A 142141-nucleotide genomic window follows, 5' to 3' on the forward strand; every position below is an offset into this window, starting at 1 on the left:
TGACTTTCTGCTGCAATGTTACCATTGCAGGACTGATCATCCTGACTTTTGTGGGAAGCAGCAGATACACCTTTTGTAGAGGGTGCACAGACCTGTCTGGTGGAGCATGACGTTACTTCTATTATAACCTAATATGTCTGTGAATTTTTGCAAGTAAAAAATTTGGAAGAATTGTGAGATGGCTGTGATCCAAGCTGTATTGATATTATCTGCAGGGAATGTCTACCAAGCCACAGGAATTTAACTAGTAGCAAAATAGCATGTGCTCTGTTCAGGTGATCCTCTTGAGCTTCAGTTTCAACTTCTCATCAGAGTGGGAGTTAAAATTTTTAAAGAGAGTCTGCTGTTTTCTTACTCTCTTTAAGCTTAATCTGCTTTCTTGCCTATGTTCTCAGCTCTCGCTGCTCCAGCCTAGTGTTCTCAGTCTGGCAGAATTTGCAGGTCCCCGTGCTACTTCCTTGCTGGCTATGCTTTGCTCCACCATTGGAGTTGCCCGGCCCAGGAGAGCCTGGCTGCAATTCTGCCCTAGTGCCGATGAGAGCCTGAAGCAGCACAAATTTTCTTCTTTCATGTGACCATACGCTCTTTCATGAGCGTACGTGGTATTTGCTGGTGTGCATATGGTGAAGAGGCACTCCAAGCACCACACTGCCCTGCCAGTTTTGAACATGGGGATGTGTCCTGATCTGTAACTGCATGCAGTGCTCTGGCAGAGGTGATGAACTTGCTAAACCAACTTCCAGTTCTTCAGCTCTGGTGCCTTTGGTTTTTGTTTTGAATTGGGCCAAAAAAATGGCAACTGGATTAGACTGTAAACCTTGAGACACTTACAAGCACACTGAATGAGCTCATGCAGTGGGAGTGCAGATAAGGCTTTGTCCTGCTGGGATCTCCAGGACGCTACCTTTATAATGACAGCGATGCTTAGTAAGCAGGAGGATAACCCTAACATTAGAGCTAGCAATCCAAATAGTGCTCTCTTGAAATTTTCTGCCCACCTCTGAATGCAATAGCCTTGGGGAAAGGTAGCTAAATTGTAAGCACTTATTTAAAGTGAAACTGCCTCTGGATTGCTCCCTCCTTATCTCCAGTCCTGGCTAATGTCATGTGTTGATTATGAGACTTGCAGACTTGATTCCTATCTTATGCTTCCTCCCACCAGTTGATGCTGATGCTTTGTGAATTTGCAACACACACTTTCTCCTACTGACCCCTTTGTCCCAATTGTTGGCGTACTTTTTCACTTCCCTGGCCAGCTTACTCTGGATTTCAAGAGCCATGAAAGAGAAGAGGGACCACACTTTTTTGACGGAAGCGCATTTGAGCCTCCTAGCAAATCTCAGAGCTCAGAGGAGCCCTGCTAGAAGATCTAGCTCTGAACCACAGCCTGGCTGCATGGGTGGAATAGCCTTAGTTCTTACTGGGATTTCCTGAATGCATCAGGTTTACTGTGCCTTGGTATTAGGCTTCCCCTGGAAGCTTTGTTGAAGCAGGATAAATTTTTCTTAACGGCTTGCCCAGTTCCCACAAGCTCCAAACAAGTGGCCAAGTGTGTTTCTCCTGGCTGAGGTAGAAGTAAGATGTCGTATATAGTAGTTAGCCCTGGTGCCTCTAACTTTTTTTTTTTAAAGATTAGAAGTGCCCGGTCTTGCCTGTTGGCATAGCAAAACATTGAAAAGTTTTTTTTCTCTCCAAAAATTCTGCTCCAGTAGAGCTGAAATGGGCTTACATGGAATCTATTGCAGCAACAGCTCAGGACGTGAGGTACTGGTGCTTTCCTGACACAGCGACGTGGATGGGCAGGGTGAGAAAAGAGGCGAGATCAGCAGTTTTGATCTGAAATTTGCTATGCTTTGTGTCTGGGAAGGGGACAGGGAGTACGGAATGGCCTTTCCTGTGCAGATAAATCAGGCAGTCTGTGATGCGAGCATTTAGTCAATGTACCCTGCAGCACTTCTTGCTTGCCAGTTATGGCTGCCATAGCTAAGACAGACAGGACCTGAATGAGCAACATAGAGTATAGCAACCGTAGGAGGAGTGGGGTGTGTATGCGTGTGTTTATATGAATGTGTGAGTATGATTATTTATATTATCTTGTGCAATTCTCTAGGTAAGAAGGGAGCAGTGGGCAGGGAAGGAGCAGTGAAATGTTTAATAAAGGGACAATTGCTAAAGGGGGAAATTAGAGATGCATCACTTTTACTGGGAAATCTTTCTTCAAAGTGTGTAGGACTGCTGGGACCAAACTTGTGAACAGAAAGACTGGGAAGTGTCCTAACTTTTCATTAAGATTGTAGGCAGCAGAGGTTCACACCAACTCAAAGCTGCCTTGGTTTCATCTAAGCTTGCATCTTGACAAGTAAAATCAGGCTCTTCCATTTATAAAGAACTTGCGTCTTGTTCTAGAAGACTGTCTTAGCATGTAAGCCCATGAAATATAATACTTATGCAAATCTGAAGCCAGTTCCAAGCCTGGGTGACTCCTTGTAGAATATAAATGACGTTTCTTTGTGACGCTCTCAAAGCTGTCGTGTAGATGACTCCTCACTGATTGGCACATCAGCAAAGCACAGATGCAACAGATGACAATGACGGTTTGCACTCACTGTCGCGTTTCCTCCACACCTAGCAGGATTATGCTCTCTTTCCTCATCTCTGATCCTCCACAGCACTGCTTCTGCCTTGCAAGTTCCAGTCTTTTGGAGAAAGAATGCTGTCCCCCTCTCTTGATTGTAGTTTGTTATTTACTACTATTAACATGAACTTCCCTTTTTTTGATTACATCTGTGTACGGGGCTGCCCTGTAGGAGGAGACAAGCTAATCCCTAGACAGAAAGGAACCTAACTTTATTTCCTATACCCTAGGGACGCTGCTGTGAGGTAACAGGCAGGACGCCTCAGTCTCTTTGGCAGGCTCTGGCAGGCAAGGACCTGCAGTGCGATGCAGAAGTGGTGACTGCACTTTCAGGAAGGAGCCTTCCACAACTTTGCTAGCAGATCTGGAAATGAGGATTATGAACCTCAGACCATCAGCTACAATGCCAGGGTTTCCTTTACATTCTCTATATGAACCCCAGTTCTGTTCCTTCTCCATAATATTACTGTAGATCTTGTGCATTCCAACTAGATCTGTGGTTGTTGCAGCCTCGTTAGGCGGGATGAATAGGTAGGAAGGGAAATGGGAATGGGGGAACACAGCTAAAAGGTCACCGGGCTGGCCCACCTCTGCTGGACAAGCCACTCCCAGCAGAAATGATGATAGCCTAATGATTATTTGTAGCATGTCATTCATTTATTTATTTTAAGGGCGGTTCAACTAAACCAACGTTAAAAAAAATTTTTAAAATCATGGGGGTGGATTTTTAAGGCTTTTACCTCTGCTCTTTGGACCTAAAAATACCTTAGGGTTAAGCCACCATTGTTAGTGGTTTGGAGAGGCCAAGAATCCTCTTTATTTGCAGTGGAGAAAGAGCAGCTGATGGGTTTGCTGACATGAATGCCGACCTGTTCCGGGCTGTAATCCCCAAAGTGTCCTCTAATGACGCCCCCTCCCACCTTTGCCCAGCTGCCACCGCTGAGCAGCGGTGGAGCTGGAGTCCTGCTGAACACAAGTCGCGTGTGGCAATGTCTACTTCCAGGAGTCGGTAAACCCTGCGGCACGGCACAGGCAGCGCAACAGGATTATAGGGTGATACTAGACTTCAGACCTCGCAGCACTGACTCATGCCGAGCGACAGGGGAAAAGTAAAAGCGCCGGGTCATGTGCTGCTCATCTGCAATGCAAATAAATTGGTGAATTCTTCTATAGCCAGCCATATAGCAAGCAATCAAAGCATTCCTGCCGGGAATGACAAGGAATTGGTGGCAGGTCCTGAAATCTGCAGCCAGGCGACACAGGCGGAGATGTCGGGATTCGTTAGAAACTGCAGCAGCTCTAGGCCCTGAGGCTGTGGAGCCGAGAGAGAAGAGCTAACAAGCAAGTCGGAGCTTTAATAGGTCAGCAGAGAAGTGGGGGGGTAAGAAGGGTGGAGGGGAATGGGAGATAATCTCCCAAGGTTCCTGCCTGAGACGCAGCAAACCTCAGTGCCCAGGTGTGGCTCTGAGCTCTTTCTCTCTCTCATCCCCTCTAGGGACCAAAAGGAGGAGATGGGGAAGAGAAGGCAAGATGGTCCCAAGAGGCTCTGCTGTCGGCGTGTGTCATTTTCCTTGGAACAGGAATCTGAGGCTTCTCTGCGCTGAGTGTTTCTGTGTCCCATCTACTACCACACCCTGAAATCAAACTCGGCAGCTTAGGTGAACCAGGCACTGTACAAACATGTCAGACATGCCTCCACCCCTTTTTCGTCTCCCGCTTTCTCCTGCCGTCTTTCTCTCTCAAGTTTATCGGCGTGTCAGCGGATTCCAGTGGCAGAGCATTCCCACCTCACCTGTGGTTACGGAGCAATGAGGAGTCAGGGGTAAGCTCCCTCCTGCAGATTTGGGGATCAACATTGACTTGCTTGCTTGCTTTAAAGCAGTAACACCACCGTCCTAATGGCTGCTGTTTCATGCGATTTGTTTCCTCTGTTTACAGAGGACTAGGTTTGTCAGTTTAAACTAACATCTTCACTCCCCAGTGGCTGTGCAGCTACGGCTTAACCCCTTCCCTTCGGAGCTAAGCCTTGCCACTGCCAAGAATTAGCACATGTGTTGACAGTGCCAGCCTAGGGCAAAGTGAGTGGGGAATGGTTCGGGGCGTCATACAATTTTTTCTCTCAAGGGATGGTTCTGGAAGGGAAGAAAAACTGGGAGCTGGATTCCTCTGGGAAGGAGTTGACTTCATCTTTACTCCTATAACCCAGCAACACCGTCCTCCAATCGGCTTTGCTGCATGACAGTGGGAGAGTTTCCCTCCAGACCCTTCTTTCTCCTCTCACTTGGAATTGTCCTCTACCGGCATTGTTGCAGCAGGACTGCCAGTAAGATCTTGCATTTTTTGCTTTCCAGTGTCTTTTAGGTGGGCCAGCGTGTGGGTCTGTGGTGCCTGAGGTCTACTGATTTAGACTACTGACACTCAAAATGATGGGGAATGTGGAAAGGAAAATGCATTGTTGGATCTTGCAGGGTGATGCTCTTAAAACATTGGGGTGAAGAAGGGGTTAAAAATTACTCTGTATGATGCTTGAGAAAGCAGACACCATGTCAGGAACATGCATGCTCATTGCCTTTATGCGAGACATAGCAATATCTCCTCTTAAGTCTCTTGTACTTGCAAGGACCCTCACCATATCTTACGAAGAGGTCTAATTGACTCACCAGTTAAAACAGTTGTGTCTGTATTCCTGACCTTCTGGCTGCTGCGCTAGCCAAGATCCTCTCAGCACACCTACTGAAACTACGTTGTAGTACTCGTGTGCATATGGGTGCGTGAGCGTATTTTGGCTATCTGAAAGCTGGTTAATCTCCTCCTATTTAAGTTACAATCTACAATTCTATTGGGCATTTTTACTTAATTATTTTTGCTAGGTGGTAACCAACGTATACAGCCAGGTATTTACAGCTACAGAAAATAGTCCTGTCCATTAATATTTGCTGATGCGTTTGCTTTCTTCTTTGCCAGGACATTAATGCCTTAATGTATTTGGGGACCGAGTACTGAAAACACAGAAGAGAAGTTTGTGGCTGGTGAGTGCGAATTCTCAGGTGGGGCTGGGGGATGTACATAGAGTAAGAAAGATTTGCCGAGTCTTCCTCTGCTTTTCTGAGTTTTGTGCTTGGGTAAAACCTGAGTCAGCCCCTATGCAGCTGCTGGGGAAAGAAATGCTGCTGCATGGCGCTCTCTCAAGCCCTGTCCCACTGAAAAGTCTTATTCTTGACAGTGTGATGAAGCTGAATATTGATTTTAATATTCTACACTGCCTTGGTATGTACATCCTGTGTGCTAAGTGTGAGCAATGGTTTATGTATCTAGTAGCAAAGCTGATCAAATAGTGGAAAGAGCGATCAGCAAATAGTTTGCTGGATTAGTAACTGTGCTTCCGGATGGAGAGTCTGTTCCCTGTACAGGGGTTATTTCTGTCTAGATGGGTGTGAGTATGTATGTACCTGGAAAGAATATCCTGAGTCCTGCTGCTGAGGCTTGCAAAAGTGAGAAACATAACTCTTGCTTAGTCACAAAATGGTTTTCATTCACAAGGAGAAGCACTATAAAAGTTTGGCTGTCCTGCCTCCATCAGAAAAAAAGAGCACTTTTTAACCTACTTCTCTAATGTGCTTAGGGAAATGCACAAGCAGAGAAAAGAGCTAAATATTTTGTGCAAATTGCTTAAAACAGTTTGGACTAGCCTACTTAACTGCAAGTAAAAACTCAGCTGGGTTCCGAGTTCTGCATTGCACATCGTGTTTTCTTGAGGGTACCAATAGAGGTGCCGTGCTGCAGTTCCATCGCATTCGGAGCTGCACATCAATTCTGTATGTGTACAGGACATCAGCTCTGAAGTTAGCAAGAGCAGCTGAAGGCTAACCAGTATGTTGTGCTGCACAGCACCGACAGCTGGAGAGAGCACAGCAAACTTTCAGATCTTGCCGAGGGAGGCTCTGGACTAGGGGACCAGTTTTCTTGTCTGTTGTACTAACGCTGCTCCTCCACCAGGATCATTGGCTTCTAAGTTATAATTGTATAGACTCGATGCAATGGAGTACAGAATCAGGACTTGGCTGATACAGGTCTTGTTTTTAAGGAATTTCTCAGTATGGTTTCTAAAGTTGCAGGAGGATTACCGCGTGGCTTGAGGACTAATGCACTGAGATTTGGTCATTAGTGATGATACTGTTGGTTTGAGACTGATCTTCCATTTGTCTGGCATAAGAGAGCAATGTGAATGTAGGGCGATGATAGGCTAAAAGTTCATATCTATTTCCCTCAAAAAAATCTCAGGAAATTACATTCACCCTAGGGCTGAGCCATTTTAACTTGTAGTGTTAGTAATTAGATTATTTTGTAACTAATTGATGACAGAGTGTAGCTGTAGACAATAACAGTTACTTATCTTTACTTGTGTTAGGAGTGCACCTCAGGTTTTAATGTGTGGAGCGCTGTGTGAACATTCATGCTCATGGCACGTGTTCCTCCTTTCCAAACAGAGCAGAATAACTGATACTCCCTAGGAGAAGACTTGTCTGTTATGATTTGAATTTCCGTATCGGTGCTGGCAGTAGTGAGTAGGAAGGCACTCAGAGTCAGCCAGGTTGTGGGGTTTAAGCTAGTCTGTCTCCTCCGTGTTTTGGAGCACGCTGCCTAGGCTGCAGTTTTCCCAACAGTTATCCCATGGGGGTAACCCAAGTGAACTGCCTTGCAGGCGGCAATTACATATATATGTATCCCACTTTGGGAGAACATGATGATCATAAATAGGGACTAAGATTGTTTAAGTGTTGTTTGGAAGTTTAACTCTTGCATCTCTATACTTGGGCGGTCTGGGGAATCACTGTGGTGTCTCTGCCAGCCCTCTGCCATGCTGCTGGAGTCAGGAGTGTGATCCAGGACGTGTGCGATCGCCAGTGCCTCTGCTGGGACAGGTCTGCTTGCAAGCAATCGGCCATGCTTACCGAGTACGTGACTCTGGCTTGGCTCCTGCCTGGTGCTTCCCTACCGTAAGGTCTATATCATGCGCATTTGCAGTGCAGAGCTACAGCTTCCCTCTCGTAACCCAATGTGCCAGAGGCAGCTGGATCTGCGATCCGTGACGTGGCATGGAGGAGCACAGTGAGGTTGCAGTGCTCAGACAGAGCCACAGGACGTGGCACCCGGTGTTTGGAAGTGCTGTGCTCGAAGTCGCGTGTTTCCCAGATGTAGCCGAGTGGCTTGACTCCTTCGTGTGTCATGGGACCCGCCATGCCAGATGTGGCCCCTTGCACTTGTCCCAGCATAACCTCCTATCTGATACTTAAGATGTTGCTATTCACGCAAATTTTTGGAGACGGAACCTTAAATGTTCTTATTCTAATCTCGGTAGTATTTTTATGCTCATTTTGAATGGATCTGTCACACAAGACAGTGGAGAGTGAAGCCCCATATCCTACCTTGTCTTGAAGCTCTTTGGCATTCTGGATTAACAGCAAAATACAGCCACTTGTTTTTAACCCTGGTGCATCCTTCATGGCAAAATAATGACAGTAAGTCCATTTGAAACAATGCAGTTACTCTTTGGACATGGAACAGTGAAGTGTGCATGTGTAAGGCAGGTGTCAAAGAGATGCAGTGCTGTATGGTTTTGTATATCCAGAACAGGACACAGCCACAGCAAGTGTTTGAGGTGGGGGAAAAAGGGTCATAGTTGTTACAGTGGCTTATGTCTTAGCCTTACGACCCGCAGCATGCATCTCACTGGCTTTGGGTGGAGAGGATGCGATGAGTTGCAGCCTTCTCTTGGTGCTGCAGTGGTATTGACCAGCTGAACCCTCTTACAAACCAGTTACAGATGGGAAATGGCTAATCTTATAATGAAGGCACTGGATTGCAGTTGAGGTTTGGGTATGATTTCTGTCTGTGCAGCTGGTTTCTGTCATGGTGTCTAGACCTACATGCTGGTGTCAAGATCAAACATGTGGTCAGAGCATGTCTTGGCTCCCACTGGTGCTGTGCACCCATGTTTCCTCTTCATGGAAGCCAGGGTGTGTTGAGCCTGGATCTGGCCTTGATATGAAGTTAAAAAGCAGCCAGGAGACATACCTGGAAGCTCTTTTAGGTTTGCTAATCTAGACATAGCTGGGAAGAAACCGAGCTAGTAATTTTTTTTCTGTCTCTTCTGCAAATGAGGATAGTAATTCCTTTTCCTTACCTTTCGTCTGTTCGGATGAAACCTCTGGAGGGTGGGGCCTGACTTCAGAGACGGGCACAATGGGACAGTGACTTTAGCTGGGATTTCTAGGGGACTGTGAATAATGAAGAACTTTATTATTTGTCACGGGAAAAAGCCCATTAGCATTTGGGACATGCCTATACTGGTTTCAGAAAGTTCAAGAGGTCTCTTCCTTGCAAGTGCTTTTATATGTCCCAGAATGAATTTGGCGTAGTATAGCCAAAACACACCTAAAAGTATGTCACTGAGCAGCGTCCAAAACAAGCTTAGCAAATAGGCGTTCACTGTGTTTCAGGTTTTAGTCCTAATTTATGAGCAAGGAAATGGAGCAGGGGAGAAAGAGGCAACACCATAGCCTTTAGACCCTGTTCAGTGGAGCCAGGGCAAAAAATGTCAAGCAGTTGTGTTCTTTTTCTCATTTGTCAAAAATAAACCCACCGATATGTCTCTCCCTAAGCTTATTTCTAATGTAATATTAATCTGTGCGCTCGTGTGTGTGTTTGGGCAGGATTTAGAGTATTACATCAGTTTGCTGTGCTGCTAGTTCGCCCTGACACATAGCTTTGCTGTTGGGGGCTGGTGAGAGAGAGAGAAGAGTGGAAGGAAAGGACTTGAAATAGGGGAAGTGATAGCACACAGCAAATATCCATTCTTCCTTTAGGGGAAAAAAAGTACCTAAAACAGTATTTCTAAAACTAGAATTGCAGGCAAATGTGGAAGGTGTCATCGCGACAAGGCTCTATGCTCTTAGATCCCATTTCAGATTTCAGACCATTTTCCTTTTCTTTCCCCCTTTTTCTTACCCTTTGTTGTCATGTCTTGGTGTGTGAAGTCACATTTAGATTTGTAAGCTCCTCAGGGAAGTAACCTGTCATTTTTCTTTGTCTGCAAAATGCTATGAGCATTTATGGCTTGTTAGAAATAACAATCATGTCAGAAACCTCAGGAGGGTAAACATTAGGATTTTAGAAGGTATGGAATACAGTGAAATACCATGTGTGCATATTCACACGTACATATGCATGAACACATGCATATATGCATACAACATGCATTGATAATGGCCTATTTAACTTGCGCTGCATTTGAAATGTATTACGTGACAGTGACCTGTATAGCAGAGTATGGAAATATGTTTTTCCTTTTAATTGGTGGGTTCTCTGGGATCTTCTTCATCTTCCTACTCCAAACTCAATCTGCATATTGCAGTTCCTCAGGTCCTGTAGGAAGAGTTCTCCTCCTCCCCCCCTCCTCTTGTAGCTGGCCAGAGTAGTTTGGCATATCAGCTGAGGGAGTGCTTAGAAATCATGGGAATTGCTTTCTTCAGCCCAGGGACCAAGCCTTATCTCTTGTCCAGGGCGGGAGGAATGTAGCAAGCTGCGTCCAGATCTGCGATAGCAGTGCAAAAAGCGCCGATGAGTGAGTTCGGTTGCTGCAGCAAGGAGGGGGAGGGAAAGCTTATTTTTAACTGGAAACTATAGAAGTGAGACTGAAGTAGCTCTCTGCTGTCCTGCTATCATCAAGTGTGTGTGTGAGTGAATGAGCACATGAACGTAGTTAAGTACAGTGCATATTACTAATGGAGTATGTAATTGTACGTGTGTAGGGTGGAGGCGAGCCAGATTAAATGACAGTGCATGCTGGCTTCTTTGTCTGGGCGTTTGAACTCGTGTGTTGTAATGAGCAATTCCTGATAACATTTATCTACTACTTTTTTTCAGTGGGGTTGATTCTTTTCTGTGCCCTGCTCCTCGGGTTGCCTGTCTCCCAGCCATTCCTCTTTCCTTCCTAACTCTCATTCCCCTTTCCCTCTTCCATCCTTAATCTTCCCACCCCTTCCTCTCCTCTGAGCCTGACCCTTCTCTCTTCTTGCCCCTCCTTCCCAGCCGATCCCTCCCCCTGCTCTGGATCTGCTGGCGGTGGGATTTTTTCTCATGCTCAGTGGCAGATGTGACAGCTTTTGGAACTGTATCCTCTAGGAACAGCTATATCTGGAGTTGAAAAACCTAACGTGGTTTCCCAGGCAGCAGGAATGGATCGCTGAGAGAATTTCAATCTCCGACTGCTTTTGTCTTGTGGTAGTGACTTTTATTATTTATGTTTGTGACATTTCTTACAGATAGTTCTCAGCAGTGAATGAAAGACTAGCCTAGTAGATTATTATAAAATCAGTGTCACAGTATTTGTATTATTGTATTAAAGGGATGCTGTCTACGTTTGAATACAGGTTTGGCTTGACTGACAAAATCTTATATGCGTAAAATGTTCTTATGAATTTCTTACTGAATTAGAAAAGGCCTGTTTTATATATTTTATTTAAACATTCTTTAGCTGGGTATTGGAAATACAAGTAAATAGCTCTTGCATGAAAACCACAAAGTGAAAGGAGACTGGTTAAATACAGACCTTCTCAATGAAATGCAAAATCTACACAGATTATTAGAATCCATTGGATTTCAGATAACTATTTTTAGTGTATGAATTTTATTTGATCTTAATGCAGTGTACCTTTAAACCACCTGTCTGATACGGCAATGTCTTTATAACCAAAGATTGATGCTGACCATATAAAGCAAATGTCATTGGATACCCAGGGGTATGTTGTATTTGGAGTTGATTACATTTTGTTGTTTTTAAGATGTCTATTACAAGCCAATAAGGTAGATGCAGCAAGTTACCCTAAAATTGACCATGAACTTAGTAGATGCTGCTTTCTGGGTTTAGGAAGCATGCTTTTGTATATAGGATCTAAGTGTAGTCCAGGTGTTGATTGACAGGTATAGTGATTTAGTGTAAATATACAAATGTAGTGTTTATGCTTATGCAAACTGATATGCTGGCATAGAGCCACTCTTCTATTTGGGGCCAAAATATCACCCAGGCTTTAAACATTTGCGTTTTGAAGTAGTTTAGCTAGAATTATTCTCCTTATGGGGAAATGATTGAAATGTTCAGAAAACAACTGATACTACAAGTGCTAATGGTTGTGGCATTTGTAGCACCGCATTTTACAGGACCACTTGCCACCTGAGGCAGTTAAAGAGCAAACTTGAAAGACACTGTGTGCTATGCTCTGAGTGTCTTCTCATTATGAAGATGAGATGAGGAATGAAGCTCTGAGAGTAGGAACAGGAGAAGGAAAGATACTGGTTAAAATAGTAATGTCGCGCTCTCTGGAAATGCCCCTGTTCTGCTGGACCAAGTAGATGTCACAACTGATGCGTAGTCACCGGTTCAGAACTGAAGCTCTTGATGCAATACTACAGATACACTTCCTGCTTTCCGTGGAGGCTGTGAAAGCTCCTCAGTAGCACCAGCTTTTGGTTTGAATAGTACTAACACTATTAGAGTTATCTTTCCTTTCCAGGATTGTCTGCACTTTTTTTTTCCTTAAAGAATTGCCCTATGACTTTAGTCTTGATTATTAGTTAATATGCAGCACCTATGGGGCCTTAGAGATGAATCACTGTGTTTGAGTAGCTGCAATACAGACCTGGAGCACAGAGGCTCTTCCCATAAGCTCTCCATTAAGATGTATTTGGGTTTTCATTGGAACATATTCTAAGCAAAATTATTCTGGCTGCAAAACCTCTCCTAGGCAGAGCAGTTGCTTCCAACCTCTTTTGTAAGTGTTTTTTTAGTTGCGTAGTGTTTTGCTTTCTTTTTCAACTGTAAGGTATCTTTAGTAGGCTTCTGGACACAGTATTGCAATGGGCATTGTCAGTGTGTGAAGTCTGTATTTCACCAAGGATGGATGGCATGACTGGGGGTTTAGATAGTGTAAAGATCCTTCTGCGACGAACACACACTTCCCATCCCAGTGATACAGAATTTTAAGCCAGTGTGTATGCATTTTCAGGATCTCAGTCTAGCACTAGGAAGCAAAGTCGTTGTTCACCTGGTGACTGCACTTGGCTCCCTAAACAAGTTTTAAGTGGAACAACCTGGAAAATGTTTGACATATTTCACTGTGGGGAAAAAAGCACGAGGTGTGCGATCTTTGAGACCAGCGTCCTGTAGAAGTGTCCTCATGTCTACACCACAACATGTTATCTCTGCATGTGTCCTGTGTCTCTGACCCCTGTAAATATTTATTCAGCACAAATAGTTGGAAGCTGAGGTCCTGTACAGGGAAGAGTAATCACTACAAAGTGGAAGATCAAGTGGCAAAAATCCTCTACCTGATGTCAAGGAAGAGGTAGTGTTCATCACTTTATAAGCAACGTTAGTGAGAGGCAAATGCTAGTATTAAAGTTGTCAGTGGAAAGGGAAGAGCACATAAATGTTTTTTTTTTCCTACTGGTGGGTATTAACTGCCTTAAAGAAACCTGTACAGCTTTTTCCCAAGCTAGAGAGCATTAGCACTGAACTACCTAAAAAGTTTTGGTACTGGGTCTCTGCTTTGTCTCATCTCTCTTACGGCTCTCATTGCGCAGTTCATCCTGTGCATTAACAGAAAGCATCCTGGAGAGGAGATATGAGCTCTGGAGCACGCCAATTCCATTGCATCCTCACAATCCACACAATAGTAATCTGCCCATTAAATATGTTTCTCCAACAGGAAAACCTAACTTGGAATACTTGTAACTTTAAAGCCATCAAACCAGTCAATGGAATCATAGAACAGTTCTGGGGAGAAGGGACCTCAAGAGATCTGTAGTCCAAGCCCCTGCTCAAAGCAGGGGCTGCTCTGAGGGTCAGACCAGGTTACGCAGGGGTTTGTCTTCAAGAGCAAACTTGCTCTTGAAAACCTCCGAGGATGGAGACTGCAGAGCCTGTCTGGGCAACCTGCTCCAATGCTGGACTCTCCTGGTCACGAAAAAGTTTTTCCTTCTACCCAGTCGGGACCTCTCTTGTTTCGATTTATGCCTGTCGTCTCTGACTCCCACCACTCCCCGCTGTGAAAAACCTGGCTCTCCATAGAAAATCTCTGAGCTGTTTCTTCATGGAAAGGGTAACTTCCCCCTCACCCCATCTTCCCTGTCTGTCTTTTGTGAAGAGGTTGTGTCCATCCATCACAGTTATTCAAGCTTTCCACCTCTGTGACCGCATGCAGAGCTCGTTCTTCCTTTTTCCTTCATATCTTCCCAATTTCAAAAGGTCTAAAACTTTTGGCTTTCTATCTATCTACATCTCTTTTTTTGGCTATAAAGTCTAAATTCAGATTTTGAATGTCTCTTGTGTTTGGGTATATTTAAGTGTTAGCTGGTTTTGGCTTGTTGCAATTGTAATGGCTGTTCACGCAAACTGTCTCTCTCAGCCCCCAAGAGGAAGAAATCTTAGTTTTTAATTTTAGCTTCTTCAGCTACCTGCTGACAGAGCTTGATTTCCACCTACCACCTCCTCTCCCTCTCCCAAGCCCTCTGTCAGAGCTAGAAAAACTGAGATCCAAAATCAGTCTTGGGTAGCTCTTTGGCAACAACTCTGTGGTCTTTAAATGGGAATCAAATGTGTATTATTTACCAGTGAGAAGACAGCCTGAGTCCTGTTCATAACCACCCTTCATTCCAGGCTTGTAGTGGAATCAACACTGTCTAACAGGCTGGACTCCAAAGCCATTTAACCTAGGTATAAGCCTGTAAAATATGTTTCTCTTATGTATATTTAAAATGTTTATATCGGGCAATATGAATTTGTAGAAATAAAGGAAGCCGAGTGGTAGGAGTTCAGCTATAGACTAAGAGGTGTCTGTTTCTTTTCTGAAACAGGAGCACTGTTTCACAGTGGGCAGAGCACTAAAAAGGCCACGAGAAATCCTAGCTCAGCCACTGACCTGCTAGGTGGTCTTGAGCAAGTCGTTGCTCTCGTTGCCTCTACTTCCTTGTCTGTAAAAGCAGATGGTCACGTCGGCTCTGTTGTTAAAGTGCTTGTCACTGGAGAATGTTCTTAATACAATGTAATTAACTAATATAATTGACATGTGATATTACTGATTGGGCATATCGGACCTAGACATGCAAGAGCACTGATGGCATTGCCTTCTCTGATTCAGGCATCATGTTCCGCAAGAAGAAGAAGAAACGCCCGGAGATCTCGGCTCCGCAGAACTTTGAGCACCGTGTCCACACTTCATTTGACCCAAAGGAGGGCAAATTCGTGGGCCTGCCGCCTCAATGGCAGAATATTCTAGACACGCTGAGGCGCCCCAAGCCTGTGGTAGACCCTTCAAGGATCACCAGGATGCAACTCCAGCCTATGAAGGTAAGAGAGGAAGACTATTCTTTCCTGTCCCCTGGGCTTTCCTGTTTCTTGGGGAAGCCCAAGTTGAGGCAATGTTTCCATTGCCCCATATATATTTAAATGGGGCTAAGGGTGGGATCTGTAAAGGATGCAGTGGATAGCAGGGTCTGGGCGTTGATAACACTGTCTTCTCTGAGGCGATAGTAACTTCATCGGAAATAAGGGCGGTAGTACCCTCAACTGCAGTAGTGTCACTGTTCAAATAACCAGCTGGCTGCCGGTCACTATAATAGGGACGTGTGAAAGCTCCCGTGGTAGCTGACAGCGCCTAGGATGTGTTCAGCTATTGTGCAGGGAAGCAAAGAGGAGAATTTGTGGAGAGACCTGTTTTAGCAAGTTTGTCATTCTTGTGGGTGAGCAAATTTGGCTGGTAATTAAGTTGACAGGGCAGCCTGAGTGGGAGAGAGCGGGGTAGCACTAGCTTACTCTTCACGGATAGCTAAGTGCATGAGCGACAACAGGGAGCAGGACTGAACGAGGGTTGAGGCTAAAAGGGTTTATAAGGCAGCAGTTTAACAGAAAGTGGGAGATAGTAAACAGGAGAATGTCCTTAAAGCAAGGAGAAACAAGTTACTGATCTTCGTAGATGGGTGAATTTAGACGGCTGTCTGGCTTGGAGGGCTGTTGATAACGGCCTCTGGAGACTGTGTTCGTAAGCGACTGCAGGGACCTGCTGTGTGAAAAGAGGCAGATCATGACGACCTCTTGGGAAAGGAAGTGAAAGATGGTGACAGAATTATTGTGTTTAAAGTCTGGCTAGCTTGTGGGAAGTTTTTGTTCCCAGTTAAAAAAACCCTACAGGGGCCTAAAAACTGAAAGGTAAGTTGTAAAATAGAGATGTTACTACTTGGATTTTAGGAGCGACATAAAAGAAAATAGTTGTCTATCTGATGAATATATTTAGCTTTTTGCATACAGATGCTTCATATGGGGACTAAATGGGACTACATTTTAGTATAATGCAAGTATTAATGCAAAATCAAATCTGTAATTTAAATGGCACATCAGGATCTTTAAGCAGAATGCTGATTTAGAAAGGAAGAACTTGCTCAGGAAGAACAGGTAAAAGAAAAAGGGAGGAGGTATTGGCTTCTGTTTTATGGTGTCCTGAATGTGCTTTGAGGTTCAAAACGTAGTAGGAGGTAGGACCACAATCCAGAGAAGAGATAAAATGTGTAATAAGAGACCAACTTGGTTAGATCAGGAGCTCTCTAATGAGCTTAAACTGCAGGAGGATTGCTCAGAAGGGTGGAAACTAGGTCAAGTTATAAAGGGCAAATAGAAAAGAAATTTATGTAGGAACAAAACTGGAAGGCCAAGGCACAAAAAGAGATGTTATTCTCAAAGAACATAAAGGGCACTAAGGAGACATCGTAAGTACACTGAGGAGGAGGAGGAGGATGAAGGAAAGAATTTCTTCACTGCTCATTGTGGAAGAAAGTTAATAACAGATGACACAGAATTCTTAAATGCTTAATGGTTTTTCTTCACTCTTTATTGAAAAGGTTAACTATGATCAGTGGGCTAACACAATTAACAGGAGCATGAAGGGATAAGAACGCAGGCTAGAATAAGAAAAGAACATGAACAGAAATGAGACCTCTTAGATAAGTTACATATTTTCAAGTCAGCTGGGCCTAATGAAATTCAAGGAACTGCAGATCAGTCAGAATAATTTCAATTCCCAGAAAAAGACTGGAACAAATAAGCAAGTAATCTATTTGCAACCACTTCCTAGGAGATAGCAGGGTAATAGCTAGCAGGCAGCATGGATTTATCAAGAACAAATCATGTCAAGCAACCCAATTTCTGTCAATCACAGGGTATCGGGCTTTGGGTCAGGGAGAAATGATAGCTCTCTCCTATATCTTGACTTCAGTTAGGCTCTTGACACTGTACCTATGGCATTCCCAGAGCAAACTGAGCAAGTTTTCTCAAGTATTAGGAAAAGTATACTTAAAAGAATAGCATGAGGCATCACTGTCAAAATAGAAATGTGCATGAAGAGACTTACTGGAGTTTGTCCTGAGCCCTCGTACTGATCAGTACTTTCATCTATGACTTATTAAACCTGTAGATGGTAAAAGCTGAAAGGAGGTGCAAACCTTCAAGAGAACAAGGATAGAATATCCAATAGTCTTTAAAAACTAGAGAAGAATCTTAAACTAATACTGTTTGTTTTTTGCCACAGTAAATCCAAGTGCAAATACTCTCTTAGACTGCATCACATATTTGATTCTTTCTGGTAAACTTCATTTGAACAAATTCCTGTTCAATGATACCAATCAATAGTAAGATTTTTTTTTTTTTAAGTGCTAATTGGCCCTATTATGCCAAGCCCTCATACATAGAGTCCTGGATTCAACTATCACAGTTTTTCCTTTTTTTGACATGTACTGTGTGTAGCTTGTAAAGGGTCGCTTTTCTTTTTAAAATTGTAATTTCTAAATTTTGGTCAGTAAGGTCTGATCTTTGTAAGAGCACTCCATATAGATTTGGCTCAAATTTGGATGTTTCTTCATTAATCTGATGCAGTCTTTAAACACAACTGCAAAGTACAGCTAACTCCCATCTTCTCTGTCCACTGGGGATAGGACTGACTTAATGGACTAGAAGGACAACAGGAGTGACTTGAGCCTAATTTTAGGAAGTGTTTAACTAGGAGGTGAGGTGAGCACTGGAATGGATTTTCTAGATAGGCCATAGCATCTGTTCTTGGAGATTTCTTATTCTGAGAACATATTAGACACAAGTCTTTCTGGAATGACTTTTGTCCATCTACTTTGGACTAGCTGGCCTCTTGAGATTTCTTCCAACTTTATTTTGAGTTATTCTTTTTGCCAGTTTGTGGAAACATTGAACCATCAGCGAGCATTGGAGAAGGGCCTCTTTCTCTCCCATCTGCCTGTGCAAGGATGAGCAAGGGTGTGGAGGCATCCTGCTGCGTCCTCTGTGACTGGGGGCTGTGCATATTACATCTGTCCCTGCTCAGACTCATTTATGAACTAGTGCTCTTAACTGAGTGCTGGTATGTCTGGCATTTCTAATGGATCAATTAGAATGGACAGAAGACTCTTCCCACCCCACTGACAGATTTCAGAGGCTGGGTTTCCAACCATTTACTTTTGGTATTTTTTTCCCTGTCGAGCTTGGTGCAAAAGTGATGGAAACAGTTTGAGGAGTTAGTGTCCTCAGCGTGTTGTTTACTTGACAGCAGCTGGGGCCACGGAGGGAAATGCATGTATGTGTGAAGGAGGTGTATCACTACAGTAGGACTGAGAAGCAGAATTTCCTGCTGCAGGTGATGCAGGCATGCAATGGTATGATCAGATTGTCCTTTCTTCACTTTGTTTGACAAAATCTTCTATTCTGCCTTTCACTCTCAGACGCTGAGCAAACCGGGTGCTCATTTTGTGCACGTTGGTGGCATTCTGTTGAAATTACTTGGAGCCGCTGTTTTGCACCAGCTAAATATTAGGCTCGGTGTAATTAATTCAGCATCTTTAGAAGATTGCTGGAGTTCAGTTAGCAAACAGGAGATTGCCATCACTCCAGGGAAGGATTTTCCTCAGGCAGAGATTCATGAAAGTGTAGGAGTGATCCTATGCTGGGAATTTCTGTGAAGAAATGAAACATTCTGTTTCCCAGCACTAAAAAAACTTCTATAAGCTTTTTGTTCCAGAATAAACAAGGTAGAGCACTACATAATATGGTAGAGCACTACATAATATAACGACAGCTTCAAGTGTCCTGCTTGTTTGGATGGAAGCCTTGTTCTTCATTGTTTGCTTACAAGGCAGTTGTGAGCTGTTGTGACCCTTTGTTCATAATTTTTAATTATAATAGCTTGGCAGAACAGAGGAGGGATGCAGTGTTGGAACAAGTGTGGTCTTTACTGGTCAGGGTTAAGATGCATTAGCAAAAACCAGACTAAGGGAGGCTGATTACAGCCTATTGAGAGTCTACAGGGGAGAGATGAACCTTGTATCAGAGTAGCAAGGTGATTTTTGCAGATAGAGCTTAGGGCATGCTGTAACTTCTGAGAACTAATACTCTTAGGAGCCTAGGTTAGTGATGTAGTGTAGCACAATTTCAGCACAAGAGAGTCAGGAGTGCTAAAAACATCCCAGTTTTGCTCTAAAGTTGTAATTCAGAATGTGAGGGCAGCAGCAGAATTCACTGTTCTGGCTGAAAGCACTGCTGCCTCCGACAGAAGGATGTAACCCAATGATCCCTTTTTTTTTTTTCCCCTTCAGTAAAGGACAATAAAAAAACCACGGAAAGAAACATTTCTCTTTTTTCCTAAATTCCCTGAGTAATCTTTGGCCAGACAGACAAAATCTAACCTTTGTCAAGATAAACTGAGCCTCAGTTTTTACAACTCTAACTTTTTCACCCCTTCCCTATGTTCCCCAGACCGTGGTGAGAGGCAGCACTGTGGAAGTGGAAGGCTATATCTCCGGGATACTCAACGACATCCAGAAGCTTTCTGCCATCAGTTCGAACACCCTAAGGGGAAGGAGCCCCACCAGCAGGAGGAGAGCTCAGTCCCTTGGGCTCCTGGGGGAAGACAGACCCCCAGACATGTACCTTCAGAGTCCTGAAGCAGACTGGGCAGACAAATATGGAAACTACCTCAATTGCAACGGTGGGACCAAGGTGACCCGGCGGCAGACTATGTGGCCGGACTATAAACCCCGACTGGAAGGACAGTCTCATCCCAATGGTATGGTAACGAAAGCACAGTCCCTCGGGCCTTCGGAGTTCCAGGGCGCTGACGGCAGCTGCCTCCAGCGAGCCTCTGGTTTGCAGCATATGCCGACTGCACCGGGGGAGAGCCAGAAGACGGGAAAAAAGAGCTCAGAAGAGTGCTGGCCTCAGCCTTGTCTCGTCGGACAAGCAAACTCCAGGCCCTCAGGGGAGGGCAGCCCTAGCTCCAAATCGAGGGAGAACAGCTTGAAGAGGAGGCTGTTACGCAGCGTGTTCCCCTCCTCCGGCGGCTCAAACAAGTCAGGCCCTTCCCTGCAGATAAAGGTATCGTTATTCAGTATTTTTGAGCGAGTGCAATGTTGATGTTACAGTTCCAGAGGTTACTCACACAGCTGAACAAATTTAATTGCAAACATCATGCAACCATCTGTTACTGTTATGATTAGTGCTGGAATCAGAATAGTCCTGGACAGGGGAAACGTGTAGTCTGCCTAAGCTTCACAGAACATACTGCCAGGCATAGCTCAAAATGGCAGCCAGATCTCCATGAGAAGGGCTTGTTAGCGGAGCTGTGCTTGCAGGAGTGTAGGCTGGGAAGGAGGTAGGGGACTTACTCATTTTTGCCCTTCTGTAGTAGTAAAGGCATAACTTAAATGCCGTTATACTAGCATAAATGTGCTTTTGCCATTTGGGAAATTGCCGTAATTTACATTAGTAATGTATTCTTTTGCCTGTGCAAAATAGAACTACCTCAGGAGAGCTTGTTGGTTATAGCTGTATCTGCCAACCTGCCTACAATAGGAACGTTTCCATCAGCACCCACAGTACTGTCAAACAGGAAATCTGACTGTTGGTTTTTGGTGAGGATGGGACAGCTCACAGCTCCATCTCCCCCAGGAAAGCTGTCCTGAGTGAATGACTCACTTCTTACTAAACTGGGAGAAAAACTCTGGTTCCTGTTACTGGATAGGAGATGCAGCCCTTCAGGCCGCTCTTCCAGTTCATCCCAGGCTAACCCAGCACTCGACCTCGCGCAGCTGCTGGCTGGTTTCGAAGGCGGCGCTGGGCTGGTGCGAGGCCAGGCTGATTTCTAGCAGGCGTGGAGTCCTTGAACTCGGAGGAAGATGACGGGAACCGCTGGCCCGACAAAACCGACAGTTCTGTGTTGCAGGGTGGGGCTCTCTCCGACCCGGCTTGTTGGAGTTTGCATAAGGATCAGGCTGAAGGCTTTCAGATGCAGCCCTCTCCCTGCAGATTCCCTTTCCGAGGGAGTGGGATTTTAATGGAGTGCACAGACCGCACTTACTGCCCTCTCCGACTTTGGGCTGGTCTATACTGGCGGAGGCCTGTCCCTAAGCGCGTAGGAGAACTGGGCACTTCTTTCTTCCCTAGCAAGAGTGTCTTTGCCGTGCCGCAGCGCTTTCAGAAGGAGGAGCAGAGGGTACCAGTCAAACGGCGCGTGCGCATGGTGTGCTTGGGAGCTGCTTGTGAGAGGAGGGCAGTAGGAAAGACCTTGAGGTTACCCAGTCTGTCTCCCTGCTCCAGCGAAGGATTGCTGGCAGTTGTTTATCTAAGCTGTTCCTAACAGCCTCCAATGATTAAAACCTTCCTCTGCCTCCCAAATGGAGATGACGATGTGTAATTGTGATGTGTAAGAAATGCATAATTGCAGGTGAAATGGAAAGGGGATATAACTGGCGGAAAATGGGGAGGTGGGTGCCTTGACAAGCTGCCTGTAGTCGCCGTGGGAAGGTCCAGTGCTCTTTCCTTTCAATCTAATATGGGGGGGAAGGAGTGGGAGAACCAGTGACATCTCAAAATGTCCAGAGACTGAAAACGTGTATATAGGGGCTGTCAAATTACAGGAGCAGGAAATAATACTTACGTGTGGTTAGATAAACATGTGTGAGCTTGCATGCCCTTTTGCATGCTCTAGGTTATATAAAACCTTTTTTTTTTCCCCCCTCTCCTGAGACAAAACAAGAGTTGGGAAATAAATACTTCTCTGCCATGAGCATGCCTCTGCAGGACTGCAGGGGTGGAGCTGGTAGATGAGGAGGAAGTAACTTCTGACAGGCAGTTTGTGTTTGCGCACTCCTGCACCCCGGTGCCAGGAGCTACAAGTCATGCTTTTGGGCCCTATGTGTGTGTGAAAACGAGCTGTATGTGTGTTAGGCTTATGCAGATTTTACTGTTGAGAAAAATCCTTGGTTCAAAACCAAAGTGCATAGAATTAAATTCTATACAATTATTTTCTGTCTGAGACAGAGAAAATGAGTTCTCTTTTAAAAATGTCTCTATTGGCAGTTTTTGGTTCTCATACCCATATTATTAACTTTATTAATAATCTGTCTGAACTGTGAGAGAGAAGCAGCTTGTTGCTTTGAAGTTTTTATTTTGCCCTATAATATAAATGATTGGCTTGCTCTTTCTGAAGTTGCTACTTCGTCAGATCCACTATTATTTTACATATAACTAAGTACATAATGAATTTTATACCTAACCTGCTGGATGTTGTTGAATTTTAATTAGTCAACATTTCCAGGGTGAGTATTAGCACTTCAAGATCTTTCCTTCTTGGGAGACCCATGCGTAGTGCTAGCATGGGAATGCGTATCCCGAAGCCACATTGCTGCAGGCTGTGATCTTACCAGATCTCATAAACTAAACAGGGTTGGGCCTGCTTGGTGCTTGAGTGGGAGGTCTCCGAAAGCCTCGAGTGCTTCGGGAAAGAGCACTGCTAATCCAAATTCATTGTAGGTCACTTTTGAGCCAGTAAGATGGCAAGCGGCAGTGGCTCGGTGTAGCCGAAGTGTCACGCTGGCCTCCCGCAGCCATCCTGGTTCACGGTGCTTTTCCCAAAACAGGTTGCTGATTCTGTGTCTGATCGACAGGAATGCTCTGCAGGTACCAGTGGAGAGCGCAGGGAGAGTTTTCAGTAGGCAGAGTGTAATTACCCAAAGGGAATTAGGCCAAGACATCAAAGTGATTTACAGCTTTGGCATGAATCCTCTTTCCTTTTATATATAGGAAGATCAGAGGCACAGAGGGATAAAGGATTTTAAAATTCACTGCAACACAGGTTGCCCCTGAGTTTTGGTGGCAAGGTTGGAATGCTTTTTAGCAGCTGGTTTTTTCCTGTGGGTTTTGTTTTTTGGTGGTGTTTTTTTCTTTTTTTTAAAGCATGTGCTTTAAAAGGTCCTTAAAGTGTAGCACCCATCCTGTAACTGATTCTTGAAAATCTGCGTCCATGGGGCTTCCCCTAGTCATGCAGCACGTGTTGGGCAGGAGACAAGAACCTAGCGCTCTTGACTCCAGCCTGCTACAAACGTACTAGGCCAGAGTGGCATAACACGCAACTGATCCCTGACACTTCTTTCTTCTCGTTAATCTAACCATCACTTTTTCTTTCTTCCCCGTTCATATTTGTTCTTCTCTAAGCCTAATGCTTTCTTCAGGCCCCAACAGTGGGGTTCACCACGCAGCCCCGCAGCCAAAGCCCAGTCTCTTCCATCAGATCAGCCTGCATCCGACTTCCCCAGGATGATCTCAGAAGCGGGGACCCCCCAGAAGTCGCCAACAGCGGAGAAGGCAGTTGCACTGCCACAAGGCAGGCCGTCGCCCGCAGGGTCTCCCAGGAACCGGCAGACTCAGACGAGTTCCAGCAACCTTCACCTTCCCCAGGACTCTTCTGTGAAAGGGCAGCTGGCCAGTGAGGACCCGGTCGTTGTGACTCATGAGCAGTTCAAAGCTGCCCTTAGGATGGTGGTAGACCCGGGGGATCCCCGGACGTTGCTGGAGAATTATGTGAAGATTGGTGAAGGGTCCACAGGTATCGTCTGTATCGCGCGAGAGAAGCACTCGGGGCGGCAGGTGGCAGTGAAAATGATGGATCTGAGAAAGCAGCAGCGCCGCGAGCTCCTTTTTAATGAGGCGAGTATGGTGACGAGAGGTGGGGTTCTGCTCTGCACCATAAAGCCATGGTAACAGTCGGTGTGGTAAAAAGAAGGGAAGAGCAGGAGACGTCTTCCTTTTAATAGAATTATGCCAGTACCAAGAAGAAGAATGACTGGGGGGATGGAGGCTACTGCGTTGTACTCATAGGGTTGTGCATGCTTGCTTTGTTCGATGAGATTAAGTGTTAGTGATTTTGATTTTAGAGATTTTTGTTAGGAGACAATTGTTGTTAGTCAGTTGTCCACTGTGTTTTTACAGGTGGTGATAATGAGGGACTATCAACATGTCAACGTAGTGGAGATGTACAAGAGCTACCTAGTGGGAGAGGAGCTCTGGGTGCTGATGGAGTTCCTGCAGGGAGGAGCCCTCACAGACATTGTGTCTCAGATCAGGTACGAAGCAAAACCCGAAACATCAACGCTTGTGTTCCCACCCGACAGGCAAGAGCAGCAAAGTGGAGATTTCTGGGAAGAATAGTTTCCCTCAGAGATCTTGCGATTGCAGTGCCCTGAAACTATTACAATTTATAACAGTCATCCATTTGAAGTATGCGATATTACTTCTGATAGTACTTCTAATAATGTAGAAGGGACCTCATTTACGGTATTGATCCCTTTAGATACCCACTATTCATCTACTTGATGACCTTCCCTGTAAAACACAGTGCTCGTGAAAAGTATTGTTTACTGTATCTGTTGTATTCTGGCCTGGAAGCTCATTGAATAAGTATTAAAGAGCATGCAGAAATAGTTTTCAGTGGTACAACCTTAGTGAGGTTGAATTTGTGGCTAACTCCTCTGGAGAAGTGCAGCAGAGCCTTGAGACCTGGACTCCTTCCCAAATTTCATTGCCTAAAGATAGCAACTACTGGACACTCTCCTAAATTTGTTTTCTTATCCACACCACTTCATATTAATTAATGACCAAAGCATTCCTGTAGGGCAAAGACATTGTTCTCAAATGGCCTCTAGAGTCCCACTCACGAGGTGTTCTGGAGATGCAGTTATGATGATTGTGTCTTACCCATGACCCTGGAGCACCCTCCTGCTTCCGAGCAGTCCTGTAAGCTGGTGCAGGGAACGCCAATGAGAAGGCTGACCAAGAAGTCTGTAGGATGAGCTTTCCTTTCTTGAAGATTCAGAATCTTAATTGGATTGCAATTAGGCAGTATTGCTAACGCTAATTGTATTTACTTTTTTTAATCAGAGTATGCCTTTAATTCACTTACACGCTTTGACTAGCCTTTACTGATCCTGTGGTGGATTTAAGGCATATATCTTGCTCTGTCGGATTCTCTGTTTCGGATTTGCATCTGTGATGTGTTTGGGAGGCATAAAAAAGCACGTTGTCCTTTGAGGCCTCTACAGCCCCACCTGTAAGGAGTGTCTTGGAGACACTTCGATGGCCAGGCCCTCCAGCCTTGAGTTCGGAGGCGCATCTCGGGGTCTGAGAACCAAGGTTTCACTGTAAGTCGTGTGCCTGCTCCTGGACAGGAAAAAGCCCTGAAGAGTGCTGAGTTATGGCATTGCAGAGCCAGTTGAAACTCCTGTAGCTCTTAGCGGGTATTAGAACCAATAGAACTACAGATAAAAAAAAATATTCTGAAGAGGTTTATGAAGGGCCTGTGTAGTTTATATCCACCAGTGAAACTGAATTCCATTGTGGGACCTCAGCCTAGATTTGAGTTATTTTACGAAGCCTTCCTTTGAACCTTTTAATGAATGCTTGTTTTTCCACATAGTGGAAACAGGATCTGTTATAACCATAACATTTATCAAAAGTAAGCTGCAAGCCTTTATCAGTTTTTCACAGGGAGGAAAATACCCTCATACCACTCATTAAACGTTTGCTGAAGGTGATAACTGATTTGCATCTCCAGGAGTGAGCTAATCCTCTAGTAATCGGTTTTACACTATGCAGTCACTTGACTGAAACCAAATTCCGTACGTGACAAGCTGAAAGTATACCTCTTGTTAGAGCTCAGAAGTGTATCAGCTTTTCTTATAGCTCAAGCAGTATGAAATGAAAAGCACTGTTTCTAAATAGGTTAGGTTCTGTATTGGAGAAGTCCGTCTCCCGTTAGAGGTAAAATCATAATGGCAAAAGCAGCCCTCTGCCATCCTTCAGCTATATTTGCCACCAGCATGGCACAGTGCAGCCACAACACGCGGCGTCCTGGTCAGATGGTCCGTTTGGTGAGTGAGATATGGAATACCAAACAAGCAATAGAAGTATAAATTTCTCAGCTGATGGTGCAACCTCCTTCATGAATGTGTAGAAATTGCTCTTATGTATTTATAAGGTAGTGGTGTGCTCTGCACAGTTCTGCCTCATGAGCGCTCTCTTCTCCTCAGTCTTACTTGCAGACCTGGATTTGAGGAGGTATCATTTCTATGTCCTCAACTGAGAGTTGTTTGAAACAACTGCTAGAGACAGGCTGAGAATCAAAAGTACTCAAATTGGGTACTTCAGCTATTCTTTGAAATACTTAACTTCTAGCACTGCTCAGTATAAATGTTCAGAGAACGCTGTCACTGTCCCCAGTTACAAGAGATAATTTTCATTTCTACCATTTTCACTTATACTTGATCATGAAGGTTCTTGTGTTGGTATTCCAAACAGCAAGAGCTTCTAAAGATAAGGTTCTATGATTCTTGGTGCTCATACTCAGTGTGCTAACAGAGAAACTGCTAAAATTCAGGAGTGTCTTCCCTGCTTGTAACCTGTGCTACCTTTGGTTAGGTATAAGAGCATCCAAAGTGTCCAGCTGCATTAAACCTGTAGAGGATCCCTATATTCTCTATAGAATTATGTGTTTAGATGCTTTCTGGCTGAAGTTGCACATTATGCCTTGTGAACAATAGCTTTACTATATTTGCTTAAAAAAAAGCTGTCTCAACAGTTACTGTGGCACCTTGGCATGAAGAAGCAGTCTTGCCTATCAGAATTGCTTGAAACAGCATCTTGCAGAATGAATTTAGATAAAGATTTAAAACGCAATTTCTCTGTGTTAGACTTATGAAAACTTAAAATTGCTAACCATCAAGGAAAAAATGTTTTCAACAGCAGAAGACAGTCATAGAAGAACAGTAAAAGAGAGATAGTAATGGTCATGGGGAACCAAAATGTGTAGCTGCAGTTCAACTTCAAAATTGCGCTGTGCCTTTGAAGAGGACCTGTGAATGAGTACTATCCACTGCTCAGTACAATGCAGTTAAATTCCTGTGTCTTTAATTTCAGGCTAAATGAAGAGCAGATTGCAACAGTGTGTGAATCAGTGCTGCAGGCTCTGTCATACCTTCACTCTCAGGGAGTCATTCACCGAGACATTAAGAGCGACTCCATTCTCTTGACACTGGATGGAAGGGTATGTTTCCTCAGCCAAATTGTCTTCTGCTGCTGTAGCCTTAGTCTGTCTCCTTATTTCTTTTCTGTTCACAATCTCTTCTTTGTACCTTGTCCTCTTACTCCCTTTGTCTTCCTTGTCTTTGGTGTTTCCCTCCATGTTGTTTAAAAATTATTTTTAAGGTTGGTTGCTTTTCTCTTTGTACAGGTCAAACTCTCAGATTTTGGCTTCTGTGCTCAGATCAGTAAAGATGTACCTAAAAGAAAGTCCCTAGTAGGTACTCCCTACTGGATGGCTCCAGAAGTTATCGCAAGGATACCATACACTACCGAGGTAAGGGACCACTTCCCTAATATCAGGAGAGGTAGCAAGTAATATTCTGAAGTGTCACAAGAAAATAACTATTGGCTTTTCTAGGAAGAGCCTCTAGAGTCTATTTAAAATATAAATACAACTATGACTACAGATTTGATTGTGATGATATCAGTATTTCCTAAACCAGTAGAAAAACAGGTTGTTCTGCTTCCGGGAACAAGGTGTAAACTTACTCTATTTTTATACTGAAGCTTGGCATAGGCTTGTATCTGCTGTGGTGTGGACAGATGTTAGCAAGGAGCAGCCTGTGACATGATATGGATCTGTGCCGTAAAGGGAAGGGAGGAGAGGAGCACAGATGGGAGCTCTGAAGTTATGTGCAGGTGGCAGCAGACTGATGAGTTTTGTTTGCTTGTGCTACACCTGGTTGGTTGGTAGTTACTTGCAGACCTTTGCATGTTGCAACAGCAGCGTGGCTCAGTCCTAGGTGGAAAGCTGTCTTTGTTAAACCGCGGTAAGGAGTCCAATAGCATCCAGTGGGTTAATGTTTTACTCTCTCGGCAACGTTTGTCATGGGTGGGGTGTTGTAGTCTTTGTGAAAGCAGCAAAGCAAGGACCTGTTGCTCTGAACTGTGTGTATTGATGTGACATTGGCTCCCACAGGTGGATATCTGGTCTCTGGGGATCATGGTGATAGAGATGGTGGATGGAGAACCCCCCTATTTTAGTGATTCTCCAGTCCAGGCAATGAAGAGACTCCGTGACAGTCCTCCTCCCAAACTGAAAAACTTCCACAGGGTGAGCATACTGGCAAACACTCGTAAACCTGATGATTATCGTGGGGAAACATCCGTATCAGCCGTTCCCAGTAAAGCTGGCTGTGAAAGTGATCTTGCTAGGACATGTTTCCTGGGGAACTTCTTTGGCCCCGGTGCCTCAGTGGATGCAAGCTGCTGCTGACAGCTAGTGGCTAGTGTGGGAAATAGCCCTAATGATGTAAGGTCACTTGGGCATAAACCTGATAATGTGAATCACAGCTGCTTCAGGTGGACCTGACAGTTAATATCTTGCTGATGTCGACAGAGTAGCTCATCTTCTTGGGAAGCAAATAGGAGGATCCTCCTGACAGCTTCTGGCTTCGCCGTTTTCAGGACTGCAAAGACTGCATTATGGCCAGAGCAGGAGAGCTCAGTGCAGACAGTAGCTCATGGAGACGCTGCAGCTGCTTTGAAGATGAAATCAGCTTCATAGTTTCTTATGAAAAAGTAGCAGTGACATAAGAAATACCGTGATTACCTTTTAGTCACCACTTAGAGCGGTCCTCCTTTCATTTCAGTCCAAGCCTCTGAGATCAAATAGCTTCTGCAGCATTCTGAGCTATCCGGCCTTTCCAATTAATCAGAATATCTGCAGCTGCTAAAGCTGAATTATTTAACAGAGTAGCCTGCTGAACTAACAGCATACACTCAAACATCAACAGCTGCTCTTTCCTCTTTGCCTTTGCAACACTAATTAAAATTTCAAGGTCACATTCTAGACCCAGTGCTTGTACTTCTTAGGCGGTGTAAAGCCAGTTCTGGTCTGGATCGCACACCTTGCTTGGTGAGATGACCCTACCACGAGCTGTGAAAGCCAGAGTCTTGCTCTGCTCCACTTTGTCCTGGGAAGCAAACTGGCTTCCAGCAGACCTCTGGATTGCCAGGCCAGTGGCCATCCTGCCGTCTCCCTGCTGTCTGAGTGGAGCTCAGCGCCTGCTGTGGGTCCAGCCCTCCATTCTGATTACAGTTCACGGCTCGCTGGGGTCAATTACTGCAGCACTGGGTGCAACAGGTTAAACGGACGCCACCTCTGCTGCTTTTCTGAAGCATAACTAGATTTATGGGCAGAGTGATAAAGGCTGGATCCTGGCACCCGTACTTAGCTGCGTTGTGCCTTCTCCCTCCAGCAGTCTCAGTGAAGTCGTTCAATGCACTCATGAAATAAGCAGTAGCTCAGTGTGAACAGTACTTCATGATCTACTTCTAAGTTAACCAGAGCTGGGAAAATGCCCCCAGTCCAAAATGGATGTAATTAGCAGCAGTAAAATAAATAAATGTATACCAAGTTCATTTTTTATTCAGTTTTAATGATGCAGAGGATTACCACCAGCAAGAGATGCTTTAAACGGTTCTTAGGTCTGGCTACTCAACAGGCTTTTCCGCATCTTTCAAAGGACAAACCTGCTGAGGTCATTTAGGTTTTTGATACACTGTTCTGCAGTTTCTTCATCTTCTTGTATCAGCAGCATCAGATTTCCAGACTCTCAAAACCTATTTGGGAATCTTATTTAACTACTTTTTCCACAATCTGTGGCCAGTAAAAGAATGAATTGATCAACCCTTCACACCCAAAGTGAAGTGCCTCGGGTAGCAGGAATTCTGTTGAATTTTTGAGCTGAAATGCAGAAAAGATTGAATAACAAAATAGGAAGCAAAATTAACTTAGATGAAAGGATATGGCAGGCAGTCTTGTCTTAATTTGCTGTGCCCCATCAAAAAGAAAACAACCTGTGTAAATGTGCCTACCGGTGACAGAAAGTTACTACTGTAGCACAAAAGCATGCTCTCTCATGTTCCGTTTCTGTGCAAAAGCAGGGTTACAAAGTTGAAATGTGCAGGATCCTTTTTAACCAAACCTACCTCAGCAACCTGCTGTCGCATGAACTGTTGCCTGGTTTCGTTACGGGGTTGACTTGGTTGGTTGCTTTTTCACAGACCTCCCCAGTTCTGAGAGACTTCTTGGAAAGGATGTTGACACGGGATCCGCTAGAAAGAGCAACGGCACAAGAACTTCTGGATCACCCCTTTTTGCTCCAGACAGGACTTCCGGAGTGCCTGGTTCCCCTTATCCAACAATACAGAAAGCGTACCTCTACCTGCTGACTTTACATAAGGGGAAATGCTAGGAAAAAGTAACGTTTATTAAAAAAAAAAAAAAAAAAAAATCAAGAGACCAGGCAGTTTCGTCCTGTGAACGGTGCTTGGAACTTGTCAGCGATCTTTTTAGAGGATGAACGTGAATACTGTCCTTGCATTCTCAGCCTTTTGTGGCTTCTCTTTTGCTGAAGACAATCAATACATACTAGATCCAAATAAGACCAAGTATGTCTCAAGAATGAAGCAGGTGTTTCATGACCTGTGGATCGCTTCTTCCGAAGAATGGCATTTTAAAGCGGAGTCTGAAGTTGCGTATCTGAATGTCTGCAAGTTCCTGCAAACCTTGGCTGCTGACTGCTGAACTGGAACGATATTTCCCGATTAGAAATGTGATCTTTGTTTCCTTAGTTGTACACTGGAGTCTTGAGCTGACTCAAATGTACATTTTGGGGCACAGACCCCTTTAAACTCTCAAACAATGCACAAAGACGTGGCAATTTTTTCCTCTGAGACTTTTTCACAGATGATTTTAATTTCCTTCAGTTAAATGTGGACCTAGAAAACTGTACATATTTACCTAGGGAGCGGATGTGATATGTATGTATTTGTTTCTAAATGGCTTTTTTGCATCAACATGCTTCTCTTTTGCTGAGGAATATGTATGGTTTAGTGGTCAATCTTGAATCCATTTCATGATCTTAAACTTTTGGAGGGGGAAACCCTCGGATACAGGCCTCAGAACAGACTCAGTGAAGACGGGTGTTCTTGCCACCAGGGTCTTGCGGTTGAAAATGCACAATATGCAACACCTCCACTGCTGGTTGGAATGGAGAGTCTGTGAAAGCTTGTTCCCGGGCTTGGTTTCCAGGCGCCTGCCTTTCCAAGTCCTTTCTCCCAAGAGAGGCTGAGAAATGCTGCCCCGAGACAGTTGTTGGGTAGCACCTTGGGGATGCTCTAGGAGACTGAATGAAAAAGTTTCAGCTGTCCTGCATTTCCCAGGAGAGATTTTTGTGTTCGTGTGAGGCGGTTTGTGGAGCCTCTATCTCCTCTGCTGGCTACTGCAGAACATCAGGAGAAGAGAAACTTCTGATGTATGTTTTGTTATTGGCATGCCCTTCCCCACCATCCCTTTGCTGATACGTTTGGAAAGTTACTGGTTGTCTAAACAGCTCTTTCAGTGATTTTAAAATAGATTTAGGTATTTTGTATGATACACTTTCTGATCAGTGAGATAGTCAAGGTCATTGGACTCTAGGTCAGGATGTAACACTGTACAGTAATGGTGTGTATTGTTGTGAGGTCTCAAGAATATAATCTTAAATGTGGAACTGGGATCCTATTTTGAAACGCCAGATAAAAATTTATTGGAATTTAAGTTATTCTTGGGACAGTCCTACTGTCTCAGAAACTAACCTCATAATTGCATTTTCTTCAGAAGATGTTAATAATCCCTATCCTCTGCTATTTACTCCAGTTACAGATCCTGCTTCAAAATTGAAGCCACAGTTGATTACTTGAAGTAATTTGGGATGGAATTCATCTGCACTGATGCCAGCCATCTAAATGGTGGGCACCCAGCCTGCGAAGCGTATAGGTTGGCTCTGTAGACCAAGGTGAGAGGAACACCTCCAGAGGGTGGTTCATCTCCGATACTCGGACACCTGCTGAAGGATGAAGTCGCTGTCTCTCGATACCGCTCTGCCTGTGGCCGGTAGAGGGATCGTGGGTGGTTTGCCTAGACTGGACGTCTAAGTTTGGGGCTGATGAAGTTGGCTGACACGAATTCATTTAGCTCCTCCTTAGCTGCACTGGAAAATTTTTGATGTAAAATGTTTCTGTATTCCAGATATACTGCTTTTTTTTACACAAAAGAGCAGGGCTTTGAAAAGATTTATAATTTGAAACAAACGATCCTGCTCGTCTGCAGTTGTGAATCCTTTGCACTTGTGTTTTAAATTAAAGTAGATCTTGATTTATTCATAAGTCTGTGGTGGTGCTGAGGTGCTTTAAAATGTGTCTGTAGTTCAGAGATGTAAGGGAAGTGTGAACCTTGAAGTCCGGTCTAACTTACCTGGTCTGTGGCTATGTGGCTTTTAAAACAAGAAGGGACTATAGCAGAAGCCCGGATCCTGAAACAAATGTTTCCTGGGGACAGGGATGACAGGTTTAACATTTAACACCATTTTATACTTTGGCCCAAGTCTGACTGAACACAGTGAGGGAAGGCCTTGAAAGATTGCATTCAAGTATCTTATAAAATTGTAAAAACTCATCACCCTATTTGTGAAGGATGCAGAAAGTATCCATCTTCCTGTCCAACATAGAATTAAGTATCTGATTCTTGTGTTTCTCTCTTTACAGTTCGTGCATGGCATATCACCAATTAATTGCTCCTTTACTTAGATGAGTGTGGAATCAAATATAAATCCTAAGACAAACCTAGATTAGTTAAAAGATTGAAGCTCTGTCTCCAGGGCCAACAGCTCCTTCCCCAGGAACCAGGCAGCCAGTCAGGAGAATTCTGATAAGCGGAGCAGGTTTGTAATTTGCATTGCAGTAGTATTCAGGAGCGAGATTTCTTGTATGCTAAGTGATACCTAAGTATATAACAAAATGTAGCCTCTTCTCTGAAGAGCTCATAGCCTACTCAGTGGGTAATTATGCTTTGAGATGTTGTTTTCTCTGAATATCTTTTTGTATATGCTTTCAACAAGGTTACACTTACGTCTAAGGGTTTTCTGTTGTTTTGTGTCATGTTTCACCTGAATCGTTCCCTTTTATTTTTCCTTCCTGTCAGCCTTGCTGGTATCGAGTATTTCCATGCTGCCACAGCCCTGGCAATCAGCACATAGTAGGCCTTTGAAGACGGCAGGCTGAATTTATATGCACATTTGCTGAATCAAACGGGGAGTCTGTGACTGCTGTCATGTCCCAATTGCACTTGTTTATATATAATGATGCCTGTCCTCCTCAAACAGGGCTCTGAGCTATCGAATGCAGCAGCTTATTATCCCATTTATTTCAGAACGGGCCAAGTCTTTCTCAAGAGGCCGCTATCTTTTAACCAGTGATTACAGAAGGACCCTAGATCCAATGAGGCTCCCAACTTCTAAGATTGTTCAGTCTGGTGAGAAGAATCCTAGGCTTCCCCCTGTAGCAAGCATTTTGCTGTGCCCTAGGTCTAGTCTATAAATAGGGTTAATAATAATAATAATAATTAGTGAATCTTGACCATGTGGGGATACGCGTGGGGCATATGTGTCTCTAAAATACAGTGGCTACTGTGCAGCTGTTCCTTCTGTTGTAGCAATGGTCATGTCAGCACCGTATCTTTATTACGGAGGTAGAAGATAATTTTAGATCATTCAGTACAAATTGAGCTCTCAACAGGACACAGCTTGTAGGAATATCTAGAGCAGCTTGCAGTATGCAGAGTGGCCACTGAATGTTTGAAGGCAAAGTTTCCTGTAATTGCAGGAAAGGGAGCAGAGAGAACTGCCTGTACACACTGTCCTTCTTCAATTAAAAATTGGGACGTCGTAGTTGTGCAAACTGGAAGGAAATGAGTACTGTTGCTTACAAAGGAGGAGAGGATGGCCAGGCATTTGTTTGGAGCTGCAAAGAGACATCAAAGGCTTCTCGGTCCCTGACTGCCTAGGGAATGATGATAGAAATAAAGCTAAAGCATCCAGCTACACGCATTTTCTGGCTATTTGCTTCTCAATGTTTGGTTGACAGCATCATATTCATAGGGATCTGCGTCTATTCACCACAGCAAACTGATTTGCTTTGGCAATGACCTTCAGGCTTTTACTCGTGTCTGTAAAGTGCTCTGAAAACATGAAGGGCGTGATGATAACAAAGGTGCTAATAGCGAGCCAGCCTGCTGAGGAGAGCTGCCCTAACTTTCCCACTACCACCAGTTCCCACTGGATAGAGAAGAGACAGCAAGGGGAAGCCTTCCACTGGGGTGGGCTTCTCATCTGAAAGTGTGTGCCATCTAGTCTTTTAGGTTTTTTTTCTTTTTTTCCTAAATGTCAGTGCTGAATTCTCATTAGGGAAGCTGGCTGCAAAGGTGTTGGCCAAGGGTTGAGTTTGACTGCTGTGTCTTTTGTTAGTAATGCTCTTGTTTTAGAGAGTCCCCGTGCTGATCCTTCAGGTATAGTGTCTTCTGTTTGTATCCCTTCTTGTGGTTGGAGTCCTCCTTTGCTTAGGGATCCCCATTATTTAATTTTTTAAGAATATAGTACAAAGATTGGGCTCCTGAAAATAAGTATTTTGGGCAAGAGAATTTAGTGGTAGAGAATGAGATTTAGAATATGCCACATAAAAGACGAAAATGTGGAAAGAATCTAGGATTGTGCCTAAATCTGCTGCTGTTCAGTGTCTGACCAGGCACTACTGTCTTAATTACCACTGAATTTGGTTTCTGTATGTAACAGCCTCATTACAGAGACCTATCTGATCCAACTACCGTATCACCCTGTGGTCAGCAAGTATCCTACGGTAAGCAAAAACACAGGCAGGGCTCCCCAGCCGCATGAAGAAATCTTCAAGGATGTCTGAATCCTGTGGGAAGAAATAGTGCTGGAAGATCAGAAGGTGGCTGTTCTCCTCTGACTACGTAAGTAACCAAATGCTGGTGTGACTCTGTGAGCTGTTGTGCTGCTGGAGGGGTGGTCAGAATTCATCATGTGTTGTGTGAAACCTCTGCAGTAACATTTGTTTTAGTGCCTTTATCTTACTTTTGTCCATTTCTCATCTTCCAGAAATTTCATCACATTTTGGGTAGAGGCAGTATTCCCTCTGGAGCAGCACCGGCACGCCTGGCCTCTGAGGCATGAGGACTGCTTCACGTCAGTGGGGAAAGGTGTTGATGCAGAATGCGGTCTGTACTTCATCCGAGATGTGGCTTTGCTTACAGTTAGTGATTCTTCTGTATACGCTCTGAAAAGTAGATTTAGAAGGTATTTTTTTAGCACTGAGATGTAATCTGCGTAAAACATTCCACCTGTTTTTCATGAAGTCCTGCATAAATCACCTGATAGAGCTGTGCCAGTGCTTTGTTTAATAACAGAAGGATTGCACAATAGAAACTGTGATGTGGTGTAAGGGTACAAGTCATCACGGTGCGTTTTCCTCCTCAGGCTTCAAACGGCAGAGGCTATTAATAACACAAATCCAAACTGCTGAAGTTAAGTTTTCTTACGTACGTGTCATAGTGTAGCTGAGCTATGATTGCTTTTTGAAATGTCTGCACCTTCAAAAAAGCCTCACGAAGGGCATTTTACTCTGGTCTTGTTTCAGCCCTTGCTTTGGCCAAGCAATTTATGTTGTTCAAAGGCTGTCGGAGAACTGATGCTCTGCTTGGAGATGATGGCAAAAGAGAGCTCAAAAGGTTAGAAGAGGAGAGTACTGGGTTCGGCTGCTGTATTGACCTCAAAATGCTCGCAGGCAGTACGAGAGCGCTCGCTGAAGGGTGTTGCCGAAGGGTGCGATGCAGTGACGGGAGGTCTCTAGGCTGAAAGCGAAGCAATCGGGGAATTCTGACAGGCAGCGCCGGGTAAGCTGGCGCGGCTGGAGGAGGGGGCTTGGCGGAGGCCTCCCTCCTTACCAGGGCTGCAGCCTGCCCCGCTGCTGCAGGCGGGGAGCAGCCTCTGAAGCGAGACTGAGCCTGCCCGGCCTGGCTTAGAGCCTTTGTCCTGTCGCGTGCTGTACGGAGGAAGAGAGCGCGTCCTTCCCCTGTTACTGCAGCTGCCATTAGGGCTGCCCTGTCCCGGTGAAACATCTTCTTCTTTAGGTGGCGATGTCAGGGGAGAGAGGAGTGAAAACTTCCACTAACTCAGGCCCTGCTCTTCTGCCTGGCTTTACGTGCCTGTCTCTGCAACAGGGGTTTATTCTGTTGGGTTGGTTTGCTATAAGGGTTTGAAGGAAAAAAGTAACCCCTGGTGCTTTGGCAATGTGCATGGAGAGGGGGGCACCCCATGTCCACCTTTTGGTCTGAGCTAGGTGTCCGAGTTCCCTCCAGAGAGAGATGGGATGAATTGTCCTTTAAAATAACCTCTAAAAAACTTCTCTGTAGGGGCTTTGGATGGCCCGTACGGACTGGGTGGCTGAAGCTGGCGACAAACCCCCATTTAGCCAGCACGAGGGCTGTGTTTCTGCTGTGCTGGATGTTGTGTGTGCAGGAGAAGGATGGGATAAACACCAAACAGTTCGGTCCGTGTTGAGCAACATACGCCAGGTACTGACCTACACCCTACTGAGCGGGCGGTGGCTGTTGTGCCCCTAGAAATAGCGCTCGAAACAGCTCTGAACAGCTTTGTTATCAGCAGTCTCGGGCTGTAAAACAGCGAGCGTTGGGGGTTTGTATGTGCGCTGATGGGAAGTTTGCATGTACGTAAGGGCAGTTCCTTGTTTTCCTGGTTGCATCCAGGTGCGGCTGGAAATAGGGGAGTAACTGCAGGCGCCGCTGCGGGGCTGAGAAGTGCAGATTGTTACTGACGCCTGGCGGTACCTGGTGCTCAGCAGAGACTGGGGAGCCCCACTCAGGGCCAGTTTTTCTGGGTGGGTTTTCAGTGTGTTTCTCCATCTGCAGTCTTTCCTCCCTCAACTGTTGGGGTTGCTGCAGCTCTGCTCCGTGCTCTTACCAGGAAAGCAGCCCCTCCGCTTGTGCTAATCCCATTTCTGACACCATCCTTGGTCTCCGTTGCCAGCACCGGTTAGAAAGCAGGGGGCTAATGAACACGGGCTCCAGTTTGGAACTGCCAGAACTGCGAGCTGGTTCAAGTCAAAATATTAAACTGCTTCCTGGCTGCAGTTCTACCTTGCTGTGATGTTTGTCATCTTTTCTTTGAAGGCCCTCAAACTTCACAGCGTGAGTGAGGCTTCAGGGATGGAGGCTGTTCTATAAACCAACAAAATTGATCTAACTGGAGTAATATTTTACCGCTTCCTGAAATAAAGCTTCAGTCCGGGAACAGCGAAGGCAACTGCTCTCAGCAGAAGGAAATGGCCATTAATAACATATATCCACGCCAGAGCTCCGCTGTACCAACCAGCCGTCAGGACGATCTAGGAAGGGAACCGAGCGCACGCGGTGGTGCCCTGGCACTGCGCGGCCAGTTTTGTGACTCTGTTGCTGCCCGCAGGGTTCTGCACTGGGCCGGGTCTGTCCTGGGAGATGCTTCCGCGGGCGCTCAGAGCCACGGGGTTGCGCTGTGAGCGCGTGAGGGGCGAGCGTGCTGTGGGGTGGGGGAGAACCGGCTGCAAGCGTAAGCCTTTGTGTTGCCCTCCTGGCGTGCCTGTGAAGGACCTTTCTGCCTCGAGGCCGCCCCTTTGCTCGGCTGAACTCGGACTGAGCCAACGTGAGGAGTGTGAACTCACCAGCATAGTTTTGACTCCTGCTGAAGTGCTCTTCTGACCTGCTCTTGTGAGGAGGAGGAGGAGGAAGAGGAGGAGGGAGGAGGAGGCCACTGTATTAGAGTGAGGCAAGGTTGCCTGTAACGGTAGGGGGATCAGGAGCGGTATTTGGCCTGTGAGTAATTTGCTTTGCTAGATTTGGTTATAAGTACGATAAGGAATGGAATGAACTGTGCAGAGGAGAATGTGTGAGAAGGATATGATGTTTAAAAAAACCCCACCTCACTGCATATTTAATAACTGAAGAAGTTGAATTTGAGAACTGTGAGCACAGATGGCAGAAAACTCGTGGGGACCTGATGTCTCTATTAACATCTGCGTACGTTGGGCAACATTTGGGACTTGCTTCCATACCCACTAACTGCAATTTAAAAAAAGGTGATCCAATTTTTTAAGAAATGCAATGTTTTATTTTTTTTTAGAAAATAAATAAGTCAGAAATTTACAATATATAACTCCAGTATTCTGTTAACACGGCAGGGGAGGTATGGTCTCTTCTTGGATGTCAGACCAGGCTTGGAACATCTTGTCTCTCATACCTACTTGAGCTGTTTGTTGGTTTTTAGTTTAGTTTAGTTTTGTTTTTTTAATAGCAGCACTTCATAATGCGTTTATCAATGCAGTTTCTAGGTGTAACTGTTCTCGTATAGCAACCCCTGCATGCTGTAGGTTTGCCGTGACTGAGCTCACTTTTCCAGAGAAGACAGAAACCTGAAGAGTGAGTTGAGGGGTGAGTGGGGACTTTGTTAGATTATGCTGCAGCGTGGCACTTAAAATTTTGGGGAGAGGTGAGAGACTGTTCCTCCAGTCAGGAACATCTCTGCTAGTATTGTCTCAAATTAAGGGCAAAGGTTTTAATAACAAGAGGATGGAAGAAGCTCCCTTTTTAGACCATGGTCTCACCCATTTCCCTTCTACGGCTGGGTTTAAAGACACTCTACCCTCTGTGGATCTATAAGGTAGCAATAAAAGGGGGCTTGAATGGCCAAATAAATACATTGAGGGTTTCATCAGCGCAAGGTTTTCTAGGCTGCTGGTGCTAAGACTTGCAGTAGTCACAGATCTGCTCAATTGCAGGTTGAGGTTTGGGGGGTCCTGTCCCCCCCATTTCTCTTCAGCAGTGTTTAGCGTTTTTTTTGTTGTTTTTTTGCTGTTTCCTTGAACAACTGGAAGATTTGACCTACAGTATCTTAAGATAAGCATTTGTAGTAAAATAGTTGCAGTTCCCGTTTCCTTTTGTATCCCTAAGTGTATCTTCTTCCACCTCTTTTAATTAAGTCTTGCTATTTACAGATGTATGACTGGGGAGGGTTGACTCTTTTTTTTTTTTTGGGGGGGGGTGGAGGAGTGTCAGGTCAGTGCCCCCTCCACTTGTGACATCTGGGGACCACAAGTGCCTAATTTCGCAGGTGCAAGTATATGTTAGCAGGCTAAACAACTCCAATTCTTGGGCTAATGTTATTTCAGGAGGTGATGTGAGGAAGGCCAGGATGTGGCTGCTCTGTACTGAATTATTGCCATTTCCTGCTTTTTTAGGATCCATAAGCAAAGCCTGTCTTAAATGATGCTAGGAAAAGAGTTGGACCGTATGTTTCCAGTTCCTTCCTTCTGGATGAGTGAGCACTTGCTGTGTCAAAGCTGCTCAGTGCAAAGGTCATAAAACAGGTGAGAGAAGGTATGTGTGGAGGCAGGGGGCATGGATGCAAGTTCTGCATTCACAAAGTAAGGCTTTGCTGTCCTAGAGAGGGGAAGTGTAAAGATGGCGAAGAGGAACCTGCCCTTCTTCTGTTGCAAGAGAAGACCAAGATGCTGGGAACCGGGGCCTCCACGTGTTCTGCTGGGAGGTTTTGTGTTAGTGAACACAGACAGCAGCACGGATGTGCTAGGGCTAAAAGAGGCTGAGGACCATTTGCCCTCCAAAGTCATATGGGCGGGCAATTTTCATTAGCGTTAGGCCGTGGAATGAGACTGATCTGTTATGTCACCAAAGGGGGGGACTGTTGTTAGTTACAGGTGGACATACTTCATGAAGAAATGGGAAGTGACTAAAGCTTTGAGGGAAGATGTGTGCTGTACTCCTGTGAAGGGAGAGCAAACAGCAGGAGTAGCATGTGGTCTTCTTCCCAAGGTCCTAAAGAACATGGGTATTTGAGGAGTGGTGTTTTCCCAGCAGCAAGGAACAGATTCTACAGATCACTGCTGAGCCCTCTGTTGTCATTAACTGGGATGGCAGCACGTAAAAGAAGCTCCAGAGAACTGCTTTCTGCTACTTGAAGGGATAATTCAATGTGTTTTCTTACGAGCCATACTCAGCTTTCTGCGTAAGGGAATCTTACAGGCAATATAACCGGATGCCTCTTTATTTGAGCAACAAAACTATTTTCAAACAGTTTAGAAATTTTGTTAACTGTTGTTATCCTCAGCCCATAATATGGAACTAATTTAGCTTCATGAGAAAAAGTTTCAGTGAAGCTCTAAAAATGTCAAATTGCTGTAGACTGCAAAGTGGTTTTGTGGTAGGCTAGAACAAATGATGAGGCTCTTAGACTCCTCATAGTATGCCTTACAATTGTCCAGGATCTTCAGGAGATATGGATCCAGACCTAAGAACTTGCCTAAAGGCCTGTGAGAGTCAAAGTTAGAATTAGGAGCAGGAATCAGCCCCTGGGAATAAGGGGATGTTAGAAAGAAAGAAAGAAGAAAAGCTACAGTGCTGGTAATGCACATTGCCACAGAAGGAAATGCTGGTTGTGTGGATACCAATGTACTGAAAACTGTCCTCATCTGACTCGGGGGGGACACCAATTAAAAAGCCAACAGTGGCGGTGTAAGGAAGCTGTGTGCTGACAAAAAATGGTATGAGGTTCTATCAAACCGACCTTTCCTCCTATAAGCAGAGGCTGTGTCTACATCAGCAGGTAGTGTTGCCAGAAGGAATGGCACTTCAGAAGACAACAGGTTTTGCTGAGCACCTGCCACCCACACTTACGTGTATTTCAGCAGGCCTTATTCTGGGCTAGCGCTCAGCTGGTTGGAGCATATCAGGTGGGCTACTGGAGGGCGTCTCTCACAGTTAAATTTTGTTTAGAGGGATCTAGCTCCGAGACCACGCTGATGCGAAGAAATGCATGTGACGAACGATGAGGGAACTTACTCTACAAACTGAAGGCTGAATCCAGATTAAAATATTAATGTAGATGCTGCTGTGAATGCCAACAACTGGCTTGTCTTCAGCAACAGGCCCTTTCACGCTGCTTAAATACCTTAGTGCCAAGGCTGTGGAAGACAAAGAGGGTGAAGCGCTCTCTGAAGGGTGATCTCTTCAGACTACTTCCAATATCTAGGATAATAAAGTAGTAAATTCCTGAAGGATTTCAGGAGTTCCCCAGAGTGGAAACGGATAGTAGTTTGTCAAACTGGTCTTTAACTTCACTATATACCTCCATAAACCTTCCTAAGTGGAACGGTAAGTAAGGGAAGCATCTCTCACAATATGCTTTCTTCAATCTCGACATCTGTTCCAGCTCCTGGGGGCTCAGGCATGGCTACTGTAAGCCTTGACACCTCTGCCACAGGGATCTTTTCTTCCAGTTGTTCTGTAGAGCCTTGTTCTCCCTCAGGAACTCTTGGAGCTGCTTCCTTCTGAGTCTCTGGCTCTCCAGGAAAGCCTGCTTTTGCGTAGTTCTTCACCATCTCCTGCACCTCCATATTCAGACTTTTCAATTTCTCCTCATACTCTGCCAGTGCCTCCTGCTGGAGCTGCAAGCAGAGACCTCAAATCACTCTCCAAACACTGAAGCTAAGCAGACATCAGGCTGAGAATGGTATAAAAACCTGCTCTGAGAGAGCCCAATATGATGAGATGTTAGCACTTCACAATTTTGGTCTCAACCCTATATTGAATGATTTGTCTCCATCCCCCAGGCAATCTTTGGCTTCCCTGAAGATGAAAGCGGGGAGGATTGCTGATTTACATTATTCTGATTTGCACCACAGTTTGATGAATTGAGACTGCATGTTCACTGCACATCAACCTTGAAAGAGCATGAATGCATTTTGTGTGTTTTGAGAGTTTGAGGAGCTCAGGGATGAGACTCATCTCTTCTAAAGATGCACTTCCATCACACTTTAAATTTAGGGGGTTAGATGAATGCTAGTGCTGGCACAGGGAGTGTAGGAGTGCAGCACTCTGACTTAGATCTGTGTAGGCTCCTGTAGAACCACCTCTTAAGTCATTCATTTTCTCAGCGTACTGAGAGGTGGGCGGCTGAAGTGTGTATGCGGAGGATGAGTGTAGCATTAATTAAAGAACGCGCAAGGAAGACTGATCCCCTCTAGTATTTTGGGTTTACTGTACTGAGTAACAGCATTGACCCTGAGCTCCATCTTTGCCTTTACCTGGCTTTCTTTCTCCTTGATTGTTCTCAGATTATCTGCCTGCTTCTCTTCCAGTTTCTGCTGATACCTGGCTGTCTTTTCTGTCACCTTTAAAAAGAACAAATAAAAAAAATCACTCAAATTTTAAGTTTTTATAAACAAATGCTTTAGCCGTCCCAAGTTTATAACAGCAAGACACAGAGTTACAGAGCACATGCCGCAGTATCCCACTCATTCCCAATTCTGAACGATTTCTGCTGGCTCCGAGCTATTTGTGTAGTACTCCAGACTCCGCACTCCCGTGCTAGGGAAGCACCGCAAGAGTGTGCACGCGTGAGCATGTGCACACGCACACGGGGTCTGCTCAACAAGGGGATGGGTCTCTGAAAGGCAAAGATGAGATCCTTAGGGTCTCCTCCCCTTCTGCAAAATTTTGCACATTATTAAATAGATGTGGGGTTACACTGCTCATTAGTTGTGTTTCAAAAAATCCCTGAATTAGAAATGCAAGATATCCTGGACAGCTCTGTTGCACTGCATCTCTGAGCAGGTGGGAGGACCGACTAGACCCTTACGGACCTGTGGGATTTTAGTAAGGGTAAGGGATTTTAGTAGCTGTCTTCAGCTGCACTTTGGCTGTCTGAATTACACGCTCAGAGCCTGCAATTTAACGGGATTTAAATGCCTCAGTGAACTCGCACTCTGTCTGTGAGACATGCTGATGGTGTACGTGAGACACCAACACTTTGCAGAAAACAGAGATGCTGTGGCAGACTGTCACAGGAGGACTTACCAGTTTGATTGTTTGTACCACTTCCTGAATGTGAGAGTTATTAATTTCTTTCTTCAACCTTTAAAGAAAGGAAATCCATCTGTTATCTTTATATGAAACCTGTTCATCAATTCTGATAAAGCGCCATAGATTAAGACAGGACTGCTAGTGCCCACGCAGAAAGACAGGTGTGTTACTCTCATAGTGTCCTCCCACATTGAGGGGTTGCTGTAATTTTAGGAAAAGCAATTAAAACACCATTCGAATTTGACTGAGACATAAGCCAAATAATTGGATGCAAAGTTCTATTTTTTTCAGCTTAACAGACCTTAAAGCACCTTGCTGTGAGCCGGAAGCAAAGGAGGTAGCGTACCCTCTTCTGTACCCTTGAATACGTGAAGCTCTTACAACTGATTCATATCATGCAGTACTTGAATATACAGGTTCAATAGCAGAGTATTATTTTTATAACAACAAATGGGAAGGAAGGCTGCAGCATTACATGCCTAAACACAACTGAGGTGGTTGCTGAAACCGGTGACATACAGAGTCTAGAGAGGCTGGGGAAGACCTTTGATCCTAGGGGAGATAAATACCCCCCACCCAGGCATGAGGGCAGGCAGGAAGCATTTGGAAGTGCTCTTAGGCATCAGCTGAAGTGACTGGAAAGTGCGTCGTCAGGTCAGCAAGAGGCTTACATGTCTCGTAAGCGAGCCAAAGAGACGGGTGCATGGGAGGCTTGTCTTCAAGGTACAATTTCTCCACCTGTAATGACCTCCCCCTGCACTTCCATACGAGCTCCTACTCCCTGCGGCAGGGCAGGGGGCATTTCTAAGGCACTAATCCTCTCAGGCTACTCAGAAGTCCAGTAAGTGAAACCGATCTTGCTGACTGCCTTACACAAAAAAAATTAAGGCTACGGAGAAAACTCCGGAAGCCACTGTCAGCAGTGACTGCAGGAATGACGTTATCGCTACAGTTAGGGAGCAGATGTTTGGCTTCACTGCGCGTATGCCTGTGTACTGGAATGCAATGCGGAAAAAATGCTAAGCCGGGAGCGAGGGCAGGCCAGCACACCTTCCCTGACCCCTACAGCTCTGCCACTACCTGTTTGGCTGCTTTAAAAAGTTTCCCTGTTGGTGACAGACTGTGGTGTAGTGCTGTTCCCTTCCTGGAGCAGGACAGCTGGTGTCTGCGTAGCCAGAGCCCAGTACCATCTACCCCAGTACCTCTCCTGAGCAGCCTTGTCACTGGTATTCCTCATCATGGTTTGGATTCGGTCCACTCTCTTTGCCTCCAGCTTCTTCTTAATGTCTTTGATATTGCTGTGGAGAGAAGAGAGTGCTGTGAGAGACAGACTGATTACAAGCCCCAGAGACTGAAGCAGCCCTCTGCATTTGTTCTCTGGAGTGCTCTACTGTCCAGAAAAGCAAAGTTTGAGTGATTGTGCAGCAGAAAGCTCTAAGTCTTAAGAATATTTTAAGTCCTGTAACTTTTTCTTTTTTTTTTTTTAAAGGGAGTCATAACAAAGGGACAGGGGAAAACACGCTTATAATTAGGTGGTATTGTATATCTACATGGGGTTCCTCTCAAGCAGCAGGAGACTTGCTGAAAGTACTTACCTTGCAAAGGAAAAAAAAGGGGGGGGAAAAAAAGGGGGGGGGGGGAAAAGGAGGGGGGGGGGGAAAAAGGGGGGGGGGAAAAGGGGGGGGGGGGGGGAAGAAACTACACATCTGTATAGCAGACCTAAAAAGAAGACCTGAAGCAAGCAGAAAGGCACATAAACTATGGGATGTGACTTGCAAAGCAGAAACCATAAACACTTAAAAGGCATTTGATCAACCAGTAGGAAAGATGAAAAGAACAAAACCCGGAAAACCTAAGACCTGTGCCCCTGACTGAGGCATATATGGCCATCAAAAATGTGAACTGCAGGCCAGAGAACGTGACAAGACAGAGGGAGGAAGGTGTTGGCATCAGGGCGTCAGAGGCCACTGGTACACCACTGGTACCTCATCTCGGCCATCCGTGTGCAGAATGATTACAACAGGACGGCTGCCAAGGGGGACATAAGAATGGCCACCGGATTGTGGCCCTTCGGTCTGGTGGCCTGCCTCCAACAGTGGAAGGAGCGTATGATTAAGAGAAATGTAAGAGAACAAGTGAAGGGTAATTTTTCCCTCCTCCACCTTCCCAGTTTCCAGTCTGTTCTCCAGCGTCTATGCATTTATCTCCCATGAATGTCTCTCATACCTCGGAGTTTAGCTCTACTTTTGGACTTCATAGCTGCTTGCCCTGAGAGGAAAAGAACTCAATTTATACGCCGTGTGACAGAAGTTCTCCCTGAGAACTTCATTGGGTGCTCCACACCTCTTATGAGAAACAGTGAGTAATCACTTCCCTATTCTTCTTCTCCATACCATTCATGATTTTACGTACTTCTGTCACATCCCCCTCAATCATCTGTTCTCCAAGCTGAGTCCTATTTCATTTCTTTTTGTGCAGAAATTACTCCTCACTGCTGACTATCCTTGCCACCCCCTTCTTGCTCTTTCAAAGCTTTTTGTTCAAGATGGCACACTGAAAAGGTGACTGCACTATGGAGATAGATCTAGTGGCATAATGCTGACTTCGAATCTTTTTTTCCCCATACAATTCCAAAAATTGTATTTGCCACTGTGGCCACTGCAGAGCTGTGAATGATGAGCTGTTTGAGAGAAGCATCCACAGCAGCTGAAGATCTCTTTCCTGACTGACAATAGCTCACCCCTGTGTACACTTGAGCTATAGTTAGGTTTTTTTCCATTCACATTATTTTGTATTTATTCATACTGAATTTAACTGCCATTTTATTGCCTGTTGCTCAAGATCTTTAAATCTTTCTGGAGCTCCTCACAGCCAGCTGTAGATGTGACTGTACTAAATGACATCGTATTGTTAGCAAACCATTACCTAGCTACTCGACCTGTTTTTCTTAGTCTTGTCTGAATATGCTGAATAGCTGAGAGAAACAGAGAATCTGTCTTGATGGAGGACATGAAAAGAGGAAATTTTGCCTGACTTAGCAACTAAAGGCTGAGAGAGGATTTAATGGGAAGGAGGAATGAGTGAGGATTTTAGCTTCAGGATAGTTATTGCAAGAACAAATGGATAAATGCCTTGGCTAGAAATTGGTGAATTGATTCTGCCAGTTTATTTAAGTACTGGAGCCAAGATGCTCAATTCACTTAGAAGACTGAGCTGATCAGTCCCTGGAAGGGATTATATGTGATGTACTGACCGCAGCAGACAGAGATGACATCCAGCGACCAGCAGTCTTATTTCCTATCTTTCTGAATTAGTCAGTCAAGGCTACTTACTGCAGCTTGAACACTAGTACCCTGTTTGGTGCCTCGTGGCAGGAACACTGCCAAGAGCTGTCTTCCCACCACCACTGCCACTGTGTAACTGTGTGAGACCCTGTGTCACATCGCTGTGCCTCAGTTTCTCACCAAAGAAAAGAAATGCTTCTCTTCCCCTGTATTCACTCACTGGCTGTAGTACAGTGCTTTGAGATCCAGCAGAAAATCCTACCCCAGATAATTCGTTATTCAAATACTAAATTTACCTTTCTGACGACTCCTTCAGTGCCTTCAGCTCAGCTGTCTGCTTCTCCCTGGCTAGCTCTATTATCTTGGTAACTTGCTGTTCAAGGGATAAAACAAGAACAAAACCAAACAAACCAAAATGAGACACAGCACACCATCCGTATTTAATTACCACCAGATTCAGCTTTATCCCTCCATGCGCTGAATTCCAGGGGCCAGCTAACCCAGGCGGCTTTGTGCAAGCCCATGCACCACAACAGCGAGTTCAGATGTGCACACGGATTGCACCGTGCCAGTGGACTAACTCCACCAAGGCTCCAAAGGCTCCTCTGTGAGCCAGGTCACTCACCTCTAGGTTATCTTTACGGACAGCTTCCTAGCTCTTTGTGCAGGAGGCAGCAACAGATTCGCTGTACTTGTGGGTAGGTGGGAAACAGCAGTCGAGCTTACCTTCTAAACAACAGAGGCTAGCAAGAGGATGGGCCTTCTGCCTTGTGGAAACAAAGTTCTGTGGAAACTCCCGGCAGAGCCAGTGTCAGCGCAGTGAGACCTGCCTGCACTGCTGCCTGCTGAGAGACAGCCCGAAAGGAAAAACCCTGGCTGCTGGGCTACGTGCCGTGCGGTGAGAACTCAAGGTTTTTATTTCCTTTTTGTAGCCTTGCCTACTATATCTCACAGTCTTTGACAGAGTTGTGAGACAAGGATATTTTACTCCTCTGGCTTCTCTCTCTGGTGATAAGCACGACTTCCAGGTAAGCTAGTTCTCAAGAGGCAGGTTTTCTTTCTCCCCGCAGGGTTGGTATAGGCTGGACCAGCCAGCCTTGTAGACAGCTTGCAAGGTGTTTGTCAAGCCAGAGCGCACTAGGGAACCTAAGATTTAAGACATATGATGCAGTCGCCTTTGGAAAATAATGACAGGAAAAGGCCTCCAAATCCTGGGATCATCCCCCCGTCATTGGAACAGCTGGCGTATGCCGTATTTATCATCACCATCTTGTGGACTGCACTTTGTCTCCAGGCATTACTGTGTCTCTTGCCGGCGTCTGCTTAAGGGGGGGTCTGAGGGTGCGGGAAACTGATGCACTTGCAGGACTCACTGGCAACACCTTACGTGGACACTTACTTTGACTTCTACTAAGCAAAACACTTTCCAGATTTTAAGAGGAATGAGATCCAGCCCTGCTGTCAGTGCTAAGGGGTGGTCCTAGGATTACTGCCCCTCACTAGGCTTTCATTTTATTAGCATAGATGTGGCAATGGCTGCTCTGTTCCCACGCATCATCTGTCCTGGTTGAATGACAGCGGTGAGCGTGGTTGCCCCTACGGCACGTCTGTAATGCTTTGATAGTTGCCACTGGTGAACCTGCAGGGCTTCAACATACCTGTGTGTCACCCTAGCTCTGACGGTGCAGCATCAAGCAGGGAGCCATGAGAAGTGTGGTACAGCCTCATGTGCCCGTGCTCCTAGAGAGTTGGCGCCTGGCAGCGTATGAAGCCAATAAATGCCACGTTAACCCCAAGCTAAGCTATCAGAAGAGTTTAAGCAGATGGAGCCTGATGCGCTCCAGGGCGCTGCTTCTCAATTTTTTTCAAAGTGCAGCGCTTTAAAAATGTTTCTGCTGGATTTTTATAGCTTCTAACAAATAAGCATCACTGTCTACATTCTCAATTATCTTGCATGGACCTGACAATTGCTCTGAGGGGTGTTTTCTGCTCTGTGACCACATTTCCAAGCTCAGAGTTTAGTGAAGAACTTGGTTTTTCAGGCTGTCCTTGTAGGGGCTCTCCTAAGCTACATTTTCTGTTGACACTTGCAGTCCTTACCTCTGTGGCATGCTGCTCTTTCTTTCTTCGAATCCCATCATGGTGTTCCTCCCCCAGTTGGATGAGGTCCATCTCCAGCCTCTCTCTCAGTTCCAAAACTCGGCTATCAATGCTTTCTGCCATTTCTACAGGATTTGCACATGTACCAACATCACCTGTTGTCAAACTCCTGCAGAACAGATACAGCAGCTCTGATGCTTCTAGAGATGCCGACACAATCCTGACCTTGCTACCCACCCCTCAGTGGGAACATCTGACGCTCCATAAACCCAGGGAGATGAGGACGCCCGCACGACCCCATGCTTCCTTCAGAGAAGGGGAGCCCGTGTTTCTCCTAGGGATCCCTCTGCTTTGGTTTGGGGAGGTGACCCAGGGGCCAGGCCCTGCTGGAGACCCTGTGCTGTATTTACCTCTTCTTCTGGGTTTTCCTACTGTGTACCATCCTTTTTTTGCCTCCATAGCAGACAGGCTCCAAAAAGAGTACAGAATATTTCTGCAGTAGCTCCTCCCTTCGTTTACTTCCTTTCCGCTCCAGCTCCCTCAGTTCCTTCTCCTGCTTCTTCAGCAGCTTCAGAAAGAGCTTCATCTGCTGCAGTTCTGCCAGGCTGGCTGTCTGAGGCTCTAAAATACAAAATAAAGAGAGGCTGTTTTCTCTCACCCAGCATTTTTCAACCTGCTGTGATGCCTTTTGAGATCAGACAGGTTTTTTCAGCACTGCCTTCATTCGGCTTTTCCTCCCTCTTTTCAGCATTCATGCAGCTCAGTTCACCATCTGGTGGATGCGGGCACGCGGATGGTCAGAATTGCTGCCTTTTGGTATTTTGGCCAGAGAAACACATTGGTGGTTGAGGTGCCAGTCTGTCTTGTGCCTTGCACCCTTTTCCACAATCCTAAGCATCCCAAAGATAGCACAGTTGTTAAGCTAGTTGGCAGCTCTAATTATAAGGGAAAAGCTTTGTTATTTCATTACTGATTTTTTTTGCAAAACTGAGTTACAATGCGAGGTGCTTTCATCCCTTCCAGTTTTAATGCCTGGCATTTCTTCAGTTGTGAGGAATAAACGAAAGGGCTTTTGAGGCAGATGAAAATGAGAGGGGAAGGATGCGTGTGAACTGTTGGAGAACTTGTTATCTGGCAGTAGCAAGTCAGTCAGATGTGGTTATCTGTGGCAGAAAGGCCACAGGGAGTTATCTTCTCAGGGGAAGTAACTCTTTTTTTTTTGCTTGGAATGTGTAAAAATTAACAGAACTTGTGGGTGTGCCTGCAACACAAAGCTGTGCTGTGCAGGGTCAACTCCCTCTAAGAGGCTTGTATTGAGGAAACTCAAGGGTGCAGCTTGAATGCAAGTCTCTCAGTCAACAAGTCTAGACTCTCAAACCAGAGCCCACTATGCTTCCATATTATGTGATGCCTTTTTCCAGAGTACGTATTTAATGTAATCATAGCTCTGTCCATGGGAACATTTTTCTTCAGGAATAACTTCTAAAAACAAAACTTATTTGGCAACATTTTCTGAGTGCAACAGGTTTACTCTTGTGCCTTCAGTTCATTTTTGTGGCATAATTAGGCACACTGGTTATTAGTGTTTTGTATTGATCTGTATCACACTGCATTAAGACACAGAAAAGCAGGTGAACAATACATTATCACAGAGGTGCTGAAGACTCCCCGCGGCCGCATTACCTCTGGTTCAAGTCAGGGTCACGGAACCGTCGAATCTGGCCAGAGCAGAACTCGTGACAGCTCCAGCCTCCTACCTTGCTATAAAGTTGACTTGCTGCAGGGTTGCTGCAGCCAGTGGCCTCAGAGGGCTAAAGCTGGAGCAGTCCAAAGCTCTTCTGACCTACCTGTGCAGATGACAGTGGCCCAGCTTGTGTAAGGCACAGACCACGGCAACTTCAAGCCTCTTTTCTCCTTGAGACCTGCTGTGAGCTCAGTCCCAGCCTGGGAGCTCGCCACGCACCATGGCAGCTGTCAAAATGGGCACATAGTGCCACAGGCAGGGAAACCGGGCCCCCGAGCCCAAAGATTCATGTGGTTTGTCTTTAGTGCTGGCTGCAACAGGCAGGGTTGGGTCAGGTCTTTTTTAATTTGCAAAACAGGCTTCACCTCTATCCCAGTCAGAAATTGGGCAGAGAGGGAATGTAAGATGACTGACGGGGCCTCAGCCCACGTGAACAGCACGAGGGGACTCACCTGCAATCTGCGTCACTTCTATCACATTTTCGTCCCTGGCGAACGCCGCGGCTCCTGAAATCACAAAAGAGGTTGCTGTTTATGCTCTATCTTGGATCTTCGGGTTGAAAACGGGCAGTGGAGAGCTCGTCAAGAACATGGGCCACATGAAGGATGTTGATGTGAATACAAAGGAATTAATTAAGCTGCTGAGATGCTTAAGTGCTAGGGAACTTTGTTAACAAGCACAGCAGAAAGGGAACAGGATTCTCCACCTTGCCAGAGAAGAAGGGCATTTGCTTTGTATTAGCTGAATATTGCTAGTGATGATTTGGCACATGTAAACTGGTTTTGATTAGGTGAGAAGGATGTTCTGGTCTGAAATTTGAGAAAACTGATTGTTTTGATACCAACATATTTGAAAGGACACTAATCACGTTGATACAGTTAACATGGAGGAAATAATGATTAGCTGTCAATTACTATAAAACAGAATAGGACAGAATGAGGTAATAGAATTGTACAGTAGGGGACATGTTCTTACCTAACCTGCAATTACTCTACCAATTAGTTTGGATTAGAAGCATGTTTGAGGAACATTCCTTCTGGCACTTTCACCAATACTACACCTTTAATATTTGCTGGCTATCTTGTTTTGTAAGGCCAAGAAGGTGCCAGTATGAAAGGAACAAACACACTGTTAGGAAGCTCTTTCTCTGCTAGAGCTTCTTTAAACCTAGTAATAAATGCTGACTTTGTCTTTTGAATTCTATTAAAGCAAATCCCTAACTTTTTTCCAACTCATCTGACTGGTCCGAGTTAAGTAGTTTTTGCCCTTGTTATGTTAACAGGTCCCCATTTAATCTAGCAGTCAAAACACAAGGCTGTGCTCCATCCCCACTCTTGCAGAATGTCAGATGTGGGATCTGTTCACTCTGAACTTGTAATGGATCTTATAAAGAGTTTGGTGTTCATCTGAGCTGATGAATAAAATTTCTAATCTTTAAAGCTCCGAAGTATACAACTGGACTCTGGTGCAAGTGCAGTTTCACAAGGTAAAAGAGTTTTCAGGGGGATCTAAACATACTTAAAATGTCAGAAATCAACAGTAATCTGCAGAAAGAGACCATTGAAAAGAACAACAAAGAGGTGAAAAGCAGTGAGGTATTATCGGATAAAACCAAGCAAGATCTTAAAACTTTCGACTCAGAAATACCCAGAATTATTATGTCTTTGCTCAAAATCAATGTCCAACCTCCAATTTCACACTTAAGATGAAAGGCTGCATCTCTGCCACAGGCCACTTCTTCCTTGCACGGTGGTTCCCTCTTCACGTAGTTATCTCCCAGGGAACTCTGTGCTGAACCTGGAAAGCTGAGGTCCTCTATCAGAGCCCTCAGCCTACGTGCAAGATAGCACAGGAAACAGCAGTACTACCCAATACGTTAGCCCTGCCTCGGAGGGGAAGACGATGTTCATGCCAGCTGGGCCTTCACTTGTTTTCTGGTATTCTCCGAAGATACCCGAGATTACTTTTCTGTTGTGGAGTAAAAGCAGTACGCACGCCACACTCACTCCAAACCAAGAGCCAGGGGATACCTACAGCTTTTGCCATTAAAGACAAGCATCAGAATTTAAGTTGGCGACTTGGCTTGAGAGGTTCTGACCCCATTACCAAGGATCTTCACCCTCCAGCACTGACTCTTTCCAGCCTTTTGAGTGTACAGGCTTTCCCTTCTACTTTTAGCTCATCCCGCATCCGCAGCTTTACCTGCAGGCCCGTTAGAAAGAGGAGTGCCGAATTTCCCAGTGGAGTCTGGTATCCCATTAGTTTCAGCAGATGGGAAGTTCCTCTGTGTGCCAAGCCTCTAAAACAAAGATCAGAGGTAAATCAAAGCTCTATTATTTCAGGCTGAATCCATGCAACACGTTTTAGAGACAATGACAGAATTTGGAAAAACTTACCTCCACTGAGCCGTCTTTTAGCTTAATTGATCTCTTGTCTTGCAGACTGAAGAACTTAATGGGGTTGGAGAGGGCAATAGTCAGATCTAGAAACAAAGAGGAGGTCTTTGCTCGGATTATCAAATAACTCATTGTACTCTGATTTTCCTTGCCTTCTGGTTTCCTTTCTGGCCTAGGACAGGAAATGTGGAGAAGGCATATTTTGTATTCTCTACTCGTAACAAGCTTCTCCCTGGCAGCAAAAAGGGAGGGGACCGTCTTCGGCTCAGTCCCTTTCTGAGGTGATGGCTCACAACTGATGTTTAGGGCATTTTCAGCTTTATGAAGCTGAAAAGAGCACTCTGCTCCCAAAATCCAAAGCCAGGTTAAGACTTTCCTAGCCTGCACAGCTTCCTGCTCTAATTCCAGTCTGATGCTGTATAAACCTGGTCTTTTTTACGAGTATGTGTTAAAACCATCAATTTCACAGGATTTCCCCCATGAATAAGGTTCGTTTGTATGAACACAGGGGAAGAGAGAGTAAACATGAGAATTATTCACAAGAACTTCTGTGGCAGATGCTGCTCATGATAGTTAAAAGTTTTGCCATTAATACCTCCAGTGGGGCTTCCTTCCTGATTCTCACTGTTTGACCATCCCTTTTTAAAGGAAGATCACTTCAAAGGGGAAGAAGAACACTCCTGTGCTCCCTAAAACCCTATTGCTGTCAGTGCCTGATAGTTATCACCTCTGCACTCTAGGAAACCTATCCCTGCCACTGAATAAAAATAGTAAAGAGACCGACCCATTCCAAACCAGAGACAGAGTTACATCTGCACGGCACGGCAGGCACGTGCACATCGGTCCGTACTGGGAACCAGCCACAGTCACGGTGCGAGGCTGCGACAGGATGCTGGCACGTGCTCAAGTCCCACCCTGACAAGGAATTAAGGGTGCAGCAGGAAGCACCAGGCTGGAAAAATGCTTCTGGATCACAGTTTGGACAAAGCCAGAACAACCCCCCATGCGCATTCTAACGCGTACTACCTGCCCAAGCATCAGGAACGTAGTCCTTTATTTCCAGGTACACAAATAAAGAGGGCATGGTGAGCGGCATGTTACTTTCACTGCGGAGACAAACGTGGTGATAGCCTGAAAACAGAAGGCAGAAGAGGTAAGCTAACAGAATCTGTCCCTTCTTGTCTGTGTGCTCCAACAGTAAAACAAAGTCTCTCTTTACAGAAGGGCATGGTGAACATATTACGGAATTCAGCCAAGGCTATACAGGATGAATTTGAAGGCTCCACTGCCAACAGGAATGGAGATTAAGTAGCAAAATATGCAGATGTTCGTATCTTCTTTACAGCTTCCAATGGATAGGTCCCAAAGGCACAAAAGCTGAAGGAATTTCCACAAAATTTACCTGAGTGCACTGCAATAACAGGCATGACACGATGACCAATGAACTTCCCTCCTTCCTCCCAAGCCACAATTTTGAGAGACGCCAACTCAGGCATCATGATCTAAGGAAAAAACAGAGTAAGGCACCAACGTCCTGACCTCTAACTCCTAACAGAATACTGGCTTCACTGAGTAGAACTTTCCTCTCTCCTCCTTCCACCAGAACAATGCCATCTCTCCAAGTAAGTCGCTGCCTATTTCTGCATCTTGTAATTTAAGGCTACAGTTTATCACAGACATAACTAAATTCACAGAAACGCCACAAAACATAGGCTTCTCAGAGGAGAGACTGCACAGGATCACAGGAGGGCAGTTCACCTAAAGAAAAAACGGGGCAACAAACCCTCCAAACCACAGCTTCCAAGAAGCAATTCACCAGAGAAGGGAATGAACTTGGGAGGATAATTTAGCAAGCATGGTAACTTTGCCGTAAGGGCTCTTGCCTCCCTCCTCCCCTATTTTCTTCTGCCATAAAATGAGCTAAAAATTATTCTGTCAAAACTGAAGCCTGAAAAGCATTTTCTGAAATGAGGATAATATTTATCTACCACATCCCAAGTAGGCTGAAAATACCTGCTATTTCACAGTGTGCTTGACAGAGATGAATTGTGTAATATGTATTTTGCCTTTGTAACTTACTGCGGAAAGGCCAAACATTACTATCACCTTTGACTTAACTTCCCCGTACCGTATAGCTGGATTAGTGACCACTGAATTCTTGTGGACAAACAGGGCAGCTTTCTGCATTCTGGCACAACTGAAAACCTCCCTCTGGTCCCATTACTTCTCTGGTTTGTTTTTTTCTCATTTACAGTTTAACCACAGACATTCAGTTCCTTTCTGCTTCCTAGTGCTTGAAGTTTTCAAAGCTGGTTAGTCAATTCAGTCTGAAGTGCATCACAAATGGGAGACTTTTGATGCCTGTTATTTCCAGAAATGTTCCCAGCTACCCCTTGTCTGTACAGGGAAATATAGATGGAGAGTTGTTTTGGATATCATTGTTGGATATTATCTGAGAGGCAACACATAACTCCTTGTGTGTCTAAAGGCATGACTGAGATCTCCAGAAGGGAGTCTATTCTGTTGTCACTGACCTCTCAAGAGGCAGTGCTTGTGGCCAACAGGATCATCAAGGAGTCTCTGTCTAAATTACTATCGGATGTTATTACCTTTTCAAAAACAAAAGCCTCCTCTTTCCATACAGGGTTAATGGAATTGGCAGTGGAGGTCAGTTTGGTTCTGTATTTGCGTTTTGTGTCCCGTGGCAACCCAAACAGCTCTACTTCCACATATGTCTTCACACTGCGGTCTGAGAGGAACTGACCAGAGAGTATCTACGAACAAGCAGAAACATAATTAGCAACTGCTGAAAGGAATAAGACAGAAGAACCCTCCCATACCTTCACCCCAAAGTCACTCTCCCACCCCAAAACATCTTTTCTGCTGCAGCTTCCAATCCACAATAGGCTTTTCTTTTACCTCCACCCATGCTTCTTGCTTCAGCACTTCCTCCAACCTCCTCCCTCCCCAGCATCACAGCCTTGGCTTCTTCTGTGTGGCAGATGCTAATTTTCCATTTTCATGCGATTATGATTAATTTAAAATAGTGAAAAGACTGAGAGTTGCCATGGTAGCACTCTCCCACAGGACTCTCTGGGTTCATTTGCCACTAAGAACCCTACTGGGTAATAAATAGGGGAGACATAGATGCCAGTTATATACGTGGTGCCAGGAACTGGCTGTCAGGGGAGGAGCAGCACCATGGTTTGTACTTGCCGTGACAGACAGGGTACTTGCCACCACCACGTCAATGCGGTCCACAGAGAAGGGGTCAAACTGCTTGTCTGGACGCCGCATGAATTCATGCTTAAGCAGATAGCCACACTGGCCGTTGAACTCAAACAGAGCCATGTTCTGCTGCATGGGGACATCTGAGATACAGAGGAACACAATGACAAAAATTTCTGTGGGACTCATCAGGTGGCTTGTGTGCTACGAGTGAGCTGAAAGATGCTGTACTTTTACAGCCCCTGCTAGCCAAAGGCTCACAAAGCCATTTCAAAAACTAATTAAGCCTCTCAGCACCCTACAGGGAAAAATATTACAGCAGCTGTTGTAAGAAAGGTAAGTGGTTTGCTTATGATTGCACCATAAGTCATGGGTAGAACTAAATTAAAACCTACTTTAAGAAGTACCCGCTATTCTGGGGTGTGAAGTAAATAGTTGTGTGAATCCCTCTACTCCCCCCCCTTTCATTTTGAGCCTCCTCTCAGTCCCATCTTCTCCTCTGCCACTTCTCTTGAGAACACTGTCTTGCGGTTTCTGCACCTGTCTTCAGTATGATAGCCTCTTCATAACCAATCTCTCACTCCTTCCCTTTTAAAGTTGCTGCTTTTTTTCTCCTACTGATCCTACAGCTAGTCTCCTACACTCTCTATACATAAGACTCCTCTGAGGAAGGAAGAGGGGTAAAGAATAGCTTTCTCTGGAGGCTTTTCTTTGTCACCTTCTCATGCTGCTTCTGCAGCAAGGAAAGGCCCTTCTTTCCTGTTCAGGTCAAAATACTGGAAATAATAGCATAGACAGGCCAGTCCTGTAGCCAGCTGGAGCTCTGCCTGCTGCCTCGCAAAAAAGGAGGCAGCTTAGGGGAAGCAGGAGCTTCTGATGCGTTCATGCGCATTATTTAGTCTGACATCACGATGCAGGACAGCCAGAGGCGGTACCCAGACACTGGATGACAGCAAGTCCATGCATGTGTGTATGCACAAGAGTGTAGGACCGGCATCCTGGACACTGTGTTCCAGGTTTGTGCTGGGCCTAGAAAAGTGCTTTTGGTGTGTGGGAGATGGAGTCAAAGAAGAAGAACACTTTGGGAGAAGGCACACAGAATAAACGCATTCAGGGAAACAGCAGTGGTAGGAAATAGCAGTGAAGGAAGAGACAGTAAACACAAGCACACAGCCTCAACCACTCAGAAGCTCAGAGGAGGACAATGTGACACTAACCCATGGTCTGGAAGTTGAGTGCCACCATCTGACAGCCGACGTTCCAGAACATCTGGGGCATGTAATTAGAGGAGTCCATCCGGGTGCCTTTGGGGTAAATCCGGCTCATCTGTCGCTTGTTGTATCTACAGTTGCTCTATTGGAAACAAGTCTGGAGCACTCCTTGTGTACCCTGGGGCTAGCTCACGTATTCAGATTATGAAAATTGTTTGAGTTCTGCTACCAAATGCTCAGAGCCTTCCAGACAAGAAGAGAGGCCCTGGCAACAACAGGCTCCTTTCCCATACTCTTTACACTTAAGGAGAAGCATCTGGCAGCCTTGGTGTTCGCTGCAGCAGGATGCATCCTGTCAAGAACCTCTGTGAACAGCCCCCAAGCCACCCTGGAAGATCCCATGTCCCACCTGCACACTTTATATCTCTGATGAAGAGTTTACCAAGTCCTGAAACCAGAAGCCAGTTGGATATGCCTCAGCCTTACCCAAGCTTCAGATTAGCTCTCATGTTCCATACAACCAACTGCACTGGACAAAGGTTGCCAGAAGGATACTCTACAAACTGCACAGGAAACTTGGTTAGTAGATCGTAAGCCTTCAACTCCGTGAAGGAAGAGATGACGTAACTCCGGTTCTTCTCTAGAAACAGGAGATAAGAAGCATTAAGAAGGCAGGCATGCTCAGCCCCCATTCTGTGTGTGGGGACAGATGGACCCAAGAAGCACTTGGCTTGTTACTCCCACTTTCTACCAGGTACCGTTTTCTATCAAGGCAATTTACCTTTCTCTGGTCCCTTCAAAAGAGACTGAAGAATAATACTCCATGAAAGGTGATTTATGTTTACCAGGGAGACAGTGGTTGTGCACTACAGGACAGGAACTTCATGGATTACAGACAGGCTTGGCTCACAAAGCTTAAATGGCAATTATTTTGTCCATCTCTTCCTGGATTTCAGTGACAGTTAGAGAATAGCTCCCGCCTGGAGTTTTAGTTCCAAGTAAATGCAAATATTCAAAGTCTTGCACAAAGTTCGTTATTTTGTCAAGTTTCCCCTCTTCACTCCCCTATTTTTTCTTTTTCTTTTCTTTCTTTCATCAATCAAACCAGCTCACTCAAAGCTAGGCCCAAATGTGGGAACTGTTTAAAAGAACCTATTGTGTATAAAGAAATTGTGTGCATTTTCAGTCTTTCAGATGTTTCTCTGTCCAATCACCACAGGAGAGGAAAGCCAGTCACATACATTAGGAAAAGCTGGGCTCAGCCCTGCCCTCAGAAGTAGCAAAGCAAGCCCACAGAGATGTCACTGGCCTCTAGGCTGTTTCTTTTCATCCTCACTCGTTTAGCTGGGAGCAGTATCTGACATCTCCCCGTCTTCTCCTTACCACTTCCTTACTACAGGGAGGAGGGCAGAAGGGAAGTGTTTGTGACCATGCGCGTGTTGTGGGAGAGAGAGAACACAACAGAAAATGTGCGAAAGCAAGTCACAAAGGCAGGTGGAGAACAGCAGCATCTGAAAGCACTACTGGTCAAATGGCAACACTCCGGATCCTGAAAGGACTGAGTTTGACTTACGGGCAGAGACTTCAAAGGAGTCAAATTTGATAGGCTGTATGTAATTAACTAGGCTGGACATTTCCTCGTACGCTGTCACTTCCAAACCAGCAGTGCCCTGAGCAGAAAACAAAATCCAAGAGAAGACAGATAATGAGACCTTTCCCAGAGATGAAACAAAACACACCTGGGCTTCACAACCAAAGAACTCTGGTGGCTGCCCTGACCAGAGCACACCAGTTTCTTTGGCTTCTTGGTCCTACAATTACATCGTGGGCAGCATAGTCAGGGGCGCAGAGTTTCTCGGTAGCCTGGCAAAAACCGAAACTGAGGCATATCAGTTATCAGTCAGTATGTAAGAAGCCCCCGACCTCTTTAACCTCTCAAAGCACAGAGTCTGGGACAAACCAGGGACGTTGTTTTCCCCCCTCTCTGAGTGATACTAGGGAGACAGAAATGGAAAATGTGGTTTTTTTTTTTTTTATTCAAGGGAATGCTGATGTCCTCCTTCCCCCTTCAGCGGCAGCACTTCATGTTTCAGTAACAACTTTTATCAGACTAAGGCTAAGCCTCTCCAAACACCCTGAAGGCAGACTGTTATCTCCAAATTGTGCAGAATATCAAAGGCAGAGTCAGAAATAATAACTCTTCTGCCATATTCTCTATTCTTGCGACATCATTGCTCTTATTCAGTTTCTCCTGCAGAAGTCATGTCGCATGGGGGAAGGAAAGCCCCCGACTGGTTATAGCACAGTTCACTCCCCTTTGCATTTTGGGTTCTATTCTCTATTCAATATGGTGACGCCCTAGAGAAAACTGGAGTCCAGAAAAAAAAACAGAAAAAGAACAGAAACAACAGTGACAGTACCTCATCTGACTGCATCTTTTTAATTTCCTCTTCATCCAGGTTTCCGAGATGTTCATCCTCTTCCTCTGGTTCCTCTTCAGCCACATCACCTGCCCAGACTAAGCACACACAGCCCACATCAGTAGTACGTATCAGTAGCACACTGAGACAAGACATTGCAGATTGCTAGCAATGGAGAGCTCTGCCAAAACTCACAATCAAGTCATGCAGGAACAATAAGTGGAAGAATCATGCAATTTTATTAGCCAAATCCAAATATGAACTAGCACACTCTGGACTAGCACACTCAAGAGACCAATCATTCCTCCTGCAGGCTTCCCTCATACCCCAAGAGCGACAATCACAATGCTGTTTTCTCCACCAAGGTCGCACACATTCATGGGAATAAATGTCCATTTCTAGGTGCTCTGTAGTGGCGCTCACCTTGTCTTCATATGGCTTCATGTGCTCCTACCATGACAGGGACTGAAAATTCACTGTTCTACCATAGGTTCCCTGAGCCCAAGAGGTGACAGCCTTGAGACTGGAGGAAGGGAGGAGAGTGGGGCTGAAGGTTCTATAAACCTTCAAGAACCTCAGGGTGAAGAACTAGGCCATGGTGAATTTGTGGTTTTCAGAGAGTTACAAGCAGTAAAAAATTATCCACCCTTCCATCAAACCAATAGCCAGTGTGTATCAATGAATTACCAACTCATGCAGCCATACACCTCAGAGTAGCCAGAAGAGTTGACTGATGGGCAGGGCATAAGTTGATGGCCTCTTTTGTTTGGAATAAAATGTTTGAAAATGTTCTGAAGATTTAATTTCTCTTCCAAGCTTATGCTGCTTCTTGAGATAACTGAATTAATGACTAGTACTGGCTTGGGTGATTTGGAATGTCTCCAGTGGGCCAGACTTGCTCATCCAGCTATACTAGTCCCATTTTCCCTTCAGACATACCAGTATCTTCAGCATCCATAGGGGTTGGCTGCTCGATGATTTCTGGTTCCACATTCCTCCCTTTCTTCAAAGAGTTCTGCCTCTTCCCAGATATAGATTGGTTCTTTTTGTTCTTAATCAAGATTTTCCCTAAGAGATCCTTAGGACTTGGCAGAGGAACTCCTGGCTTCAGCTGCAACAGATAAACTTCATACTGAATTTTCATCACAAAGATAGAATGCAAACACTCATCTCTCCTGTCCCTCCCAGTACCATTCCTCTGGCCATTTACTGGTGCATGGACACATCTCTCACCCACTGTATACTTTAATTTCTCTATCTGCCGGCACATCCCACTATATCTGTGCAGATTTTTTCTAAGACTTCACCTTTGCTTTCAGACCAGCATTTTGCACCTCTCAGCCCTCTCATGTTCTGCTGCGGGCACATGCCATGCTGTTCCCAGCCACCTATCCTGCACCACAGCTAAAAAAACATCTAGATGGCCTGAAGGCATCCACACACCTCTGGCTTTCACATTCCACCTACTCTCATTACCCCAGAGCCTCAGTCCTAGATCAGCACTCAGGCCATATTTAAACACTCTGCCTGCAGCAGATTTGGAAAAAAGATCCCAGAGTAGGTGGCTCAAGACAAGGATGTGACTCAGACTGTGCTTCTAGACCTACACCCCCTGTACAGATGGCCACAGGCCTATTAATACTTTAGCTAATACCCTGAACTGTTGCTCCCCCCACACACACGGTGTTTCTCCCTGTTGCCTGGAGAAGGACAGGGGTCTGGGCAGTGGGCAACTGCCGATTTGCTCACTGCTTCTTTTCAGCTATTCTTTTGATCTCAGTGCTTTAAAACAGACGCTTGGGCTAGGTGTCTCAGCTAGGAGGCCAGCAGGGGAAACGGCACTGGCAGGCAGAGGCCAGAAGGGGAAATGGCGCCGGCAGGCAGCTGAAGTAGCAATGTGCATGGGGATCACCAAAGATGTCACTGTACCCACAAAAACACATGCTCGTACAAGTAAGCTGATGACTAGGGTCAAGCAGATCGGGAGCTTTACTCAGCTATTCTGAGCACAAAGCTATGCGTGTCGCTGACCTGCCCATCTATGCCTGGAAGGGAGTATTTCCAGGCTGGAAGCAGGAATTGAGAAGCATTGGTAGGAAGAGCCTGAAATGCTACTAAGCCCTCTTCCTGCTTCTTTCCAAAGCAAGTGCTGGCAGACAGATTTGAGCTACCTAGAGCTCAGTTTCTGAAGCCACTCAAGTCACAGAGTGCTAAGTAAGAGCAGAGTCAGGCAAGCGCTTCGGAAAACCTCTGCAACTGAAAAGTCTTCCATCCACTTACTATGTTGCTCACCCCTACGAACCAGGTTTATTTGTCCATGGCATTGTCTTCTCTTTCACTGTCCTTATATCTGTTGTGGCATCTCCTAGCAACAGGAGTGATCAATTTTTTCAGAAAGACCTCTCCACTAGCCTCCTTCCCCAACTTCCACTTACTGGGTATTTTTCCAGCGGCTCTGTCAGCAGCATATCTCCAAATATGGTTCGGCAGTACTCAGCCATCTTCGCCTGCTGCTTGGGTCTGATGAACAAAGAGATCAAGCAGGAGTGAACAGGAAAACAGATTCCCAAATCCAGAGCTTAGCGTGAACAACCATCTCAAGATCCATGTACTCCACCCAGAAAACCATCTCTTGCCTTCACTTAGACAGCTATGCAGGTCTTGAAGTCCCTTCCCAGGCCGACTCCCACTTGTTCATACTCCTCCATCCTGAGCTAAAAGGCTGCACAACTGTGGTCACTCTCACTCTGCAGCTTACGGCTCATCTTTCAGCTCTGAGCCACCTCCAGTTGCTTCAGAAATCTCAACTGATGTTTCATTTCAGCTCAGGCACTCACTTAAAACCCAGCAGCCCTTGCCTGTATACTTTCTGCTCTGGACAACAGAGAACACAATTCTCCCAATCACTAGATACTCACGAGTCCACATGGTTCTCAAAGGACAGGATGACAGGGTAGAGAGATGTTTTAAAAGCACTTTCTGCAATGGCCTCAATGGCATCCTAAACGAGAGGCAATGGTCAGAGAAAAGATCGGCACTCAGAAGTCACAGAGACATGCAGGTGACCTCCCACTGAATGGTCTCCAAATTCATCATTGTCAGGAGCTTCTCTTCAAAGTAACTAAACTCCTCCCAGTAAGAAGGTGAGAAGTGTTGTCTTTTTCATACCTGCCCGGATTTCCAGCTCCAGAGGATACAACACGCAGCTAAACTCAATAGCTTGCATAAAAAAAGAAGCTGAAGATGTAAGAATATGAGTTTTTATTTTTCTTACATGGTTCAGTGTATACATAAACAAATGTGAAAGCGTCTTGCCACAGAGGCAAGCCACTGCCACACGCACTTTGAATTGGTAGAGAAAGGTGTGTGCAGCACCGGATTAAACTGCTTCAAACCCTGTTAATACTTACCTCTGAGCCTGTCCAATTTTCTATCATTTCACCTGCTTATAAAATCCTTCTGTCTAGCAGCAGAGAAAACTGGAATGTTTAGTAACCAGCAGTGCTGACATTTCAAATGCAAATACCATGGAAACGTTCTCAGCGTTAATGATGTAAGAAAAAATAATTGTATTTTCCCCAAGCCCCTGTTAAACTGCCACAAACTTTCCACTATGTTATTTTCTGGTGCTGCTAATTGACATGGTAAAGAAGCGTCATTTGCTCCTTTGCAGTTACAATCCCCTACTCCCCTAAAAATCCTGGTTCAGCCATGATCTTAGCACTGAGGGAGGCTGCCACAGCTGCTCCTGCATGGACCACCTGGACTTTCTATCACAGAAACCTGCAAGGTTCAGAGGAGGAGAAGCCACAGAAAAAGCTACTAAAAGGGCCACAGGCAATGGGAGAAAAGGGAGAAAGGTGTGGAGGGAAAGATCTACGTATTATGTAAAACTAAAACCTGGGCACATGCTGCGTTAACAGGTTATAATTTCCTTGAGGTACAGTCACATGCTTTAGCAGAACTCTGCAATTACAGCAGCTACAGCTGTCATTATTTCTCCCATCTGTAGTGAACTGCTGTGCAAAAAGCAGCAGTGGTGCTACAGGATTTGGGAAATTACTGACACTGAATATGACAATACCTCTAATCTTAAGGATTGGGTTTTTTTTCCCCCACATAAATATTTTAGTAATAGTGAAGTGTGGGAACTGGGGGAAGATACAGAATAAGAATAAATAGCTTTAAAAAGAATCTAAAGTGCCTCTGCCTGTTGGCAGCAGCTGTGTAAAGGAGTGCAGAAAAAATAAATGTGATGCATTGATTTTTAACCTGTACGCTGTTTGTAACTTCTGTGGTTAAATGCCCTATATTCCCAAGGGAGAAGTAGGCTTTGCACTGTGCTTCTGAAGCCTGGGAGCTGAACCCTCAGGGAAGCCATCTGCCCAGCATGCTGGAGGGCAGTTGCTCCACTGAACACATTCCATACACATATGTAATTAGGAAGTAATTGAAACCTATTCCTCCAAAGTGCCACCATGGGAGGCTGTAAGCCACAGAAACCTGCTGTAGACCACTTAGAAGATAAACTAATTTTAACCGTTTGTTTTCTAAAAGCCATCTTGTTTGTTTCTCTGACATGCATCTATCCATAAACCCACCATCCTCACGCAACTGTCTCTCCATACACCCATCTTGCTACTCAGCCCCGTGTATGCAGGCACATCTACTCAACCATCTCTCCATCGCTTCTACCTGACTGCCCCATTTCCCTTATTCATCCAGCTAACCACCTCTGTTCTGGTCCTCCCACTCCAAAAACGAACACAAACTCCAACCTATTCCATATTCGTTCATCTTTCATTCTAGCTACGCATTATTCACTTGTCATCTTGCCATCAATCTTTTCCTCTCAAACATCCTTGCCCTCAGCCCATCCATTTGACAGCTCCCTCAGCCAGCCTCCTCAGAGATCAGTCTAAAACCAAGCAGGGGGAAGCACGTATGGAGAAAACTCTTTCTGTACCTTGAAGAGGATCTCAGTCGTCATGGTGAACCCGTGCGTGATGATCGGCTCCTCATCCGGGGGGCGGCCCTTCCAGCAATCCAGCTCCACGCAGCGGCAGCCAGCCAGCAGCGTCTGGCGATACATTTCCGGAGACGAGATACCAGAAAACTGACCAGCTGGAGGAGAGCAGAAGGAGGGAGGCTCGACACTAGCTATTCACACGGGGCAGTTTCTGCATAAACTGGAGCAACAGAATTCTCTGCCATCCTTTAGCAGGTGTACGTGGCAGACTGACAAGATGTTTTCGGTTACAGCGTGACCTTTCTTCTTCTTTACACAGCATTTAAGTGCCAAGCCCCTCAGAGTGCATTACAGCCCTCAGCCCTCCAAACTTCAGGGCAGATTCACCTGCCCGACTGATTGTCAGCACCATTCATCCATCCCCGGTGGCGGTACATACGCGTCGGAGCTGAGGCAGACTCTGGAACTGCCCATACCTGTTAAATATGTGTTGTGTGATGAATTAATGAAGTAGTGTGAGAGCGGCTGGGTCATGTCCTGGTACAGCACCAACTTGTCCAGTGCTATCACATTGTTCTCAGGGCCACAGAGAAACCAGACCATCCCCTCTGGAGACAACTGCCCTACATGGAAAACAAAGATGTTAATAGTACCGAAACAAAATGGTTCTGGCACCTCCTTGCCGGTGCTTTGCAACACAGGGACTCGTGAGCATCAGACTGATTGCTCCCCTGGGAAAGTCAGGGTAGCAGCAGGAGCGAGACCCTCTGCTATTTTCATACTACCTCTATAGCAAGACTTCGGGGCTGAACAAGGCTCACCTCTCTGGATGTTAATCCCACTGGGCTCATACTTCTCTATCAGGCTCTGCACCTGCTCAGGTTTGGCTGGTGGGAAAAGGATGTCATTGAGGCGAGAGTCTCGCTGCTTCTTGTTGATAAACTTTGCCAAGTGCTCTTTGGTCATGTAGGGCTTTGCTTTTAAATGGCTAAGGTGAGAGAATTGCAGAGGAGCAGAGGTAAGGCCTGTGTATTACCCAGAAAACCTTTTCACAAAAGAGAGATTGGTCCTTCCTCAGGTTAGCAATGACTGTCCACCTCCCTGGGCCCACAAATTTCTGTTTTGTCTGCATTTCCTCCTGTAAAGGATGCTTCCCACTGTGGCCTTTCTTCTTCCTCACTAACTCCATACTGTGAAAAGGTTGTGCTGAGGGGAGCACAAAGCATATTTTGAGCCTCTGACTCAAACTCTAAAGGGACTTGATTTTCAGAGAACACTGAACTGCTTGCCCTATGAAATCAAGTGCATTTAAGAAGTCACAGATTTAGCTACTTAGAAAACAAAAGGTCACCGGCTACTTGTGAGGACCTATGGTTCTCACGCTGTACATGGCCTTGTTTGGGGCTAGCCACAAGCAGTATCACGTTAGCATGATCTAGTGTTGACCTGGAATCAACCCTCATGGTGGTGACAGTTAAGAGTCCCTGCAGCACAGCGAGGTCTCATCCTTTTTATTCAGACTGTGAGTGAAAGTGTTAAGTGCACTGTCACTGTTCTGTGACCTGGATTCCTGCCCTTCTAAGGCTTGAGACCAGACAAACCACGTAGGCAAACAAGGAGGGGCGAGGGGATTTTACCCTATCTTTTGCCACAAGAGATCAAGTTCTCTGCTGTGTCTTGAGGGAAACTTACTGCGAGGTAAATATCTCATCAATCTCTGGCCGTGGACACAGATTCATGAGGAAAGTTTTATATACGGTCTCAGGGAAGTCCTCTGGGTTGATGGCATCGTTCTGAGAATGCAGTAAAGACATGTCAGTATCACAAACCCATGGCTTTCACTTCTCCATTAACACCCACAGCCCAGCACTTGTTTGTGATGATGCAAGTAAGTGACTGGAACATCTGGCAAGGTGTTTAGGAAGGAATAGCTGGAGTGGAGAAGCACGTAATGCCCTATTTCAGAACGGACAGTTATTTAAACTGTTCTTCAGTGCCTCTTGTGCAATAGTATAACCTAGAGCTTGATGCAGAGGTAGGAGCTGTCAGCGGCCTGGATTGTACTCTGCAGGTTGGTAGGAGCGCCAAGATTAACAGTCAGATCTGTTGCTTCACAGACCAGACAGTGAAACAGAGGGAAGGGAACGTGCTGCTTCTTGTGCCACATACTGCAAGCGATGGAGTCGCAAGCGCTACTGCAATACAAACAGTAAGAATTGATCCTAGCAGGCTTGCAGTTAAGGCATGGCAGCTAGTGGTAAAGAAAAGGTTTCACAGCAACTAAGAGCATCTGGGCTGATGATTTTTTCATAGCCAAGGGCATCACAGTCAGGGTAGGCAAAAAGATTATTGTCAAACTAGCCGAGACCTTTGGCTACCTAGCGAAACCCTTACCTTGCCCTTTGGAAGATGACAAGCGCTTAATGCTGCTTCCACCCTCTTCCTGTCTGCAGGAAACATCTGAAAAATACTGACCAGACAGGGAAAAAAGAAATCACCACAATGTAGCAGGAGTGAAGTCCGAAAGCCTGGGTTTGGGTGGCTGTGAGCTGCAGCCAGAGTGCAAGACACTCAAAATGCACAGCGAGGGAGACTGACAAGAAGACTGTAAACATGAACTAGAGACGAAAGACAGTGTTTCTCCAAGGGAGTAACTGATGTACTGAATCTTATAAACCTACAGTGGATTTTTTGACTGCTGCCTTAATACAGAAGTTCTGTATTTCTGCTATGGACTCTGTAAGAGCCCTGTCACTAAATTGCTTACTCTCAAAATCCCTCTTCACTGTCCTTCCCCTGCCCCTCTTGGAGGTGGCCCTGTGGTAGCAGGCCTCATGCCACAAATTCCCCAGGACACTTACGCCCACAAGACACTATCCCATGTGGTAGCTGGCATTAGCAAGGAATAACTTCGTAGTCATGACAACATTCAAAAAAGGCAAACAAACATTGTGCACATTTGCTGCTTTGAAAGGCAACAAAATTTTCTGGAACCAAAGGCTTTCCACGAATTCAAGGAGCAAACTCATTACACAGGCAAAGAAGCTGGTATACTACACGATGGAAGCACAAAAGTCTGCTGCTGCAGAAACCAAAGCTCACCTCCAATTTAGAAAGCTGTGTGCTGGTCTGCAGGGCAGAATTCACTTGGTCAAGCCTTCAGCTTAAAGCCGCCTCTTTGCTGCTCTATGGAATAGTAACAATAACGGAACTCTCCCTACTTTCAGAATATCCCAGTCAGCAGCAATGAGGTCTCCTCCATGGATAAATTTAGAAGTCAGCTCTATTAAGCTCTTGGCATCACAGGTGCTCACAGCCAAAAAGGGGAACAAAAAGTGCCAAATGTGTTGACAGGTGGAAAAGCGTTCAGTGGGAGCTGCAGCAGGCTTATGCAAACTCAGTGCATATTGGTCCCCAAGCTGCCCTTTGCAAGGCAAAAATTGCAGCACCCTTGTTATGATTCAAAAGGGATTTAAATGTCTAAAGAGAAAGGCAGATGCTCAATGGAATTTTCAGAAGAATTCAGACAGGGAGTTTTGAAAGCCTTACATATACCTGCACCTGGAGATACTGAATATCTGGCTCTTATTTTGGACTATTTAATGGTCTAATGCTTTACACAGCAAAGCATTTCTACCACTCTGCAAGAAAGACAGATCAGGGCATTGAAAAGAGGTACAGCCTGTACCAGATATTTTTTCTAGCTTATTTCAGAAGAGTAAGCTGTTTTCTCTCTGCAGTAATGCTACCTTGCTTGGACTTTACAGATCAATTCAAAGTACTCTTCCCTAGCGTGAGTTATTCATTAAAGATCTATACATTTTTAAAAGCCCTTTGATGAATACACTGGTTTCTGACAGAATGAGCTGGTTGGTGGTTTAGAAAACAAACAACAAAAAATGTTTATTGTTGAATAATGATCAACCATCCAGGAGCCCATTTAGCCAGCATAGACTTAATCTAGAATCGTTACACAACATAACACGCAGTAGGTAGCATATTTATTATAGGTGATTAGCGCTTGCCTCTTGTGATACTATACAATAGCATAAACCTAGAAGCAAGGTGGTTCAAAACTTCCCAGTGAATGCCCACAAATGCACTACCTGCAGGTCCTTATTCTTAAAACAAAAGATAATTTATGCACCCAAAAGGGAATTCAACATGGCAGTGCAGCCTTTCGTCACTCATTCATGAGTTGAATCAACATGGAGGAGCCATAGGATCAGCCATGGAGTGATTTTACTAGGGAAGACACCGAGTGGCACAAAATCAATTCTAGCTTTACGCCATGCAGTGCAGGGGAGAAGTAATAGGCTGGTCTTTGCTTCAGCAAAGCATCCTTGGCTTATTCTAATGGCAGTCCTACCCTGATGCACAAAGCCAACCCTGGGGACAGCAAAGTGCAAATCTCCACTGTCCTGTACTTGGACCACATTAACGTTGGCCCAGAGGTCTGCCGGCAAAGGCTGTTTCCCTCTCACGCACATCCAGAGTAAAGACTGAGGGCAGCGGAATTACACCAGTGGAGAACGGCTATAGTGGTCACACGCGAAGAAAGGAGAAAGCGAAAGCAATGGACCCCTACTTCAGGCTAGCTGGAGAGTCAAGCAAAAAGTTCTCCAAATACAGAACTCCTTATATGAAAGGTAAAATGAGTCCTACGCCTCATCCACCTTTCAACTCAGGTTTGCAAAACAACCTGTGATCAGAATTATACTGAAGTTGCTTGGTTTTGTTGATTATTTCTTGGCAACAGCCAGAAAGTGAAATCCATGGCTGATTAAGGCAATTTCTTGCTGTAGACGAAGGCCACAAAAGGTGTCCTTTCCAGACCCAAATTATGTCCCAGGCCCTTCCTTGGGAGGAACCCAGGTGCAGCAGGAGTCCTTTCATGGCCTGAATCCAGAGGGAATGATCTCTACCTCTTAGGTGCAGAAAGAGCAGGCAGCTGAAGCCATGGGGCAACTATCCTCTTACTAGCTGCTCTGCCTTTAGTCTGACTGAACACACAATAAAACAAATATCCATACTCACTTCCTGACAGGAATCTTTCCCTCTGCGTTAAGCTGCATCTTCAGCTTCACCAGGCTGTGAAAAAAAAACAAGATTATGAAAATGCACTTGTACAATCTTAGAGATCCTATTAAGTAAGGAGAAAGAAAAAATATGCAATTGGGAAAACAATCTAACAGTTAACTGAAAATCAGGGTCCTACAGACCGACAGCTTGATCTCAGACAGAACCTGTTCCTGTTTCTTGGGAAGGAGAAACAGGCAAATTATAAGAGCTTAGATATCAGAAAGATTCCTGTGAAACATATGATATAGATAGGATAATGATATCCCCTATTATTTAGCGTTCCTCAGTGATCCCAGGTTGCCAACCAAACAGTATTACAGAGCCACGAGAAAGAGGCAGCACTTCGTTGGGGTGAGTGCTGTGACTGCAGCGGGAGGCACATTTGAGGCTCAGAATTTCGGTTTGTCTAACACCACGTGTGTGTTTGACTGGCTCAAGCACTTTTGTGCCTGGCAGTTGTCATGCAACATATGGCCCAACTACCAACCCCCAACCTGTGCCTTGGGGCTCCTGAGCTGAGACAGGACTTCTTTGGAGGCTGCCAAAGGACCTGGATGCTAAGGAGCCTGTTCTTTCTAGTACAGACAGGAAGGGCAGTACAGGAATGTTTCAGAGAACAATGTTTGTCAGAAATCACTTACATTTTCTCTAGGAAGGTGTATCGAGAAGCATTGTATGTGAGGGGATTCCGAACGATGGCCATAACATCCTCAGCCCAGCTCTGGGAACAAACACACACACAAGATAGCAGCAGTTGGGCATTATGGAACTGTACCAAGAAGCACACAGCAACAAACATTGAAAGGGCATGGACCTGTCCTGATACCGCTGGGCTACAAATCCCAACAAGTGTGCTATATCACCTTCCTATTGCCTATATATACTAGCAGCTGAAACTTCTCCACTGAGTCTTCTCAGCTGTCTATCCATACAAAGCACATCAAGGACAAAAATGACACACTAAATTTCTTCCACGGGTCCTTCCCCATGCAGAAATTTCTAGAACTACCACACCTTACTGGAACATAAACCTGCTTGTTTATAACTTTGCCAGTAACACTGACAGGGTTCAGTTCCCTGCCTTCCCCTCTCCTTTCCTGCTCCCCCCTTAATGCCCCAATCCTTAGTGTTTCCCAGTGCTTCCTTGCCCTCAGGACCCGATACCTTGCCAACATTCTCCTTGTAGGACACAAAGTTATGGAAAGTGAGGTCCACCATGTCAGGGCCAGATACAATAGTCAGAGTCTTAAGCAGGAAGGTGCTGTGAGGGTAATCCAAGTTAAAAACCTCTCGGAGCTTCTGGCACTGCAAAAGAAACAGAGCAGATGGGGATGAAGGGAGAATGAGGCAAACAGCACCTGAGAAAACCAGGACTCCATCCAAACATTGACCCAAATTCACAGCAAGCTTTTCAAGGGTTGCAAAATTGTTTAATGTGATCTTCCTTTCCTTGGATTTCCTTATTTTTCATCTTTATTCTGGAGCCTGCCTTACCTGGATCCTCCACGGAACAAAACATTGTGACTAACATCACTGCACAAACATGCTCTTTTGGTCTAGAAGAGCAAAAGTTGGAGACTGCTCGTAAAGAAATTCCTTCTGAAACTTCAGCCTGAACTTGCAGACAAGCAGAGCAGTATTTGGCCTGCTCATACCAGGTTATTGCAGACAGCCATTTGTCAAAACACACGCTAAGAAAGTCTTCTAGATCAGTGTGCTGTAACCTCCCTCCTCCACAAGAAAGGTGTTGTTTGGGACCCAGAAAGCCTAGCAGCTTTAGACCTGGTCACTGGAGAGATGGGCGCTCTCCCTCCAAGTCACATTTTCTGCTAGTTGTCAGTTGCTAGAAGTGTTTGCTTCCATAGCAATTGCAGTATCCTACAGCGATGGCTCACCAGAGATTTGTTTTGTTAAGTATAAGGCTCATCTGACTAGTCATACTTGGATTTCATCACCCTATGAAAGGTATTTATAGAATCCCTTTAAATTATTTAGCATTTTCTGCATTCCTACGTAAGGCGTCACTAAGCCAAGGTACCCTGGAGTTGTACTGACGGTCGCTATTTATAATGAAAGGATAAAATTCCCACGTCCTGGAATAAAGCACAGCAATTCATTATCTAAAGTGCAGGATAAATCCATATCAAAGCAAACAGGGAGGCTGTCAGGGCACCTGCTCCTTCAGAAACTAAGGGCAAAATTCATGATCTGGGATTGTTAGCAGAGCAGGTCGGACTCAGAAGTTTAACTGGAGCTGGAATCCGAGCTCTGGCTGTATGCACAAACCTACAGTTAGACATATGGTGAGTTACTGCGTTTCAACAAGTTAAAACATCAGTAACACCTTAACACATTAGGTAATCACATTAACTTCAGCAAAAGAGGTTTTAGCTAAATGACTTTACCTTTGAGTTTGCTATAAACTTAGAGCACGTACAAAGTCAGCCGCGGCAGTTCAGCTCATGTTTAGTGACTTGTTAAGCTGCTACTAACTGGACAATGCCTGAACCTCTGCAAGTTGAAGAAAGCGAACTCTGCTATCTTAGACTTCCATGGACCTCAATTTAGCCCAAACCAACTATAAACCCCTATCTGCAACCATCTGTTTGCATCCCTTTGTGATTCAAATGGAAACAATTCCATTTCTGCCACAGAATTTTCTCTTTACATTTGGACCGTAATAGCAGAATCTCCGATACAGCTCAGCTTCAGGCATTCTTATGTATCTGCACTATGTCATGCACAGAGCTGCACATGTATTTTAAGGAACTTTGCAGATTTTTTCCACTGCATTCTTCCAAATTTCTGGAGCATTTGCAATTTTGACACATCTGCAGCAAACAGGCATCTTTAGGAAAAACAGGATGGCCTGGATTGTAACTGGAATCACCTGACTGCTGTCTCGCACTTCATAAAAACCACTCTCTCCAGGGGTAACTCTGAAACATGCATAATCCAAGAGCGTTCGGAGGGAAAGAAGGGGGAAAGCAGTCAGCCGCCCAGAAGACTTGCCTATTTCCTAATAGTTAGGGAATTTCTGAAATGCCTCATTTTTGCTTTGCGAGCAATTTTGCTTCGCAGAAGTGAGCAGCACCCACATACCCACACCTCCTTTCTGCGCTCACAGCAACTTCGTGATGGAGCTTAACTTTTCATTACAAGTGGCAAAGTGTTAGGATTTTAACTTCAAATTTAACTTATCTTGCAAACCCACTAGCATTTGCTCAGCTTCCTTATCTCTAGTGTTGTAAATTATACGAAGCTAAGACAATAGAGAACTTGTGGTTTATGCTGAACTCATTTCCTGTATTTGTTACAAATCGGCTCCTCCCAGCCCTTCCTTCTCTGCAAGCTGGTGTCGCTTGGCTCTCCAGCAGACGTTTCTGTTCACGCTACGTCCCTAGCATTAACTAGTTTATCGGCATTAACTTATGACACCTCCTAACACCTTGGTGAAGTTGATAGCTTCATTTTATGAGAAGCAAACTGCAGTGGGGAGAGGAAAGGATGATCTTGTTAGGGATCTAAACTGGGCCTTAAGCGAGTCACTCGCTTACTCTGTGCTGCCTGCTTTACGCGGGGACTATCTCCCTCACGGGATAAACGCGGTGATGTTGGCGTTAACCCTGAACAAAGATGGCGAGAGAGGACCAGAGACTGTGTCCAAGAGCACTGAACCTGATGCCACGTCTTGGCTCTTTCATAACTCTTTTAGCACCTTGTGCTGCAGCTTCACTACTTAATTACTTAGTGTCACGTTGCAGGTGGCCATAAAGGAAAAATAGGAATTGCTACACAAAAAGAGGGACAACCATATTAGCCATGCAAATCAGAGGAAGGGAAACATGCTTAGCAAATCCACTTAAAAAAATCCCAAACAAACAGAAAACAACTCACCAGCAGAGTGGTTGAAATACAGATTCAGCTTGCATTTCACTTCCCACCCTCCTGATTTCCCTAAAATCCTCGTCTGTACAAACCAGATTCATAGTCCAGAGAAAAGCAAATTCTCACGCAAATATAAACAAAGAGCCAGGCCTAACGCAAGAGACAGAGACAGACAGTCCTTTCTCTACTTGAAACAGCGGAATGATAGCTGCATGCGCTTGCTGCGCTGACAATTTTGTATCTCCATGAAACGCACTACATGAGGCAGCGCTTCTGGTATTAGAACACAGGACACGACAACAAATCTTCTCTTTTGGAGAAGAAAGGTCTTGTTTGGTTGCCAGAAGGGAAAGGGAGCACCAAGATTATTCAAATGCCTTTGACTCTGCAGGTAACGCTCACGTCCTTGTTAGCAGCACTGCTCCATCATGGGATTCAGCAACGAGACCGGTTGCTGTGAAGTGGGGCGGCTGTCCTGCCACCGTCTGCGCCGCGGGGGCCAGCCCGACTGCGCCAAGCATCTCAGCAAGACCAGGCAGAAAAAAAATAGGCAGATGAAGCACTCTCAGCTCTCACTGCTGCCTTATCTAAAGGAACCGGAAAATGCAGCAGCACACAGATTCACATGGCACGAAACAACCCGCGGCATTCTGGAATCAAGCAGGAACAGACTGCGAGGGAGAGACGCAGACTGTGCATCCTCAGTAACTTCTGTCTAAGGGCTCACGCTGCAGAAAGATGGAAGAGGCAGAAAAAGGGCCCAGCATGGCAAAAGGCCATTATTCAGATGTGACTGTTTCTTTGCTCGGCCCTGCTCCACTATTTATAAATCCTTTGCAAGCCACGGGCTTTACCCGCTTTTCTCCTGCACGCACACATACCAGTTTGTCTCCATATGGCTTCTTGTGATCACTCTTTTATCTGGAGGCCTGAACATCAGACTTTGTTTAGTTCCATCCTGTGCTCACGCACACTGAATCCACAGCGTAGCGGTGAGATGATGCTCAATCCCCAGAGCGGCCACTTTCCCCCTGGGATGCAGCAGAACGCCTGGCCACCCTCAACGTGTTTATAGCCCATGGCTCAGCCCTCTGCTCAGCACCGAGCGCAATGTGAGCGCTCCCGGCATTGGTGGTTCCCAAACACTGCTCGCTCCTACTTTATCACCTCAAAACACGACACGTGAAATACCTCGGTATAATCTTCTCCCTTGTACATGTTCAGTTCAGAGTCCGCATCTCTGGGTTCAATAACAACAAAATGCATATGGAGGATGAAACTGTTTTATAATCATGACAGTTAGTCAGAAAATACAACTTCTGTTTTTATGAAAAATTATGCTTGTTTCAAAGCCAATGCCTGCTGAAATGTCTAAACAAAACCCAAGACGAAGCCAACAGCCCAGCAGTCTGGCCTAAAACATCATGTATTTTGGTCCTAATTATTACATTCTCTGTCAGTGTTCTGAAGTCTTGGTGCACCAGAAAAAAACAAAGCGGAGCAGCCGTTATTGTTCCCTGTTACTCAAAGGAAAAAACGGAATTGCATTGTAAATAACATCTTGATCTGCTTCGGCATGCTGCTGAACTACATTCAATAGCTTTTTATCTTGTCTCATTTATGTTCAAAGTCCCTACTAATTCTTATCTTTATTACTCTTGAACATGCGCCAAAGTTCATTCTGCCCTGTCTCTCAAAAAAAATTTCCATGGAGAAAAAACACTGCAGAACACTGAGTAGCTCTCAAAGAAAATAAAGCAAAGGGGGTGAGAAGGGGAAACCTGCACATGCACAGAAGAGGACTCGAGGGCTGTGACGCGCTCATGTGCTCATACGCCAGGAGGCGAGGGCTCCGGAGGGGGGGCAGGGAGAGAGAGGGGAGTCTTCGCTCAAAGAGAGCACGGCTGTCCCTCACCTTCAGGCAGGTTCAGTTCCAGGAATCATTTCCTTCTGGGGCACTGGCCCTTACTGGTTTGGAGGTGGCTCCTCTTGCTGCCAGTCCTTAGCGACCTCTCCCTTTTTCAATGCCACACCTACTCTGCTGGGCGCTACAGGCTGACTATCTACCCCCTAAACACCTGCAGTGCCAGGAAGGGGGTCCCACCAGTCCCTGCCTCCCAGCTTGCAGGGACAATGCTGTGACCTGTACTGGCCAGGGAGTGCGTATGATGGCAGGTCTTTTCAGAAGTGGTTTTTTGCGTGGGCTCTTTGGTGTTATTCTTCTTGCTGTGTATAGAGAGGTTACAAAGAAAAACCCCAAACCTCTTGCTTAGCAGCAGCGGGAAAGTGTTACGGAAAGCAGGTAACTCCCAACATCCAGAGTACAACCACCCGTTAGCAGGGAGACTTGTTTCACCTACATCGGTCTGAAAAGCGCAGGGCATGTTCCACCCTCGTGCAGCCGAAAAGTGCACAGTACCTTGCAGAAGAAAGCAATAGTGCAGATGCTCTCAATAAAGCACCTTCCTTCCTTGTAAATTCCTTCAGCCACAATTCAGTAGGAAAACCTGATCACAAGCTTTGCTCACAGAGGCTGTGGATTTACTATGGCGTCACTTGCAAGGAAGGGGAGAGGAGGGGAAAAAGATGCTTGATTTGTTATTGGTGCTATCCAAAGCTCTTCCAACAGCTGTGATCTTGTTCTCCTTGTCTTAAATATCATCAGTTAGCCCCTTCTCCTCCACTTCTAGCCAATGAAGCAAGTAATCGTTTGTATTAATTTCAGCGGTTATATCCCACAACCATTCCAAGCCATTGTTTTGGAACAGGGGAGACAGCACCCTTTCTCATTCTTCCACCCTTTACCTCTAACAGATTTTTGTTTGCTTCATCACACCAGTTTTTCATATTTATACCTTTTTGTAATGATGCACCAGACAGAGCTGCCCTATGTGGAGGGTGTAGTGATTCATGTTAAGAAATTTTCACTGCTTTCTGCGTTCCTTTGAGCAAATTCTGTTCTCAGGAAAGCCAACTGAATACACAACTGAGGGCTTTAAGCAAGCCCTGCAGAAGTATCATAGATAGTACAGCCCTGTGTAAATAAGAAATTTCCAGGACTGGATGGTACACCTCTCCCACCATTTTGGTTCAATGGCCATTTCAGTGCCCACACAAGACCTCCTGTCATCCCATAAAAGAAAGGTGGATAAGGAACCAGCCTGGTGCGTTTCTCTACATGTTGTCACAGAAATGCCAGGAAATTCCCTGAAATAAAAAGGGGACTTATTTTAAATGGGTGTCTCTGAAATGCAGAATTCAAAAAAGCACTTGGGATTTTCACAGCAGAGGTTGTCATCAAGCACATCACTTCTGCCTGTTGCGAATACTTAATAAATCACTTGGTGCTTGACCTTTGTTTCTTTGTAAAAAACGAGCTGTAGCCAATTCCCAGGACTGTAAAATACTGTCTCTGGCCTATTACAATGGCTAGAATACAACAGCTACACCAGGTCAGCCCACAGATCCATCCAGATGCCTGGGGAAAAGTATAAGAACAGGGCAAACGCAATGATACTTCCCTGACATATTTCTGCAGCTTCCAGCAATTTATGATTCAGCAACTTCCTAAACCAGAGGCATTATCTTGCATTTAATAAACCTCAAAGGGCATTTCCTTTTTGTCCTGACTTTTTAAACTCGCGTACGTTTTCATGACTTGTGCAGGAAGGCATCCCAGAGCGCAGCGACACGAGGTGTAAAACAGCAGCACCTCCTTCTGCTTGTGCTGAATCTGCCTTTGGAAAATTCCAGCTGATGCGTAGCTCTCACACTGGAAGAAACACTGAGTAACTGCTTCGTGCTCCTTCTCCTGATTTTACAGCACTCCACAATACTCCTTCACATCCCCCTCACCTTTTTTTTTTTTGCCAGACTACAGTCCCTGCCTCTCGGATGCTCTTCCTACAGTAGCCATTTCATTCTTTTATTAACCTTGCTGCTCTTCTCTACCTTTTCCAGTTCTTTTTCTCCTTTGAGATGAGGACATTAGAAATGCACAGAAACACGGGTGCATTTGGGATGTACACAGCGGCATGATTTCCTAACTTTTCCCTTATAATTCCTAACATACAACTTATTTTTTTGAGTAAATACTACTGAAAACTGAGTTGATATTTTCATGGGTTTACCATACCCTCAAGATCTTGTTTCCAAGTAGCAATAGTCACCTCAGAGCCTGTTGTTACAGAAGGTTAGGATCGTTTTTCTTTTTCTGTGTGCATTGCCTGATTTTTATCTATACTAAATTTTATCACTTATTAGATCAAGCAACAATCAGCAATTCAAGGTCTTTCTACAAATCAGCCCTCATTTTATTACCCCAAATAACTCAGTACCATTGGCAAACTTTGCCTTGTCTCTATACACCTCTTTTGCAGCCCACATATGAACACGCAGTGTGTCACAGGCCCAAGCACTGATCTTTCTGGGAGTCTGCTGGTTCTCTCTCTCCTCTCAAGAGACCTTTTTCTTATTCTCCAGCAGTAATTTTTCCATACAAAGATGTCCCCTCTTATTCTGTTCTTTAAGAGCCTTTGCTTATGATGGGAATCACACGGGCCACTTTCCAATTTTATTGAAAAGATTTAGCACTAACTACGGAACACACCCACTGCTTCCCCCTCCTCTTTTGCTTTATGCTGCCCTGGTACTGCTCGTGAATTTCCTCATTCTTCTCACAAACTTCTTCGTGCTTTTATTAAAAATCTCCCTTAAAAGGCCATTTCAGTTCTTCTCTGGATATGGAATGCGGTCATCCCAAAACTGTACTGTGAATTACTCTTAAAAAACTGGAGTTGGTCTTGTTTCCAGGGCAACTCCTGTTGTGAGTAGGGGCTCGTTACAGCAAGATCCTGTTTGAGTAGAAATTCCTTCTGTCTAGAGGCAACTCTGACACTGCGCTTGTGCCAGCATGTTTCTCCTCGTAGTCTCCAATAAGTCTTCCTAAATGAATTGTTAAAATCTAGGACATTTTTCTCCAGCCTGGCTGCTGCCACCAGGAGGACATCCACTTACAGCGTCAGAACTTACACCATCAATTTATAATCTACATCCAAGTTGAATTCATTTTGTAAACAGGTTGTTCCTGAAAGTTTAACACCCTAGAAAATAGTACCTCATGCCTCTTCTTTGAGGTGGCCTTTTCCTTACTGCATTCTGTCTGGAGCGTAGCACCTAGCTCTATCAGCTCCAAATATTTCATTCTCTCAAATGAAAAAAAAACCCAACCAAAAACTTCTGAGAGCTTTTTTTCAAAGGTTACTCCCGAAAACAAGTGGCAGACAAAGTTTTAGGCTTGCTGAAAACTCAAGTATGTTTCATTCTAATGAATTTCCAAGAAGAAATGCAGTTTCTCAGAAGGAACCATGATTTTTAAGAATGTGTAAGATGGGTACTGTTCTCGAGCTCTGCTGTGTTTTTAGCGCCCAACTCATTATAGTCGTTTGAGAAACATCAGTCTCGGGGAGCTCTGAATAGACATTTTCAGAGCAGTATTAAGAAAACAGCCGTACTACTTATGCAAAGAGGCTGCTCGAGTCTCTCAGTATATATTGCAAAATCTTCCCCTTTTGCATTAGACTGAGAATCGCCTATGTGACCACATGGAGCCGTTATCTTCACTCCTTTGTTTCCTTTTCACTTTCTAGCTTTACTTCAATTTTCTGCTTGACTTTTCCATACACAGAAAAGTTAAAAACAAACAAAAAACAGACCCAGAAAAAAGTCCTAACAAGGACAACTTTGCTGCAGGAAGCTTAAATTATAACTGAAACCAAGAACAAAGCCAAAATCATGTGCTTCCCTTAGTCTGCCACCCTGCAAGCAATTTAATTTTTTGGGGGGGGTGAGGGAGGGGGGAAGAGAAACACTGGTTTTTCTGAAACTACATTTTCTTCCCTTTAAAGGGAAAACCGCCCCCACCACACACTGCGTTGGAATCTCAGTGTAACTACAGGTTTGTAGCTGCCCTGACCCAGCCTGTGCATCTTTGCACAAGAGAGCAGCTCTGGTGACTCAATACAGAAGCATCACAAGTCTCCTGCAGGACTTCCCAGTTAGCTCGGTGAACGTAAAGGCCAGGCCAAGATTAGAGCTAGCCGGATGCATGGCGGGGGGGAGAACACAGCTGCTGTGCACAACAGAAAGTCTTTTCGCAGGCACTTGGAAGGGGAATTGTTGTTTTCCCAGCATTCTGGCATATTCTTTCCAACAAGCTCATATACCGTAGTCTGGACGTGCCTTTCTTTTGGGTGCACAGAGGACCCCTGGGGAGGAGTTCAGGGACAAGAGTAGAGATGGCTTTTCTGTATTTACGCAGTTGTGATGTAAGGAGGCAAGGTCCTCTCCACCTTCTTGTAACAGAAAGCCAGGGTAAACTGCCCCAGCTTACGCCAAAGCCCTAGGCAGCCTTGCCTTTCCCATATGAACAACTGGCAGAAATGAAGCTATGCACTCACCTTGGGGATTTTGGCAAATCGCCCTACTCGGGTATCTCGGATGCTGGTTATATCCAAAATTTCCATTTCCTACAACAGAATAAGGACAAGGAAGATGAAGAAAGACAAAGGAGGAAGGAAAGAAATCCATTACAGAGCCCCCAGAAGCTGCAAAGCAGATCTCAGCCAGTACCCTTCACTGGGGAAGAGCCCTCCCACCAGGAACCACGCGGGCAGGGGAACACCGGCTGCCGAGATGCCACGCTGGCAGGCTGGCTAGCGCGGTCCTCTTCAGGGTGAGGCCAGAGGCTCAGTGTGGATCCCCGTGAGAGGGAGTGTATGACATGTGTACAGGTTTATATGGGGAAACTCTACCCCAGTTACAGTCCCTGTGTTAATACAACTCACTGATGTTCTCAGCCTCTCTTTTGCCTCCACACATTCAAGATAGAGCAGCTGAGCTGGAAGGCAGGCAGGACCACCTCTTCCCACATCACTCCCAGCAGACCTTCACCTAATCTGTTCTGAAGCAATTCCCATGCGTCCTGGTTTCGGCTGGGATAGCGTTATTTTTCTTCCTAGTAGCTGGTATAGTGCTGTGTTTTGGATTTAGCATGAGAATAATGTTGATAACACACTGATTTTAGTTGTTGCTGAGTAGTGCTTACACTGGTCAAGGATTTTTCAGCTTCCCATGCTCTGCCAGATGCACAAGAAGCTGGGAGGGAGCATAGCCAGGACAGCTGACCCAAACTGGCCAAAGGGGTATTCCATACCATATGCTCAGTATATAAACTGGGGGGAGTTGGCTGGGGGGCAGCAATCGCTGCTCGGGGACTGGCTGGGCGTCAGTCGGCGGGTGCTGAGCAGTTGCATCACTTGTATTTTTTTCCCTGGGCTTTGTTCCTCTCTCTCTCTCTCTCTCGTCGTTTTACTTTTCATTACAATTTATTATTATTATTTTATTTCAAGTATTAAACTGTTCTTATCTCAACCCATGAATTTTCTTACTTTTCCGATTCTCTCACCCATCCCACTGCGGGGGGGGAGGGGACGGAGCGAGCAAGCGGTTGTGTGGTGCTTAGTTGCCAACTGGCGTTAAACCACAACACCATGGAGGACATTCCACAACCTTCCCTAGGCAGCCTACTCCACGTCCTCTCTATTGGCTAGTTGTCATGTTTATTTTGTTTGTTCTTTTAATATCCAACCTGAATTTCCTTCCTCTGTTACTAATTTGCCTGCTCACCATGGATCTGGAGAACAAATTATACCTATTGCAGCAGATAATATTATTTTCCAAGACCACAATAAGGAGCAATGTGGATACCATGTCTTCTGGCTGTATCCCCATTTTATTGTCAAGTGGGATGGAAATTTTACTCCTAATCCCACTCCTTTCTGAATCTCTAGTGCAAAAGTGGTGCTGTTCGTGACAAGCAGATCTTAAGAGGAGACAGCCAAAGATTAATAAGCCACACAAATTCCACAAACTGTTGACCATAGCACACCATGCTCTGTATCAGCCCATCTCTTGTCCCTGGTCGCTGTGCTCATGAACCTGCACATGACCTTCACAAGCCTGCTGCAGCTCCCTCTGACAGCCAGCATTTGCCCACCACCCTTCTTGCTAGCTCACACTGTCTGCGGAGTCCCTCAGAGAATAGGAAAGATGCCAGACAAGTGCTTCCCCAAGGATGTAAAACAGGCTGTTGCTTCACTGTGGCTCTCAAATTTGTTTACAGTTTATTGTAGGTGCTAATCAATGGCATTTTCCAGGAATATGAGACGCCCCCCCCAGTCTGGGTTTCTTCATGTCAGCTATGCTTCCTTACCCCAGCCCCCTGCCCAGGTAATTAAATCCCTCATACTACTAACCCAGTGAAATATCTCACTTTTGATGGGTGACAACAGCTCCCCTTGCCCATTTTGCGCACCTCTGCCAGTGTTACCACTTCTTCCTGCTGTCTGGCTGGAACCCTTACAGCCAAAACTCTACCCCCAGGAGCAGACCTTGAAAGGGGAATGAGAGTGGCAGAGACGGCTGAAAGGAGAGCATATCCTCTAGAGGGATGTGACAGTCCCCAGCCTCGTGACACTGTGTTCTCGGAGGATACGGCTGCGTGGCAGTGCCTTGCCCCCGCTGGCACTGGGGCACAATCTTCTGAGAAGGCGGAGCTCACCAAACACATCAGGTCTCTCGGCCAGGGCCCTGTCTCTGTCTCCTTATCTACCATGCCTCCTCAGCATGTAGGTCACGAGGAGGAAGCAGAGCTGAACCACAGCTCTGCTCTGGAAAGCAGAAGTAAGCCCAGCCTTCCACCTCCACTCAGCCAGATCTCTCCACCCCCTGTTGCTACTCATCAGCGAGGAACTGAATTCTCTCTCCGGAATTTGCTGCCCCTCTCTCTCCTCCAGCAGCCAGCAGCCTGTGGTTTCCCGCCGGCAGTGTGCGCACACCGCCCTGGCCCGAGAGGAGCACAACTCACTCTCCAGACTTGATGTAGTCTCTACATCACTATGGTGACTAAAAACACCAACCAGTCAGTTAATGACAACACAGGCTGCACATGAGGTACATGTTAGCTGAAGCTACATACATCTAATTGCATACGTCTAGCCATTTTCTTTCCAACTGCACCATTGTACTGGTTGGGAGAATGCTTTAGCATGCAGGGTAACAGGGATATCAATAGTACTGTTCCCTGTGAAGTCCTCTGAAGCACATCTAATGAACTTTGCAGGTGTAAAATGCCAGCGTGACAAGCACAAAAAGTCCATGCTCATCCCTCTGGCATGTTTGCAGCTTAATTTCCTGCTCTTTTCCAGAACTCGGAAGACAAGCTGCCATTGAATAAGCAGGAGACTCCCAGGTCCTTTGTTGGGGGTTTCCTGCTAAGTGGAATGAGTGTGGTAGTTTGCTCCTGAGTGCAGAACTCGAGCACCTATGGTGTTTTAATCCCGCATGAACTTGAACTGGCTATTTGGAGACCAAGCTGTGAAGTCTTAGCGCTTACCTTATTCTGATTGGTCCAGTATAAGTAAAAGCCCTTTGGATCCACCCGAAGAATCACAGGAGAAGCACTTGCTGTTTCCTGACAAAAAAAAAAAACCAGAAGAAAGAAGGTTAGCACCTTACGTGACTTGGAGAACTCATCATGGGACGTGACGTTCCCAGTTCAAATATAGACCCAGTCGGGTGAATCATCCTCTGTGACTTATGGAAATGAACCAGATGATTTTAGTACATCTCCAGAGTAACAGTGCGAGGTTATGGAAGCTGATCTCTGCTGAAGCCTGGGTCTCACCTAACACTATGCATTTAGCTAGAACAACTCTCTTGGAGCTTTCTATACAATGAATTAAGAGAAGGAAGTACCTGTAGATGCAATTAATTGTTTAATGTGAACTGCCTTCCCTCCAAGGCACCTACTTCGTTCTACGAGCTCCAGAAGGAGCTTAGGCCAAGTACAGATAGCATTCATCCGTGGCATCTACCATCTAGGTGCTCACCCTAGTTATCTGGGTTCTCTCTATAGAGGATGAGGCCTAGTCAGGAAGAGTTCAAGGAGGGGTCCATCTAATACAGCAGATGAGTCTGCTTTAGGTGGTGATTCTTAAACTCCATGGACTAGCCCTACACAGACCACAAAAAGAAGCAGCTATTTAAACACCCACACTACAGGCACAAAATTAGATGAAATTATTTAGGGCTGATCCTGAACCCCATATAACAGGGGGGCCCTCCAGATCACAACCAAAGCATATACTGCAAAGGAGAGACAGGCTGCTGTGAGGTTGTGTTCTTTGCCTCTGAATAATTACGCGGCTTCTGCATTTTCAGTTAAGGGCAACTTCACAGACATTTTCAAGACAACATCCATTCCCAACTCACATGCAAGCCTGTGCTAAGAGCTGAATTAGCGTGAGCTCTTCGGAGACAGAGATGAAGAATGCTTAGTGCCCCTGCTTGGGCCCCAGCCCATTTGCTCAGTCAGTCTAGATGACTCCTGACTGCATTTGACCTCTGGCGTCACAGAAGATAGGATCATAAGGCCTATCGGCCATTTCTAAGAAGGCTTCAACTTCAATTCAGGAAGTTGAAATACCCAGCTACTGAGATGAAACCAGTAATGGAATTTGGAAGTTATATTTGTCACTTAGCCTTGGGTTCTTCAGCCTATTATGAACTCATACTTCACTCCAGAGTGTATCTGTATTTCCAGGTACCTCCATTTCCAGATTCAGTATTCTTCAATACAGTAAACTGCCCATGCCACAGTGCATCATATGTTCGCCTTTTACTCACTACTGCCTTTCTCACACTGTACTAGGGACAATGCTGATCGGCACAGCATCATGCCCATGTTCCCAGAGCTCTTGGTTAACTCCCTGAACACACGGCCACAAGCCATGAAGAGCAGAACAGGCACTGTAGTACTACTACTGAGTATTGTGCCATGTTTCTAGATTAACTTTATCTCCTACGAAGCAGCTTTCTTGAAAGCCAGCGGAGGCTGCAATAAGGACCACTGACAGCTGACCTCCTCATCAGGGACATGGACGGCGGTGGGGTGCAGGTGGACTTTCCTAAGGGATGGCTCCTTGCAACAAAGGAGATGGTGAATTCCACAGAAGATGGTCTGGCAGCCAAGCTCGCTGCTGCTCACACTGTGGAGTTCAACTCTAGGGCAGAAAGCAAGTGTTGTCTGGTATAATCCTGTAATATATAATCTTTCAAGGATAGAAAACCTTTTTGCTTGTACTTAGAAGGCTAAGAGTGAGCATAGAGCCAAATCCATACACATCTGCTCGGCTTAAGAGGTCAGCCACTACACTGTGCCCTACCTGAGGTTTTCAAAGGGTTCCCAAGCCAGTTCTTGAAATAAACTATCATCCATGTAGTAGGACTTAACCTCCTTAGTCTGGTTGGCAGCCCCAGCTTGCTGGACACTAAACAAAGCACAGCAGAGTTGCTCCTTACCCCAAGATGTTGTAAGTAACTCTGCGGGACAGGTCAGAACAGTCCTGCCTGTCAGAGACCCTACTGCACTTTCCTCTACAGAATACATTACAAATGCTGGACAAGGTGTAGGCACTATAGAAAAAGTGTGGTTTTGCGTTACTAAAGAAGCTGTTGGGTACAGTGAAGGCTCCAGTCCAGTCCCAAACTGTGCAGGGATGTAAGGAGCCAATCTGATCTACCTTCATTCCTTTGCCTCAAATATTGTGGAAGGAGTTCAAAACTGTTACCAACAGCATGGCCAGGTCAATTCAAAGAGTGAGACAAAAAAACGCAAGCCCATGACCTCTGAAGAGCTGCTTTTATCCTGACTCTCCGCTAGCAATCCTGCAGCCTGGAGCTCTTGCCATCATCCTTTGCAGCCTGCTCTGACTGTGGGGTGGGAAAGCATGATGAGATGGAGCAATGTGACCAGAACAGCCCACTTTGGAGAGGGCTTTCATTCTTGTTGGAGGTCAAGTCTGTAAACTACTTAGTAATTAAAGGCAACTTTTTAGGAATGTTTACAAATCTGTAAACCTTAGGGAGAAATCCACACAGGACTTGAGCTCCCTAACTCCTATGGTTGCAGCAGCAAATAAACACTTGGTGGGTCTTGGAAGCCCAACTTAACTCACCTTGGGTTTCAAGGGAGCCTAACTATCCCAGGAATTCCCAGTGAAGTATTTAACAGCTTCAAGTTTTTGGGAAAGTGGTCCCCAAGGACTGAGCATAGAAAGTCAGCAGCTATTTTAGACAAGTTTGGCTCCTGCTATTCTCAGAAACCAAATCCCTGTTCAAACTCAAAGAAGCCACGAGAGCATTCTGCAGGCCCCATTGGAAAGAAAGGGAAGCCTGAGCTTTCCACCGTACCCTGGTGTCATCCTCCTGTTTATGTACAGCTACTGGAATAACTGCTCACTGATATTCCAGCCTGCATTCCTCAGCATCCATCCTTTCTGTCAGCTGCATATTACATTGCTTTCTCATTTCTCAGTGCCGCTGGACCACCCCTGCTTATGCTGCACACAAGTGATCTACCTCCCCCGCACACACTGCCTTGGGATTTAAAACTCTATTCCAGCTTTACGCCCACAAAAGTAAGCACTAATCCCTCCCGCGTTGCTGCTGGAGGCTCCTTCTAATGCGTCTCATTTGCCATACCACATCAAATGTTTCCCCCAGATCTTGGGGAACAATCATAACCTGGCCTGCCCCCTGTTTTATCAACATTCGTGCTCAATAGCAGACAATTCATACTCCAGACAACATGGATGGGCAGCTGCTGTCCCCTTGCTCAGGTATGTGGGTATTGGAAATACTCTTTTGCCTTCTTAGAAAGTGAGGAGGGGACTATTACATTCAGATTAACTTCTCCTCTTAACTTTCTTCCCCTCGCAATGAAAGGCAAACAGAGACTGCAAACCAGGTGTTTTGAAGATACAAGAGGACACAGAGCTGGAGAGAGAAGCAGCTTTTTGCAGCACCCTCCGAGGCTCCGGCACTGTTAAAGCCCAGGCCCCTTGCTGCTCGGCCGCTGCACACTTGGTAGCTCACAGACCCACAAGCAGGCAGGCGTGGGAGGACATGGCTCACCCTCTGATCCACTCCAGCAACAGGGCCATAAGAGGAAGCAACGTGGAGCCTGATTTCCTCTCTATCTGCAAAGCAGAGAGTCCGCTCAGCTCTGGAGTAGATCCTACCCGACACTCCTCCGCACACATCCGAATGCAGCGTGCGCCTCTCGCCCCAAGGAGGCTCCCAGCAGTGACTGCCCTCCCGAGGGCTGCTTCCCAAACAGAGACAGGACCCGGGGGTCCGACACCAGAGAAGCTGCGCACACAGACCCAGTGGCACACTCCATTTACTTCCATCCCCCACAATAACAAGGGGCGCAGAAACCACATCACCACCCCCTAACACACACGCCCTGCATTTTTAGCCCTCAGGTCTCCTGTTCTTCTCAGTTCACGCTCCCTATCCAGACATCACTGCTCTCGGTGTCCCATCCCCCCAACGCGTACATGCTCCCAGGCTCCCCACAAACTCTCACCAAAACACGGCGCCTGCCCTGTCACCACACATACAATCTAGCGAAGCAAAAACCCCGGTACTCACATCATCCCATTTGATGAAGCGCTCACCCTTGGACAGATACTCCTTCACCTCCGGGGGCTGCAGGACAGGGGTAAGCATTGACATTCTGTCCCGCAGATGTGCTCCTCGGCCACCAGAAGCAATAGCAGCTGCACGGTTTGCTCCTCCTTGGCCCCCTCTCCTCTATCTCTGCCTCTCACATGGCAGGGCACTCTGCCATTGCCACTCTTGGCATCAGAAAGCAAACAGCCTCTTATATCCCAGCCAAATTTAGGAGGGGCAGGGGCAGGCAGGCAAGGACCAATGAATCTGCATTGCAAATCAACAGCTCTCCAAGCAAGCACGCGGAGCTCAGCCCAAGGTCACCTAGAGGAAAGCTTGCGATGGGTTGAGATGCCCGCATGGGCAGCTGTGCACGCACGCCATCTCTCCAGGAGGGACCTTCTCCTCGGAGTTGTACTTGTGAACCGCACGGTTCGTAGCGCTTCCGCAACTGAACTTCCTTAAATTTCTCTTTGACGAAGTGCAGGCATTGCCAGCCGACACTCAAACTATTTCAGCAGATGTGGTTACAGAACAGCTCAGGCTTTGGCTACAAGCAGACTGCCCCCTTCATGCGACGGGCCAAATATCACATAAAATAAACTTATTCTTTGCTCTGTACAGACTCCATTTCTGGCCACTTGCTGCACTGTCCAGTCTTTAACTTTTTTCCCTTCTCTTACGGGTTCTTCTGAATGTCAACCTGAAAAGTGAGACAGACCAGCAGAGCAGATGGAAGTTCCAGACAGATGAAATAAAACATCCACAAGAGTCCCCAGGAACTGCAATATTCTCCAGATTCACTTGGGTCTACAGATATCGTGGGAACACAGAATGGGAGAGATATGTAAGGTGGGGATCATAAGGATGAAGCTGCAGGGAAGTGACAAAAGCAGAACAGAAGGTTAATGGCAAACAGGGCAAAAATGAGTCCCTGCTCCTGACCTCGAAACGAAGGAATGACGCGTGGACAGCAGAGGAGAAAAGGAGCTGCTGGTGGCAGATGTGCACTGGCTAACTAGGAGAGTGGCTTGTGGAAAGGACTGACATGGGCAAGGTTAATTTTAGTCAAAAAGACAGAGCCCCACAACTAATTAGAAGGCGATAACTGTGCTACACTTGCTATAACAGGATTCCCAGCCACACGGTGGGATTTCATCCTTGTTGTCCCCTATGGAAGTGAAGGTGTGGCACTTGCCATTGCTCAAGAGGGACAAGATACTGTCAAAAACAGTGCAGATTCTCCGAGAAGGGTGGACAAAGAAACTCCCGCTGTGCAAAGGGAGCCAACCGCGTGGTTTTGTTACTTCTTTCGCACCCCTGACTTACCCAATCTGGTAAGGCCAGCACTTTAAAGCAGACTGGACAGCTGGGGGAAGGCTGCCGGAAGGAATCGTAAGGGCATTCTCAAATGTTAGTGGCATGAGGCAGGAGAGATTAAGTGGACCTGCAGCAAGTGCTCCAGCTGTAAAAAACCAAAGAAGGTAGCAATTATCAGAGAGATGACTGCTGCAGAAACAGAGAACCCTGAACAAACCTAACATCCTTTGCACATTTCTTTCAAGGGTTTATCTGCCTGACAAACTGGGAATAAGAAAGCTTCTACATTTCCAACTACCATCAAGTTTTCCGCATTTACTAACATAATTTGCAAGGCACCGTACTTTCCAAGAACTGGCTATCCAAGCTAAGGCTGTTAGCTCTATTTTATCAGGGCAGCGAACTGAGGTGGCTTACCCATAGCTGTGGTTGCTTGATGTCTGGACCTGGGGGTGCTGGTTGACAGCCGGCTGAACATGAGCCAGCAGTGTGCTCAGGTGGCCAAGAAGGCCAACAGCATCCTGGCCTGTATCAGAAATAGTGTGGCCAGCAGGAGCAGGCAGGTGATCGTGCCCCTGTACTCGGCACTGGTGAGGCCGCACCTCGAATACTGTGTTCAGTTTTGGGCCCCTCACTACAAGAAGGACACGGAGGTGCTGGAGCGTGTCCAGAGGAGGGCAACGAAGCTGGTGAAGGGCCTGGAGCACAAGTCTTATGAGGAGCGGCTGAGGGAACTGGGGTTGTTTAGTCTGGAGAAGAGGAGGCTGAGGGGAGACCTCATCGCGCTCTACAACTACCTGAAAGGAGGTTGTAGTGAGGTGGGCGTTGGTCTCTTCTGCCAAGTAACTAGCGATAGGACGAGAGGAAATGGCCTCAATTTGCGCCAGGGGAGGTTTAGGTTGGACATTAGGAGAAATTTCTTTACTGAAAGAGTGGTCAGGCCTTGGAACAGGCTGCCCAGGGAAGTGGTTGAGTCACCATCCCTGGAGGTATTTAAAAGACGTGTAGATGAGGCGCTTAGGGACATGGTGTAGTGGGCATGGTGGTGTTGGGTTGACGGTTGGACTCGATGATCTTAGAGGTCTTTTCCAACCTGTATGATTCTGTGATTCTGTGATTCTATGTCAGGGCTGAGACTGGGGGCATGGGAATCCATCACCTCTGGTCTCATAACCAAGCGACGCTCATGGTATTAAGCTTCCTTTGCACGTGTGTCAGTGACACGTGCTTCTCAGGCAGCCAGCTGACAGAGCACTGGGGTACTCCAGGCCCAGCCAAGACAGCATCACCAGGACCCCCACTGGGAGAACGCTGTTACTCCCAGCAGCAAAGCAGCAGATGACAGTGTCTGCCCGGATCTCACAGGCTGAGCTGGAAGCACTCAGGGATGTCAGCGCAGCCTGGGACTTGGCGTAAATGCCAGTGAAACGCCAGGCACTGCTGGGTGGGTTTTATTCTCTGTGCTCTTCTCGTAAGCAGCTTAGGAACAGACGCTGAGGCCTAGGTACATATAGAGAAAGGCCATGGGAGCACAGGAGGCTGCAGTGAGGAGTGAAAGTTTTCTCTAGCCTCACCTGATCCCTTCTGCAAGGCCAGAGCAGTTTCAGGGCTGCTTAACTTTAACTTACAGAGCAGCTGTGAAAAGAGTAAAGAGCATCGACCTTGCTCAGAAGTGCTGCAGTCCTCCCACCCTTTGCAGCACAGAAAGCACTAAAGGCAGGCCTCGGAGGTCTTGTTACTGGGAGTGAAAGGTGGGATGAGCTCTGCCACCTGGTACTGCAGGTGAGATCAGGCAGTCACAGCTACTGGTTCCAGTGGCCCATCTGGTATCTACCACAGTTACCATGAACCATGTCTGCTTCCTGCTAGAACCAGGGCCTCACAGAAGGGCTGCTTCTGTCCTGCATTCTTTCAGACCTGGATATTCAACAGCTTTCTCTGTCTCATCAACAAACCTAAAGTAAGCAAGAATCCTGGCACAGCTTTACTTGCTTGTCACTCAAGCTCAGCTTTCCCTAAGGGATAAAAGAATAAATTAAAAAAAAAAAAAACCCACCATCATGAAGAGCAGTGACCAAGCTAGCAGCTGTCCTGTGAGGCTGCAGGGCGCTGCACAACATCAACTGCCAAGATCCCACTTGCATAAAGACGGGCACAAAAGCTGAAGCTCACTTCCTTCTGCATAACCCAGCCTCCTTATCTTTCATTTCACACTCCTTGCTCTATGTGGGAGCTTCTGTCCCTTGCATGAAGAGATGGCTGGTGGAACAGCGATAGAATAAAGCAACAGTCCTGCCCTCTGCTGAAAGCTCTGATATCAGAGCAGGCAGAAGCAGCAGCACTTTAAGCAGTATTTATTCCAACTGCCCTTTTTTTTTTTCCCTTTTCTTCTCTTTCTCCTGCAAGGCACATCACTCAGTGTATACTCATCCTGTATGCCCTCTGTTCAGGGCCCCGTGCCTCCTTTGCTCTCATCCCTTACCTTCACCACTGTGCATCCCACCACCCACTACAAGAGTTTTGGTATGTAGAACTTCCCCCCCCCCCCCTTTTTTTTTCTTCTTTCCTGGAGACTCTTCCTTATCTCCCTGCCCTACCTATTCAGCAGCCCCTACCTCCCACAAAGTGCATGCAGAAGCAAGGTAGTCAGCATTACCCTTCAGAGATTTTACAAGATAGGGTCTGTAGACAGTGATTTAAGCCATGCTGTCTATTAAACCACCTTGACTGGATGGCTCCCAAGTTCTAGCAAATTATTCTGTAAACTCAACTCCAACCTATTCCTAGCACACACAAAATCTGCAAGAAATCTCTTCCAGCATTGTGCCATTATAATTATAGCTTGCAATGTGTAATACTGTCCTCTAGTGAACAGCTATGGTATTGCACACACAGCCTTTAGCATTGCCTTCAAACACCACTAATAAATTCACGGCTAAGCAAAACTGAGTTCATCCTGCTGCTCCTTTTTCTATTCTGCCCTCTGAGCCCTGGGAATCCTGAAAGGATTAACGACACATTAGGACCACAAAGGCCAATGTTTTCTCACCAGCCCCTGAGAGGAGAACTGCTGAGTGTGTGTGCCGGGACGTATTTTGTGTCCTACTTTCAGCCCAAACCACAAAGGCCAAGGATTCATGACAGCTCTCAGCTGACAGCATGACTCTTCAACTTGATCTGCAAAATTCAGAGGGCAGTGGACTACGGCACAGAAAGACAAAATGGCCACAGATGCCACAATACCATAAAAGCAGTGAGGTCTTGTGTAAAAAAAGAAACCAAAACACCATCTGACCAACCACCGAGACATTGTTAGGTCTGTAATTAATTGTTCACTGGGCAGGAATATGCAGCAGGAGCATGTTATGCTTACAGCATTCTGATGGCTTTCTGCGTGTTTCCAAACTGCACAGCTGAGTGATGCAAGCAGGCTCACACACTATTTAAACATCCTAGACATTACTGCAGTACAAAAACAATCACTGCACAGGGATGACTGAACCATGCAATTCCTAACTGCTAGCAAAAGAATGAAACTTTCCAAGACAGATCATTAACAGAAGAGGAAGGAGGATGAAGAGCAGCAGCACACCAGACAGAATGTGCCCGTCTCCTGTTACCTTGCAGTAAGGGAACGGCAAGAACAGGAAAGCGAGTTCTACCAAATCTGCGAGGTGAATCCACCTAATTGTTCCACTTTGTTTAGCTACGGTATAAAATACTGACCTAGAAATCAGGATACTGGGGAAAGACGACCCATTTTGCTCTTGACCTCATCAACTTTTTCTTCCTCCTCTACCAGGCCAACTTATTTCAACTGCAAGCTTCAAAATGCATCTGTGGATGCATTTGCTGTGTGCTGCAGCAGATTCCCAATCCTGGTTGAGACCTTAGTATTGCTGTAATACTTCTGCCATACTCGCATCCTCAATTGCTTCTGCTTTTTGCAGTCAGGCTATTAGTTCTACAGCCTGGACTTTACTCACGCTACTTCCCTTGGTTCAGCATAATTTTTTCCACTTGTGAGAAGGTTAGATCCCAAAGCACATTTTACAAGCGCAGTCCCCTGTGGAAGGTCCAACGCAGCAAACCCAGCTACCACAGTAACTGCGTCTGCCCATGTGAGTCAAGTCCAGAAGAACACAGTTCCCTCGAGCAGGTCACAGAGAACGACATTATTTCAGCTGCAGCTCAGGGGGCTTTGAAGATCAAGGTCAACTTCTTAAACTGACATACCGGGGAGGTAATACCTGGGGCAAGACATAAACCTAATGGCTTTAGGAATGGGAGAAATTACATAATTTTAAGGTCAACGTGCTCATTCTCAGCTGAGACAAACTATTAATCCTGAAGCATCAGTCTTCATTGTGAAATAAAGAATGAAGAGCGAGCTCTCTGATACACAACAGCTTCTGCTCAAAGCATTCAGGGTGTAGGAACAAACAAGGTCCGCTGGAAAGAGGCACGCTTCTTGCCCCATCCAGTCAAGAGCCCAACCAAGAGCCTGGGCGCAGACTCAGGTACTGAGCACACTTTGACTCTTCCCCTTCAGAGAGCTCTGAGGCAGCCTCTTAATCCAGGATTTCCAGGGTAAGGTAGCAGATTAGTCCAGTCTTCAGTGCAGGACTAAACCCATGCTTCCCTGAGGGTAGGGGTGTCCACATGTGCGGGTCCAGAAAGATGAGAGCTCTTTGGCTGAGAAGCAAAGGGTATCAGCTTGGTTCCCGTGTCAAGCTAAGGTAAGTAATGTGGCCTTCAGCCCACGGATGGCTTTTTGTCAGCACAAATGCACCAAGTTTTCTACATGGATTTAGACAACTGTGTCCATATGTGTAAGCCCCAATGCACTGACACTGAAAGGCAAAGCATGCCAATGAATCCCATTCAAGAGACAGAGGCTCCCATTCCAGACTACCCCTGATGCAGCACTATCCAGAGTCAGAGATGAAAGAACAATATTAAAAAAAAAAAGGCTATAAACCTTTCTTTGCTTGGCCCCTACCAGCTGATTCCAAGTTAAAGCAGCCTCAGACTGCTACCCAAGAACCGCTCTGCGTACTTGGCTAATGGAGCTGAATAGGTTTCAGCCATGGTCTTCCCCAGCCCTTCCATAAACTTCAGTTCTCCATGTGCTAGACCAAAAATCTGCTTTAGTAACATCCAGCCTCAACCTTCCACTATTCCCCTCCTCACTGCACCCTATATTCCAAACTCTTCATGTCCTTGAGGTGAAATGCATTTGTGAAGCAATGATATATTCAAGTTTAGTGCTGCAGGAAAGAATGCATTTTCTGTCAGGTAGGTTTGCAGGTAGGTCTACAGCCTCCACTGTTTTAAGTGAATAGTGCAAAATCAGAGATTCACAAGGTGTTCAGGCTAAGGACCACCTTCAGCCCCCACAAGTTTCTCACTAACTCCCAGCTAGGTCACTGAAGCTGTTGGGGGGGGAAAAAAAAAAAATCTCAAAAGGCACAATGGCTCCACAGCCATAGAAGCCATCAAATGAAGCCGATTTACACAGCTGATATCCCCAGCAACTGCAAAATGCAGCTAAAGGTGTCTGAAGCTAAAGGGGCAAGACCTCATCCAGGCACTATCCTTTGATAATCACCTGTGGAGGGGTTTACATCAGATCCTAAAGAGATGATAAAACCCGGTTTTGTTCACTTTTGCAGCGAGGTTTGCTCCCTCGACACGTGTACACAGGCAGAGTACTGACTCAGCCCAGTGCCACAATGCACATGAATACGCACACGTGGCGTGGCCATCGCTTCTTTCTGTTGTTGCTCATCTCCCTGCCTTACTGGGAAATGCCCTTCTTTTTACCTTGTTTATTGTTATTTGTACTTCTTACATAGCTTTTCTAGCCCTGATGAGTGCAATCAGTGCATTATATTTCAAATAATCTCCTGTCTTTCTAGAGGTCAAAATTATATCTTGAAAATGATTTTTTATTTCATCACATTATCAAACAGGGAACAGACAGGCAAACACACAAAATGACTACAGATTTCTTGGAAAAGAGCTCTCTAGGAAACATTTAACTGCGTGCAACTCCAGCCATGCTTTCTTTGGAACAGTCAGATAAACATGGGAAGAGGAAAAAGCAGCAGATGGAACAGAAATCACTATCAGAGCATAAGGAAGGTCTCTTACTAGGTCATTCCATGGCATCCAGGGTGTATGAATGGCCAAAGACAGTAACATGTTCACGAGCAACACTGACAAACACAAGGCTGGGTGTACTGGTGGCAACAGTGAAGGCTCAAGAAGGTGTGTCAGAGGAGGCTTCTGGCTAACGAGGCACGTTCACAAAAAGCAGCGCAGCTTCCCAGATATAAACACCAGCTCTGACACACCCCGCCTTGATAGTACTCATGGCATACACGACCAGGTCAGATGTCAGGTTTGATTCCATTCTGCAGTTCACAATTTGTGGTCTTTAAGATCCCAGCAAACAAGCCGCAGCTGGTCCCCAGGCTCACATGACCTCCATAGTATTTTTCAGCTGACAACGATGCATGCACCATGGTCCCCAGAAAATTGAGGAATAATACTGTTACATAACCAAAAAACATTTGGACTCCTCTACTGGGAACATATACAGCAGAAGAGTGGATAATTATCAAAATACTGGATCTGGAAGAAATATTTTCCTGAGCAGAATGGCCAGTGGCTTGTAATACAAGATTTATCTGAAGACCATGCAGCATTAATAAAGAATCCCACTTAAGCTCATGGCCAACAAATCTTCCCCCTTTTCACAGGTATACAACATAGCAGGACTGAATTTTCTGCTGATGTTTTCCATGCTTTCTGCTCCTGGAAGCGTCAGAACAGCCTCTCTCCGAGGAATTTACAGCTCCATTTCCAGTCGCAGCCTGAACCAGGATGGCAGAAGTGTGAAAGCAGTAAGATGTAACAAGTAAGAATCAGCTCCAGCAGAAGTAGGAGAGGTTTCAGGCTGCTATTTTAATTCTGTTAAATAACCCTCCCTTGCACAGGGTTATCAACATGAGTCCAGCACATTTTCCTTATTCAGCTACCAAAGTCAAGCACACAGCAATGGAGAAAGTTAAAAAATTAACAGCCGTTTTCTATTTTTTCTGCAAGGAAAAACTACTGTGAGATCAGGGAGCATTATCATATTCAAAGCTACATTTTAACTAGGGTGAAAACTCATGTTAACCCCGCATATAAAAGAATCTATTTGGATCTCTAAAGCAGTTAAAAATTCATGTTGCCTTAGTGTAACTCAACAAGGACCCAAACTTAAGCTAAGTCAAGCTGACTTTGAAGAATGGACAAGCTGTTTGGTCTAACCAAGAGCGTGGCTGCATTAAGAGCTGGCCCAAAGAGGGCTGGAGCAATCATGCACAAATGAACTACCAAAAAAGCACCCTTCTCCATCCTGGGGGAAAAAAACCCCAAACTATCCCAGATTGAAACAGCAGTAATCCAGGCTAAACCAGGATCACTTGAGCTTCAGGGCTGCATCATGAGATTGTGCATAAGGCTTTCCAAGAAAATCCTCTATGACAGGTTCAAGCCTAGAAGAGTCCTAGGCAAAGTTCAAGGACTTCAGCCAAGAAAGAGAGATTAATTTAAACATACCTATTCCGTCCTTTAAACATTAGGAGGCAGGTAGAAAGACCTCATCCATCTCCCCCCTCCCCAGCTCACAAATGTGACTAAGGAGACAGAATAAAGTTTAGAAAGCACCACACACTTACAGCCAATAAAAAATTACAATTCTTTATGAAGTCTACAATCTGCCTGTAGAAGTCACACTGCCGGAGGCAGACACCAAGAACAAAAACCAGGGCGAGAGTTCAGACAAGGGAGTGCGTAACATCATGGTAGTGAATTATGATTTTAGAGTTACAGCAAAGCTAACCTAAGTGGAGTAATCAAGCCGCACACCTCACGGAATAAGATGATCGTCTGTAGGGGGTCACACCAGATTGCCTCCTAATGACAGGGCACAGGAAGGAAAGGCAGAGTAGCTGCCCTTGCTGAATCAAAAGCACAGGAGCAACGGGACTGTGGGAAGCCATCCAGCCCGTCGTTGTCCCAAGGCAGGATCAGCTGTGACGTTTATCAGCTCTGACAGACATTAGTTCAGAGAGCTTCAGGAGGCCTCTGTTAACAGTGGAGACTCAACCACCTCCCAGGCAATCCAATCCAGTGTTTCGCTATTCTCAGAAGCAAGGTCTGTACAGAGGTAATATCTTCAGCCAATAATCTTCCCTTAATTAAGTCTTCTCTGTCCTGAAGCACTAGATACTATCCACTGACTGTGAACATGAGAAATCAATAATACAAGTTTATTTAGCTACATCCTTCAGGGGCCCTGGGAGAGCAAACAAACACCCCATTGCAACAGGCAGCAGCAGAATTCAAGCAATGCTGTTCAGTCGGGTAGGTGGAACACCAAGTCTTCAACAATCTGTCTCAGCACTTCGGTTTTCAAATAAACACAGGTGTAAGGCAGTAAGTAGCAGGCTCATAAGGAAGCAAGTCTCCTAGTGGACCCTTAGACAAGCAAAGTAAAAAAATCAGAGAAGCTTATAAACACCAGGAAGAGTACAGTGTTTGGACCGTTGTGGGAGAAAGGCTAGATGTTCAAGGGCTCTACAGCTCTCCTTTGTGAGCAGGTCCAATCCCAGGGTGCACCATGTGCACTTGACTCCATTTGTCTTGGGTGAGCACTCTTTTGTGTTCTTTAGGCAAAAATCTCAGAGAAGACTAATTTGCAAGCTTTGTCTAGCGTCTGACACATTCACTGACTTTACAAGACCTCTGAGCTCTGCACCCCAGAGCTCTCTTTCTACACCACAGGAGCCTGCTCAACGCACAGCTTGGTATTTCTGCTAAAACCCAGAGGACAAAAAGAAAATATCATTATTGCAGGCTCTGGCCTCCTGGCTGTCATCTGCCTTTATGGGTGGTTGTTAGCAACAGAAGGCACATGCCTTCTGGCAGCTGCCTGCACTTGAACAAAAGGACCTGGAGAGAAACTCACACCCATTTATTTGTTCACAGTAAAAAGAAAAGCTTCCACCTGACTTTAGCAAAAGCCAACAAGACTTAATATTTAATGAAGGCAAGTCTTGTCTTATTCAAAGCTGAGACAGCAGAGAGTTTGGCATAGAGGAGAGAGCCTTAAGAACACCGAATTTCTTTAACAATGTGGTAGAACTGTTGTCTTCTATGAAGGGTAAGTCTACACTGCAGCCCAAATAAGCAATGACTAAGTGCAATGGGGAGATGAAGTTGCTAGGCTGAGGGCAGAACGTCTCTCGAATGACACAGTTCAGTTTTAAGACAACTACAGAGCTGCAGTTCTGAGGAGTGAAGGGGAGGGGAACAAGAGAGTTGGGAAGGAGTGTAACTCATGTTGAATTATCTATTGCCACATTTTCTAGCTGCAGCAGCTTTAGTTTCTCCTAGAATCTACATTCTAACGATACAAGGTGTAGTGGGATCTCAACCACACCACGCTCACTACCTTTGCTGGGACTGCTTCTATGACTCTGCTGCATGTCCCTAGCCAACCCAGTCTGCCAAGACCTCCACTGATGGAAAAGCTATTAACTGTTGGATTCATAAACAGAGTTTTGATGAGCAGAGGAAAAGAAAAAAAAGCCACACCAGTGGAAGAGGAACAATCATTTGCACAGAGATTAAGAAGGATTGGTTTCCTTCCCAGCAGAGGGGAAACTAATTTTGGGGACATAGGATTAAGCTATGCAGCTACAACTGCTTTTTATTACTCTGATACCTACCACCTCACTGTTACCTTCTGTGCCTATTTCCTGTATCGACCTGCTGACACACGTCTTTTAAACATCCTCTATCAAACTCAACATAATATACATTTGAGTACCTAGCAACACCGGGGCTCTCATTTTTGTCTCCCAACTTCTGGACACTACAACAGCGTCGAAGTAAGCAATAAAGGAGGATGTAGCATCTCCAAGGACAGACTTAAAACGTGGGAAGACAACATGGACTAGACAAGCATCAGACAAACTGCCAAGGCCTCATTCAACCCCAGAGGAACTGCCTGTGTATGTCAACCCTCTCCCCCAAAAATCCAGAACTGGAATTAAGGAAGAGCATAGGGAAGGGACTTGTGGGAGATAGTAATTCATCATCTTTTCACCAGAGGCAATGATAAATTATATCAGTGGCAACAACAGAGATCACAGACAGCATAAGGGTTTGGAACGAACCGATTTCTGCACAGATCACTTGAGGAAGAACTGTGAGTGGACACAGACAGCAGCCCAGCGAGGCTCTGGCTCTGCCTGTCTTTGCAGCGTTCACTAGCAGGAAGATGAAGGCCAGCAAGAACGTGAGTACAGACCGGCAGCTTCGAGGGTGATTAAACAACACGCTGAAGATGTAAGAAATTATGCTAGACAAAAAAAGGTCCAAACCCAATCTTAAAATACTCTGTAGCACAGAAATGAAAAGTCTCTGACCTCTAAATAAATAGTTCAGTGACATACGTAAAGCAGAGGAAAGGTGTGCTGAAATCACAATCAAGTTACAGAATTTTTCTTTTAAACGCAAAGAAAAGATGGAGCAGCAGACAGCTGCTGAATGAAATATGAAAAGCAAGGGGAGAAGGGGTTGGAGCAGACCCAACCAAGAGAAAAGAGCCTGAAAAATTAGTAGAAAATCCATTTTGTAAGAATTGCTGTAAATCCACATGTACCACTTAACTTAAACATACACAGCCCAAGGGAATTTGTGTATAGAATCTACAGAACAACACAGAATATACATTTCTATGACTCAGGAAAACTTTGTTAGTAGGATGCCATCAGCTTATGCCATTCAGGTGTACGAAATTGTAACTTCAATGAGAAGAATGCAGTCAGGTGTAAGAAATCAGGGCAAGAGAGATAAGGGGGCCCATAGAAAAGTCATAACACCTGTTAACAAATGTTTCCTAGACATACCAGGTTACAGCAACATTTCATGAAAATTAAGTATTTCAGGAGGACAGAACATGTCATTAGCTGTAGTTCAGAATGAGTCACAGAGTCACCTGGGGTGGCAGGGACCTTTAAAGATCACATAGTCCAGTCCCTCACCTTGGGCAATAAGCCCTCTCTGCCCTGAGCAGGCAGTGAAATCACTGCTACCCTTGGAGTGCTGGCAAGGCAGCCACAATGGGATCCGCTCACTCCTGTATCTACACTGCATAGCCATGATTTTTATTACTATAGACGAGATTTGTGCTGAGGCCAAAAGGCAGAGGATCTCCAAAGGCAGCTGGCAGCACAATGGCACACCCTTCAGCCCTTCCATCCAGGCAAAAGCAGGGTCTGGATACAGAACATCCCGTGTCTGCATAGCTGCTCTCTCCCAAAAAAAGTTTAGTCCCCAAAATTCCTTTGCCCTTGTAGGAACAATCAGCCAGAGCTTTTAGTCAACACAATCCACCTTTTGCCAAGAATTAGTTATTCTGAAGTTACTCCATTTTATTCCCCTAACACATTTTCTGCCCCAGTAGTCTTCCTCAGAGCTCCAAGCTTCCATACTTCCTCCTGCACAAACTCAGAGGTTTTCCCTTTCTCTCCCAACCCTCCACATTTTCCCTGCTATTGAGACTACAAATAAAACGCTACTGTTAACTCAAAACTCAATCACTCACTTCCTCTGATGCCTTTCTGGGTGACATTCATTTCTCCAACTGCAGCTCCTTATAAACAACAGGTTTTCTGCTGAAACACATCTGACTGGCCTAAGATTTAAGGGAGGGAGAAAATGATTGTAAAAGGAGCAACTAAATCAAAGGTAAACATCTTGCACCGTAAAGAAAAAAGGCTAATCCATACCCTAGAACAGTGTTTCAGCCGTCTTCTCAATAAGCCAATATAACACTTTTGTGGGGGACTAACGTATGGGGAGTGAGATCAATCAAATCCCATATAGCAACAGCACAGCTTTAGATTATCTCTGCAGGTCTGGGATCAGCCCGATTTAAAGGGAACAAAACCGGCCTCTCTCCAAAAGTTGCTGCTTAGCCAGGGCATCCCTCGAGCTTCACAACAGCTGCAGGCAGCACCACAGACCTGCAGGCAGGGAGGCACCAAGAAGTACCTTTCACAAGAAGAGAGAGGGGAGATTTCCGACCTCCTCCTGCACCAGGCCAGCAGCCTTCCCCGCACCCATCCCTCCTCGCAGCACCCCCTGTGCTCACCGAGCCCGAAAAGCACGCCTTAATTTCGGCCTGGCTCGGTGGGATGCCGCCCGCCCTGCAGGCCCCGGGGACTACCCGCAGCGGCGAGCAGAGCCCTCAGGCGCCCTCACCCGCGTACCTACCAACCGCCCTCCGCCCAGAGCGGACCCGCGCACGGCGGCAGAGGGCAGGGGGCTCCGGCCGGCCGGCCGGCAGACCCACCGGGGTAACGGGGCCGGCGCGCCGCCGGACCCGCGGCCAGGCAGCAGCCGCTCCGGCCAGGCGCCATCCCCCCCTCGCACACAGACGCCCACCGGCCGCCGCGCGCGCCCCCTGAGGAGCGCCCAACGGCCGCGCACGCGCAGCGGCCACACCCCGCTGCCGGCGTGGGGGGACATCGCCCCTTTAAACACCACCCGCGCCGGGAGGCGTTGCCCCTTTAAGCCCCGCCCCTCGCCCCCGCCCGCGGCCGGCGGAGCCGCCGGAGCAGCGCGGGCCGCGGGCAGCGGGCAGCGGCACGAGGCGGCGGCACCGCGGGCGGGCAGCGGCATGTCCTGAGGCGAGCGGGCGGCGGCGGCGCGGAGCCGAGCCGGGCCCCACCACGGAGGGGTCGGTGGAGCAGCGGGCCAAGGGCCGGGCCCCCATGAAGGAGAAGGAGGCGGGGGCGGAGCGGGGCAAGCCCGCCACTTACACCGGGGACAAGAAGGCGCGCATGGCGGCCAAGACCAACAAGAAGTGGGTGCGCCTGGCCACCGTGCTGGCCTACGTCCTCTCCGTCTCGCTGGCCGCCATCGTCCTCGCCGTCTACTACAGCCTCATCTGGCAGCCGGTCCGCGGCGGCGGCGGCTCCGGCCCCGGCCCCGCCGCCGCCGCCACCTCGCAGCCCCGCGCCGCGCCGCCGGGCCCCGCGGCCGGCCAGCCACCCGCCTCGCAGCCCGCCGGACCCACGCCGGAGGCTCCGCCAGCGACGGGCCCCGACCCCGTCCTCGCCGAGACGGACCGCCCGGACGCGCCGCCGCCGCCCGGGGCCGAGGCGGGCACCGCCGCGCTGCGCCGGGTGCGCGGGAGCCCCTGAGGCGGCCGTCAGCGGGCACCGCGGGGACGAGCGGCCCAGCGGACTGCGGCGGGCGGCCGCGCTTCAGCCCGGGAGGCCGGCGCCGCCCCGGGGGGCTCCCCGCCGCGGCTGGGAGGAGGGGGATGCGGCGGCTGGGCTCGGCGGAGGATGGAGGCCGGCGGCACGGCTGCCCGAGGTGCGACCGCTCGCTCGCCCCTGCGCGCCGGCCGCGCTTGGCGCTGGGGAGGCAGCGGCGCGATGCCCGGCGCGGAGGAGCCCCGGAGAGCTGGGGCTGGAGACTGGCCCGGCCCGGCGGCCGGCGGGGGAAGGAAGTGTTTTTACTTGGTAGAACTGCGGTATCTTTCCCCCCCCCGTTTTTCCTCAAAAGGGAATTTTGTGGCTTCGTTTTTTCCCTCACCGGGGCTAGCTTCTCCCTTAGAACCTGCATTGAATTCCTGCGCTGTTTATGCCCGTCTGCTACCTAGAAAAGGATATCGATGTCCAAAATTCCTCACTATTTACAGGATCAGCTGGGAACAATATGAATTTAGAGGCTGTAGTCCTTTGTTTAAGTAAAAACAATTTTGTTTAACAATGAGCATACACTTATTTAAAAACATGTGAAAGGTAAATTGACTTGTTTACTATATTAAAATATTTTCCCAATATGAAAGTCTCTGTAATACAGTATGTTCTCTTTGGCAGTGGGAGGAGGATTTGGGCGGAATGTCGAACTGGAAGGACTCTCTGGGCAGCAAAAATGGTTTGCCCGCTGTGATGGGCAACTGTGGCATATAATGTTGTTGATTCATTTGTCATTGGTCTCCTCAAGTGAGGCTGGAGAAACTTCCATACGTGGCTAATCATAGCAGCTAAGCACTGGTGGTGAAAGAAGGTTTGATCTTTCCCGACAGAAGCAGGTGGAGTTCTCGCAGTGGGCTCCCGTGGGCAGCTGCGGCGGGGTGCGGTGCAGCGTGCTGCGAGGTGCGTCGTGGCTTGTGCACCCGTGCTCTTGCCTGCATGGGGTGGCTGAGCTTACAGATGGTCACGGCACCTCAGTGGCACCCTGGAGCTGGTGCTGTCAGGAGGTCGGTCTCGTGATGTGACCTGGGCAGGCTCTCCTCCTGGGTTTTCCTGCCCCGTAGTCTTCAGAAATGTTCTGCGTGGCCCTATTCGTTGATGAGCAGTGCGAAAAACCTGGCCTTTAATGACTGTGGGCTGTCAACTAGGAAACTAAGACCTGTGTTATTCTGAGCAGCTGCTTTTCAGATTGATGGTTTCGGTTGAATGCCTTAACTGTGAGGCTGCCAGGCTATTCCGCATCCCTGTGAAATGATCCCTGGAGTTCGGATTTCCTCTGCTGAGGGATAAAAATGTGCTCTGATGTGTTGTACGTATTTCAGTTGTGCAAATTTTAAAGGTACTGTAAAATATGGCACTTCTTTTAAAGTTGGGGGGGAAATAGCTGTTTCATCAGTATGCTTTGGCCTGTGGTGTTGCGTTAAAGCTGTGTCAGCTGGACATTTCTTTTACAGCATCTGTTAAAGGTAGAAACCAGGGGCAGTGGGCTTCCAGAAGGAAATTGGGCAAAAGGAGGGAGTGGTTTGGGTGTGATCTTCCACTCTCCTTTTCCATTTTCTGGAGAGCATGCAGGGAAGTCTGTATGTTTTTAATGCGCTAATAAAGAAGGCTAGCTGCTGGGAAGGAAAAAGATCACGCTTAGTCATTTTAGCCAAAAGCATGCATGTGATCATTGCCACATTGCTGCAGCGTAGGTAGAAGAGCTGGTGAAGGAGCTGAAAGCCCAAAGCTGCCGCTGTAGCAGGCGGCTGCCCTGCCACCCTGTCACCTCCTGAGCTGCTTCTAAACTCTTCCGATCTACCCGCTGTAGTGGCAGGACTGATGGCATCCTGGCAGCAGCACCGGGTCGTAGCTTTGGCCAGACGTGTGGCTGGGTTTAGCCGCGTGTGTGTCCGTTCTGAAGCAGTGGGTGATTTTTTTCCCTTGGCAGCTCTGCCTGCAGCGTGCTGATGCCTGTTCGTGGGGCTGCCAGGCGCGTGCAGTAGCTCTGGGTCCTGGTGGTAATGATGCTGTTTGCTCTCCTTGGTGTACACCTCTGGTTGTAGGGGGAAAGGCAGCTCTCTAAGGCAGGAATGAGTAAAAGAGAAACAAAACAGGCTCATTGCGTGGTGCCAGTTGAGTTTAGTCTGTTTCTTGGCTCTGGTAGTAAATGCAGAACCAGTTGGGAAGCGTCTCTGGGAGGGAGCTTGTGTTTAACGTTTAAAACCTTTAAAGATAAATAAAAGCTGGGTGGAATTACACAGATGCTGGGATTTCTCTGGTCCTGGCCTGCAGCTCGGAACTGGTGAATCTGTAGTGGCTTTGAACAGTACATCCAATGTATGCTGGACGTACATGGACTCCTGGCATTTTTCACTTTAAATACAATTGCTCTCAGAAGACTAATAGAGCATGGCTGCGTAGAGCAGATGGAAGAGGAAGTGAATTGAATTAAATGGGCTGCGTGGCCCTCTTCCAACCTGTCATCTAACTGCAGAGAGATGCCTTGTATTCAGGAGCAGGAACAACTTAAAGCTCTTCACCTGGTTTGTGGTTTTGGTGGCAAAGGATCTTTCGGACAGCGACAGGCTTCAGATCCGCTTTATCAATGGGAATAGACCCATTGCTGATGGTTGCCTCCCTTTCTGGTGCTAAAAATAGTTGATGAGCCAGTACTAAGATGGTTGTGGCTGTCTTCATTCCTGTGTGAAAGTGCAGGCTTGATTTCCCAGACTGTCTTTTTGCATCTTCTCCTCTGCTGACAAATTGAGATTTAAGTGAAACACTTCTGTTTCTGTACCTGTTACAACGGGGTTTGGAGCATCCTGTTACTTCACTACTGTTGTACTAAGTGTGCAATGGGGGGGAGACTTTGGCTTGTGAAGATGCAGGATTGCGGACTGCTGGCTTAACGGATGTAGAATCTACGTCCAAAAGGGTTTTGTTTTCCAAAACCCTTTTGGACCTAGATTCTGCAGCTATAATCTCTACTATATCCTTTCCCTAGCCAGGAATCAGAGTTCTCCAGAGGAAAATACGTTCCCCTTGAGGTACTACTGTTTCCAGCCTGCGATGAGCCAGTCTCTGTGCTTGTTACTTTCTTTGTGGCACTGTCCAAGAAATCAGTGACTAAGTGCACTTTGCAAATAATTTTAGTAACAAAAATGGTTTGTCTGGACTGGTTTTTAGATATAAGCTAACTTTTTAAAATTCAGGGTACTAGGGATTTCTTGCAAAGTAGGTTGGCTGCAACAGATAACAGCTGGATTGTCATCTTGGGCTGTGAATTTTTGCATTATGTTGCCATCTTTGTACTGAGACAGTAATTTTAGTGCCCTGAACGTAATTTTTTAGTGCCCTAAAATGGTGCGGTCACCAGTCTTGGGTAAACCTGAGGTTTAAAAGGCAGACTGTCTTGTTATCTGTTGTATTACTTCAGCTCCAATTCAGTCTTTCCCTTCATTGCTCCTCAAAAAAAAAAAAAAAACAGTTCACTCACTGTAGTTCTATCAGGCGAGATAAGGCACAGGCTTTTGTGTTGCTTCCTAGATAGAAATCGCTGTAACCTCATGATTTGTAATGTTATTTCCTTGGAATTGCTGGTAAGGCTTATTCCCTTCACACAAATGCTGTCCTGCACGTTACTTGCAACAGAACTGTGTCCTATTTCCAGTGTGTGTAGATCTGTGTGAAAGGGAGTTGTCTGAAGGTCAGTTTGGACGAAGAAGATGATCAAACACGAGTGAAATGTTGGGTCTTAGGCCCTTTGCTTTAGTGATATAAGAAGGTTAACAAGAGTCAAAACTTTGAACTGCGGGATGCTCCTGTAAAAGCATGATGGCTGTAAGGATATGGTTGGAATAGTGGCACCTGTGCTTCTATTTTTTTACTTCAGTTTTTTATTGATTAAACATGCTAATAATTCTGTAATGCCAACTTTCCTGCAAGCTTTGAATCTCTGTATCATTTAGGGCCTGAGTTCCAGATTTTTGTCCTCTAAGAGCCTTTAAAAAATTGTGGCACAGAGAACAGCAGTCACCGTACATTTGTGCTTCAGGTGCAACTTAGTTCTGAAACATGGCAATAGAATGCATCGTTGTCAAGTGTCAAGGGACGGTAAATACCATGGTAGCTTTGATTTTTCCAGTTCCTAATCACAGTAATTGCTTAAGAGGATGGAGAGAAGACCAGGTCATGTTCTGCTTTTCCTTTCTGACTGAGAAGAGTCTCATGAGGGAGGAATCGGATGACTTGTGAGAAAATTTCTGCTAATACTGCCTTGTCCAACTCTCACATGACAATGGTGACCTTCCAGCACTGTGTAACGCTGCCTCTGCTTAGATCCTTACAGAAGGCTGTGAACTGCAAGCTCTGTCAAATGGAAGCGCTCCCTAAAAGGAGGAGTAGTAAGTGAAGAATTATTAATGATGTCCAGTCAAAGGTATATCTAGATCAGAGGATGTTTTCTCGAACCTTCTTGGTTCCTTCCTTGCATGTAGATGCTTTTGGGCTTACACCTATTTATTGACATATACTACTTGCCCTCTGCCTGTACAGACTGGTCTTGTCCCATTGAGCTCAATTTGTTCAAGCAGAGTGCATAGATGTAAGTCACGTGCAGAGGGACCAGAAGGGAAATAGCTGGTTAAAAAGTTACTGGAGCATGCAATATGCTCCAGCAGCTGGCTCACATTTTCATCTTCTAAAAGCTACCTTTTCCCCATGCATGTTCTCTCGTGCTCTCAACTGATGTAACACATACCATCTTAATCCCAGGTTCTTGGGACGGGGCTGTATTTCGTGCAAGGAAGGTGGTGTTATTTTTACTCAAGATCTTGACTTAATTCACGAGTGTGGCTGAAAAGCAGTCTTGTGTGTCGTGTTGATAACAAAATCAGTGGCTGCTTCTGGGCATGGGGGATCTCCTTCACAGAAGCCAAAACTAATCTCAGTGGGCCGCTTTGGAAAGTGTTATGCACGGGTGTGTGTGTTACTGAAGGCTGGCTGCAAGTCCTGGAGGTGCTGAAGTGTGTGGAGAGGGGAATGTTGTAAGAAACAGTTGTACCTGAGCTGGTGCATAAAGCTAAGGAGGTGAAGCTTGACTTCTGGCTATTCCGCCTGTGTTCAGAGGCAGTTTTGGGAGAGCCTCGTATCTGGTCAGCTGTTGTGTCGCTGCACTAAGCTGGTGTGATCAGAAACAGCGGCGGAATTCCCGATGCGTTAGCTTTGCCTGGCAGTACCTGCCGAGTCTGTGAGCCTGTGAACTGGTCGAGCTGTTGTTGTACAACCATTCCAAGTGAAGGCAGCAGGCAGTGTTTTGAACTTCACAGCAGTGCTGTACCCTGCTCCTGCTCCGTGCCTCTAATTGACTTAAAAAGCTTTCCACATAACTTAAAAAGCACTAACTACTGTATTACACACTTTAAATACAAAAATTTCTGACGAAATGCCAGTTTAGCTTCAGGCTCCTATGCCATTTGCAACCAATTTATCTGGAGGGGATCTGGTGTGGAAAATCAGTGAATGTTTCTTTTATTTCTACTTCTAGACCCTGTATAGGGCTTTACTTGCTAGTAATCTGTGCGGTATGCTGCTGCTGTAGGTATTAGACTTGTTGAGATAGGAATGGAGAGCTGGAACTGCTGTCAAGATTTTATGTTGTTGCCTCCTGCCGGAATTGGCTTGATAAAGCTTTGGAAACTGAAGTATCTCCAACTTTATCCAGATGTATTTTTGTCTTTGGCTTGAGGTTTTTTAAACTGATCTCTCTATACACAAGTTGATTCACTAGTCTGAAATCAATTTTGCTACCAGTTTTAGCTACAGAGTTGCTGTGTTGAAACTGATGGTAAATTTTGCCAACTAGGAGAGTGTCTAGCGGCAAGCTGTTCCTTTGGTTTAAAGAAAAAGAGGTTTTCTGCCTGAGAGTCATCCCTGCTGCTTTCCTGTTGTCTGGAAGAGCTAGAGTAACTTTCACAAAATCCCTGAGCTACCAACCACTGCTGGGAGGAAACAGGTACCGCTATAGGCAGATGAATTTGCACTCTGCAAGCTGCCGTTGCATTTGCTTGCAAGAAAAGTGCTGTGGCAATGAGAAGGCTTTGATGCCTCTATGAAAAAGTGAGCCTTGTGTTACGATGCCAGCTGTCATCACTGCAGTGAGCTTTTTGGGTGAGTTAGCTGACCTCGCCCAAGAGTTAGGGTTTTCCTAAGGGGTAAGCGATCTGAATTGGAGCTGTTGCTCTAAAAAGCAAAGATTACTGATTCAACTCAGAAAACTCTACATGTGGGACTGAGAAACACTAAGAAACTGGAGCTTTTTCCTCATTACAACTTTTATTTCATATAAATAATCCCTCTACATCAGATTTTTCAACTTCTCAGTCTTTTCTCTCACTGTAAAGAAGAAACAACTAGCCACAGTTTTCTGAAAAATTGCAATCCAGGCACCAACCAAAGTGCATTCAAGCAAAGTGTCAATGAGCAGGAAAAAATTACACTTAGAACAGGCACTGTCTGTACAGTCCCATCCCAGGAGCTTGGTACAACTCAGTCCTTCCTAGGCATCATGAAATGCAAAGTCACTTGGATTTGCAGGAGAAAAAGAAGAGGGAAATGGGGGAAAGTGTCAGTTTTCCTTTCAAAAAGGAGTCTAGGGCGATAAGATATAGCAATAATTGCAGCTGGGTTTTTTATCGCTACAACTAAGTGCTGGACCAGGGGCAGTGTAGAAGTTCCTGTCTACCTGGCTGTGTGCCTGACTGCGCTGGGCTCCAACAGGCTCTTGATCTGAGACTGCTTTTTGCATGGACCGTGAGGCAAGCCAGTTCCTGGTATATTGACCGGGTAATGACTCAGGCTGACCAGACAAAGATTGAGGTCAGTGACCTGATGTAAAAAATAATAATAAATTAAAAATTTAAACAATTGTAAGCAAGTTTTTGAGCCAGTCAGATAAGGAAAATCAGCCTTTACGAGTGATAGACAATCTCCAGGACCTGGAGCAGTTTTACAGTCTGGTTTTTATCTATCTGTTCTTCTATCTTTTGGATAAGTCCAAATAAATCCAGCCTGGGCTTTGGTGGGGTGAAGATGTTTCTACTATTAAAACATGAAAGCTGCACACTCTGTTTCTGGCTAAAGCCTGGTCTGAAGCCTGTAAACGCTCCTGAATTTGGTACATAGAGGAAATTCTCAGGCTTGTCCTTCATGAGATAGGTACTGTGGATCTAAGTTACGTGGAAAAACAAAATGTTTATCTGTGCAAATATTAGTTTATTAAAACAGCGTACAGTATTTCAGTCCACACATGCCAACCTTATCACCAAGGCAGTCTGCCATTTTCGTTAGTGAATGTATCCTGCAATGAAATTCAGTAAATCTCCACGCATATGTGTCTACATGTACATTTACTCCTGCATCAAGTTTTAGAGCAGCGCTTCAAAATGAGGGTGATACCCTCTCTGCTGTCATTCAGAAGTCAGAAATTATGTTGTGTTATTCCTTGTGGCTGCTTTCTGCCTTCTCCTTAATGGGTAGCCATATTTCAGCTAGGTCCTAGTTTGCTCTGAATCTCTTAGCTGCTTGGAAATCCAAGCAGCTGGCATTCTTGCTCATTTATGCTTGTAAATGCTCATCCAGATCCTCGATTTGAAAGGTATCTTTTAAGGTCAGGTCAAAATGTCTGCATGGCAGCTTGCAGGGGAACTGCTGCCCTCTTATTCAAGCACAAGGCTGTGAAAGGCACAACCAGGAAGGTGAAAGCATTTGATAGGAAGCCTTAGACCTTCAGCTCCAATCTGGCCTGGGTTCTGCTGCCGACTCCTTTGTGCAGCGTGGTGGAGAAGGAAGTTTACTGCATTTGTGCTGTCCTCCTCCTTGCCCTGCGTGGCACAGAGCTACAAGTCTCTCCAATTACTGCAGTCTTCCTGGTCTTACGAAGCGGGCACGGTGTTTTTTGCTGAGCTGCATGCATACCTGCTCAACCTAGCAGCCACCTTACTTAGAAAAAAGCAGTCTCCTGATGTGCTCACTCAGCCTCTGCTGATTGTGCCCTACTACATCTAACGGGAGGAGGAAAGCAAGCTTGTAAAGGACAAGATGCTGCGGTTGATGTGTGCTTGTCAAAAGCACCTGCGCCCCACAATGTAACTCAAGAATGCTCCATCCCCTTTGTGCCCCGCCACCCATGCAACTACCGCACATCTCTGCCAGCACTTCAACCACATACAAACCTCTAGTACGAGAGCTGCTCTGAGCACTAGTGTTTCATCCACCTACGGAACTACAACGTAACGCCTCTCACCCTGTCTTCTAATGCTCTGTCAGTCGCCTGCTCCCTGCCCAACGGCGAGGGAGAGCTCGCGCAGCCCCTGCCGTCCTCCCGGCACATGCAGTTCCCTGCCAGCCTCTGGGGGAGGAAACAGGTGGGGTGCCCAGAAACCTAAATCTTAACTTGAAACAGAATTAGTTATTAAATAAAATAAAGTGCATCCAGTAGACATTTCATTGGCTTGCCGCACAGCTGCAATATAGGCAAAACAAATACAAAAGAAAAGTGACGGTGTTTTCTTTGTAGGTTGGGAGTGTGTGTAGCTTTCCCTGTCCTTTGGCATACAGATAGCAAAGGGTGATGCCGAAACTGTGAGCAGGGAGTGGGGGGTGGTGACGGAGCCCCACGTGTTGTGAATGGGGGCTGAAGGGCACAGGGAGGTGCTGAAAGCTGATTTCATAGAAGGTCAAAGAGTGAGGACAAGCTTGTGCTCCTCTTCTCTTCTCATCCACCACCTTCAGCACGTTATTCTGTGAAACAAGAGCAGAGACAGCAGCGGGATTATCAGTCTTTAGGGAACTGCTGAGCAGTAAATGAAAAATGTCTGCTGAGTTTCAATCTGACCTTCCTGCATGGCTGGGGCTGCTTGGGGGGTACCACCACCTACCTGCCACATCTGATAGGAGCAACAGGGGCTCTGCAGCCCAGGGGATGAACTGAGTCTGGATGAAACACGCTCCCAATCCTCCTCTGGGTTAGAGAAGACTACTTCACTCTCTCCTTTTGTCGCAAGAACAATTATCTTTATATGTTTTTGTGTGTGCTTGTACAGCACCTGGAGCAACTGATTTTGGCAGGGCTTTGTGTCCCTCTCTTGTGAAACCTGGCCTGGGGCTGCAGCACTTGTGTTCGCCAAGGGCAGAAGGGTGCATCAGCTTTTCTCTAGGGAGAACACTCACCCATAAGTGGAGCCTGCTGTCCTGTAGCTGCCTCCAGACCTAGATACATTGATTTTAATTGGGAAAGGCAAACTTTTTTTTTCCCTCCAGTTGCCAGATGCTTGGGTGCTGCTCAGAATTGCTGAGCTGGCATTTTCCTGCATCCATGTTTAAATCCACAGATCTGCCTTTTGCTGATACAGATTTCAGCACCCAAAGCTCCCAAGAAAGGGCAGAGGGCGGGTATAAAAAGAAAAAGAGATAAAACACCATGAAGGCAGGAGAGGCAATAGTAAGTTTGGCTCACATAAAAAGGAAACATCTAAAGGAATCACTTAAGGACAGAGCCACAGATACCTAATAAGGAACTGCACTGAAATCATACCTGAGGTACTGAAATAATTGATGCTATGTACGGCTGAGAGGAGATTCTAAGACTGTAGCTGGAGACATTTTTCATTGTCCTGTATGTGTGCAACAGACAGGGTTGGCCGTATCCTGCTGCCGAGGGGGTGCTCAATGCTGCAGCAGCACACTTCTGGGATTTAACGCTATTGGGAAGGGCCAGGAAGCAGATTTTCAGAGTTGCGCTTGGTGGTCCAAATGTTGTAAAATAATCTGTTTTACACGTCCGAACTGACTCCAGAGCTAGCTCTGTTTATTGTTAATCTATTTTGTTATTATGGTTTCAAAAGTATCTTTGGCAGCCCTCTGCTATTAGTGCTGGTAGACAATTCTCCTTCCTATTTTGCAATATTGTCCCTTCAATACAGACACCTTCTTTCTGTGCATGAGTGAGTCTTTACAGCCAAGACACTGATGGGCTTTAAAGTCATTACTTCTCTTAGTAATTAGACATAGTGATTAGCATTTCTCTCATTTCACACTGTATCCTCTTTTCCATGCATAACTCAAGGGCCAGTCGGAGATTTAGCAAGCTCTGCGCTGGCTTGACTGTTGTGAGTCGGGGCTCAGGAGAGCGATGCGGCTGTGGGCTGCCTTCGACTCTGCCATCAGCAGCAAGGGGAGGCAGTGCCAAATTGCACTCCGTGTGTCACCGTCGCGTGAGAGGATTAATGCAGATCGCTGATGGTCTGTCTCAAAGGCCCTGTCTGCCTCACATTTCCCAGCCTGACAGAGCCTGGCTGGACGTGGGACGTCATGGGATGACTTTCACAGCCAAGCCAACAACAGTCCATCGTAGGACCTACTGGTTAAATCTCATGTCATGGGGGTGGATGTACATGAAGTCCCTGAAGACTGCAGCTGAATTTGGCTGATGAAGTCTGGCAATTTGGCCCGTCTTCCTTCAGCTGAGATTAGCACTATCCATCCTCTGCTTGAGTTGGAAGACGCAATTTTGTTAGGTCTCTCCTGGGGCAGGTCCAGAGTTCCCAGAGACAATTTTGTTCTTAGTGAACCACTCAGACAGTCTCGTGAAATACCACAAGGCAAACTCAGACATGACGCGTAAGGACCATCTGTTAGACATCATTATACCAGATTTTCTCACTTAGCTTTTTTTAAATAGATATATATATCAGCTGTTCCAACATACACCGTAAGGCCAGAAAAAAGACCAGTAAGATCACGAGACATCTTCTACCTAGCACAGGCCATTGGACATCCCTGAATTAATTCTGATTTGAATTAGAACTGATTTCTTTAAGGGGAAAAAAAAAATCCTAATCCTGTCTAGATTTGCCACTGGTAGAAAAATTATCACTGCAACCCTTGATGAGCTTAAATATGTAAAGACAGTCTTTGGTGGAGATTCCCGTTGGAGTGGTTTAAGATATTCTCATTCTCTACAGTCTGTCTGTCCCTTCTCAACAGCAGAGGTGGCAGAAAGGAAGATGCCCCTTTGCATGGCAGACCACAACGTGGTACATTTATCTCTAACTCCTTTTCATCTGGGGTTTACATTAAGAGGGTTAACACAGGTGGCTGAGGTATGGGCACGTGCTTCCTTCTGCCAGCTCTGCGAGAACAGCAACAACTGCAGGCTACAAGAGCCACTCCGGTTTCAACGTTTAGAATGGCAACAGCTTGCCTGTCAGAGCCCTAAATTACATTTAGACTTGTTAAGCTTCAATAAGTAGCCAGAAGGAAGTATAGGTGCTCCAATGACTAGCTCTAGTCTGTGACTCTCAACGCATTAACAGCTTCTAATAGTTCCTTCTCTCCTCAAGTCACCCTGACAAACCAGAGACAGAAGCTCTTGCAAAGTGCCAGAGAGATTTAAGAGTAAAAAGCCTGCGTTTCCAGATGGGATGTGTGTGCTAATTCTTTTGGGTGTCAGTGAAAGCATCTGCTTTGACAGTGGTCACCAGCTTTGACAAGAGCATACACAACTTTGTCATCAAATCCTGTTGCTGTCACAAGCATCGCGTTACCTAATCCCTGCCAAAGCATGCTGGTCAGGCCAGCCTCGAAGGTGGCGGAAGTTCAGCCGTGGCATGCCTCCACGTCATCTGTCCTCTGACAGGTAGCAACCTTTTTCTAATTTTCCCATATTTGTTCATGGGCTTCTTTGATACATTGATTCTTGCACCAGCATTGTTTTCTGACTTGAATGTTTCTTCTCCTTCACTGGTGTTTACTCCCCCACTGTATTTTAGAGATCACTTTGTGCCTTCATTTTGCTAGACTAAACAACCGTTCCCTGAACATCCCTGGAGTCCTTCCCTGTGTTTCTTCAGTCCAAGTACATTTCTGTTGAACCATTCTCACATAATCCCTGTGTTTTCCAGTGTTAGTAGTATTTTCCCATGTTGTGCCACGGGAAAGGCTTTCCGTCACTCCAGAAGTATGAAGGTAACTGCATCAAGTCCTGTATTAAGCCGTACCACTCCCTATTTCTGCACGAGGACTAAACTCTCCACTTTGGTGGTATGCGGTGCTAAGACGTGCTCTGGGAATTTTAAACGCCCATAGCCTGATGGTGGGCTCCAGAAGGTGTCGTGGGCTGCAGGAAGGACCAGCGAGGCCGATGCTATTCAAGTCAAGCCCTTGAGACCTCAGCCTGCCCATCCTAGGCCAACTTCCAAGCCATAACAGCAGACGGTATATTCTTGTGTCTTGAACCTTGAGGAAACTGTTATATTCTTCGGTAGCTCCGTAACTGTATTGAGAAGTGTTGGTTTCTGGTTGTACTGCTTCCTGCACCAACCTTTAGCACTGGTTTGCATCAGAAAGCTGACCTCTTCTGACCTCCTCAATCCTGCAGCACACAGGCCCTGCCTGCCCCACTCCTGTTTACGTCAGCCAGAGCTGCAAGGTCAGATCCCTGGAGCTGCTCTGGAAATCTACCCCCAGCTGCATTTTCTCTAAAGATGTTAAGATTAATTTTCTCAAGAGAATTCAGGGAAAAGCTTCTGTGGTTTTTGTGTATCGTTTACTTCTCTGGGACTTGTTGGACATTCTCCAGGGATTCCAGTCCTGCACTTCGGGTAAATATTTATTCCTTGTTATTTGAAGCAAAGGATGAAAGCCCCACCACACTCTGCACAGCATCTCCAACTGGTTTGAAGGTGAAGGAGATTTTTAGTGCCATAAATAGACATTAACAGTGGAAGCTGTGAAAGCCACATGATGGCTGATTGCTGCAAGGAGCTGCTGTTTTGCAGAAATGGATGAGCAGCATCTGTGGTGGGGAGTGAAATCTGCGCATTAATGTGTGTGGGACATGGGCCACACAAAGCCCAGGAGCAGGGCAGGTGGGGAGCATATTGTTATCACTGATTACTGATGTCTATTGCTGCTACAGATATCTGCCCTGCTTTGGGACGTGTGAGATCCGTGAACAGAGGGCATGTCCTGGCATCAGGTGAAGTGACTTGGTACAGGATTTTCTACTTGATGGAAATTCCACAATATAAACTTCTTAATGGAATGATATTTTTGCATTCCTTTCAGGGTTGAGAGGTGGTATTTTGCAAAATCACACCATCTGTTTCAATGCTGATTTTCCAAAAATTGCACCGTATCAAAACTGAATCATCAGTATTTAAAAACATAACATTAAAATTTTCTGTTTTGAAAAGGTTTAATGAGGGCTCCAGTTTGGGTTTTATGAAATACGAAATGTTGAAGCAGACACATTTCTGCTACATGCATGGCATTTGTCAAATCTGTATTTTTCACAGAAAAAAAACCCCACCAATCTCACTGGGAAATTACCTGCTACCTTCTGGCAGGAAATTATCGACCAGTCTTGATAATCCATGATGGCACATCCCTCCAGATGCTTCTCCTTAAGGCTGGTCATATCTCATGTGGGTGCCCGTTACAATAATCATCCTCCTTTTTTGCTACGAACTCTCTGTCCTCCAAGACAGTAGTCATTCAGACTCTGTATAATTTGGATTCTCAGCACAGACTTCTCTCATGTATGCTACCAGGCACTTCAGGGCATTCCCTGGTACAATGTCTGCTGGTTACATGGACGGAGAACACAGTAAAGGTTTCCAGCTGGCCTGGATTTACCACGACAGAACTGCTCTACCTCCTGGAGGCTTGCATAACAACAACCCATTTACCTTGCCACATGAAGTCCTTCATCTACAGAGAACTTGTGTTATCATTGTTCACACACCACAGGGTGAAAAACACCCCCTCCTTCCCCTGCTGCAATGGGATAATCTTGTAATTGGCCTGATGTCAGATCAATACAATTAGGCACGGACATCTGCAATTCAGTGTAAGCATCAACTGTTAAAAACTATATGCGAGCCACCAGCCCACAGCCTTTAAACTGGATTATGGGTCATTCACTCAGGACTACCTGTTCCTTAAAGATTATACTCAAGTAGTGAGAGGAAGCAAATAAGTAAGGTGGTTTGGGCACCTGAACTCATGGTACTAGACACAAAAGGAATAAATAAACTTTTAATTTTGCATTCTAACAAAAAAGTGCAGCTCTTTGTTTAATGCTTGATCTTACCACTCTTTCAGCTTCCCGAACGATGCTCTTTTCGTGGTTCTTGGTAAACCTAGCTCTGCCTGATAATGCTGCACTTTTTATTAGATAGGCTGAAAAAGGCAGAATCATTAGCCTGCCACATGTTGTTACGTTCCTGAAGGGACTCCAGCAGATGCAGTGCCGTTTCCCTCGAGGATGGCCACACCTATCAAGTCCCTTTGTGGGCCGTATGCAACGGCTTTGCTGAATGCAGGTTTCCTATGGGTTGCATTTTGGGCAATCCTTGCCCTGAAGCATCATCTGGAGTAAGTTGCAGGTATCAGGCTCAAAAAGCCAAAAAACCAAATAGGAAAACCCTGCCAAGGATTCAAACGCACCTCAAATGGGGGCAACCCTGAGGGATCTGGTTCCAAAGAATTACTGTGAAATAACACTTTAGGGAGAATTAAATGAAAATAAAGTAAATCTTTGCAGCTTTTTATATGTACCATAGTCTAAAACTAATCTGTCTGTAGAGCACTAGGAAACAGAAGCCAAGGGAGAAGGGAAGTGACTGTTACCAGCCGGTGGTTATTTATGACTGCCATCTGTGTCATTATGCAGCCTGTCATGTTGATCTGGGAACTTCAAAGCAACAGCAGGAATAGACACGAGACCTTTTCGCTCCAAACACACTGACAACTTAACCGACTTGAGCCAAATGAGCTTTTGCTTTTTTGGTGGTAGTTATTGTTGTCATTGTTGCTATTTTGTTGCTCCTAGGAGCCCTGCTGTCAAGCCATGCAGATGAACTGTTCTGGTTGTGCTGAGCTAGTACTAGAGAAATCCAGGTCTCGCATTTTTTTGTCTGCCAAGGGATGTTCCTGACAAATTGGACACAGGGAGCAGACAGTTAAAGACAGGTCCCTCTGTCTTCCTCTTGGCTCTTCTCCCTACTACAAATAAATCATGGCAGAATTCACTCTGTCTGCAAATGATCTTGTTTGGGAAAGCCACCGCCTGTCACTGGTGCAAAGGGAGAGGTCAAATTGCTTTGTGGTGACTTCAGCAGATAGGAGGTGACAATGATGCCCTAGAACATCATTAAAGACTAACAGCCAAGCAGCACTCATGCACTCATTCTCTAAATGCTCTGGCAGTCAATGGAATGGAAAAAAAAAGAAACAGGAGAAACCCATTGCTGAGATGGGGAACACAGAAACTGCTGCACTGGCTCACCCTGGCACCTCCATGGGTGCCTGCCAGAGGAGAGGGCAAGAAATCTTCAGATGAAACAATCACAGACCGGTGTGATCAGAGAGCATAAGTCGTTATGTCTTTGCTGTGAATTAGTGATTGGTGATTGCTCTAAAGACTAAAAAGAATGAAAATGCATTCTCTTGGTGTAAGATTTGATGTAGTGTGCCTATTCCTGTGATCCTAACACAGGTCAGCGCTGCCACTTTTGGTTAAAGGCCAACTCTCCCCAAGCGACCTGCCATCCATATTCTGCACAGGGCTCCCCTGAAATCTGAAGCATCTCCTAAATCACAGGAAATATCAGACAAGGAAAGCATCTTGCTTTAATTTGTCTGCATCAAAAGGTGGTGTCTGATGATGAGTGCATAGTTCAGGCACACCTGGAAACTCATCCTAAACTGTTTGGGACAGAGAGGAAAGTGAGGCAGGAGCATGCTCTCTCGTGGGGGCACGATCAGGCAAGGGAAAATGAGCATTGCAGACAGGAAGGAGATAGATGGGAAGGCAGGCAAGATGAGTAACTGGGGCACCAGTTAAGCCCTCATTTTCCCCCAGCATCACTACACTTGGCGTTTCCCAAGCAATAAATATTTTCAGAAAGCAGTATCGGTCTCAAGTTCCAGCTTAGCCAAGCAGGTATGTGAGTGCTTAAGTGCAAACACCAGGTTAAGTCGCCTTCTCTTCCCCAAGACATAAAGCTATGTTTATAATTAAGCCTGCCGTAATGAATTCAGTGAGGAGTGATAGAGAGCCATGCTCAAGTGGACTCAGGGCCCTATTACCAAACCATAGGAATCTCCATTGCTGAGATAAAAGTGGACTACTGTAATTTACTGTCTCCTCTTAGTTGGTGTCTAATTAAAGTTATCCTGAGTCAGAAAAGTAGTCATTAATTCCTTCATCCTCTACTTTGGGGGGATTTTTGGTAGATTGGAGAGGCATGGCGTGGACAGTAAACTCCTGCTGTGTGCATCCAGGTGTCTCTTAACATTTTCCTAAATGCTGTTGGAATTAATTTCCCTCACTTGAAGGAATTTTTGTTCAAGCACAGAACCAGTTCCTTCTGGTTCTTGGTGTTTTGTCTTTTTTAAACAGCTGCAACGCTTGCGCTTCTCCATGTCTTTTGTATAGTATTGGATTATAGTGAAAGTCTTTTTGTTAGCAGCTTAACCACTTCATGCCTAAGCTCATTTGTGCCTCTGGCATGAATACTAAGCAATACCGGTGGCAAGCTGCTGGGTTGGGGTCTGAAGAAAAGCCTGCTGGAATCAGGGAAAGGCGCTTGGTGGGGGCGATCCGCCTGCCTAGCTTTGAGCAGCTAATTGCCTGAAGTGCCCACTTACAGAATATAGCTACTGTCTCTTTACTTAAAGGATAGAGGCAGGAGTATCCCGAGAGCAATTCAGGTGTTAGGCAAGCTGGATTGCATTCTGGAAGTGCTCATGTCTCTCTTTTGAAGAGAAAAAAAGCCCAGATCTTAAGTTAGGTGCCTCTGTGCTCAGCCTGAGTTAGGTGATTTGCACTTACTGCCTAACCTGGTGGTGGAATCACATCGTGACTTATCCGTCTGATCTAGCACCTGTGAGTGTGATATCCTGATCTGTGTGTGACATTGCCTGGAAAAAACATGTCTTGTAAAGGTAACTGCCAAAGAGCCTCTACGCTCTCTCCTTGCCCCTTCCTTTTAATTTCTACCTTATTTTTTTGCCTATCATACTCTGTTCTTTCTCCTGGCTTTTCTTGTTCTGCATTTGCCTTTCTGGAAGAAACTTCTTTGCTTGAGTAAAACCTGGAGCATCGCTACGTAACCAGATCTATTCTTCCTCCTTTCTGTTTGGTTCATAGGCCTTTTTAACAGGAACCATCTCACCCTTTGTATTTATACACTGCCTTGCACATTAGTATTATCACACGTATAATTCAAAGTAGCATTCACAGATCTTGTACTGGGAAGAGAATCCCCTGTGCAGTTGAACTTCCTCAAACTACTGTCCACAAGGTGGACCTCTATAGCTTTGCAAGTGCTTTGGGAAAGGGACCACACTGACCTCAAGTTATTCTAGTTGTGATCACACCAGAGACTGAAATAAATTAATCCTGCTATCCTTTCTGAGGTTATCCCTTCCCAGGAATAGTTTCACTTTGTTCCCTAACTAGTCCATGTCACCAACCAGACTCAGCAGTCCAGTTTTCTGTCCAAATTTTTCTGACTTTCCATTGTTTCCCCATCCACTCCAGGGCAGGTCTTTGTGATGCACAGATTTAGACTATCATCTGAGGGATCTGTATCACTGTTAATTAATACTTTTGAATAGTTATCTGGTATGATGCCATTACGGCCACAGAAAATGGAGTTGTGGATCTGTACTACGACTGGGAGCGTCAACGGGATAACAAACACACCATGGGGAGTGGGGTCAGGAACTCACCTTCTGTCTCAGGCAAGCCGGTACAATCTTTCCTAGTTGAGAGTGTCCCCACTGTCCTTGTCCTTGCAATCCTCAGGCTGGTCCCCTTCTCTGGACTGTGATTTTGCCGTGTCCTGCTCAGACGCAACAGTCTTGTCAGAGTTGGCTTTCCTTGGGGGCAAAGGTTCTCTTCTGTGTTCAGTGCCTTCAGCATCTTCACCTCCTTTCAGTGCAAGTGTTTGCCCCTGAAGGGCAGTGTCTGGGGTCACTTTCTCCCCTCTTTTGCTCACCAGCTGTCCTTGACCTGTATCCAGTCTGTCTCCTGCTGCTGTGTCAAGCTTTCCTCCATGGCCGTTTGAGGAGTCCTCAGTGGACTCCTGTTCTGACGCTGTGTTTTTCTTTAAGCCAGCTCCACCTAAATTCGCTCCCATGGACAATGACAAGGTCTCCTCACTGCCGTGCCTGGTGGCTTGCACAGTGCTTGGAAGGCTGCTCTGCAAAGCAGTGCTGTTAGTGCTCTGCTTCTCCTGAGAGATGTCAGCAGTGCCAGGCTTCCCATTGGCATCTTCCCCAACGCCTTCCTTACTTGGCTTGGACCCTGGCTCTGAGTCACCTGTGCTGGCCACAGACACCTCCATGCTGAAGCCTTTCACTCCTCTCCGCTCCTCCTTCTGGCCATTGTGGGCAGTCTGGACCTTTCCACTTCGTAGCCTTTGTGACGAGGAGGCCGCATGATCTTGGAGGCTTGGCTGTTTCACCTTCTCCTCCAGCTCAGCTGTGCAATTCTCTTCCACCCCCTCCTCACCTCTGCTCTTCCGCTTGTCCATACCAAGGCTCCTCTGAGAAAAGGAGATATTTAGTTCAGCTTATTAAAATATTAGTATATGATATTCCTTGCCTATGACGGTTCCCAAAACTTGGGGAAAAATTTGTGGAGGCCATTAAAGGAAGTAAAAGGATGTAGGTGGAGAAGTGTTCAGGGGCCAGAATAAGTGGGGTCGTGCTAACAGAGGGTCAATGCAAGAAGTGAAGTTGCTCTCACATCATGCCATTTGGAGAGCGCTAGCAAGGGGTACATTTACCCCAACACAGAGGTCTCCCAGCTCAGCACTGGTCAAGAGCCTCCAACTTTCCTGACAGTGCATGTTTTGAGAAAACTCAGCAGCCAGCCTTGACTGATGAACTCACCTGGCCGTCAAGGTCATCCTTCAGAAAAGACATCTCCTCGCCTTCTTTTGCATCCCATCTGTCAAGAAAAAAATTCAGAATTTAGGCCTTCAAGTTCTCATATGGCAAAGCCACTCTCCCTGCCTGACACCTGGGTAGGAATTTCTAGCAGGGCCATGCATTCCTTGTCTGAGCCCCTTGACCAGGCAACAAGAGATAAAGGTGGCAGACATAACTGGTCCAGTTCCTTTTGGCACCTGCAAAGCACTCAGCTCCTCCAGAGACAATCATCTGAGACCACTAAATCTTAATGAATTGGTTGTTAGAATTCTAAATGTAACGAAAACATAAAATCCAATTGCCAGAACAGACATTTGTCATTAGACTAATAAGTATACGGTTTGCTTATGCTGATGTCTGCCACAGTCTTGTCCTGCTTGCCTGACAATGCCCAAGTGTCCCAGATCTCCGCAACAGCAGACATAGAGGCAGACAGTGAAGGATAAAATTGCTTTGAAGAAGCTTGGGAGATTGGAGACGTGGACATGCGCAAGCAGACTGCAAGAGTGGCCATAAGGATCAGACTGAAGGTCCAGCTAGCCCAGGCTCTCTGCCACTCTCAGCTTCACTAGCCGATGCTTAGGGTATAGTTTGGAAAGAGGGCAAATGCATTCAGCACCTCCCCAGTACCCTACCCAGCTTCCAGAAATGTGCAGCTCTGGAATTCCCTGAGCCTGAGATGGTATCTCTGTGTTGAGTCATGCTTAGTAGACAGTCTCTTCCAAGGATTTGTGTAAGTGTATTTTGACCCCATAATAAATTTGCAGCAGCTACAACATCCTGTGCCAGAGGGCCACAGCTTAGTTAAAGGCTGCACGACGAACTGCTTTCTTTTGCTTGTTTGAATTTGCTAGGGTGAATATAAATCTGAATTTGCCCATGCAGTGCTACTGGGCAGGGAGGGGTTTTAGTAACCTTACCTTCTCATATGTGTGCCTGGTGAGTTATATCACACACACAAACATTTTATATATATATATGTGTATATATATATATATACACACACACACACATATATATAATATATGCATATTTCTCCCTGCCCCATACTCTTAAAATTCTTCTCTAGACAGACTCTGCTGGGCTTACTGTCCTCTTCATTTGGCAAATTTGAGCCAAGATACAAAAAATGAAAACACACATTGAGGTGACGGGACACTCAGGCATTTCCAGAAGCAAGGGTGTTACAGTGACCCCATATGCCCTTGTGAAAATTGTGTGGGAATTACCATCACAAGCTCCACCATGCAATCACATTAAGCTGCTTCACACTGTCTTTTTATCTAGCAAAGTCCTTAGGGCAGGAGCAAACTGCATTTGCAAGCACCTCAAGGTGCTCTCAGAGTGTGGAGCTGGGTATGATGTCTTTAATAAGCCAGAGGGCAAAGCAGCTTGGAGCAGTCCTATAGGACCTAGAGACTGATCCAGCACCCAAACCACCAACAGAAGGTGCTAAACCTCGCTGTGTAATCTGGCTAGCTGACCTTCCCCTCTCCCTAGATAAAGAACCCGTCCCAGAAACAATTGTCACTTTGAACTGGTTGACATTGGTGGCGTGCTTTGACTCTGATGTGCTTCAAGAAGGCATGTCCAAGGCACAAGGGATCTTAAGTCTGCTGGACCCAGTGCATAAATCTGCTGAGGCGAGGTGAGAAGAGCAAGGGAATAATACTATAAATTACAGCAGGTAAAAGTGCTGATACCCAGGTATAACCCTAGTCAGTTTGAAATTATGCTGGCTGTCCTAGCCACTGGCAGAGAGGAGGCTGCCTTCAGTGACCTCTCCAAGCTCTGGAGCAGAAGAGGCAAACTTCTGCAGAGACCACTGCAGGGTCACTAATGAGGGGCAGCTCAATGAGATATCATCAAACAATGCTCCAAGCTGGCCAGTCAGAGGCTCTGAGGCAGTCTGTACAAAACATTAAATCCCACAGCCCAACATTACTTCTTTGAACTTCTGCCATAAGACAGCTAGCCAAGGCACTCCTTCTGGGCACAGCTGTGAGAGTTCAGCATAGAAGGAAAAAGAAATGGCTCAAGACCCTGTTACGATTTCTGGAAACTAGTCAGCATCTGCCTGTCACAGGCACGCTTTGGGTCATAAGTCAACCTTTGCCGAGGAGGAGAAGAGATGGATATAGATATAGTGGGCAGGCTCTCATCCTTTCCCCTAGGTCTGCCCAGGGCAGAGATAGAGCCCGAGGCAGGACCTGAGGCTGGCGTTTGACCCGTGGGCTGTGGCATGGAGGGAGCAGATCATAGTGTGATCCATCCATCTGCTCTGCCTATAAAAGGGAAGCAACAAACTCTTTGTCCATTCCAAGAAGCCGCTGAAAATCAACCCTGCTCTTTCATTTACAGTCTACTCCCAGCACACAATTAACCAGGCATATGCATCTACATTGTACAGCTAAAATGCCCACAGACAGAAAAGAATGACTGCATTAGGATTAAACTTTAAGATTAAACACTGGAAAGCATGAGGTTTATCATGTTATCATGTCCTTCTAACATCATCATTATTTTCTGAAGTCTTTCCTTATATTTTGCTGGTTGGGAGGAAGGACAGGGGTGGGCCACATCTGGATGAGCTAAGCTGCTGATCCCACACCTTATACACCTGATCGTCCCCGAAGGGCCCTGAGACACACCCCAGCTCTCATGGTGCGACAAGGTGGGCACGGCCAACAGCTGAAGACGTGACCAGAACAAACCAGACGTACCACCACGTGAAGCTCCCAGGGAAACCTCCTCTGCACCTTCCCACCTCCCCAGGCCCTGAAGTGCAGGGGAACAAAAGACTGCAGTAGGAAGGAGAGAGAAAGGAAGCAAATTATCTTTGCAGTGGGTATAACTCATGTTCCCAGCAAACACTGACAGAAACCATGAGTTGCTTGTTCTGTGCAATTTCTTCCAGCCCTTGGGAGCGCTGAGCATCTCTCCCGCAATGAGACACAATTTGCTCCGCAGCAATAAGGTGTCCCATGAACGCTTCTCAAAGCAGAAGGGATGGCACTAAATGTGCATTTTAGGAACAGATGGATCAAAGTCCAAAGGAAAGGTGTCTCAGGAAACAGTGTTCTCCGATTAGCTTGGAGGAGACCTAGACGACTAATAATAACTGATCCAGTTAAGTTCAGAGGGAAGTAGAGACAGCACTGCTGCATCAGTAGCCTTCCCCTTGAATCCAGTTTACCCCAAAACTGATGTGTGATTCTAGGAAAGCTCTATTCCGTAAGAAGTAGTCTTTTAGAAAGGATGATGACCTAAAGTCACGTCATTTGTGGCTGTTAAAAATCTTAGAACCAGTGCAGGGGTAGTAGTGTCTGCCCAATAGCTACCTGTGCTTTAACTTCTTATATATAGTATCAGGTGGATATATTTTTTTCCCTTCTGTTTCTCTTCTGCAGCACAGGAGGTAATTCCTGTGCATAAATTTTCTTTCTATGTCTCTCTCTGTCCACCTCCCTGTCCCCATTTTTTAGTTCTTCCCTCACTGCCTTCTCTCCCTCTGTCCAGCTCCTTGTCTCTATTTTTTAATTCTTCCCTCTGTGCCCTGTAGCCCGTCAATTTTAAATTTTATTTCTGCATCTCTCTCTGGCAAGCTCCCTGTCCCTCTTTTTACTATCACAAATAACCAAATTTCAGTGGCAAACCTTAGAAGCAGAACCACGCATACTCCTGAGGGTAGTTGTAGAAATCTGGGAGTTTGCTTTGGCATCTTCAGGCAGGGCAGAACTGTGTGTAATCACTGCATCTTTCAGTTTTGAACAGCAATGTTCAGCCTGGAGTCTGAAGCCTTCTAAGTTATTCATAGAAAGTAACAACATAAAGCAAATCTATTGGCATGCCCATCCTGCACATCCTCTGGGAACTGCTGTAATTCCCCAGTGCTGCAGCCAGCAGCTGGGGGAGAACAAGCATGAGCACAGCGCATCAGCTTTTCTTTCCCAAGTACATTTTAGTGGGGATGGAGCTGAAGAATGGAAAGGGGTGGAATGTAACTTAAAAACAAAGCTAACTTGATTATTTGCATGCTGTTGATCCTATTCTTCATTAATTTATCAGAATTAAATTTAATTTTAAAAAGTATGATTAACCAACAGGGCTTAGGAAGACAGAAGATAACCCATCTTTGTGCTGTAAGTAGATTCCCAGTCCACAGCTTAACTAGCTGAGAGTTATGGCTGCTCAAGTGCATTTCCAGCCACTGGAAACAAAAGCAACATTAAAAAATCTCCAGGCTTAATACAGTGCCAGGCTCTGCATATTAGACCTACTACTGTCCTGACACAGCAGAATCCTGCACACACAGACCCTGCCTAACACTTCATTTCAGCCAAGTGACAGCAAGCAGCAGCTGACCCCCAACTAACTAATTTCTCCTGGGTAATGCTGTGAGTACCCCTATGAAGCCCGTATCTGTTTATGCATGGTCATAACTGACCTGGATGGTTGAAGAATGCTAACATTAAAAGCTACTGGAATGCTTTTGTGTTCTGGATAAATGAAGAGGCTTAGGGTATGCAATCAGCTCTTCATCCTTTTGTTGCACGCTAAAGGGCATGGCAGTGAAGACGATTACTGTTATTAAACCGTCAGTGTGGCTCCAGGAAACTGGAGACTGCACTGAAATTTAATTATGGAGAGCAGCAGGGGAGGAGGGCCCCTGGGAGGATGTGGGCGAACCTGTAAAATGCACTTAGGTTTGCTGATATTCTGAAACTACTTCTGTGCAAATTACTATATTGCTGTGTGCTGCCCACAGCTGGCAGGAGCAGGCCACTTCCCTCCTCACATCTTTAAGAACAGTTGTTTAACAAGAAAAGACATCTGTACCACAGCATCAATCCTAATTACTATTGGTTCACTTGGGAATGACTTTTGGAGGCTGCTCCTCAGTATCAGCAGTGCCTGGAAGTCAGATAAGATGTGTTCAAAAGCTTGCTGGGGCATATGCCAGTGCTACCCAAATCTGGCCACAGAGTAACCCTGGCCCCCCTGGGCTGTTCTGCAGAGAGTTGATGCAGCGGGTCAGTACAGCGATGATGCACCCCACAAGTACCACAAACCCCACTAAGTGAAGTCCTGCCAGACACGGTCCCAGCCAACGTGAACTCATCTGAAAAGATGCTGTTGTGGAACAATGTCTCTTTTTGTCTGTCCCTCTTCACAATCAGGCAAGGAATGAGACCTGGACGTGCATATCACAACCACTAGTTCGCAGCACTGCTGCCAGCCTCCTTACCTTCTGGCTCTGCCGGTCAGTCTGTCCTTTCCTTTGGCTCGGCTGCTCACAGCGGGTACTGCTTTCGGACCAGGATCGCTCACATTCACTCCATGCTGTCCTCCACCTAGAAGACAGGTTGGAAATGCCATGCAAGAGCAGGCAGAACCAGTTGATGGACCGCTGACGGGGCCAACATCCTTGTATCACTGGAAAGTACCTCTGGAGGGGGAAGCCTCTGAAGCTGTAGGCATACTGTACGTATATTTTCTAAAGTAATAAATATGAATTGAGAATTTAGGAGTGTTTCTTCTGCATTTTTTATTCCAATTTCCAATTATAACTTTAAATCTTATTCCTTGGATACAGTCTCTCTTGTGCTGTTCTTAGACTTGCTCTTGTTCTCCCTTGCCACACAGCACAGATAGTACCACACAGCTATGAGAGCAGCCACTTGGTATGTCCCCAAAAGGCACTCCAAATCTGCGGAAGTGCCTGGAAAGAACTCTCTCCATGAGGGCATATCAGAGGTGCTGACGTTTAGTGGGGTGATGCAACTGAATCGTGTGGTTTACTCACCTCTCCCGTCTGGAGGAAAGGACCTGTGCTGGAATTTCCTTGCGTTTCTTCCCCCTGAAAGGACAAAGCAAAGCATGCACAAAAGTGAGTGAGGTTCTGTAATGGACATGCAGCAGGAAGCCTGACGTTCAGATAGGGTGTCACAAGCGAAAGCTTTGTTCTGCCAGTCCATCTCCTGAGAAACAGGAGTCATGATGGACTTATGCTAGTAAAGAAGCCAGCATGTGCCACAGGGATCAGAGATGATGTGCTCTGGAATAGGATTGCCTCTCAAACCAGTGTTCGGGAAAGGAGGCAGCGCTGAGCCTCCGTATTGTGTCATACAAGGTTACAGAAACTGTGCCACTGCTCTCCCTGGGAAGGTAAAAAGCACTAGCACCCAGACGCTCAAATCCCATCCCCTGAGCACTCTGCAAAGCAGAGAGGGCTGAGACCCCAACACTGCGCTCAGAGGCGTTTGCCCAGGAAAGCAGAGTTTCACAACTGACAGCCACGACAGCTGCTGTGGCACTGGGATTCGCACGATCAGCATTCACTAGCGTCAGGACAGAGTCTAGGTGTCCCTTGCCAACCTTTCTTATTGCTGGGATTATCCAAGGCTGGCTCCCCATCCTTAACAAAGTCCTCTTCAAACCTGCAGGTTAAAAACAGGCATTGTCAGACCTGACCGTTCTCCTCCGGTGTGCAAAAGCATGGGCAGGAGACTTCAAGACGACACAGGCTCCAGCCTTTGGCCCTTCTGGACCTGCCCACTGGCAAATATGTGCAGGTTTATCAGCAGGAGCTGAAACTGCATGCACTAACCAGGAGAAATGAGGCTGTGAGGCAATTCTACCCCAAAGGAGAACCTCTAAAACCTTTACATCAGTACCCATATACATATATATGTATATATTTAATTCTGTGAACATCCATGAAGACTATAGATGTAGTGTAACTGAACAAGGCTCAAATGCAGCTTCCCAAGCTTCTAAACACAATCTGAAGTAACTTCAGGACTTGTCTTCTCCGATCAGACCTGTCAGACTCGTTTGGTTGGTTTCTAATCCTGCTTGTTTTGTATTATGGCTTTTCTCTTAAAATTGGATATACAGGAGAACAGTAGGGCTCACAGCTGTCTGGCCAGCAACACTCAGCACCTACTGAAGCCAATTCACCTCTAATTATTGGGGTCTCAGTGACTGAAAATCTATGTATTTGGTCCCATTCCTCAGCCAAAAGATTGTCCCATCTATCTGCCCTGTACAAACTCTTATCAGCAAGCCCATGTAATGTCCCGTAACCCCACACCCTATCAAAACGTTATCTTGCTGCAGGTGCTAAGTCATCCTCCAAAGCTTTCTAGCTGGTGTGACCCAGCTGGACAAGCACAGTTAGAGGGACAACATTTAAGGCGAGGAAGTGTCAGATCCCATTAAGAGCTCTCCCACACTGCTGTCCCCAGCATTTCCCCCATATCATATAGGCGGCCCTTTGAAGTGATCCCCTAACACTGCAGTGCCTGAATGGGCTTTGAGGTGTGGAGGATTTAGGGACATTGGCCTGTCCTGTGATTGAAAAGGAGAAACAAGCAGGGCAGTGCGAAAACCTGTGGACTAGCAATGCGAGTTTGTCCTTCCCTGTTTCTAGAAGAGCACCTGCACCCTCCTGCCATTGGATTTGTCCATGTGGAGATGGAAAGGACCCTCCAGATGTAGACTGAGCAGTGATTCACGCTCCCCTCCCTCCCACAGTCCATGTCCTGGTGGGACCAAAGGCAGGCAATCTTTGCCAGCACACAATATCTCCTATCAGGGTAGGAGACCTCATGTCAGAAAGAAAATACGAGAATCATCCTGATATCTGGTCCCACTGATAGACATGGACAAGAAGAGAAAGAGACAGTGATGTGGATTTGGTCAGGGAGAGGCACATGACAGCATGGGATTTGATCAGCAATAAATATCTGCGCAAGATCTCATCACTGGCTTTAGATGGCCTGCTGCAGACAAACCACCCCAGGACAGTGGAGGACCTACATGTGCTCAGACTTTTCTACATCCCAAGCCCGTCGCCACTCGCCCTTCGCGTTCTTGTGACGTGCCAGTCGCTCCAGGTCAATCTGATCTCGCTCCCTCTTCCAGCGTATGTACTCCGAGCGTTCCCGTCCCGTCATGGGGAAACTCAGGTCTCCGAGGCTCTTCTGCACTGACTTCCCACCATCCTAGTGGAGGCAAAAGAGCTTCTTGTTCATAAAAATGTCTGAAACATCTGCATTCAGTGTACTTTGTACTGTTACCACCAGAAATGGTCAGTAATAGTAGAAAAAAACTTGAAGCAAGGTCAGCTTCTCTCTCTAAAATTATGTGCACACAGAAGGGCTCTGCTTTACCCACAGCCTAAATATACTGGTCCCGGGGCTGGCTGACTTTACAGAAAGGGAAACTGAGACAGGAAGAAGTTACATGGCTTGCTTGGAGTCATACTGTAAATCCATAGCCAAATCAGAACAAGCAACCATTCCCTCCCAGGGATATTCAACAGTGATAATGATAATTTGTGGCAACGTATTTCTGAAAAGTTGTTCCACTTCATCCAGACTACATGAATAGTGTTACATTTCGAAGGATTAAAATGGCTTCCACCTAAGCAATTTTGCCATCTGGATACATTCCTCTTGCCTTAATGAGATGGGGCTTCACTGCTGTTTCCCTAACCTGACCTGCAATGTTTCTTTGGATCCTGCAGCGATATCTAACCTCCTGATCTGTGAAGCAGCTGCCATAAGATGTAGTTTTTCATTCTAGATATTCAGTACCTGATTACAAACTTTTAAAGCATGCCCCTGTAATTCTGTGTGCAAATGGCCACAGAATTGATTCGCCCCATTTGTACTTGCAGTCACTTTAACTGCAGGCATAAATTAGACAACGGCTTTCACCTGCTGTGTTCCTGCTCACCTGAAGGTTTTAAAACCAAATGTTCTCAATTTTTCCTGGAAGAGGCACTTTGCTAAGGTTTACTTATTGCACATAGTTAGTTCCTGGAGCGCTGGCAACATCCCCCAATAGAATTTGAGAGGTGAAACTCTCATAGAAGATGCACCGGGCTAATGAATCCCCCCACCTGAAGACTGTGGGACACTTAAATCAAACTTATGCCTATGAAATCCTTCACACTTGCAGGGTCAAGAAGGAAGACAGCCTTCTGTGACCACCAGGCATCCACAGAAGCCCACGGACACAGGGCTGGGGCCGACCCTGTGCCCAGGGCACACGGTACTGTGAGTGCCAAGAGCAGCATTCTTGGAGCAAAGGGGCTCTTCACCTTCATTGTTTTCAGCCTCTTGATTTATCGCTCCTCCTCATGATAGACCAGTTAAGGGCTGCCACTGTTCAAAAATTTAAAGCTTAATGAAAAGATAGTTCAGAGCTGATGGAGCATGTGAAGCAGGAGAGGTGGGTAACCCAGCTGTCAGGCTAATAGACATGGTGGAAACAGGAGCCAACTGGCAATGGTGTATTGTCAAGCAACACTGCGTAGTGAATAGCTTAGTGCAGAGCTGAGTCCTGGGGAGCCAATTACCAGTGGATAATTCATCACTTCATACACGTGCCCTTCCACGCCAGCCACCCTCACCCCATCCCCAAACAGGAATTAACTCCTCAGCATTGCACTGCTGATAAAAGCAGAGCAGCAGGGAAGGAGGGACTGAAAGCCCTGTTACCAAGGAGACCCACCTGCATGGGCCAGAGATGGGGTGGCAGTAATTGCTCCTCCATTCGTTAGCTGGCAGGAGCTGGGGGACCCGAGACTGCATCCCCAAGAAGGGAGATATGAGGCCCACAGAAAGACAAGGCAGAAAGCAAGGGCAAGCACTGGTCCCTGGGTTGGGGCACAGGCCTGGAGATACTCCCCACAGCTCCCAGCCCCATGGCACGGTAAGGCTCAGCAGGTCCTGCCACGATGGATCCTGATGTGCCCATAGAGGAGAAGCATGCAAGAGCTGAGCAGCACACAGAGAGCGAGAGCAGGGTTCAACCTCCAGAGCTGGAGGATAAGGGAAGTGCCCTGCACCATTACCTTGACCCTTAGCAAAGGGGAAGCCAAAAGTGAGGGAAAGACTGAGGCTGGTGCCTGTGCTCTCCCACAGAAGCTGGTCCCTGGCCAGGGGCTCACCTCAGTTGCAGCATAGCTGTGGTTAGCTGGAGCACAAGGCTATCGTGCTCCCCATTTCTGCTCTGGGGTGCTCAGCTGAAATTAATGTTTAAGAGCCCATCTGTGTCCTCCTAATGAATCACATTGAGGTGGGGCTATTTAATTTGTGCTCCATTAATTAAGAGCATCTGCAGGCTCGGGGGAACCAGCATGTCCTCCAGGGTTTGCATTAAACAGTCAGTGGGAAGGCCTGTGCTTTAATTTACCTCCATCCTACTCAGCTTCTGCTGAGGAGCTGTAGCTAATACGGCCTGAGCCTTTCAACCCACAAGCAAATGTTTTTGGGAGAGAAACCAGCTAGGGCTGTGCTGCCACATGGGTGAACACGTTACCCTTCGTAACACCCCTGCTGCTGTGCTAAGGACTTAAGCAGCCACAAGAAGGTGTGAAGGGCAGGTCCCCTGTCACCTCTTTCCAGTGCTGCTTTGCTTCAGGTGTGTTAGCTGCTCAGCAAAGCTTTGGATGACGAGAGGGATGAACAGTGGGGACTACATCAGAGCACATTGCTGCTTCCTTTAGGACTGAGGCAACTCTTACTGGCAGGGAGACCCATCCTACTGCTTCCTCTTCCAAAACAAGGGTCCCCGCAAAGGGACGCGGGGCCCCCACTCACCTTCCGGCCGTGCTCGCTTTCTGGGCCTCTGTCACTGTCTGATCTCCTCTTCTCTGCTGTTCTCCTCTCCTCTGCCTGCAAGAGCACAGACACAGGAATTATTTCAAGGATTAAGCAAGGACTCCTGGCAGGGGAGTCAGTGCCTGACCCTGTGCCCACCAGGACATGCAAGACTGCCCAGAAAAGGTCAGCAGAAGATTGGTTTCTGGGGCCCTGAATCAAACTGATGTGGAAAAAAAGAAGTCAGAAAGTAAGGGATGTATGAGAAAAGAAGGAAAAAGGGATGCATTCCCACAGGTCCCTCCTCCTCCCAAGCTAGAGGCAGAGAGTTTCAGGTAGACCAAGTTTCAGGTACCTTTTCAGATTTGGGCCAAAGAACCAGCTTACGATTCAACTGTATGAGGGCTGGGAGCCTCATACGGCTCCCAGCAGCTAAAAGCCAGCATGGTAAAGTTGGGAGTGATCTTTGTCCCTTTCAAACATAGTGCCCTTCTACTGGGGTCCATTCCTGCTTCCACTGGGTTTAGCCATGCTGCCACCAGATTGGCAAGCTCTGCTCTAGTGTTGATATCCCCCTGCCTGGCAGGAGGTGAAAATTAGCCCCTTCATCTTAATGAACTACAGACACTAAACGTGAGGCATGCCACGGGCCAGGCAGTTCTCTGCCCCTACGTGGGACTGATAATACAGACACAGCCATGTTGGAGGCCAGGGTGGGATCACAGTGGGTCTTAGCAAAAAGTCTGCAGAGCATGAATATCTTTCAAGAAAGGCTTTCTGCCCTGCTTAGATAGTATTGTTGGGGTGCCACTGGCAGGGCTGCTCGCCATTACACGTGCCGGGCAGATGAGGGCAGGGTACCAGCCTGCCCCCCCTCACTGCTGAGCCCCTCGGGGCTCGGTGCTCTGCCCTGGGGTGGCCGCACGCCTCCGCGAGCAGCTCCCACTCCCACCCGGGCGCTGCCATAGCACGTGATTTGCAGCACGGCGGCTGCCAAGTGGCACAGCATTTATCATGGCTGCCTCCCCCCGTTTTGTAACCGTACATGGCAGCCCTGGGGCTGCCTCGCGCAAACGCCGCCACGAGCGGAGAGGCCCCCTCATGCCCAGCGGAGCCGAGGCATCCCCAAACTCCCCTCCCTGCTGAACCACTACGGAGCCGGGGAGTGTGTGGGGCTGAGATTATCATGCTGCCATTTTGCACCGCCAAGCAAAACTGAAACACAAAGAGGAAAGGCGCAGCACAAACTGCCAGGTCAGCCGTTCGAGAAAGCGTCAGTGCCGTGAGGTCCAACCCAGGCTGGAAACAGGACTTTTATTCCAGTCATTTGTCAGCCCCAGGTTTACCCCAGCATTACGGGGCTGGATGCGGGAAACTCGGGATACCAGACTCAATACCTGCTGGCTCTGCCCAGCCTCCTAAGGCAACTCACCCCCGCTGCAGCCATTCCTGTGTACCCGGTGGGATCGTGCCCGGGGGGGAGTCTTTTTGGGGATTGTCCGCATGTGCTAAATCTGGGGCAGGTGGGAAGTATGACCATATAGCAGTGCTCATGGACATTGCACGACAGCTTCACTGGTCTGACTGTGAAGCTGGTGTAGCTCCAGTACAGGTGGAAGCTTGTGTAAACAGATTCTTGGAAATAATGAGGAAGATGCTATATTCTCCTAGGATTTCTCAGCAAAGATTTGGGAAAAAATGCAGCAGGGTCTGCGCTCATAGAAGCCACCCCTTACCATATCCTGACCTGTTGCAAAACGGGCCAGGATATGATGAAAGATGATACTGGGTATTTATTTCAAAAGGTTGCTGCAAAAACTTATGTAACCAAAAATGCTCCCTCCAGGCTCAAAGTCAACTGCTCGTGCAGCCCCATTTGAAGAATCTAGTAGCGAGGGATCTAACAAGTCTCTGCAGCCCCAAACTGAGACCTTCCATTTATACAGATACTGAAACAGCAGAAACCTGGAAAACTTTGCTTATTTGAGAAGGCTGGCTGGGGAGCAAGGTGCAGATGGATGTTTAGCCTTTAAAGTAGCTGTAAAAGAAACTCAACATTTTAGAAAGAGTACAAAGGAGCCAGCTGCTGCAGAAGAGCTGGAGCCCCTCCGTCCCTGGGGGAAACCTTGTGTGGGAGGAGAGACAGGAGAGAAGGAGCACTGATTGCCTCGGAAATGCCAAAGACAGCTCATAATTGATGGGGAAACTGAGGCAGGGAGCTGCATGGGTGTGCTTATTGTTTCGTCTGAGTCTGCATATTTCTCATGCAAGCTCATGCAAAGAATGATTCTGTCTGGAGCCTTTACAATGCCTGATTGTGTCCCAGAAGACAGGAACCGGAAAGCCAGAGCCTCCGCACAGCCGGAGCACCGAGCCAGGGTGTGCGTAAGCTGCGGGGGGAGCAGTGTGCCTCTGCCTGTCTGCAGCCCAGCGCAGCCTGACTTCAGCCCTGCCTCTGCCAAGCGAAGAGCGAGCCTGCGCCCAGGAAATGTGCTGGGACGGCCCAGCTGAGGGACTGTGCTGCAGCTCGCGAGACGCGGGAGATGACGCAGCTCCTGCGTGGCTGGTCAACGCCAGAGACCTGCAACCTGGAGGCTGTCCCGTTTTGGGCACCAGCTCTTCCGTGCACACCACAAATCGCTCTGTCACAGGGACACTGTACAACTCTCCATCCTTTTACAGCCCTCGCTTGAAGCCAGGCTGCCTTTTTCCTTAGTCTGCTTCTATTTTTGCTTCTCAAAGGGCGCTGTGGAAAACAGAGAGGATCAAAAAAATCTGGTTCTCTTCTATCAGGAAAGCAGGTCTGAACTGTGCAGTTAAGAAAACATGGTTAGCTTTGCTTTTGCACTGGCTCAGGAGCAGATTTTCACATTTGCTCCGTGCTGCCCCAGAGCTGCTGTTAGCCTGTTATGACACACCCAGGCCATGGGGAAGCAAAACATGTTTTTCTCCTCCTTCCTCCTCTCCGCCCCCAAAATTATGAAATATGACAATGACATTATCGTCTCATAGTTTAACTGTTCCTGCACAGCAGGGGAAGAGATGTGAGGAGGGAACAAAAACCTAAAGGAGACAGAGAAGATTACGTTTGTTTATCCTGAGATTTATGCAAGGATTTCTCAATTTCTCAGCCACAGAATGGTCCGGCCGGGGAGGGCAGAGCCTGCTCCTAACCAGCATACGGCCCTGGGATCCCAAATGCTTTCTGACTCCAGGTTTGTCTGACCTCCCAACATACATATAGCCAGCTAATGTTAATGTGCAAGGGTGACGACGCTGATGCCATTATCCAGCCATGTTAAGCATTGTTTTGTACTATCAGTTCTCCATACCAAAAGCTTTGACAGGCTTTGACATCTCTGGGCTACTTCATTGTTTGCTTATTTTAAAAATAAACACCAACAGATGTGTTAAATTAACTTTTTGGTACCCACTTCTCCAGGCACGTGTCGGCACCAGAACTGACATTTCTTCTGCAGGAGGAGATTTTTGTAAGAGCTTAGAGTTGGTTTTCCAGTGCTCGGATCCCCCACTGAGCAGGATTTTTGAAACTAGTACATAAGAAGATTTTTTTTCTAACCCTTTTGAAAAATCAGCCTACTAATTGTGCTGCCTGAAGGGAGCTAAACACTTTTCAGCCACCCTTTCTGCCTATCTTCCCCTCCCATCTGCAATGTAAAAGCAAGTGTTTCTCCTGCCACAGATTTGGTTCCTCTCCCATGCAAGCACGGGAGTCAGACTTGTCGGCGAAAGTCCCTGAAAGCAGCTTTTGTGTCTCTTGATTACAAACAGTCATTTCTGATATACCATCCTGGGAAACTCTGTTAATAAAAGGACAATTTGAAAGCCCTGAAGCCCTATCAACTGTCCATTTAAAAGATGATTTGTAACCTGCTAATTAACCATTGTGCTTCACTGATCCTGGGCTGCCAGCTTGCAACTCCAATGCATTAATGATCCTGAAACACTGCCAGAGCATGGAGTGGCTTTTTAGGAAAACTGGTGCTAAACAATTAGGCACTATCCCCGGCCCTGCTTGCAGAGAGAGCCCCGATGCAGATTTAGGGGCAGCCAGGCAGCAGCACTGCAGGCTGTGAAGTTGCATCGGTACAGCGATGTGCTCAGGGTAATTCTTTCTGCAAGGAGACAGGATAATTTGGTCCTCCCAGTGCTCTGTGGTACCAGAGAGTGAAAGAGTCTTTTCACTGGGTAGGAAAAAACAGGCTTCAAGATGGCAGGGTAATATAAGGCACTGGGGCTCTTTCAGAAAAGAAAATCATGAGAACAGCTTTTTTTTCTTGCATTTCCTCTTTGGCAGCCTCTGCCACAGCTGTGTGCTGCCAGCTGCGATGCGGTCTGGGACTGACAATGCGGTGCTAGCTAGAAGCACCAAGGGTAGCAAGAATGGGAGTCTTCTTTTTCTTTCCCTTTTTATTGAATTTCATCATGAATAAAAATAGAGAAAAATGTGGATAACGAGGATGCCCATCAAATGTTTTAATAGGATAAATTTGGCAAGTGCAGAGAGGAGGAGGCAAATTTGACAGTGACCAGGCTATGGGATGTTACCAAAGGGGGAGTGACGCATGTGATCTTCTCTCCTAGGCACCACAGACCTCTGTGGGAGAACACAAATAACCCAGAATGAGCAGGGAACAGCTGGGGCATGAGGCGAAAAACCCCAAAGGATGGACCATGCTGGGGTAATACGGGAGGCTGAAAGCTAATGCTCGAACCACGGGTCTCAGCTCAGGTCCTCACACACCGCTACTCAGATGACAACACTGATACACCATCAGGCTCTCCCTGTAGCTGATCAATTTGGGGATGAAAATGAAGTTTCTCTTTTGGATTAACAACTAATTAAAGGATAGAAAACAAAAAGTGGCAAGAAAATGCCAGTTTCCATGGTAGAAGATTAGCAGGGGCGTGCCACTGGAACATGCGCTGCTCAACATGCTCATAAATGGTCTGGAAAAGGAGCTGAATAGAGAGATGACAGTTTGCTGATGATACTAAACCATCCAGGGCAAAGAATGTAATTTGCCAGGAAAGAGTTGCAAAAGATCTCTTGACACTGAATGCTTGCATCATAAAATTATAGATGAAATTCAATATCAATAATACAAAATAACTCACATGGAGAAAAATGCCCCTTCTTATACATACACACACAGTAATGAAGCCTGAACTATGATTAACACTCAGGAATGAAATTTTTAGTATTATTGTGACTAGTTCTCTGAAAATGTTAGCTCAATTATTTAGAAAAAAAGCAAAGAAAATGCAAAGTTTTTAGGAGAAGAATAGAGAACAAGCCAGAAACATTGTTACGTCACTGAGTACATCCACAAGAGCCCGCAGCTTGAATACCATGTACAGTTCTGGTCCTCTTGTATTAAAAGAATATCGTAAAAATAACAAAGGCACAAACGAGGGCAATGCGAGTGATCAAAAATATAGAACTACTTCCTCACCAGGCATGTCTAAATAGGGTCAGTCTCTTAAGCCTGCAGAAGAGATGGCTGAAGGGAGATGTGAAATGGGTCGATAAAATCGTTTGTGCTTTGGGAAAGTGAACAGGGGATGATCTATGCACTGCTTCCCGTGATGCAGAAACATCAACTGGAGTTATCAGTAACAAGTTTGAAGAAAAAGAAGGGATGCATGTTTCAACACAGCACGTCACTTAATATTGCAGCTCCTGGCTGGAGGTGTTGTGGGGGATAAAGTTTAGATGGACTCAAAAAAAAAAAAGATTAGAATTCAGGCAAGAAAAAGCCTGTCAAGGAGAAAGATGCTGTTCTTGGCAGAGGAGGCCCCTAACTTGGGGGCTGGCGAGTATAGAGGGGAGGCATGACTGCAGGCTTCCCTGGTCTTCTGCCCTTTCCCTCATGCTGAGCTGCTGGCTGCTGCTGCAAACACTTAGGGTTAGCGCAAACACTGCTGCACTAACACGCCTGTTAGTGCATGGCCCCAGTGGGCACGTCCCAGCTCTTCTGCAGTGCTGGGGTAGCTCTGGTTGCAGAGCCCACCGGGGCTGGTTTCCCTGTTTACCAGCTGGTTCCCTGTTTAATAGTTTTCCTGAAGTGATGCAGCACTGAGCCACTCAGTATCGCTCACACGTTTATCGTCACCATAGCCAGGAAGGCAGAGGCATGCTGTAACCCTGTTTACGTGGGGGGAACTGAAGCCCAGAGCTGCCAGGGTTTGTGGATGCTGTGATCCCACCAGTGCTGGTGGGATTCGGCTTCCATTTCCAAAATGAATTGCTATATTCAACATCCCTGTGACACACACTGAGTTCTGCAGGCTAAAATAATTTAATAGAGGTTTTATACCTTTTGGTTTTACTAACTCTGATCTGCTCTCTGCACTGCAGTCTCCCAGTGCCTCTTGGAGAAACACGTCGCTCTGAGCCACAGCATGTGAGACAGACTTGCCTGGTTTCAATTTTTCAAGCACTATCACTAGCAGAAAAAAGAAGTACTTGTTTAAAACACTCATCCTTAACGCAGCTTAGGAACAGGTGAAGTGACAGGGTGGGCCAGACCAAATCTCCCTTGACTCCACCAGCCCAAGCTGGTATGATGTGTGAGATGCCAACCTGACCTGTCACTTCAGGCCCCATCTGCCTCTGTCACTGATCCTGGGAAAAGGTTGACCAAGTGCAGATGGAAGAAAGTAGCTTGCAGAGGTGACCGTGAAATCCAATCATTTAACTCTTTTACAGCCACATCCTTTTGTCACGTGCCTGCATGCGGAGGGCTGGATTTTGTCCTGGCTGTTGTAGCTGTTGTCTGAAGTTACGCAATTAAAATGGCAATATGAAGATAATCTTAATTAACTAGGGATGGAACAGGGCCTGAACAGTCTAGGGAAATCACCGGGAACAAGGAAATCTCCTGAGCTCAGTTGGAGTCTGAAACATATCCAGCTGGTAACAGGTATTGGAAACTAGAGTTTCAAACACTTTTATATCTTTTTCTAAATTATAAGAGGAATCCAAAGAATAACAACAAATGCTCCCATGAAAGCCCATTTTTAACATAAGCTCATTAACGTGCGCTACCGGTCCCTTCATTTCCCAGCCTTGGGAGGTGTGCTCCGTGGCAACCGCTGTGCTTGCTCCCTGCCTCCTGTGCAGGCTGGGAGAGCACGTGGCCCCTGAAAGCACCCTGCCTTCCAGGGAGCAGCAAGCCCCCATTCTGCTCTCTGTGAGCTTCCAAGAGGCGGGGGGAGCTACGCTTCTAAGCTCAGTAACAGAAAGCAGGGGACAACTTTTCTGTGCCAGCAAGAACCATGATGCTATTGCTAAATGGGTGTTGCCAGCAACATTAGTCCAAGACTGCTGTTGAGCCAGGCTATCTGTCCAGCCAGAAGACCAGGTGATCAAGCAAAACTAATCTTTCTTTTCAGTATTAAGTAAGGCTGAAGGCATATACTGCTCCTCATTAGTGTTGTTCGATAGCTATGAAGCTTCTGTGACTTTCCTGTGCTCCTGACACAGATCTTTCTCTTGTTCAGCCACGGCGTGAAGGCACCAAATGGCTCTGTACAATCCTTCTCCCTGTGGACATCAGCACCAGCAGGTTCTCGTCCAGCACCTAGCAGGCCTCCCTCGCAGCCCGCTGCTGCTAGAAGAGTGCCTGAGCTTCAGTCTGACCCTCTGCCAACTGAGCGACCGGGTTTGGATTAAGGGGAAAAAAAAGGGAAGACTTTAAATGAACTTTGGTATCTGAGGAGGAGCAGTGTAGAGTTGTTTGCATTCCTGGGGATTATCAGGATTACCTTCTAGCCCAAGCTGTGTGAAGGAGACCACTGTGGTTATGTACAATTGAGGAAAGGAGGGTTGACAGGGTTATGTGAGCTACTTGCACTGCTATATGGAGATAATAGCGTTCATTGGGAATGAATTTAAATGAATGAGCTTAAATGAATGACAGCACAGTGGGAGCTGAAAGTAGGAGGAGCAAGACCCAAGACACCAACCTCTGCTGAATCACCAAAATCAAATCTGCCAGGCGTTAGGGACTTCACACCCTCTTTGCCAGCGTACGATGCAAAGCATCAGATCTTCAGTGGTTCATGTAAAAAGGTGTAGGCAGATATGGCTTTAAGCTAGCACAGCTGCAGGCCTGCTCTCATACACACTCTGAATCTAACTGCTTTGGGGCCAATACGAGCAAGGCATAGCCAAAATCACGTACATGGACCCTCAGCCTCAAATTTCATGTTCCATAACACAAGCATATGAGATATTACCTTTTCCAGGGCTGTCCATGCACTTAAAACAGGGTACAGGATCTGAAGCCAAAATCTGCTGCTCTCTCCTGCTGCTCTCTCCTAGCACAGTCCCAGCCTTGATGACCTCAGAGATAAGTATTTAAACAAGGCCAGCAAGAGCAGAAGCAGAGAGACTTGCCCTGCACATCACAGTATTACATTTGACAGCCTCCAGGATAGCTACAGCACAGGCATGGTCAGGTCACTCTCATCCTACCATCATGTCTAGGTGTTCGTGCTGCTTAGACTGGAACAGGCGACAGCTGCCACATGAACCTCTGGCGAATGGACAGTTACTAGTGGCTCAATCAGGCAGGTTTATGGCATTCAAAAAACTGCTTGGTAGCCATGAGAAAGGAGCACATGGGCTTTCAGAGCCTAAGGTAAACTCTGGGGAGGAGGAGAAGCTGAAGATTAACGTGGGCAGTTAGCAGATGGTTGGCTGCTGTCCCAGAGATGGTGCTGCATAGGTCTCCCAGCGTTCCTGGGTGTGTTTGGCAGCTACACTAGGTGTTGTTTTCCTTCACAGTCTTTGCTGACCCTGTTTGCTGTAGGCATTCTTACTTATCTGTGCAAACTCTCAAACAGGAAAATATCACATGCCTTTGTGTGTGTAAAGAGGAAGGTATTTGCAAAGAAGTATTTGAAATATGTTTCAAAGATTAACAAAGTTCAGCCAGCTCACCCAGTAGGTTATGGCCAGGCACAGCAGGACTTGGGTTTAGAAGCAGATATTGCCCAGCTCTGTTAGCTTTTAAGTCATGCAGTGAGTCAAGAGGACAGTGCTCCTGACTCAATCTGCTGTATGGCCCCAAAAAGAAGTTGGTAAGAGACAGGAGGTGAGATTCATGCCCCATATCTGGCAGTGCTTTCATCGGTCCTCCCAAGAAAGCATCTGATATTTCTTACGGACCCAGTATGTTTAAGAGCCTGCTAGCTCTAAGGGATCACAGAGAAGGGAAAGGACTGTAGCCTTTCCTCTTTCACAGTGACGGAAGCCAGAGGGTTTTATGGTGATAGGCTCCCCACTATTAACATATAGTCTCTCCCAATGTCCTGTTGCTGGGCTAGCTCTAACCTGTCTCCATGGCCCTTCTCATGCCAGCAGAACGCGTGGATGCCACTGATACATTGCAGTCCAGTCATTCGCAATGCACTTACTTTTTCCTTGTTATCCATGGTGATGGCAATCTGCATCCTTCTCCCTCGGCGGAAAGCCACCAAATGGTCTGTCTCTTCTTCACTCAGGTCTGGCACTCTGCCTGGGCCAGGGAAGCACTCGGTGCGTTTCTCACTGACGATCCGCTTGCCCTGGAAAGGACAGGATGAGTTAACGACACCTCCATTAGCCCTGTGCAGTGCCCTTCCTAGGAGAGTGGCCACCCCCAAACCGCAAAGGATTTTGGTCTGGCAGAAGAGAAACATGAGCCAGTCAGTCTTCCTGGTTTATAAAGCTGGCACCCTACTTTAAGGGATAGGTAATATTACATAGGCATGTTTAACTGAGCACAGCTCAGGTAGGGTGGGATTTACCCTGTTCAGATGCTTTGCAGCATGAACATTGATTGATGTTTTTATTTTAGACAGGCGAGCCATCTTGCATTTGTGTCTTTGAAACAAATGTGAAGTTGTTTCTCACCAAACAACATGTCCCAATTAAATGTGAGGCTACATTGGAGCAGAAGCCTAGAGGGTGAAAGAGAAGGGAAACAGTGGTGTTCTCTCCAACCTTGCCCACAAAGCAGTTACTACCCCAAAGTGTATTAACACTTGATAATTTATCATCTTCATAGTCATTGTGCGTTCATATTTCTGGAATGATTTATTCAGCATAGTTTAGAATAGTTTAGAAAACTGATATATAAACTCCTTGAACAAGGGCAGTTTACCCCTTTCAGATATTATTTCCAGCTGTCTGTATCAGTTCATGACTTTACTGCATGGATTTACATCTGGTTCTTATTTTGTTAATTATCTTTGTTGCTGGCTGAGCTCCTGCCAGTGCCCTCAGCCATCACTTCCACAAACTATGCACATCTTTTGTACAAAAATACATACTTTTTCTCATTTAAAAGTATCATCTTTCAGTTCTGTCATGTGCCTTTTTATTTTTGCCTTACAAGGAAATGAGAGACATAATAAGTCTTCTCCATCTTTATCTCTGATCTTTTTCTTTTCTCTTCATCTGTATGATTCCTCTGCTCGACTTTACCAGGGATGAACAAACCTCAGAAGCTTCCCTCTCTAAAGGATGGTATATCTGCCTCTGTTTTTCTCCTTGGACTTCCACACACACTGGAGTCTTGATTTCAAAGAAGCTCAAAATCTCCAAGTAAACTTCAGTGAAACTTGGGAACTCTTTGTTGCTATGAACTTGGTTCAAAAACAAACAGCACACACTGACCTCTGATTTGTATGGAAGTCTTGCAAGCATCAGTGAATTTGCCATGACATATGATATCAAGATGTCTTGCATTAGCCTCATCTTCACTTGGCTCTGCCAGAAGTGCAGATGTTAGCATGGAGGGAGCCTTGCTGTAGACAGCCTCCGTCAGCAAGACCTTTTTTATCGCTTGTCCAGTCATCGAGCTTCCTAACACATGATAAATGTTTTAGGAGGTACTGGAGTATTTCCAGCATCAGACCTTCAGCCTCTTGTTTATTCTTCTTTCACATCTGTGTAATTTTGCTGTCTCAGCAGAGACAGTTCTTGAATTAGTCTGAATGATGCGAGCGGAGGAATGGGTCCCTGCACTGCCGTTGGTTCTGTCTGCCAG

The 142141-nt window shown here is 46.2% G+C and overlaps 4 protein-coding genes across 11 annotated transcripts in view; 2 read left to right on the plus strand and 2 right to left on the minus strand.

The window, feature by feature from the left end:
* The first annotated feature begins 14837 nt into the window (after nt 1–14837).
* On the plus strand, nt 14838–30370 carry PAK6 (p21 (RAC1) activated kinase 6). Its single transcript, XM_075163617.1, has 8 exons — nt 14838–15041; nt 19497–20114; nt 23232–23723; nt 24006–24139; nt 26988–27114; nt 27301–27426; nt 28072–28206; nt 30162–30370. The coding sequence occupies exons 1-8, from the start codon at nt 14838–14840 to the stop codon at nt 30327–30329; spliced, it is 2004 nt and encodes a 667-aa protein (XP_075019718.1). The 3' UTR covers nt 30330–30370.
* Nucleotides 30371–34900: 4530 nt separating this feature from the next.
* PLCB2 (phospholipase C beta 2) lies at nt 34901–87524 on the minus strand. 6 transcript variants are annotated; one of them, XM_075163610.1, is made up of 32 exons: nt 86801–87524; nt 82698–82775; nt 79702–79770; nt 70520–70660; nt 69997–70076; nt 69311–69364; nt 66668–66743; nt 65966–66066; nt 65095–65261; nt 64750–64896; nt 64271–64428; nt 62223–62305; nt 61740–61824; nt 60244–60415; nt 59305–59402; nt 58458–58554; nt 57440–57524; nt 56891–57015; nt 55662–55816; nt 55055–55219; nt 53848–53947; nt 53472–53576; nt 52446–52531; nt 52252–52348; nt 50502–50555; nt 48716–48926; nt 48306–48474; nt 46502–46578; nt 44124–44219; nt 42916–42973; nt 42144–42230; nt 34901–35270 (listed from the first exon to the last, which is right to left on the minus strand). In XM_075163610.1, exons 1-32 carry the CDS (start codon nt 86882–86884, stop codon nt 35181–35183), a joined length of 3450 nt encoding a protein of 1149 aa, XP_075019711.1. In that variant the 5' UTR covers nt 86885–87524; the 3' UTR covers nt 34901–35180. The 6 variants fall into 6 exon arrangements, 4 of the variants coding, with proteins under 4 accessions (XP_075019711.1, XP_075019710.1, XP_075019709.1 ...); XM_075163609.1 differs by lacking the exon at nt 34901–35270 and adding an exon at nt 38322–38456; XM_075163608.1 differs by lacking the exon at nt 34901–35270 and adding an exon at nt 38322–41504.
* Nucleotides 87525–100851: 13327 nt separating this feature from the next.
* On the plus strand, nt 100852–102061 carry INAFM2 (InaF motif containing 2). Its single transcript, XM_075162820.1, has one exon. It carries the CDS (start codon nt 100984–100986, stop codon nt 101413–101415), a length of 432 nt encoding a protein of 143 aa, XP_075018921.1. The 5' UTR covers nt 100852–100983; the 3' UTR covers nt 101416–102061.
* A 5716-nt stretch (nt 102062–107777) lies between these two features.
* CCDC9B (coiled-coil domain containing 9B) overlaps nt 107778–142141 on the minus strand; it is a 51381-nt gene continuing 17017 nt past the window's right edge. The window contains exons 5-13 of one of the 3 annotated variants that reach the window (XM_075162823.1): nt 140526–140675; nt 131079–131153; nt 128287–128471; nt 126841–126902; nt 126269–126322; nt 125711–125816; nt 120424–120481; nt 119257–120074; nt 107778–110256 (exon numbers count right to left, since the gene is read on the minus strand). In XM_075162823.1, the coding sequence (XP_075018924.1) occupies nt 119289–120074; nt 120424–120481; nt 125711–125816; nt 126269–126322; nt 126841–126902; nt 128287–128471; nt 131079–131153; nt 140526–140675 (1476 nt within the window). In that variant the 3' untranslated portion in view covers nt 107778–110256; nt 119257–119288. Of the gene's footprint in view, nt 110257–118533; nt 120075–120423; nt 120482–125710; nt 125817–126268; nt 126323–126840; nt 126903–128286; nt 128472–131078; nt 131154–140525; nt 140676–142141 lie in introns of those variants that run through there. The other 2 variants (XM_075162822.1, XM_075162821.1) reach the window with 2 other exon arrangements.

This window comes from Calonectris borealis, chromosome 14 (assembly GCF_964195595.1).
Source record: "Calonectris borealis chromosome 14, bCalBor7.hap1.2, whole genome shotgun sequence".
In the NCBI taxonomy this organism is placed as follows: Eukaryota; Metazoa; Chordata; class Aves; order Procellariiformes; family Procellariidae; genus Calonectris; species Calonectris borealis.

Excerpts from the sequence above, each read along its gene's own strand:
- PAK6 (XM_075163617.1), top strand. The coding sequence starts at position 14,838 with ATGTTCCGCAAGAAGAAGAAGAAACGCCCGGAGATCTCGGCTCCGCAG. Across the intron at positions 23,724-24,005 it reads GCGAGCTCCTTTTTAATGAG|GTGGTGATAATGAGGGACTA; the intron begins GCGAGTATGGTG and ends GTGTTTTTACAG. Across the intron at positions 27,427-28,071 it reads GGATACCATACACTACCGAG|GTGGATATCTGGTCTCTGGG; the intron begins GTAAGGGACCAC and ends TGGCTCCCACAG.
- PLCB2 (XM_075163608.1), bottom strand. The coding sequence starts at position 86,884 with ATGTCAATGCTTACCCCTGTCCTGCAGCCCCCGGAGGTGAAGGAGTAT. Across the intron at positions 65,262-65,965 it reads GATGAGATATTTACCTCGCA|CCATTTAAAAGCAAAGCCCT; the intron begins GTAAGTTTCCCT and ends CTCTCACCTTAG. Across the intron at positions 42,974-44,123 it reads GACAAGGCTGCTCAGGAGAG|GTTGAAGAAAGAAATTAATA; the intron begins GTACTGGGGTAG and ends CTTTCTTTAAAG.
- INAFM2 (XM_075162820.1), top strand. The coding sequence starts at position 100,984 with ATGAAGGAGAAGGAGGCGGGGGCGGAGCGGGGCAAGCCCGCCACTTAC.